The following is a 144,179-nucleotide window of genomic DNA, read 5'->3' on the forward strand; positions in this document are numbered from 1 at the left end:
TCACGCCGCTTGCGATACTTTCCAGCTATCTAGGTTTCAACAGAAGGGACTTAAAATTTAATGAACTTTCTCGTGCGAAAAGCGGCAAAGACGCAACTTAAATTTCAGCCCAGATTTTATTTCGCTCGGCTAAACCGTAGACAGTGATTGCTGACTGTTGCAGTTTCACCGGCAATCGGCCGGCAGGACCCTTACTGCAAGAAGCAAGAACAACGGGTCAAAAAGTTTAGATTCCGCGGATCGAGTTCCGGCAAGGAAAGCCATTATCATGAATTTTAACGGACTCGGAACGACGAAAGCGTCGGTCGGCCGGCTGATAGAAGGGTCGAGCGAGAGAACGCCCACGTTGGAGGAAGGATACTTTCTGCTGTTTTGAAAGCGCATAAATCATATCGTCGGAAAAGTTGAAACTATCTTCCAGCGCACTCCTAAGGAAAGGATACTCGTAAGGTTATTGGAAGGAACCGAGTGTAATAGGGGAATGCAGAGCGGTCGTGTTGTATTACCCCGAGATGGGGTTAGAGCAAAGTTTATTTTTGAGCATTGGAGTGTAAAATATGTGAATCAGTAACATTATTTTGAATTCTACTCTCAGGCTTATTCAGAACTCATTTTCATCCGTAAACTTGAGAAATTGTCAACTTTGAAATATTTTACAACGCTATACCCTATGAAGAAAATCTCTTCTTAGCTGTCAGTTGACGCCCAACCCATTAGTGATGGAACCGTCGTAATTTAGGCAGACATCAAATTGCCGTTTTGGTCTCGCTTGTCCAAGCGGTTTTATATGTGGACAAATGAAACGTTACGCCTCTGCCCAGAGCAAAGTGGCTCTCAGGAACATTTATCGCAATACGAAATTCGGAGTCAAAAAATTTATAACTATGCTTACAAATTCATGGTTCAACTCCAATTTTTATCCAAATAAAAATTTGAAACCACAAACTAAATTTCAATTCCAAGTTAACCCTAAAATAATCATTTTGTTCGACCAATCCAGTCCAAATCCAACTTTTAATCCATGTCCATACATTTTATTTTCTAATTCAGTTTTGTAATTCAAATGTAGCCTTAGAAACCAAATTCATTTTAATCGAAACCAATCGCGAAATTGAAATCCAACTCCTAACTCAGATTTCATGATAACTTTCAAATACAAAATTATCTTTAACTTTCCATTCCAACTTTGAAACCAAAAACCAACAACGACTCCAGTTGTAAGAGGATCAATTCAACATGGTAATTATTAAAATTGAATTTAAATCCTAATCTAAACCAAAATTTCAAACTCAATGCAGCTTTGAAATCCTTAACTCAAGTGCAACTTTGAAATTCAGATAAAGTTTAGGAATCCCATGTATATTTAGAAAACCCATACTAAAATATGAATCAAATATAATAAATTGGTTTTTACTCTGTTATCTAAATCCAAATCAAACCTAAAATCTCGATCTAACGAATTCAACCTTAAAAGACAAATTTCACTTTAAATTCGTCATTTTAAAAATGAAACTCCGATATTGTAATGTTACTTTAGATTCTAAATTTTCTTGTACATGGGGCAGACGACTTCCTCCATTCACTCGTCTGACAGTTTTTCTTCCTCCCAAATTATGGAAATGACCCATTTCAGCGCTCTAGCCAGCTCCTCTCTCCTATGTTTAAAGAGCTCGCTCGGCAGTCCACCTTTGCCTGCGGCTTTGTTGTTTTTCAGTTTTCCGATTTCACAAAGAATTTTACTCGTGTCGTCGTTGCGATGTTCCCGATAGCTGTGCGAATGCGCCAAGCCCCTCCACCGTGGGTCTGGGGGTCCCGAAGCTGCTTGATGTTAAGCCTCGGGTTTCGGCGATGTCGTGCGTGGTATACGGTCGACAGTTTTGAGCGCAAAGTTACCGCAAATAGGTAGTGGAACGTTTGTAATGTCTGAGAAGAACCGGCCGTCAATGAGAACATGGTCAATTTGGTTTGCTGTACGTTGATCAGGTGATCTCCAGGTGGTTTTGTGGATGTCTTTTTGGGAAAAGAAGGTACTTCGGACTGCCAGTCCTCGAGAAGCTGCGAAGTTGAATCATCGCTGGCCGTTGTCGTTTGTCACGGTGTGCAGACTGTGCGGGCCGATCACCGGCTTGTATATGTTTTCCCTACCGATCTGAGCGTCCATGTCCCCGAAGACGATCTTGATGTCTCTACGCGAACAGCTATCGTAGAATTTCTCCTGTGCGTGCGGAGAACGCTTCTTTCTCTACATCGCACAGTGCCCGGAAGCCGGACAAAACTCAATTTCTAGTTATTGATATTTTATATTTTTCTGTATTGAAAAACGTGTTTTCCTAATATCAAGACAATTAGATGAAATTTGAATTTTTGAGAGCACTTCAAACATGATTGAGTCATGTTATTTCAATGATTTCTTCGCTCAGAAATCACATATTGGGGTTTAATTTAACTAGTAAATACTCACCTAATTCTTATTCGAATTCAATGCGATAGATTGCATTTTGAAGATAAATGATCAAAATTGTATTTCGTGTTGAATGTTTTTTATGATTCATCATAACTTTTGGAAAGTGTTTGAAATACCTATTGAGTGTTTTGAAAAAAAAAATTTTTTTTTGTACGATCTAACCCATCGGTTCACACAGGACGCATAGTATGCATTTCATAAGAAATTTTCTCTGCTTTTCGAATATTAAGGCCCCATTTTGCCCCTTCCTAACCCGCTGAACAAAAATTTTAATTGAAAATAAAATAGTTTGAATGAAGGCGCATGGTGATTTGTGAAAATTGCGTTGTTTTACAGAAGTAGTTAATAGTTTCATAAGGCTGTACTAGAAGAGTATCATCAGCTTACGCTCAGATGTTGAAACAAGGTAAAAAAACACAAGGTAAAAAAACATAATATTATAATATTATATTATTAAAATCACGAAAATTATATTTTTTTTTCAAACCAAAGCATTTGGTTGTAACATTTATTGTCAGTATAATTATGACTTATGACAGGAAATCAAAAAATCTTCCACCTCTTTTTTTTGAAAACATTTTTCGATTTAGGATTGTTGTGTCTAAAACTTGAGACTATCGGATCTGACATAATTCGCAGCTCACGAAACATGTCACCGATAGTTCTCTCACGTGATCCTTTCCAGGCACTATTTTCTCATGTTTTCCGGATTTCTTCATTCATGCTTTCTTGGGCTTCTTCCGAAAGTTTGTCAATGGGATTTGAAGATTAAACGCTCGTTTCTCATTTGTTAATTAGTAATTTGTGTACCATTGTGTGCCAGCTATACATTTCTACGTAATAATCAATTTTTTTTTTTTTTTTAAGGGGGGATTTGTTAGTAGCTTAAGTATTTATGATAAATATTAGTAAATAATGAGTATGTGTGTCCAATCACAAATGGTGACTTCTCAACACTGTTAGAAATTTGTAATTTTAATTGTTAGGATTTGTTTGCTTTCGCAATTAGGACTTATCATTCGTAGGGATTTAAACCTACTTGTCAGAAAAGGGGAAGTAAACTTACAACTAACTTAATTGCTAACTTATTGGCTATAAAGAGAGCTTATCGTAGCAATTGAGGATTGCAACGATTTTTGTCGAAAATTGTTAATAATTTTATTTGACATAGCTTCTAATGGTTCAACACCAGTAAGTCTATGTAATTCGAGTGTACCAAACCAAGGAGGACGCTTCAAAATCATTTTCAGAATTTTATTCTGAATCCTTTGGAGCGTTTTCTTCCTTGTTGAACAGCAACTTGACCAGATCGGTACAGCATAAAGCATTGCTGGTCTAAAAATTTTTTTTGTAAATCAAAAGTTTGTTCTTTAAACAAAGTTTAGAATTCCTGTTAATGAGAGGATATAAACATCTCGTATATTTGATGCACTTGGCTTGTATACTCTCAATGTGCTCTTTGAAAATAAGTTTTTTATCATAAATTAGTCCCAAGTACTTAACCTTGTCGGACCAACTTAAAATAACCCCATTCATCTTGACAACGTGATTATTGTTTGGCTTGAGGAAAGAAGCCCTAGGCTTATGCGGAAAAATTATCATTTGAGTTTTAGAAGCATTGGGAGAGATTTTCCACTTTTGCAAGTAGGAAGAAAAAATATCTAAACTTTTCTGCAATCGACTGCATATGACACGAAGACTTTTTCCTTTTACGGAAATGCTTGTGTCATCGCAGAACAATGACTTTGTGCATCCTGGAGGCAAATCAGGAAGATCTGAAGTGAATATGTTGTACAGGACTGGACCCAAGACTGAACCTTGAGGCACACCTGCTCTGACAGGAAATCTATCAGATTTTGAATTCTGATAGACAACCTGCAGAGTTCGATCAGTAAGATAATTTTTTAAAATTTTGATTAGGAAAATTGGAAAATTAAAAGTTTGCAATTTCGCAATCAAACCTTTATGCCAAACACTGTCGAATGCTTTTTCTATGTCTAAAAGAGCAGCTCCAGTGGAATAACCTTCAGATTTGTTAGCTCGTATCAAATTAGTAACTCTGAGCAATTGATGAGTTGTGGAATGCCCATGGCGAAATCCAAACTGTTCATTTGCAAAAATTGAATTTTCGTTGATGTGTGACATCATTCTGTTAAGAATAACTCTCTCAAACAGTTTACTTATTGAAGAAAGCAAACTGATTGGTCGATAACTTGAAACTTCAGCTGGGTTCTTATCCGGTTTTAAAATGGGAGTAATTTTTGCATTTTTCCATAATTTGGGAAAATATGCAATTTTGAAGCAGCAATTGAAAATTTTCACCAAAAAATCCATTGTGCTCTCAGGGAGATGTTTGATTAGTATATTAAAGATTCCATCGTCACCAGGTGCTTTCATATTTTTGAAATTTTTAATAATTGATTTAATCTCATTCAAGTTAGTTTCAATTATTTCTGCAGGTAAAAAATTCTGGGAAGAAATTAAATCAAATTGACGTGTGACTTCATTTTCAATTGGACTCACAAAATTCAAATTTGAGTTATGAACACTCTCAAACTGCTGAGCAAGTCTTTGAGCCTTTTGTTCATTGGATACAAGAAAACGTTCACCATCTTTTAAAACTGGAACAGGCTTTGAAGGTTTCTTAAGAATCTTCGACAGCTTCCAAAATGGTTTTGAATATGGTTTCAATTTTTCAACTTTAGTCTCAAAATTTTGATTTCTCAGAAGAGTAAATCTATGTTTAATCTCTTTCTGTAAATCTTTATAAATAGTTTTAAAAACAGGATCACGAGAACGTTGATATTGACGTCTGCGGACATTTTTCAAACGAATTAGAAGTTGAAGATTTTCGTCAATTATTGGTGAATCAAATTTCACTTGAGCCTTTGGAACAGAATAATTCCTGGCATCAACAATTGCACATTTTAATGCTTCCAAAGCGGAATCAATATTCACTTCGTTTTGCAAATCAAGCTCATTATTGAAATTTCTCTCAATATAGTTTTTGTATCTTTCCCAATTAGCTTTGTTATAATTAAAAACAGAGCTCATAGGGTTTAAAACTGATTCATGTGATAAAGAAAAAGTTATTGGAAGATGGTCAGAATCAAAGTCAGCATGTGTGATCAAATCACTACATACATGACTTTGATCTGTCAGCACCAAATCAATTGTTGAAGGGTTTCTTACAGAAGAAAAGCATGTAGGACTATTCGGAGACAAAATAGAATAGTATCCTGAAGAACAATCATTGAATAAAATTTTGCCATTGGAATTACTTTGAGAATTATTCCATGAACGATGTTTAGCGTTAAAATCGCCGATTATGAAAAATTTCGAACGATTTCTGGTGAGTTTTTGTAAATCACCTTTAAAATAATTTTTGAGCTCGCGTGTGCATTGAAATGGTAAATATGCTGCGGCAATAAATAAAATCCCAAGTTCAGTTTGAACTTCAATTCCCAAAGTTTCAATAACTTTCGTCTCAAGATGGGGAAGAGCACGATGTTTGATTCGGCGATGAATAACAATTGCAACTCCACCGCCGGAACCCTGAATCCTATCATATCTATGAACCACGTAATTGGGATCATATTTTAATTTTATTTTAGGTTTCAAAAATGTTTCAGTAATAATTGCAATATGCACATTATTTACTGTTAAAAAATTAAAAAGCTCATTCTTATTGGCCTTCAATGAGCGAGCATTCCAATTTAATATTTTAATTGTTTTATTTAAAATCATTGCTAAATTTTAAATTAGAAACAATTTTAATAGTAAAATTTGTGCCTATTTGAATGGCTTCAAACATTGATTTTGCCTGCAACATGGCGTTCATAAGATCGAACATTGCCTGTTGCAAAAAAGAAAGTTTACCTGCCGTAATAGGCCCCAGGCAGTTGACATTAGAAAAAATATTTTCGGCAGCAATATTAGCTGGAGTAATAGGTGTACAATTATTTTCTAGCGTGTTTTGCTTACCCATATTAACAGTCATTTTCGAACTACCAACACTAGGCGGTATAATGTTCGAACTACCTGTAACCTGTGCATAAGTTAAACGGGTATGCAAAGGAGTAGGTAAACTATGCGTCAATGGTACGCTTGGAGAATTTTGTTTTGAAGTTGGTTTTAATTGAGAAATTGAATTTTGTTTACCTTGCCTTGCCTTAACAATTGCTAAACGGACTGGGCATTGATAAAAATTTGACATATGGTTGCCGTTACAATTCGCACAGCGAAAATTTTTACTCTCTTTCACAGGACATGTGTCCTTTTTGTGAGAAGAGTCTCCACAATTAAGACATTTTTGGTCCATGTTACAGAATACGTAATAATCAACTTTTTTATCACTCAGCATCGTTGGTAGCAGCGTTCGAATTAGCTGGATTAAATTTAAATCGACTCCTGTTATCTCTAAAGAAACTTCTGCATTGGAAAAAACGTCTTACTGTAACACCGTTATTGCTATTGCTGAAGCCAGCGCACGGTTTGTCGATATATAGACCAAAATAATGTTTTTGAATTCGCTGTTCGTACCTGTTTTCAAATATTGAGAATAGGTAATGTTTCCATTTAATTCTATACGAAAATTTTATATTGAATTTAAGTTCAATATTCAATATTAAATTTAAATATGATATGAAATCTGCTCTCTGAAAAAACTGCGAATATTGGCAAATCAATTCTAGTCTGCACACGGACTCCAAAAATCTGAAAATGCAGATAAATTTGCATGTCTCGTATCCCTGATTATTATAATACGTCTCATATTAACTCATTAATCTGATAAATCATATTTTGACCATGTTAAACGACGTATTTTTGCTTAGACTTAAGTTTTTTAAATCTATTAAAATGGGACCATTTTTCATATTTCATCACATATTATACTTTATAATCCGTTTCGGGTGCACATTTCTTTTTAAAAAGTATAGCGTGGAAAAAAGACAGAACAGTCAATTAATAGCAGTAGCGTTTTTAAAAGAACAGCTAATTACACACAGCATTGATGTTACATGCATGAATATTTCTTTGTTTTTAATTCACGTATTTTAATTCAACGTAAACATAAAATCATTTCCATCGTTTTTTTGGTTATTTATTTATTTATTTATTTCGTCAAGCAAATGTAGACTACATACAATATTTCATTACAGTTGTTACTTATAGTGTTTTGAATATAAAAATAAAAACATGCGTCGTATTAATTGAGGCACGATCGCAGTTTTCCAACTGCGAAATTTGGCACACAATCGACTTGTCACAATCACAATCGACCCATTTTGACAATTTGTACGGATTTCTTATATTTGCATCGCCAGAAAACTATACTGGCGCCGTACTTATTTAAATTATAATTATAATTGAAATTTTAAATTATTATTTTGAAATAATTTATTATCATTGATAATTTTACATTATATTTATTATTCTCAGATTTGCTGATGATTGCTGGACACTCAAACATAACAAAAGATGGGAATATAAATGAATAATGATTTACATGAAAACACTACAACATAATTTAAGTCAAAGGAAAACATTAATTGCACTTTAGGGAGATATTTTTCTGACTTTTTGAACTTTTGATACCAAAATTGATTTTTGCATCCAAAAATCAACCTAATAAGAGTTTTTATGCTTATTGAATGAACATTCTGGTTTTTGTCCGAATTTTGTTCGGAGACCCGTGTGCTATACACGACACTCACCCTAAGAAGCATAAATAAAATGCAATGTTCTATATCACCCGCGAGCCGATATGGATCACCACGCGAAGGACGACAAGGAGAACTAGGTCAGGTGTACACATGCGATAAGACTTCATCGAAGCGATCGTACCGCTTTGTGTTATGTTGGTGTTTACTTTTTGATCCACTGCGTACGTTCTTTCTCGGCTCGCGATTAACCAAAACAATAACGTTCAATGATTCCGGTACTAAGTTAGCAATTGCCAGAATACAGAAACCGTTGCAGCCGTCCCAGGCGTCTGATTTCATACTTATGTGTAATTAGTATTGATTACTTATGTGTAATTAGTATTGATAGTATTGATTTAACATTCTATATAAAGGGCTAAGATGATCCTGAATAAATCAGTCTTGAAGTGCATTCAGACTTTGTTTGATTTCGCTGAGCTCCTTCGGGATACCTGAAACCGAAGTCCTTACTGAGTGCACTGTGGAGTATAATCCAGACACTGCACGAACTGGCCGAATGTCCACTTCCGTTTAGATCCTCCGACGAAATACAAAATATTATACCCGCCACTGTGCATCGGGGGGTTTGGGTGTAACTGGCGAGACATAGCATTTCGTAATTCAGCCGTTCGCTCCGGATCAAACGCTGTTTGAGCCGCCCCTAACATGGAGAACAGACGCTCAGGCAAGCTGCTCTCCGAGGAGTACAGCTCCCCCTTTCCTGTCAGCATACGATCGATTACGATTTGTCGATTTGTCAGTATCGTTCCACGTTCGCTCTCGTACAGTGTTGCAGCATTCTCGCCCATTCTTCTGTTGGACTAACTGTTTGCAGAGCGTGGTTGTGATCGCCCAATGAATCGCTGTGAGCTCTTGCTCGATAGTCGATTTGTTGGCTTCGCCTCTTGTGAAAGATTTACTAGCGTATGCGATCGGTAAATCTATGTCGTCATACTTTTGAGTAAGTACTGCTCCACATGCAACTTTGGATGCATCAGTTATTAATGTAAAATGTTCCTTGAAATTAGGAAACTGCAATACGTTGGGTGATAATAGTTGACTTTTCAGTGTGTCAAACGCCTTCTGGCACTCTGGTTTCCATTCAAATTTTGTGTTTTTCTCAACAATTTATTTAACGGGTTGGCTATTTCTGCAAAGTTTTTAATAAATCGTCTATAATAGTTGCAGAATGCTACGAACCGTCTTACAACATCAGCGTTATTTGGCGTTGGATAATTCTCGATAGCAGAAGATTTTGATTTATCCGACTGAATGCCTTTCTCAGAAATATGATGTCCAAGATACGTAACATCAGGTCGAAAAAAATTGCATTTTTCGGGTCTAAATTTCAGATTGTGTTTTCGAAGTTTCAAAAATACGCACTCAAGGTTTTTCAGATGGTGATTAACGGAGCATCCCATGACTATAATATCGTCTATATACAGGAATGCGCATTCCGGAGGTAGTCCGTTGAGTGCTATCGTCATCATTCGCTGAAAACTATTTGGCGATATATTTAGCCCGAGCGGCAGTCGGTTAAACTCATAATGTCCGTCAGGGCTGGAAAAAGCTGTGTATTTTTTTGAATTTCTATTTAGCCAGTTAATAGATTTTTGAATCGTCAACTGCACATTTACTACTTGAAATTCAATCCTAAGTGAGGTCCTCAAACTTCGGCAACTAAAATGATTATTGGAGTTGAAATACTTCGGAACTCAAATTTTACTTCGAAATTCATATTCTCTAGTGGAATCCAAATCCGGGCAATTCAAGCTGCTGCACAAATTTCATGTGCAACTTCTTATTCTAGTCTAGGTCAAACTCAGGCGGCAGGCCATTGCAATACGCTGCAGCTTTGGTAAAATATTTGTCGTTTGGACCCGAATCCTAGATATAGTGCAATTGCAAGTATCAGTTCATTTTAATTTAAGTCAAAATTCCTACCCAAATACAAGCTCAAAATATTATTGCGTAAAATCTGGTTGAATAACTTTGTTTTCAAGAATTAATTTTCACCCAGTTTTTGTCGATCACCACTCTTGCCAGACACGTGACCATCGTTGGTGGGTCTACAAAAATCCTATTTCAATCTCGTCATTTGTCTCAGTCAACACACATATATTAGAATCTTGCTGCTTTGGGCAATAACTCAAAATGCTTCCCGTTTGCTCATAGTCACCATCATTTTTCAGAAACCGGCTGAAGCCACCCAAATATTGGACCAATAGACTTGTTTGTCATCGTGTGTTATTCATTTTTCCGCCCGGTTTAAGCAAAAATCATAACAATCTCCAGTCCCGGGCTCAGACACGATGCCGCCGCCGTCACCGCTCAAGTCCCATGCGGGAAAAAAGAAAAATTGTATTATGAAAGTCACAACCACTCACCACGCCACTCCGCACGACGCCGAATGACGCCAACAATCACGAGACAGGAAAAAGTGTCAAAATCAAAATAGGCGATGATTTTTCATGTCATTGCTTGTTGTGGTGCCTCTTCTACCCCGCTCCACCCACGACGCCCCGGTCAGTGCAGTGTCGAACAATGCGCTAATGAATGGAGCGACTAATGAAGCCGACGGAAAAACAATCAGTTTTTCCGTTCACGCGGACCGCTCCGTGAGGAAAAGGGTCCATTGTATGGATGGATGGATGGTTCTGGTCCCAGCCGAGTTGGATGTAATTTCGAATTTTAGCGACGCTTCGTCGGGTACGAGATGAATGATTATCGAGTGAGTTTGCGAAAATAGTGATAATGGATTACGATTCCGTTGGGGATTCAAGCCGGTATTGGCGCAGGACGGCAGTTCTGGTGAATAGCATATCGAAAGGACAAATGTACACGAACCTTTGTTTTATTCATGAAACATTCTTTTAAATTCTCTGGAATATCAGTGAGTAAATTGTGACGGCATCATACTTCTGCCTCACTGAATAAATGGTCGCAAATTTGATTTCTTCGTTAGAACCAGTATGGGACAGGCCGAAAGCTAAACTTTTGTTTAATTTTCCCGCAAAACATCCTTTTGATCTTTATAGAACCTTCTTCACCTCCGCCTTTATGCCACTGCCATCCACGGTTGAACTTTGGTTTTTTAGCACCGGCACAGGGAAGGGCTCCCGAGTCGGCAGCCCCAAATGAGAAATGTTTTCTAATTTCATCACCGCGCTAGCAAACGAAAAATCTGCATGCAGCAGCTGATGTTGATGGCAGTTGCTGCCATTCTGCTGCGGTAAAGGCCCGTGCACGAGGCTGCAGGGTCTTGCCGAATTTCTTTCTCCATAGCAGAGCGGCGACCCACATCTTGCCCGGCCGCCGACGGAAATCTTAATTAGATTAGCGTTCGCCGATCCGTTGGCGTCGAATCGCAACGTTTTCGTTTAATCTCTTTATTCCCGGTGGCTCATATTAGTTTAACAGGGAAGAGAAACTTTTTTCCTGCGCTTAACGATATTAAATCATTCTTGAAACGCAAATTTTCGCTGCCGTTTCCTACCCTACCTTATCTGCGGAAGCTAATGGACCTGGGAGGGCTGGGAATCTCGGAATAGAGGGAGCTAATGTTGGAGGACGAGTGAAACCTGTTACAGATGACAGCTGTCAGTGTGGTAATGGTCTTTTCAACCGAGGAATAACTACACGCAAAAGTTGGGGTGTGCGTAACCAGATCATTTATGAGCGAAATTAGCGCATCTACTGATCAAAATTGGAACCAGTACAACGCATGTGCGTTGGGCAAAACGCATTTAATGCTCTAGCGTATTTTGAATGTATTGCGCAGCTCCAAACCACTACACTTATAAAACATCAGCCGATGTTCAGAAGGTTGTCATCGTTAAAACAGTGCAACCAGCATTCAATACTGATAAGTTGTGTACTGACTCCATTGAAGAAATTATTGTCTGATCGATTCACTTTCATGAATCAGGTCATTTGAAAACATCATTCAATCATCAACAATAAACAAAAACATGAGTTTAGTCCAAAACATTTTGCATTTAATTATGACTCTTGTTACATCCATATGCATTCGGCTCTGCGTTACTGGCACCAGCGTCAATAACTTCCGCAGCAACAAGGCTCGCCATTGGCTGTTTCGGTTGCTGACGATTTTTAGGGATGCACGAGCCGTTGATACGCACCGGCTCGCGAAAGTAAAGAACGGTTTTTTGAGCGCCTCGAAACTGATTAGCGAACCTATACATTAGAGAAATGACAAGACACTCACCGTTAAGGCAACTGTCAACATCAAAACGGCGTGCTGTATAAATTTGCATTGCCGTTATCCGTTTTGATGTTGACAGTTGCCTTAACGGTGAGTGTCTTGTCATTTCTCTAATGTATAGGTTCGCTAAAACTGATCGTTCGCCCGAAGCCGAAGTTTACCGAGACATTACGATTTTCGTCTATTGGCCCTGACACAAGTAAAAGAGATTTTTAAGGCTGTTCGCACCTACGCGAGTTCTCATATGCAACTGTCAATTTATGTGTGAAAACAAAAGCAAAAATATTTCCCTCCTTCACTTTCGCAAGTAAAAACCAAACCAATATCAACAGAGTCGTCAGGGCCAAGCGTATGTTTGAATTCTTGACGATGGAATACGACATTGTTATAGTCGCTATTTTTTCAATGCTCGACGACCTACAATTAAAACTAATATAAATAGCCCTGTGAATCAAAAATGTATAATACTTGAACCACCATTAAAAGAACAATCCAAATGATATAAAATATGTCAGAGCGACAGCATAAAGCCTGAAAGGTAAGCGAAAATTTTTTAGTTTCTTCAAGATACTCAATGCCGTTGAAATACAAAGAAATCTAAAACGATGAAAATTCTATAAATAAATATAATAACTGGGCGTGATTGAAATTTAGAAGGATTCCTTAAGTCTAAATTTGAATAGGATACTGTGATATTAACATTAGGCGTAAATTAAAAACAATATCACAACATTGACAACTTCAAATTCATTTTAAAAATATCCCCAATATTATGCATAACGGAGCATAACTATCTAAATATAATAAAATTTACCAGATTGCCAACAACTATAAACTAAAAAAGGGAAAATGAAAAAATGTTTAATACTGAAACGGAACGGAATCCAAGCATCGTTGCGTCATTGTTAACAATACATGGTTACGAGAATTTTAATTTTTTTCTGATGCCGTATGATTCAAAAGAATCTTTAATACAAACATTTTGATTTGTTTATGTCAATGGTCACGGTAGATGGTCAATGGTCACGGTAGATCAATTTATCACTGCAATAATCGTCTTCTTTTGCTTCTGACGGTGACGAGGCTCGCTGTCTAAATACATGCTTGAACAAATATGTTTAACGAGTACTCGCCACCTAGATTTTTTTTCTCCTCTAAACGTATTTTGAAATTTTTCCTAGAAATGAGAACTACGCACGTTGTGTACGAAAATTTCGGAAATTACTTATATGTTTGAACTTATAATGTTATTTCTCAACAGAAATAAAATGGAGTAGACAGAAATTAGCCAAAATAACATCGCTAAACGAATGACAGTGTGAATCTCTCCGATGCGCGAGTGTTAATTGACCATATTCTCTTCGTGCGAAAGCCTACTGCGACACACAGTAACAAGGCAAAATCATGATCATGATCGTAATGTTAATCAATGTGAAGAAAAAAGTATACGTACACGAATAAGTGGTTGAGCGATTCGTACGTGCTAGCATTTGGGAAAAAATTTTTGAAAGTCATCAATTTAGAAGTGTTTTGATAATGTCACAGTGAACCCAAAAGTGTAAATTAATTGAATTAGGTGCTCTGGTGCTGGTTTAGCAGTTTGGTAATAAAAAATTGTAAAAAAGTCGAATAATTTACAATTTTTCATGAGGCATTCTCGAATGCGGTCTGTGTCAGTTCCACGGCCCTTACATTTTTTTTGAATTTATATGGGCAGTTGTCCACGGATGGGAAGAGGAGGGGGGGGGGGGGTTCAATATCGTTAAAAGTTTGTCCACGTAGAATGTTGATGGGATGAAGCTTCTCTCCTTTACTTACGTTATAATGAATAATAGAGAACTATATGTATTTTAAAATAAACGAAAATAAATTAATAGTTACAGTCATGGCAATCTAAAAATGAACTTAAAATAAGATGGAAAACAAATTAAACTAACACTGAACAATAAATCTTAAACTTATAGTAAAACTATCGTGAAATATAGTTGAAACTGAAACTGAACTGAAACTGAACATAAACTGAACTGAAACTGAACTGAAACTGAACTGAAACTGAACTGAAACTGAACTGAAACTGAACTGAAACTGAACTGAAACTGAACTGAAACTGAACTAAAACTAAACTGCAACTGAACTAAAACTGCACTGAAACTGAACTGAAACTGAATTGAATTTGAACTGAAACTGAACTGAAACCTAACTGAAGCTGAACTGAAAATAAAATAAAACTTTACTAAAACTGAACTGAAACTAAACTAAAGCTGACCTGAAACTGAACCGAAACTAAACTGAAACTAAGCAGAAATTGAATTGAGACTGAACTGAAACTGAACTGAAATCGAACTGAAACTGAACTGAAACTTTACTGAAATTCAACTGAAACTGAAATAAAACTTGACTTAAACTGCACTGAAACTAAACTAAAACTGCACTGAAACTGAACTGCAGCTGACCTGAAACTAAACTGAAGCTAAAACTGAAACTGAACTGAAACTGAACTGAAACTAAACTGAAACTGAACTGAAACTGAACTGAAACTGAACTGAAACTGAACTGATACTGAACTGAAACTGATTTGAAATTTGACAGAAACTGAACTGAAACTGCAATAAAACTAAACCAAAACTGCACTGAAACTGAACAGAAACTGAACTGAAATCAAACCTAACTAAAACTGCATTAAAACTAAACTTAAACTGCACTGAAACTGAAATGAAAACCAACTGAAGCTGAACGGAATCTGAACTGACACTAAACTGAAACTGAACTGAAATTAAACTGAAACTGAACTGGAACTGAACTAAAACTGAACTAAAACTGAACTGAAACTGAACTGAAACTGAACTGAAACTGAACTGAAACTGAACTGAAACTGAACTGAAACTGAACTGAAACTGAACTAAAACTGAACTGAAACTAAACTGAAACTGAACTTAAACTGAACTGAAACTGAACTGAAACTGAACTGAAACTGAACTGAAACTGAACTGAAACTGAACTGAAATTGAACTGAAACCTAACTGAAACTGAACTGAAAATGAAATAAAACTTTACTAAAACTGCATTGAAACTGAACTGAAACTGAACTGAAACCTAACTGAAGCTGAACTGAAAATGAAATAAAACTTTACTAAAACTGAACTGAAACTAAACTGGAGCTGACCTGAAACTGAACCGAAACTAAACTTAAACTGAGCTGAAATTGAATTGAGACTGAACTGAAACTTAACTAAAACTGAACCAAAACTTAACTAAAATTGCACTGAAACTAACTGAAACTGAACTGAAACTGAACTAAAACTGAACTGAAATTAAACTGAAGCTGAATTCAAACTGAACTGAAACTAAACTCAAACCAAACTGAAACATAACATAAATTGGATTCAAAATGATATGCAACTATGCTTAGAAAATCTCATACTTCAAAATTAGAAAATCAACAATCAAAAAGTTACAAAAACAAACAGTCAAAGAGCCAAAGGGTAAAAAGTGTTGAGAAGTCAAAGAGGTAAATAATTTGGAATTCGGAAATTAAAGAGGTCGAAAATTTGAAAAATTTGAAAATTTAAAAATCAAGACGTCGAAAATACAAAGCTTTATGCGTCGAAAAATTGAACCGCTAGATAATAAAAAAAGGTAAAAAAAATATTTACAGGGAGTGAACATGAAAATTAACAAACTGCTTGCTAATAGCTATTTTAAGTCATAAAGTCGAAAAGTTCAATTTTCAACATTTGTTTGGCCTTTTCTGGTTTTCCTTAATTCGTATTTCTTACCGTTTCACCCTTTTAATGTGTTTATTCATCGTTCAAACTTTTTCGGATCATTTTTTTGCTGTTTTCTGGCCTAAACAATGGTTTGGTCATCATAAGCTGTATTAGAATTTATTTCCTTCTTGCCTCTTTCTGACGAAGAGTTAAACTGCCCCAACTCAAAGTTAAAGATCTCTAAAAGATTCGAACAGGTTGAAAAAATCTCGAGCAAACTTGAAAACACTTAAAAGTTTTCTGAGCAAGTTTCAAAGGCAAAAAATTATAATAAAAATTTAAAAAAGCCCAGAAGCTTAGAAAATTTAAGTTCAAAATAAGCTCATAAGCTCTAAAAAGTTTTTTTTTATTCTCGCTTATTTTCCGTCGGTCTAGTTCCACCACTGTTGTGGCCAATCACCGACGCCCAGGGAGGCGACTCCACACCCAGGACCCTAACTCACGACCGGTTTATTAACAGACCGGCGCCAACGGCTTTACTTCCTCATGCGATGGAAGGCGCACAGCAAACCTCAAAAACCTTAAAATGTTTCAAATTACAGAAAAAGTTCAAAAACTCATGAAAAATCGAAAAAACTCGGAAAAATTCTAAGCTTTCTAAAGCTCAAAGTCACAAAAATTGTAAAAAATAAATTCTCAAGAAGCCTATTAAGCTTAAAACTATTAAAAGACTATAAGAAACTCATGGCTTGAAACCATAAGAATGCTCGAAAAAGCTTTGTTTAAAGAAAACTTAAAATAGTTCAATGCTCAACCAATGTTCAAACTGTTGAGAAAATTTGAAATACTTAAAAATGGTCGAAAACTTGAAGCTTGATGCCCAATACAGGTCAATTTTCAAAAGTTTGAAGCTCAGAAAGTTCAAAGCTAAGAACTTCAAAAAAGTTTGAAAGCTCAAAATAGCTAAAATCCCTGGAACTCAAAGCTCGAAAACTCAATATTTACCTTAAAAAAACAGTTTGAAATGGTCAAAAAAACTTATGAAAAAATAAAACCAAGAACGCATAAATATTCGGAAAATACGAGTCAGAACAAGGCTGGTTATTCCCTCAATTTTTTGCACCACACTTCTTTTTCTACTTTGTGCTGTGTCTCTGCCGCTCGCAGAAAAAAATTACTTGCTACTTACACAAGCAGGCGAAGCAAGAGTGGTGCATCATTCTAGTGTAAACACACAGAAGTACACAGCAGTGTGCACTGCTGGGATAATACAACAGAGACAGCCTGTGTATTCTCGTAGAAGAATGCGATGCGGAGCGGCAACTGGATTTATTTTTTTCCAGTTTTGAGATGCAAAGCAAACACAAGCTACTTTTCTACCCAAATATTCCCCTCATTTGATATATACTCCAGAGAAGCACTGTAAATGCACTGCAATGAGCTCTGTTGTGTAGTTATTGTGCGTAATGTTCTCAATGCTAATTCCATCACAGTGTTATTTTGGCAAACTCCTCAGATATACACGATTCGTTGCTCTCTCTCTTCAAGCACGTGCGTCGATTTACTCACCAGTGTGAAAGCAGTTGCTTCCACAGTGAAAAATATTATCCTACACGCTAGTAATTCTCTGATGAGAAATAACAAGCTTGATCAGAATATTATAGAACATATAAAATCACTGTTGTAGAAAAAAATGATGACAATGATAATTTGAAAGAAAAAAAAAACGTTGTGCGGGCTTCTTTTGATATGAAGGGCTGCTTCGAACACTTCAATTTTTTTTTTTTTTGACCTTTCAAGATTAGTCATTCGGGTCCAGTTTTATTATGTTTTTCTAGCCAAAATACATTTTGAGCTTGTAAATTATTTTCTGCGTGTTGACAAAATAATGTGATCTTAGCGTAAATAGTTGTTGATTGATATTCCAGATATAATTTTCACTGATTAGCTGTGCAAAAATCATGTTAATTTTGAAATAACTGCCAAATGTAACATAGGCACCGATGTTCTATCCTGTCTAACAGAAGTTCATCGCTTTTAGCATTACGAAGACTATAGCAAATGGATCTGCTGAAAAATGAAACAGAAAAGCAAAAGCCAGAATTTTTGTTTTGAAAACACTCCGCACTAATGACGCAGTTAGAATATTCAACGAAATCAGTTCAAATGCAGATTTCTCACCGATAAACCAGCACAAACTTTTCCAATTTTTCCAACCGCATTTTAAAGCAGCACCCCAATTAAGTTGAAATCGACTGTAAACAGACCCAAGACAGAATTTCTTTCTGATTCTTTCCGGTCGATGCTTTCGAACGGGTCAGCCAAAAGTAAATCAAACTTGAGGTTATCCCGTTTCCGTTTTGTAGAAAGAGTCTCCAACAATAACAGCCCTTGAGTGTTTCTTTTGGGTTTTGCGTATTTGTGGCTGAGTTTGCTGTGTGTGTTTGCAAATGTTTGTCTGTACCCAAGATGGGGAGGGACTTGAAATAACATCAGTCCATGCGATAGAAGAAAAAAAAAGTTGAGAAATAATACTAGCTGCCGGAATGGAACCGATCTCACGTCCTTCACATAACCATTTCAAGAAACCGAAACATAAGTCATTGCTTTCGCATAGAATGCATGTAGCAGGAAGACATTTCGGTTTTCCTTCGAATGGGAATCATCCTGGCAAGAATCATATGTCTTTGCTTTTCTTAGCTACTTGGATGAGGAGTTGCCGTAGTGTTCCACCGGTAGCCCCGCTCCGGCCGGCGGTCGGTTTAGGCATTGTCCGGCCCGTTCGACACATAAATTTTGGCTACTGATGCGGGACACCGTAGGCCAATTTCGGCACCGTGTATGATGCAGCATAACTCTTGTATCACAAAAGCACTCCCAGCGGTGTCGTAAAAGACATTAATGTTTATTGGCTGCCTGGTCTGTCGGTCGTCGCAAGTCGGACCGGAAGTGAAACAGAAGAAGACTCGGAAAACCGCCATCCAAAATGACCGAAAAAGGGTTTCCTCCGTCCGCCGCCGATAAATCACCTCTCTAATTGATTGGAAGGGCGAGGACAGGTCAAAAGTGCCTTCGCTGATCCGCTCAGTGATAACAAGCAATCAACGTCAAATTATTGTTGTTTCCCTGCCCCTAAAGCGTCACTTAAATGATTTAATCTGTCGGAAATCTTCCGAGAACGAAAAATAAAAAAAAGCCGTCAGGAAAAAAAAGTACCGCACCACACTGCAACGACAATGAGGGTGAAATTAGCTGTTGATCTTTTTGCTTGTCGGAGAATGGAAAAAAGCTACCGAACAGCAAAATGGTACAATAAGTGGGCTTACAGTCTTCTGGGACCTGAACTGACAGTGAACGGTAAAGCCGACCCCTGAAGGAACGTTTCGTCATTCGTCACTCGGCCGCAGCGATTCGTCAAGTGGCGTACCAACAGCAAGCATCAAGGAAGCACAACCTTCCCAAGGAATTACATGATATCTCTCGTTTTTTTCCTTTTTCTCCTCTATCCGAGACTCTATGTATCTTGCAGATTTTCCCCACAAACAAGCTGTACTAGTCGGAGAAAGAACGCTTTTCCTTCCGCAAATTCTTGCTAATCTCGTAATTTTCTTCCCCGGGGTTGCTCGTTTTACGGGTGGGGGTGTGTTTTTTTATTGTCGACAGTCCTTGATGTCTCATATCACCCTTGCGAGCAGAAGTTCTCCGGGCGGCCTCAGTGGGTGGGGAAAGTAAACAGACTCACGAGAGACAGAGAAAAAAAAACTCAAACCAGGAAATGAAAAGAATTTCTTTTATAATTCAATCACATTTTCCTGGTGGTCTTGTTTGGATGGGCTGTACGGTGCCTTTTCAGTGGGAGACGGCTTCTAAGGCGGCGTTCCCAGAGCAGCGCAAAGGTGAAAAAGCGGAAGGAACAATTTGAGTGAAAAGTATCTGGTTTGTGATGTTCTTTTGGCGGTGGGAAATTGATGGTAGAGATGAAGTTTTTCGAGTGTTACTTTTGATAATATTGAAATTGGCCTGGAACTAAATTGAAGATTAACTGAAACTGAAACTTAACCAAAACTGAACTGAATCATAACAGAAATTGAACAGAAACTAAACAGAAACTGAACTGAAACTAAACTAAAGTTGAACTGAAACTGAGCTAAAACTTAACTGAAATTGGACTGAAATTAGAGTAAAATTGAACTGAACTGTACTGAGGCTGGATCGAAACCAAACTGAAACTAATCTTAAACATGCCTGAAACTGAAACTAAACAGAAACTTAATTGAAACTAAGTTTAACCTTGAGTGAGCTTAATTGACACTGAACTGAAAATGAACAGAAACACCACTAAACTAAATTGAACCTCAAGTGAAGTTAATGGAAGCTGAACTGGAACTTAACTAAACTGAAATTGAATTGAAACTGATCTAAAACATGACTGAAACTAAAAAAAAAACTCACCTTATTGAAATTAAGTTGAATCTTGAGTGAACTTAATTTAAACTGCACTTAAACCAAAACTGAACCGAAACTGTACCTGAACTGAATTGAAATTGAACTGAAATTGAGCTGTACCTGAACTGAAGCTGAACTGAAACTGAATTGAAGCAGAACTTGACCTTCTGTTTCTTATTCACAAACTTCGCAGCCATCTGTTTAGTGTACAGGACAATTGCGGGGCTAGCGCTACGATTCTTCTGACACTAACAGTACCTCCCGAGCCGAGACTCGAACCCACGACAACCGGCTTGTTAGACCAGCATCGTACCTCGAGACCAACAGGTCTTGATGATTGGGAAACTTGATTGATACCTATCTGAAGTTGAACCAAAACTGAATTGGAATTGAACTGAAACTAGTCTGAAACATGACTGAAACATAACTGAAACTTAACCGAAATTAACTTGAAACTGAACTGAAACCAATCTTAAACATGACTGAAAGATAACTAAAACTAACTGAATGTAAACATGAACTTAACTGAAACTAAAATGAACTTTAAGGTAGCTTAATTGAAAAAGGAAACAAAACTGAAGATAAACCGAAAACGAACAGAAACTTTACTAAAACTAAATTGAACCTCAAGTAAAATTAATGGAAAAATAACTGACACTGAACTAAACTAAACTGAATCTGTATGAAATTAAATTAAAACTAATTTGAAACATAATTGAAGCTGAATTGAAACTAAACAGAAACTAAACTAAAACTGAACTGCAAAGTAACTGCAACTGTACTGAGACTGGGCTGGAATTAAACTAAAACTCAAATGTAACTAAACTGAACTGAACCGAAATTGATCCGAAACTGAAATGAAACTTACTGAGACTGAACTGAAACTGAACTTTAAAACTAATTAAAACCTATTTGCAACTTAACTGAAACTGAATTAAAACTGAACCGAAACTGTACTGAAACTGAACTGCAACAGAGCTGAAATTGAACTGTAACTAGAGTGAGATTCAACTGGAATTAAACCAAAACGGAACTGAAGCTGAACTTAAACTGAACTGAAACTAAACTGAAACTGATTTGCAAAGGGACTGAAACTGAACTGAAACTAAACTGAAACCAAACCAAAACTGAAATTGAACTAAAACTAGAAGCTGGAAGCTGTACTGAAGCTGAACTAAAACTAAACCGAACTAAAACTAAACTTGAATCGAAACTGAACGGAAATTGAACATGAACATGACTGAAACATAACTTTCAAGGTCTAAAGGTCTAAAAATCGAAAAGCTAAAACGGTAAATGGCGTCGTATGAAAAGTTTTAGATTCTAAAAATCTAGAAATCTATGGGTTAAAAAGTATGTGGGCCTAAAAGTCTATAAGTCTATTTTCTAAAAGTTTCTGCTAAAAGTCTAGAAAATCTAAAAATCTATGGGTCGAAGAGTCTATGTGTCTAAAAGTCTGAAGGACTAAAACTCTATGTGACTATAGGTCTATGGGTCTGTGCGTCTCAAAGTTTATGGGTCTAAAATTCTACGCGTTTCAATGTTTATGGGTTTAAAAGTCTTTGGTCTAAAAGTTCCAAAGTCTATGGGTAAAAAAATTTTGGGTCTAGAAGTATACGGGTCTGAAAGTCTATCGATCTAAAGGCTATGGGTCTTCAAAAGTATGGGTCTAAAAGAATATGAGTTTGAAAGTTTGTGATCGAAAATTCCATGGGTCTAAATGTCTATTTTTAAGAGTCTAAAAGCCTCAAAACCTATGGGTCTAAAAGTCTATGGGTATAAAAGTTTTTGTGTATGAAAGTCTAAAGGACTAAAATTCTGTGTCTATAAGTCTATGGGTCTAGTCGTCTCAAAGTTTATGGATCTAAAAGTCTGCGCGTCTCGAAGTTGATGGATCTAAAAGTCTTAAAGTCTATGGGTCAAAAAATTTTGAGTCTAGAAGTCTATTGATCTGAAAGTCTATGGGTCTAAAAGTCTATGGATCTTAAAGACTATGGGTCTAAAAGTCTATGCGTCTAAAAGTTTATGGGCCCAAAAGTCAACGCGTCGCAAAATTTATGGGTCTAAAAGTTAAAGTCTATGAGTCAAAAAGTTTGAGTCTAAAAGTCTACGGGTCTAGAAGTCTCTGGATCTAAAAGCCTATTGATATAAAAGTCTATGGGTCTTTAAGACTATGGGTCTAAAAGTCTATGGCTCTAGAAGTCTATAGGTCTAAAAGTTTATGGGTCTAAAAGTTTTAATGTCAAAACAGTCAAAATGTCGAAAAAGTGTAAATGACAAAAAGTTTTCTGGGTCTAAAAGTCTACGGGTCTTAAAGTCTATCGATCTAAAGATCTATGGGTCTTAAAGACAATGGGTCTTAAAGACTATGGGTCTAAAAGAATATGGGTTTAAAAGTTTGTGAATCGAAAAGTCCATGGGTCTAAATGTCTATCTTTCTAAGTTTTTGGTCTAAAAGTCTAAAACTCTAAGAATCTGTGGGTCTAAAAGTCTGAAGGACTAAAATTCTATGTGTCTTTAAGTCTATGGGTCTATTCGTCTCAAAGTTTATGGGTCTAAAAGTCTGCGCGTCTCGAAGTTTATGGGTCTAAAAGTCTTTGGTCCAACATTTTAAAGTCTATGGGTCAAAAAATTTTGAGTCTAAAAGTCTATTGATCTAAAAGTCTATGGGTCTAAAAGTCTATGGATCTTAAAGTCTATGGATCTTAAAGACTATGGGTATAAAAGTCTATGGGTTTAAAAATCTATGGGTCTAAAGGTCTACGGGTCTAGAAGTCTATGGATCTAAAAATCTATTGATATAAAAGTCTATGGGTCTATAGATCTATGGGTCTTTAAGACTATGGGTCTAAAAGTCTATGGCTCTAGAATTCTATGGGTCTAAAAGTTTGTGGGTCTAAAAGTCTAAATGTCGAAACAGTCAAAAGTCGTAAAAGTGTAAATGGCAAAAAGCGTCTCAAAGTTTATGGGTTTAAAAGTATTGAGTTTATGGGTTTAAAAGTCTGAAAGTCTTTAAGTCTATGGCGAAAAAAAATTGGGTCTAAAAGGCTATGGGTCTAAAAGTCTATGTGTCTAAAAGTCTGTAGGTCTAAAACTCTATGTGTCTATGAGTCTATAGGTCTAATAGTCTTTGCGTCTAAAAGTTTATGGGTCTAAAAGTCTACGCATCTCAAAGTTTAAGGGTCTAAAAGTCTTGGATCTAAAGTCTTAAAGTCTATGGGTCAAAAAAATTTGGGTCTAAAAGTCTACGGGTCTAATAGTCTATGGGTCTGGAAGTCTATAGATCTTAGAATCTATGGGTCCTCAAGACTATGGGTCTAAAAGTGTATGGGTCTAAAGTCTTTGTTCTAAAAGCCTATTGATCTAAAAGTCTATGGGTCTACAAATCTATGGATCATAAAGACTATGGGTCTATAATTCTATGGGTCTAAAATTCTATGGGTCTAAAATTCTATGGGTCTAGAAGTCTATGTGTCTAAAAGTCTGGAGATCTAAAAGTCTATGTGTCTATGAGTCTATAGGTCTAAAAGTCCATGCGTCTGAAAGTTTATGGCTTTAAAAGTCTACGCGTCGCAAAGTTTATGGGTCCAAAAGTCTTTGGTCTAAAAGTCTTAAAGTCTATGGTTCAAAAAGTTTGAGTCTTAAAGTCTACGGGTCTAGAAGTCTATGGATCTAAAAGTCTATTGATATAAAAGTCTATGGGTCTATAAGTCTATGGATCTTTAAGATTATGGGTCTAAAAGTCTATGGCTCTAGAAGTCTATAAGTCTAAAAGTTTATGGGTCTAAAAGTCTAAATGTCAAAACAGTCAAAAAGTCGTAAAAGTGTAAATGACAAAAAGTTTTGTGGGTCTAAAAGTATCTGCTCTAAAAGTCTTTAAGTCTATGGCACAAAAAAATTTTGGGCCTAAAAGTCTATGGCTCTAAAAGTCTATGTGTCTAAAAGTCTGGAGATCAAAAGTTTATGGGTCTAGAAGCCTACGCATCTCAAAGTTCATGGGTCTAAAAGTCTTAAAGTCTATGGGTCAAAAAATTTTGGTCTAAAAGTCTATGGGTCCAAAAGTCTATTGATCTTAGAGTCTATGGGTCCTCAGGACTATGGGTCTAAAAGTGTATGGGTCTAAAAGTATACGCGTCTAAAAGTTTATGGGTCTAAAAGTCTGTGGGTCTAAAATTCTAAATGTCAAAAAGTCATAAAAGTGTAAACGACTAAAAGCTAATCTATTTAAAATAAAAAAAGTGAAAGTAAAACGTAAACAATGAAGTATGAAAAAAAAAGCTGAATGTCTCTATATTATCAATATAAAGTAGATGTCAATTTTTTAATTTGATATCCATTATATCGTTGTCACGCTTAAACAACAAACAGGACCAGTTCAACTTCGACTCTATGTCTGACACGCTCCTGCTTAGAAATGTAACAACTTTTGCTTTTCACGGCATGATCAGTTCGACATCGGAGCTGCAGCTTCGTGGTGGCTCCAGCTTCCCACACGTTATAGGTGTTACTCGCGAGGTTCACATGAAACACAGTCGGTCGCGCGAGCAATCCGCGGTACTTCCACGAGTTCGAAGTGTTGTGTTGAAATCTGTCAACTTGCCCGTTGGCGCCATACATGTGGGACATGTGGCAATCTGAACATGAAAAATAAAATTGAAAGCCACGATCGTGACCGGGAGGTTTCTCGTCTACTTTGAAATGCTAAACTGACTGTGTAACGTTAATATCTCTGTTGGCTATCATTACATATGAAGTGAAAAGTGGGACAAATCTTCTTCTCTACTGTTTATTATGTTTGAACTACGAACCGCGAAGGATTTTTTTAGAATCAGACTATGAAGTAAATAAATGAAGTCACATCATAGCCATTAGACACCTTGCAGTAATCAACCGATCCATTCCTTTAGGTAATAAAACCGTCCCGAGCAACGCGATCGATAAAAGCAATTATTGGTTTCGGTTTATGTGGCAACGATATGTCCGTTTTTCTTGCTCGTTCCGTTCCGTTCCGTTGTTATCGTCACCGAGGGGTTTCGTTCCGGCGGAGGTCGTGTGTGCTGCACACGATTGATGGCCACTTTTTCTCAAGCCCGATGCCACATGTCTGTGCCATTGTGTTCCGAGGGCGAATCGTGATGCGAATTTCCAGAAGTGGATTATCGCACAATGGCAGCTACAGCAGCAGCAGCAGCCAAGAGTCACTGCCGGAAAATGAACTCTTTCCTCGGCGGGTTTCCATCTGATGGCGGTGGCGGTCAGTCGTTAGTGGATATCGCTTCTGGCGAAAAGATTTATCTAGTTGTACAGAGTGTGGAGGTGGAGAGCCGTTCGATTCTAGCTCAGGAAAAGTAAAACGTTTTATCGATTCCCTGTATGAGCCCCCGGTTGTTTCTGAAAGGAAATTTGAGATTGCGACGGCGATTGAATTACAAGAGCGCACAAGTGCTCGAGCTGCGGCGGTATATCGCATTATGGCGATGAAAGGGTTCTCAGCGTCATTTTGAGTCGAGTGTCAAGAAGGAAGAAAAACAAAAAAGAAAAGAAAAATCGAAGGGAGCAATTACACTCGGGTCGCCTAATTAAATTTTCCCACTTTTGTCACAACAGTCAGTTGGTGCCTGCAGCAGACAGCTACAAATTGTTGTGACAGGTTCTATTTCTTGGAAGACAAAGTGAATGAACGGCTTGTTTTCGGAAAAAGATACACACTTAATTATGTTTCGTTCTATTAATTGACACTTGGTGATCGTTGAGTAAAATTATTTTCTGTTGGCGCAAGATGCGTAGAATGTAATTTTTACGAAGATAAAATAAATCTAGAAGATACGATATAATCTTATAATCTCCAGGATCAGGACAGATCAGGATCAGAACGCAAGCAATCCAACTTGAAATTAATATTTCAAAAATATCACCCGAAAACAAGTTATTAAATATTCAGGCAATTTTCTGCTCCCATCAGACTTTGGTAGGCACCTATAACGAAACTACGTCGAAAGTGATAAAATAGGCATTGACAAGCTAATAACATTGAACAGTGAATAAATTATACCATTTTACGCTGGGGATATTTCATTAGAAAGGCAACGCGAAAGCGACCGGTGAGTTGTCCCTAATGTGGCGCGAAGGAACAGTAAACGACATTACACGGGAAACTCCTCCCGTGAAAGAGCCAGGCAAGGCATGAAAATTTTAATACTCCCGAAACGACGAATAAACTTCTCGCGTCCCGTATAGTCACACCCCTCCTCCTCCCTTGCCGTAAGCGCGAACTCACCTCCGATGTCGACTGTTGTTACTAAGATGAACCCAGAAGCAACAACAAAACCAACCAGTAGCGCTTTTCCTCCCACGTCGCGAAAACCAGAACGCGGGCGAGAGAGGAGGGGTGACACGCGAAGTTAATCTTCTCGAAATTATTTTGTCATTTCTCGAAAACTCTCTCGGGGATATATTTTTCACTTTGTTCTTTTGCCCGCGCGAAAAGTGCCTGACGTCGTCGGAGTAAAGCGATGCCTTGGAGCCTCGAAGAGCGGACGTCTTTTCCAGCTCGAAAACAGCCTTCGGGGGTGGGGTTTCTTCTTCTCGCGATTGTGGGGAGAGGTATGATAGTATGATAAAACGTCATACTGTCTAGTCGGAGAACACGGCAAACAGCGACAGCCTCCTCATGCTACACGAATTCTTTTCACTTTGTTTCGTTTACTAACCGCCAGCTAGAGGAGAAAGCTTCAAACCATTGACTTCAAAAGGAGATGGCTGTTGCTCGAAGGCTGTTTTGAATATGTATAAATGTGTCTTTAGTAACTACCAACGGCAACGCTTTGAATTGAATTTTGCTTAGGACGTATCCCATTTCTCACACCCTCTGCCATCATTAATAAATGATGAGTGCAAGTTTGAATAATTGACGATGTGAAAATATTGAAATTTTATGTGTTTGCAGCTAGAGTGGAACACTTTGTTATCTAATATTTCACTGGATTTCAAATTGCAGTGTTCCCCTTCTATTCAACACAATGAAACAAAATACGTCACACGAAATTGGTCCTTTATCCAACTGACGTCTTGTGGAACCATCGTCTGTTGCTGCTGCTGCCGGCCAATGAAATAAACTTAGAGAATGTTCCATTAAAATTTCTTCAATTCACCTTAACCTTTGATTCCAGCCACAGCCTTTCCCTGCCCCAGGGCAGCAGGGTTCATAGTTTCAAGATGTTGCGCTTCAAGTCCCAAATGCACAAACAATTCTAGTCATAAACGGAGGCACGGTCGCACCTGAGCCGAGCCAAAAGATTTTCTATCGCACACTATCTCTAAGTAAGACAAGAGTAGTGCAACAGCGACAGAGAGACTGAAAATTTGCAGTTCAACTCAATAAAATGTAAGCTTTGCTTACACATAATTTTATTAGATTACACCAACAACTTGCTACCAATCTCCGAGACCGAGAAACCGAACACGATGGCGGCATCCCCGGGAGGCAAAACGATTGAGACAAAGTGCGCCGGTTTTACCGTCGGAGACTGTACCGATTGTAGCTGTAGCTAGATTTGATTTGCGCTTCGAAGTAGGAATGTCAACCAGCGAGGTGAGGTTAGGTTGTGCACAAGCTGTGACCGCTCCTCGAAGGAAACCGGAGCAGCCCCACATAGCAGATGTGGAAATCGTTGCTAACGAGACTAAATTGAGGAATGATAGTTTCACGCGTTTATGCATTTAATCACAGGCCGTTTCAAAGCCAGTTAGTAGGTGCTTGGGGCGGGTTTCGTCGTTTACTGGGACAGATCTCTAGTTGTAAACAGAGTATGTAATTTTATGCGGCAGTAGTTGCATGATTGGGATCAGATAGACTTAACCAAAATAATGCAACATTTCGACATTTCGACTTCAGCTAAACATTTCAGATCGGAATTTGTGTTTATGCCGTAATTTGATGATGTTTTATCTAGCCAAAATACATACATCGACATCATTGTTTGTAATAAAAATGAAATTAAGTCCTTTTTTGTTCAATACCTCGTCCAATCTTACACTACCTTCCCGACGAATTGTTATGGAGACTTACAGGAATTTATACTCAGTCAAAACCTGAAGTTTTTCGCTTCTAAAATGGTTCACCGTGATTTTTTTGTCAAAAATTTTGTGCAGTTCAGCGTGAAATGCGCTTGCACAACGCTTTTTGTTCGACGCCATTTTGAACAAAACAAAAAACTGGTATAAAGAGCGAGAGAGAGAGAGAGAGAGAAAGAGAGCGCTTACATATACATACTCTCATTTTTCTCTGAGCATGCTTGCAGTAAGAGAGCCTTGAATTTCAGTTGTCACCCGTTCACAAAAATTCAAAGGAATATTCAACAACCTGGTGTCAGTCCAATTTCTTCGGCAGATTTGTATTAAATAATGCGTGTCTTTTTTGTTCTAGCGATTTAAAGTTAGATTTAACAAATAAAAATACCCGAGAAAAGCTCGTTCCTTTGAAACTTGACCTTCTGAACATTTGAAACATAACATTCAAACATATATGAACATACATTAACACATGAAAAAAAAACATGAAATAGTTATGTTTCAAATAAAATAATGATGATGGTCCCACCTCATACCCCTACATTGGTTTGAGCTGGACAATTTATCTATATGAGATATTTTTAAAAACATGCAATGTAACCAGTTGGCAAACAAATAACGGACTGGTTATTAATTTCAGACATAGTAACCCTTCAATAAAATACCAATAATTAAAAAAAAAAATTGACGGATTTCCAATCCAAGGCTCATCCAGAACGTTTCCAACCCGAAAACTATCTGGACTTGATTAGGAATTGAACCTAATGTTTAAGAGCGTTCACTAATCAGAATTGGTTCTAGATAACGATCTAGAACTACGAGAGAGATCCAATGCTACTATAGTTCTCGATAACGAGCTCTACAGATCACAGGCAAACTCAAGCCTTTTCAGTTTTCGCTCCAAACCCTATTTTAAATTGTGAAAACAGATGAATTGTTAAAAAGAAAGTAAAATAATTTAGAAAACATTACAAGCCAAAAAGCAATTTGTCAACCCGATATGCTTTTTGTTTCCATTTCAGGGGTTTAAACCTGATGTACTCATATCAAGTTTGTCTATGTCAGTCTCCGCGCGCGTGACTCAAACATGTGTAGCCGACTCTTTTTTTTACTCTACTATTTAATATTATATAACTATATTCAAACAAAAAATCCATCATCATCAATGAACATAATAACTTAATGTACCAAATAAATTTAAAAAAAAATATTTCAATTTTACAATCTTCTTTATAAATTTACTAAAAATCTATGCTGTCTACAAAACAGACTTTATGTGTGAAATACAAAGCCGTTTAAACTCTGCCATTGTTGCTGCACGTTTTACTTGCCTGGGCATCGAATTGAAAAAGTTTATTCCTTTGTACAACAGAGAGCTCTGTGATCTTCCGAAAAGAAAATTTGGTGTCTGGCATCTTCCGTGTTTCTAGTGTTTTACCTGTGCAAATCGCTTCCTCTATCAATCCGGTCACACAAATATCAAGGCAACATATTATTAAAAATTTTATATAGAAACACCATTGACAAAAAATATACTCTTTGCTTCACAGAAAGCCATCGTAATGCGTCCAGCATAAAACTCGAGGAAGTGTATCTATTACATTTTAATATTAATCGCATAATTCTATTTTGTAAACGTTGCAATCTCAATATTTGCGTATTGTTTGCCAGGAATAAAATGGATGAGTAGAAAACTATATGTGGTGAAATAATTGACTTGTACAACTGAATTTTACTACTAATAGTCAATTCATTCTTTAACTGGCACAAGACACCGTATTTTTTGGCCATTTTTTGATGACATTATCAATGTGAGATTTAAAAGTTAATCTGTCATCAATATTTACGTCTAGTCTGGAGTTGGCTGAAGAAATTATCAAGTACTTTGTCTTACTAATGTTTAACTTTAGTTGCTTGAATTTTAACCAATTCGCTAGATAATGTAAGTCTTGGTTTAGAAGTGCTACAACACCAAGCGGATTCTTCGCTGCAATAAACAGAACAGTGTCATCAGTGAATAAATTAATATCACAGAACCGTTAAACTCGCTTCATTTCATTAATGTGAATAATGAATAAAATGGGCCCTAGAACACTTCCTTGCGGTACACCAAGTGTATTAGCAATGGAATCCGAACCAAAATCGTTGAAACGAGTCTTCTGAATTCTAGCACACAAATAGCTTTCAAACCATTTGGAAAACGTAGCAATCCATGCTTCGCGAAAAGACGTCTTTTTTTTCCGCGTCCGCGTTTTATTGGAAAAATTGATAAAATTCGATGGAAAAAGTGAAAATGTGAACATTCGGGATAGGACCGGTGCCAAGTGAGGAAAAACGAGATTGATCAACGTTGTGCCAGTCATAATCCAGTGGAGTTGCATAAAGATAGTTCCTGAAGCAGCTGTTCCATCCGGTGGCGAAGCGCTATTTCTTGAAAGTACCAACCATCACCAAGGAAACGATGTAATTGTTTGTGTGCGAGTGGTGAAAAAGTAACGAAATGCTTTATTCGCCTATAAGATAAGTGCATTGTGTTAATATTTTCAAAAATGTTTATTTATAATATGAGTGACTGCAAGCGGACATGATTAAAAGTTTTACGTTAGACATTTCTCGTTTGTTTTCGGTGCGGGAACATTTATGTTATAATTTTTTTTGAAGATTAGTGCTTTTTTAACCAAGTAGATTTTCCAAAACCCACCCAACTAGTCTCGAGGTGCGATGCTAGCCTGACGGGCAACATGCGTGTGCTCGACTCTCGGCTCGGGAGGGACTGTAGGTGTCGGTGGGATCATGGCGCTGGCCCCGCAATTGTCCTGTACACTTGACGGTTAATTGTGGGATATGTGGGTGATGGACGGAGGGTCGGGTTCCGAGTCCAAATGTGGCACCACGGCTTTGCTTTTTTCGATTTTTCTAAGTTTGCATATAACTTAAAGCCGGGATCCAGATTCTAATGACTTAAGAAAAGTGTCATGTGTTTAGAGCAAGCGAGTATTCACTAATGATATACTTGGAGCAAAACTCGTCATACAGCAGATATGTAGAGTCTAAATGAATGCAAAAATGTAAATGTAATTTTTTTTAAGTAATACGTTTAAAACAGCACTACTTTCGATCATTTTTGGTTATAATTAATCGATCATACTTTGTTTGTATCTTAGGTGTGTCTTTTCTTTTTTTTCCTGTTTACTAATCCATATTTCTTCCAGAGAGCGAGTAATGGCGCTATAACCATAAGCTAAAAATGCAAGGACTAGAGTTAGTACTCAAGTTCCAACTGTAACAGTTGAAGCGAGTAAAGGCGCTATATCCTTGGTTTTGAAACCCGAACATAAGGAGGAAATACCTATGTTCCATCCCAGGAGATTGGTCAATAAAGGAGTGTTTTTCCGTAGCTTTGTCACTCCCAACGAATTATATGACTTCTTCATACGGAACGGTTGGTACGGATTGTCCCCGTTCTTAGATTACATTGTATTATATTGCGCTACACAGTAGGCCTGGCCGTTGACAAGAAAAATGTATGGAAACCATTTTTTTTTTAAATGGTGGATATCATTTTCCAGGATCCTTTCAAGTACAGGCTGTGTTAGTGTAGACTAGACTAGACAAATAGCTTTCAAACCATTTGTATGCTGTCCCTAAGATACCAAAGCGCTCCAATGTTTGTAACAATAAGGGCCTAGAAATTGTTTCAAAAGCGCATTTTAGATCCAAAAACACCACAAAAATAGTTTCTTTAACCTCGATTTTCTCTTTCCATTTTGCTAACACCAGATTCAAAGCAGACTCACAAGAGTGACCCTCTCGATAACCTGATTGCTCTGGGATTAGCAAGTTGTTACTATTTAAATAATTCATCAGCTGGCCTTTTACAACAAGTTCTAATATTTTCTCTAATGTGTGCAACATGTTAATGGGACGGAACTCTTCGGCTTTATCCGTCTCAGTAATCTTGGGGATAGGAACCACAAGAGATTCCTTCCAAACTTCAGGCACGTGTCCCGTTTGTAATGATTCATGAACAAGCTCCAGCAGGTCGTGTCCAATGACATAAAAGCAATCTCGTATTGCTTTTGCGTTGACATTGTCGATACCAGCCGATCTTTCCAAAGAAAAACAAATATCTTTCAACTCTGCAAAAGTAATAGGATGAAAACCATCAAAGCTACAGTTAGTATTGATCGGCTGTATTATCTCGTCCGGTTCATTGACCAAATCAATACTTTGATTGATCGATTCAATACTATCAACGAAATAATTGTTGAATTTCTCTGCTATTACTCGCGCTGATTGTTCTCTCAAACCGTCAAATGTTATGGATTGCGGAAAACTATCTTTGTTTTTCATTAATGTTTTTAATATTTTCCAGAACTCTTTTCTGTTATTTTGATGTTGATCGATCTTCCTCTGTATATATTCACAAATATATGACGCGATTTTTTTTTGATCGTGGTGTAATCAAAACGTCACTATCCTCATATTGAGGTTGGACTTGAATATATAAAGACTCAATACAATTATATATAGACTTCATTATACATCATTCGATGAAATATCATTTTAGATTCGATTATTCATAGTAGGATTTTTCTATATTTCAAACATGACTCTTATATTACAGACGAAGTTACAGTCCGATTACAGTAAATTCAATATGGTGTTATGAGGCAGCTAGACCTTTCATTTGACACTAATTTTGTGAAAATCGGTCAGGCCATCTCTGAGAAAATCGAGTGAGATTGAAAAGTTGTACATACACACACCCACATACAGAAAATGCTCTGCTCGTCGAACTGAGTCGAGTGATACACGCCATTCGGCCCTTTGGAGCACTTTTATACCTTTGGTTTTGAATAAACCGCAAGGCAAAAATATTAAAGCTGGGACATTTTTTGTGGAACTGCTCGGAGCTGCTTATCATCTGTTTATTGACTTCAAGGTAGCGTACGATTCATTGGAACTCAACCAGGGGTGAATAAACCTGATCAAACTGATACGTGCGAAACGCGAAAGTTTCACACCAAGTCACAATGGCCGAAAAATTAAGATTTACGGCCAAAATTATTTTGTTGTTGTCAAATTGTTAGTCATCTATAACTGTAGATGATTTTGTCATTTAAAAAAGTATTGTAGTGATAAGGGGCTGTCCATAAACCACGTGAATTGAGGCATAACTTAGTTGTTTTCGAAACAATAAAAAAAACCTCGTCAGAGTATACAAACGAATAATTATACCATTTTACGCATTCTCAATATGTTCTTATTATTGAACAAAACTAAAAGAAATGTAATGTTTTCCATGTTCGAAACTTAAAATTGCCGCGCTCATGTGCGACCGATCGCTTTTTAATGAATAACGTTGAGCGAGAGTTTATGAAGTTACAGATTTCATGCGCGATAAGAAGCTCCTGGAGATTGGTGCAACCGGCCATATTGTGAAAATTATTGGCGAACATGGATGGCAACGACTGGCAGGGCACTTCGTATATTTCTTCCCTCACAAAGGAATTGAGCTCCGAGGTGAAGTTTATTTGACACCAAGTTCCCTAAGAAGGTGCTGCTGCGGTTGACAACCAGCGAGAAGGGGATGTCAAAGCTGCTCTTCTTTTGCTCCGGATTTATAGTTAGAAGTAAGTGCCTGCCGGAAGTTGCGTCGTTCATTAAGAAATACCAGAAGGCCGAAACGCGGTGTACACACTAGATCGGCCGTCGACCCACTACTCGAAGATGGAAGAGATTGTTGAAGGAGATGGGGCGTCCCCTAGCTGCGCCCCATCGAGAGTTTCTGGGCAAAAGCAAAGCGTAAGATCTACTTCAACAATTTTGTCGCAAAAATGATAAATAAACCAAGAAAGAACTCAAAAACATGCCTACACGCATGTTTTCATCCGCCTTGGCGATTGTTCCGGTTAACTGCCGGAAGGACACCTATGAACCTTCCCTGTTCCTTACTACCCACTCGGAAAAATAGTGTGACGCAGGTGGTACGGTTACTTCGTATGGAACGACCTGGGTATTTGAATACATCTATGCTGCCTATAATCGTATACCAGTCCCATATGGATTTTCATCGTTTTTGAGTTAAATATTAGATTCCATCTATTTCTTGCTCTAATATCGATTAAGGAAACAAAAAACTATGTTTTATTTGAAAAAGTCAGAAAAAAAGTGAGGTCAAATTGTCCCATCTTAAAAATGATCGCATCTCACCAAATGTTTTTCCTGAGTATGGCCATATTTTTTTCTTCAATCCATATAATAAATACTAGGTTCTGTTTTTCAAACTTTTTACTGTTAAAAAATCATTGAATAATTAAAAAATGCAACAATATCACAATATCGCACGCTTAGCCTTGGGGCTAATAGCGGTCTCGATCAACTAGATTAGTTGAGAGAATTCGTTATCGATATTGTTTTTGGCACATTTTGCATGTGTAGGTTAAGTACAACGATACACCGTGCCCCAGTGCTGAGTCAAGAAAATTTCCAGCGCGAAAAGATCCTCGACTCGAACGGGAATCGAACCCGATATCACAACCGTGTGGGAGAGCTAGCCGATCGACATCGCTAACCACAGAACCACGGGGACCACACATTAAAAAATGCAAGGTTATTTCAAATAAACCCACACAAAAGTTAATTTTAGGTAGACACTGAAACTGCAACTTTTTCTGAAAGTTCGTTCCCGAAAGGTTATTGGTTTCGTCAATCAGAGGAGTAAGCAGAGCCTTGAGCAAAGCTGGTTTCTGTAAAGGGTTATTTTCCTGTGGATGATCTGCTAGTTTCAAATGATCATTCAAATTGAAATTGTCAGAACTCAGAAAAAATCGTTCTTAGTTGCTTAGCTAAAAGCACCGTGTACCTCTTTTCATCGCCGTCGTCTTCCGTCAAGTCACTCTTTCTCAACACCACTTTTCCATTATGCTGAATGCACGGGCTAATGCGGAATTATTCTATTCAGTACGTATTGCGAAACACTGAAAACTTAAAAATAGGGAATTATTCAGTAGTATATCCAAGACATTAACCTTATATTTTGCTACTAGTTGGCCCGTAGTGGCTAGCCACTTTCAAATGCATTTTGAATTATTAAAAGTTGGCATTCAATCTGAAATAATAAATTATTTTTTGAAGTATCGAATTGAAGTTCAAGATGAAACTATGACTCTATCGAGAATTCGATGCAGATGGTCAACGCTGGTTTAAAACTTAATAAATTATCTAAACTGCGATAACTTCTTCGTTCAGTAGATCATGAAAACGCGTGGATTGATTGCTTACTTTAAAACGAATCTGCATCTCGCTCTTTTTAAGGATCCTTTGCACAGCTGTTTTCTCCAATATCTAAAGACTTTTTCTCCATTATTTGATTATTTTCGGAAAATTGTTGTCTAACGATTTATTTGTTTTTTAAATTTCATAACTTGAATATGTTATATTAAAGTTAAGCTTTCAAAATAAATTGAAATGAATGTGATTGAAAAAAAAAACAATTTACAAAAATCATTGCTTGCTTATGAAAAAATACTAAATTGCTCAAAAAAATATTCACACATGCAAAAGTTTGTTATTGCACTTTTTTATTAATTAAGCTTCGGATAGCTAAGTACTGTCCTCTTTTAATCATTTTTGAGTAGATCATATTACTCTCTAATACTCCGATATAACTTCACTCATGATCAATGACGCGCATGAAACATCTGTCAACTGCGTTCCATCACAGAAACCTTTTCTAATGTTGCGTAACAACATAACAATCTTCATCCCATCACCACAACCTTTGTCTACTTCTTTGTTTTCGTCTTCTTTCATATAAACAAACAAATATTATTTGATAAAAAAAAGTTGGCTTACTGTAGCGCATTTGCAGGATAGTAGGTAAACCTATGTTTAATTTTTAAAACTTTGAAAATTTTAGTTATGTCGATATTCCAAAATATCTTAAATCAAAACAGTTGATCAGATTTTACATAGTGTTTTAAAATAATGACCAATAGTTTAACCCGATTCCGGCGGAGAGAAATCAGTTTCAACCTTAAAAAATGAACTTTAAACTCTTATTGCTCACCAACGATATATACAATTGACACAAACTGTATTGCATATTAAAGATCAATCTGTTCTCTAACCATACTGAATAATTTCATCAAAGTATAATTGTTGAACTTGAATCAAAGTTTGAATGTCACCCGTCGGGAATGGAATGGATTTTTTTAAAACAGCTAAAATTTTCACGTATCAGCAAAATAATTATAACTTTTCCCGTACATCTTGAACGTCGTAGTATGGATTAATTTGGAGTACAATATGTTCAGTATGTCTTGTGTAGGTTTAATGTCTTTTCAATTTTAAAATACCGAAAAAAATTAATTAATACAACTTCTTGAGAACATTTTTTAAACTTTGTTAGAGCTTTGAGTAATATGGAGAAAGTTGGATAGATTTCAAGTGCGGCTCGTCACGGCGCCATAAGCTAAACTTGAAACCCGATATGGTGTTTACATAAAATGGCTCTGCCAAGTTACAGTCGGTTTTCTTAAATTTTTTTTAAATGTTCGTTATTAACGTCTTCGGTCGTAATTGATTTTTTTTAAATAAACAAACCTTTTTACTATTGAATAACTGCACTATTGAAAAATACAATTTCAATTCATATAAAAATTGCCACACACTTGAAAAAAATCCAAACTGCTTATTTTTTCGGTAAAAAAAAAGGTTTATAATCCCCATCATGCTCTTAACTTTTCCATAGTCTATCCTCAACGAATTACAACGGGTACTGCCTTATTTCAACCTAAAACCTGACATTACAGAACTTATTGGACATGTAACTATAAAGTAACGTTCATAATCAACTGACAGTGGTTTGGTTAACTTTAAATTTCATTTACATGCTTTATGTCTTTGATACTATGTCTTTCTTACATCTTAAAATTGCCTTCCGCCCTTTATTACGTTTTTGGCGGTTTTTGTCGTTGCACCTGCATCAGAACCTATAGCCATGTGCTTATTTAACACGTGTGCCGAATATTAGTTAAGACGCAGTTAGCTTTGATTTCCTTGCGACCTCTGCATACCAGGCGAGAGGAGGTGAGTGAGGGACTAAAAGCAAAGGTAACTTGTAGTCAGAACAGAAGTTTTTGCGTTGCTACACTAAAAAAAATAACAAACTTTAGTGTACCTCAGGTTTAGAGTTTGCTTAGGGAAAAGGCAATTTAAGTAACTTTCGTTTGTCGTGCGCGTGACTGAAAGACAAGCAAACTATATATATTCCGATTTCAACGACGACCTTAAAGTCGGGGTGAGTGGGTGGGTGGACGTCACCGCCATTCTCCATGCAGCATATTTAGAAGCTGTCTGCGGCCATAAACGTTTGCCCATATTCAAGATACTCCAGAAAAATATGACTGCTCCTACACTGAGCGGTTGAAAGTGAGACTGGTATGCGATTATTTTGCTACCCGATGGCCTAAATAATATCTCTTCCCTATTTTTCATTGTAATTTGTACTGAGCGGTGTAAATTTACACTGAGCGGTTGAAAGTGAGACTGGTATGCGATTATTTTGCTACCCGATGGCCTAAATAATATCTCTTCCCTATTTTTCATTGTAATTTTCACGGAAGAGGCAATTCTTTGATGGAGAAGTTATGATTAAGGTCTATTTCATTACTTTATGAAGAAAAAATTAGAATAACCCACCCCAAACTAGTAAGCCCAAAACAAGAAAAATATCTTCAAGCGCTGTTTTCTCAACTCGGTGATTTTCCAGATGGGACTGATATGCGATTATAGGCAGTATGTGTAATTTCACGAAATGCCATGAATGCAAATATTTTCTATGTATATTTTAGAATTTAAATCGAATCGAATCAGATCAATAAAAGTATAACTTCAACGACAATCGTTGACAAACGTTTTCTTTCTCGACTGGCTGAAGAGCTTGCTTCGTCGGGACTGCGCCTGTCCATTTAAAAATAATCACCGCAAAATAGGTCTAAACCGTGGCGAGCAAAACAAACACCATAAAGTGTCGAACCTAATTGCCCAAGTGACACTTTGTCACTCGCTCGGTCGCCGCTCGACGTTGCAACCTTGCCCACAGGTGCCCCAGATGGCGCTGGCTGATCGCGTGCGGCTTGCTGTCTATCCACCCGCGACCCAGCGACAATTTCATCCGAAATCAAATTTCCAAACGATTAATCAACGTCACATTAATTTCGTCGCGGGCTGTGGAATTTTGGGACCAACCCCTCACGCCAGCTGGAATTCCTGGAAGCCGTCAACTCCGTTACTCGCTCGGCTGTTCAGAAAAATAACTGTGTCATTTATTATTTGATTAACACGATGAGAAAGCTCTAGTCCCCAGAGCAATTCTGACGAATCATTACTCCTGCCAGGGGCTGCTCTCCACCAACACACCACCGCAGCAGTGAAATTGAGCCGAGCCCGGGTGGTATTGTTTCAAATCCTTGCTGAACAGTGAAAAATGCTGTATAAGTAGACACAAGCTGTTGACGCGTGAGTTTCCTCCTGCTCTTGTTGCTGCTGAACTGAGGGGGAAAAATGGTTTGTAATTTTACACACCCCACTGCCGCTGCCGTTTCTTAGCCTTGGTTGGCAACTCGCGAGTGAATTCCACCCGAGAACACCTAAGTGGACTTGGAGATTTTTTGTTTTGTGCCTATAATGAAGGGAAAACTGTACAAGGATGCTGGGCACAATTGTAACATTTCACCTTGGAACGGGCAGTTGGTTTTAATTGAATGGAAAGCAGAGGAGAAGGTTGTTTTGTAAGACAATTGAGTGGGAAGTAGGTTAGAATAGAGTTTGCTCTGGAATACAAGGATTTTCCTTACCAAACCTCCTTTCAATTTATTAAAAACAAACCAGTTAGGGGATAAAATGGTTAACAAAAATAAAATACTTCGACATACTAACTCTATGCTTAGCCACGCAATCTACCTTTTGTAGTTCTCAAAGGGGCTTGGTTTCCGTTTTCAATGCTGATGGTGACACCACAAATTGCTGTTTTTACAGCAGTCATTGAACAGAGAAAACAAACACTTGATTTCTGTTGGAACGCGTGCAAAAACAAAAAAGATCCTGGCACGTGCTACCATGCGACCTCATCCGCTTGACACAAAGACATTGCAGTCAGGAAGGTGAGGGATAATTAGGTGAATGAGTAAGGCAAACGGCGCGTTAATAAATTATATTTAATTTGAATGAGCAGCTAATTTATGGTGATTGGACAAATTTGGCGCCGCTTGTTGGTGGCCTAAGATTGGTATCTCTAATTAAATCTACATTCGTTCTATTAGTACTGAATTAAAATGGGGTTTGGATTGCTTGTGTACCAAACAAAAGTGATTTTCCTGAAAACTTAAATCCCTTCTATTTCGACGACAAGCAAAAAACCTAATCCACCGAGCGGGGAGCATACCGACAAAACCAACAATAAAAGTTTCACTTTATAGATCATTTAACCGCAGAAAAGTTCCGGCTCGGTTGTAGGTCTGCGGTGAACCCCCAGGAAACCATCAGGCAGGCTAAACGGCGCGCGATGTCAAAGGCAATTGTCATAGATCATAAACACCCCCCTTCAACCCTCAGTAACCTGTCGGTTGGTGGTGTGTCGCAGCCTTATACGCGCGTCTGTTGCGGAATGGCTCGTGTGAGTTTCCCGGAAGCACTTTTACCGCCAAAACTATAAACACATTTCAACCGCAGTTTAGCTCGGTATTTGGGATGAAGGGTGGAAAAATTTTGCGCCGGTTCTGTCTGGAAAATGCCACAAGCCTGTTTGAAGCCAAAATCTCCACTCGCAGTTATACCACGACTCCGACCATTCTGTCTTTGCATACTCGCTCCGGTCTACGTTCCGAAAAGGGGGTAAAAGTCAACTCCGTCACAGGAACGATATCAAAGGACCATTATGGGACCATGTTTTACGACATATGAGTGTGGATGCCGTCTCGGGGATCGCGCTTGAATGTTCGTCCCACGGTGGCAATTGTGCTCATATACATGCGCGCCCCGTGATGCTGATGGGGATGCCCGACTGGGAAAGGAAATATCAATTACTTTAAACGATTATGACTGTTGTTGCCGTTGCCAAATGGTCCGGAGACTTCGGTTTCTGAAAGTTCTACAGGGATGAATATTTCATTATGTGATAAACTTTAACGGTCATCAAAAGTTCATCTAGAAAATTTGATTTTTGATGATGTTAGGATTTATGAACTACTGCGATTTTAGTAGATAGGTGTCATTTGTTATATGTGAATATCTTTTAGGAAATCAGAATGCGAGCATCATGTATGCAAAGAAGAACAAGAGGTTGTAAAAATGAATATTGGCGGAACCAAGCTAGAGTTAAAGCTGCTAAGTGAGTTTAATTTTTTTTTCTATGATGTCCAGACGTATTCTAGTTTGCAAATTTATGTTCTTTTTATAGAAAGTCTGGAATAAAACAGTTTTGCTAAAACACTATGTTATCTCCAGAATTCATTAGCATTAACTCGGAAGCTGGTAAGACAGCTGAGTATTCTTAAGATTACCATGGTGGGACTGATTGAAAAGTACAAGGAAACTCTCACGACTTCCGGCAATCGAAGCGTCGTCGGAGTGAAACACTCGATTCTGAAACTGCGGTCCAAGATCATACAGGAAATCAAAGCTGATCTCACTCAAATCTGGAGCAAATTTATATGTTTGCAGTTTGTACCACTATGCAGTGGGACTGTTTTGCGGGTACCTTCAATATGGGACAAAAACAACTTGGTATTTTTTCCATGTTTTTCCATACAAAAATATGAATTTTAATTTTCTCCAGAAAATATGATAACAATCAAGTCGATTCCCGATGATAACTCGAAAGTGACCAAAATCAGTATGGGACGGTTATGCGGGTACCGGCAGTGCAGGTCTATGACAAATTTAGCCCAGACACAGTAAATTTACTCAATAGCACGCAGCTTTTGCTCGCTTACTCATGTGTGTAGTTATATTTCACACGCCCTGCGCGCAGAGGCATCGCTCAATAAGGTTGTGCTTTTTTTTCTTGTTCATCACACTGCCTACTGAAAAACTGATGTGATGCAATTTATGTGTAGATAAATGCACAAAGATGAGTAAGTGGACAAGACGGGTCATCAGTGAAGTGAGAGTTTTTTGCATGAAATAGGGAACTGCTCCATTATTTGTTTCATTAAGCCGATATTCACGAAGAATGCACGAATTAAGCACCAAATTTGCACGTGCTCTTATAGAATCGCCCAGTATGGTATATTTAATAAACTTAGCAGGATTTATCCTGAATTTTGTAAAACACACCATTTTTCACAACGCTTTCATATCCATCTCAAAACTTGAATCACTGCTCAATTATTCATCTCACGACGCCCCCATATCCATCACACTGTTAATCATGAATGAATCACATTATCATGAATGAACGTAGCCGCAGCCCGTTGTAGTAGGTTATCTAGATATCCGCTGTAGTTGTTAACGTGCAAAATAGGTAACCACTGCAGTGCTGTCGATTTATGTCAATTATGTCGGAATAATTTAACATTTTCAGTATGATTTTTTCGTATTAACAGAAACTGATATGGCAACTTTTGATTTTCTTCAACGCAGTGAAAACAGTGAAAATACATACAGTGGAAATTTAGGAATTGTAGAAATTCATCTCATATATTTCTGCTAATTCAAGCTTGTTTTTGAAAATTTGAGGTGAACATTTCAAAGATTAAAGTATTCTTAAGGTGCCGCCACACGGACGCTAATACACCACTGCAATAGTTTCTATGTCATAGTTGATCGTATAAAGCATTTTTTCATGACGGAAAAGTAGGCTATGAACTATTTCGTCATGACGGATTAGTTCAGAGTCTCTATGTTTTAGCTTTTGACAGTACAATCCCGCTCTATACCGTTATAGCTCATACTTTTGAGCCATAGGTGTCATAGGGAACTATGTCATAGTTTTCGTGCTTCGTGTGACAGCACCCTTAGTGTAGTGAGTAGTTTTGTTTAGTGATTAAAATAAAAAGTGGTCCGCTAGTGATGAAAAAAACTTTGGTTGGCTGTTGAACAAGTCCCGTTGTAGCCGTATAGAACAATGCGCGGATTTTGTTTCCTGAGGTAAGTAATTGAATGGAATGACGAGTGCAGATGCTCGATGCGAGATGCTAATATCAAATTTTTCAAGTGATTTTTTGAGGATTCTACTTTATAAGAAATCTAAAGTGAGCTAAGAAGAATCCATTTCATGGATTAGCAGACTGGTTTAGTTAGAAAATATGCTTTTTTTCCTGTTTTCAATTGTGTTTCCATGTTGTATGAGATGAATATATGGGCTGAGATGAATATTGGAGCAGTTCCCCTATAATGTTATTTGATAAACGGTTTGAGAAAAAACGCGTTTGAAACTGCCCCAATTTTGAGTGTTTAGCGCATTATTCTGCTTATTTCTTACATTTTTTAGATTGTTTAGTGCTCATAAATTGGAACTAAATTTAAAAAAAAAATACCAGTTATTTACAAATTTTTATAATTATTGTAAACTTTGAAGATTCTATATAGTCTATGGAGTCAGATTTTATGGGTTATAATCCTATAAATAACCCTATGATTTCGATCGAGTACATCATATAGCTGGAAAATCTCCATAAAATTTAAAAAAATGGATAAATCTCAATTTTGAAGATTTTAGAGATGCAATATGCTTCACAGATTCAATAAATTTCCTTTTTTTTTCAACATTTTATATGTTTTTTTATTCATTGATTACATCAATTTTATTGATATCATGGGTTTTACATCTATCACAACACTTTTCATCACTTTTCAAAAATTGACATTTCGGGTAAAACTAGTTTAGTGTAATGTTTACATATGCAAAAAAACTCTATTTTGTCGTGTCCAACGTACAGATAGGACATCACAGTATTCAGCAATTGTTTTTCTTTTAAAATTTTCCACAACTTTGCTGAAGGAAGCAATCCGGTATATTGAAAATTAGAAAAATTATTTTTTTTATCTAACTGTTAGGTGGATTGATCAAAAAACTAAAAACGCCAAAAGTAAGGCCTTGTTCCATGGAACAATTTTGCTGAAGACATTGAGTACATAAAATCAATTTTTCACAGCCAAATCCAGGACGATCACTATTTTTCGAGCTTAGACCACTGTGCACTGTGGGATTTTCAAATAAATCTTTCCACCAATTGTTAATGTCTTGAAATATAACCCTTGGAATGTGTAGAAACTATTTTGGAAGTTATTTTATAAAATGGTTGTTGAAATACGTGCTTTACAATAAGAATTTCGTCGTTTTTATATCACTTTTTTGTACTTCACGACCTTCAAAAGAGCATTACTCAAAAATCTATCGTACGATGATTTTGAAACTTTGACCAGACATTCTGGACGTCATAACGAATCGAATGGTGTACTCAGATTTTTTGGTGCATTTTTTTTACAGTAACGGTCTGTGGGAGCACCGTGTTGGGGTTATATCAAGTACGCAGTTATTAGGGGTTCTTCTGTCGTACCTGACTTGTGACTTAACAGGCTCGCTAACTTTTTGGCTACTTAATTTCACTACAGTAGCCCCGAATTGTCTTTAGTCAAACTCATATACAGATAATTTCACAGTCTTATCGTTTGTAATCTCAGCACTTAACTCGTTGCCGGTCCGATTGAGAAGACAGTATCAGGCTCCTAAGATTCTCTACCACCTATCAGCACATCTATCTGCGACTCTCTTCGTACATAGTGCAGCAGATTTCGTGCGGTGCATCAGCAGGGTTGTATTTTCATTTTTTTTGTACAAATAATTTTTAATTATTTATTTCGTTATTGTTCACTGGAGTTCTGATATTTATTCTAGTCCCTATATTTAATTTTTTAAACGCTCTGACTTTATTTCCAGTTTAATAGATAAATAAGTATTTTAGCAAACATAACAGAATATAATTATATACAAATAAACGCATGCCCAACCTAAACATAAACAAAATTACATCGAGATCGTATCTACTACACTACACTACTCATTTCCTTGCTTGCACTTTCCTGTGTGGGCATTGTAGGGTAAGAGTTGCGCAGCGGTAACAACAGTTTGTGTCAATTGTGCACACCGTTGCACAGTGATCGGAAAAGGCAATTTGACGAACTTAATTCTTTTGTGCTTAAGCGGTTGATGTTAGCCAAAGACAATGTTCATAGAAATTGTTCACAAAAATATAACGGAAATGTTTTTTTTTCCTCATCTATAGTTTATTTGACACGGCACAAATACAATTCAATGTTTAACGGCGCCAATTATATCTGGTAGCTTACTTTCTAAAGTATCTTTATAACTAAAAGCAAATTTTTTATCCTCGCTGCCGACTACGAGCTGAAACTGAATCTAACTTAAGCTAGAATTTTTTTTTTTTTTTTTTCTTCACATAACATTTATTTGACACGGCACAAATACAATTTAATGTTTAACGGCGCCAATTATATCTGATGACTTAAAAACTAAAGCAAATTTTTTATCCTCGCTGCCGACTACGAGCTGAAATTAAGTCTAACTTAAAACTAGCATGGGATTTCCAATCAGTGTTTTGTTGTTCAATGGTCGTCTGATAATCGTCGAATGGCATGTATGGATTCGTTCTGCTGAGCCACGATGTCGTGAGTTGGGACAGAGGCTCGTAGTCCTTGGGTCCTGGTTCTATTGTGCGGGGTCTGGTTGCTGGTTTTGTGCTTAAGGTTCAAACGTGTTCTTGTCGTTTTGTTGGGTGTAGACGGAGGGGAACGGGACTAGACTGGGGCGTGGATGGATTTCAGGAAAACGTATATAAGGGACATGTAGGATAGGTCACGGCTCGCCAAGACATCACGAACAGGAACAGCCGGCTGTCTACCCTCGGCCTGCAGGGAAGCTATTAATTTAGACCTGGCGTCACGGTGTACAGGGCATGACCAAACCACATGCTCTATGTCGTGATAACCTTCACCACAGGCACAGATACCACTTTCCCCGAGCCCAACACGACGGAGATGCGCGTCAAATCTATAGTGATTGGACATAAGCCGGGACATCACGCAAATGAAATCCCGACCTACATCCAACCCCTTGAACCACGGGTTCGTCGATACTTTGGGGATTATGGAATGTAACCACCTTCCCAATTCCCCTCTGGTCCAAGCATTTTGCCAACTGATGATCGTATTCTGACGTACAAGTGCGAAAAATTCATTAAAGGCAATTGGTCTTTCATAAATATCACCGTTTGTTGCGCCCACCTTAGCCAAAGAGTCCGCTTTCTCATTACCCGGTATCGAGCAGTGAGAAGGGACCCACGCTAAGGTAATCTGAGTAGATTTTTCGGATAAAGCACTCAGATGTTCCCGTATTTTCCCCAGGAAATACGGAGAGTGCTTAACATCTTTCATCGATCGGAGAGCCTCAATGGAACTGAGACTGTCCGTAAAGATGAAATAATGGTCCGTGGGCATTTTTTCGATAATCCCTAGGGTGTACTGAATTGCAGCTAATTCTGCGACGTAAACAGAAGCAGGATTATCGAGCTTATGGGAGACGGTTAAATTGCTATTGAAGATACCGAAGCCAGTGGACCCATCAAGAAGTGATCCGTCAGTGTAGTACATATTGTCGCAGTTGATGTTTCGATATTTATTGGAAAAAATTTTAGGGATCTGCTGCACGCGTAAATGATCCGGGATTCCACGAGTTTCTTCTATCATGGATGTATCGAAAAACACAGTAGAATCAGAAGTATTTGATAAGTCGACACGATTTGGAATATTCGAAGAAGGGTTAATATTTTGGGACATGTGATTGAAATACAATGTCATAAAACGGGTTTGAGAATTAAGTTCGATTAACCTTTCAAAATTTTCAATCACGGGACGGTTCAAGACCTCACATTTGATTAGAATACGAGAAGACAGGCTCCAGAAGCGGTTTTTCAATGGTAGTACTCCAGCTAAAACCTCCAAACTCATCGTATGGGTCGACTGCATGCAACCTAAGGCGATACGCAAACAACGATATTGTATTCGCTCCAGTTTGATCAAATGTGTGTTTGCTGCGGAGCGGAAGCAGAAACACCCGTATTCAATAACAGACAATATCGTTGTTTGGTAAAGCCTTATAAGGTCTCCTGGATGGGCTCCCCACCATTGTCCGGTTATTGTACGAAGAAAATTCACTCTTTGTTGACATTTTTTCATCAGATACCTCACGTGACAACCCCAGGTGCCTTTAGAGTCGAACCAGACACCAAGATATTTGTGTACCAAAACCTGAGAAATCGTTTTACCCATTAATTGTGTTTGAAGCTGAGCAGGTTCATGCTTCCTAGAAAAAACTACTATCTCAGTCTTCTCCGGAGAGAATTCGATACCTAGCTGTAAAGCCCAAGCAGACAAATTGTCCAAGGTATCTTGCAATGGTCCTTGCAAATCGGCAGCTTTGGCTCCTGTAACAGAGATTACACTGTCGTCTGCAAGTTGTCTTATCGTGCATGAATTTGCCAGACATTCGTCGATGTCATTTACATAAAAGTTGTAAAGAAGGGGGCTTAAACATGAGCCCTGGGGAAGACCCATGTAGCTAATGCGAAAAGTTGCCAAATCGCCATGCGTAAAATGCATGTGCTTTTCGGACAACAAATTGTGCAAAAAATTGTTCAAAATTGGAGAAAATCCTTGTCGGTGAAGTTTTCCCGAAAGAATGTCAATAGAAACGGAATCAAAAGCCCCCTTAATGTCCAAGAACGCAGACGCCATTTGTTCTTTACGAGCATACGCCAGCTGAATATCTGTTGAAAGCAACGCAAGACAATCATTCGTCCCTTTGGCACGGCGGAAGCCAAATTGAGTTTCTGATAGTAGACCATTTGATTCGACCCAGTGGTCTAAACGACGGAGTATCATTTTTTCCATCAATTTCCGGATACAGGATAGCATTGCAATCGGCCTATAAGAGTTGTGATTAGAAGCTGGTTTCCCTGGTTTTTGGATGGCGATCACCTTCACTTGCCTCCAATCCTGCGGTACAATGTTTTGCTCCAGGAACTTATTGAACAAGTTCAACAAGCGCCTCTTGGCATTGCCGGGTAGATTCTTCAACAAGTTGAATTTGATTCTATCTAATCCAGGCGCGTTATTGTTACAGGACAGGAGGGCAACTGAAAGTTCTGCCATCGTAAAAGGTGATTCTATCGCGTCGTGGCCCGGAGACGCATCGCGAACAATATTTTGCTCAGGAACAGAGTCCGGACATACTTTCCTGGCAAAATCAAATATCCACCTACTTGAAGACTCCTCGCTTTCGTTGACCGTTACGCGATTCCGCATTCTTCGGGCTGTGTTCCAAAGAGTGCTCATCGATGTCTCCCTCGACGTCTCGTTCACGAACCGACGCCAATATCCACGTTTCTTTGCTTTAGCCAAGCTTTTAAGCTTGGTATCAAGCTCCGAATACCGTAAATAGTCGCCAGGTATACCTCCCGTCTGGTAGGCCTTAAACGCGTCGGATCTTTGCGTGTAGACATCGGAGCACTCTTGGTCCCACCACGGAGTGGGAGGCCGTTCTTTGATCGTTACGCCGGGATATTTCTTCGTTTGGGCTTGCAACGCGGCGTCGAGAATCAAGCCCGCGAGGAGGTTGTATTCTTCAAGTGGTGAATGATGTTGAATCGACTCGACCGCTTTTGAAATCATTTCCTCGTATAACTTCCAATCGACATTTCGTGTGAGGTCATACGGAATGTCAATTGGTCGCATGCGAGTTGACCCGTTAGTAATTGAAATAAGAATAGGCAGATGGTCGCTACCGTGAGGATCGAGGATTACCTTCCATGTGCAATCCAACCGTAGCGACGTCGAACATAAGGATAGATCCAAAGCGCTTGGGCGCGCTGGAGGTTTCGGGATACGTGTCATTTCACCGTTGTTTAAAATAGTCATGTCGAAGTCATCGCAAAGGTTATAGATTAAAGAGGAGCGGTTATCATTGTATGGGGAACCCCAAGCCACGCCATGAGAGTTGAAGTCTCCCAAAATCAAACGTGGCGAGGGAAGAAGTTCTATTAAATCAAAGAGCAGCCGTTGCCCAACCTGTGCTCTGGGGGGAATATATATTGAGGCAATACAAAGCTCTTTACCTTGTATTGTCATTTGACATGCGACAACTTCGATGCCTGGAATCGAGGGGAGGTTAATACGATAGAAAGAATAGCACTTTTTAATCCCTAAAAGTACTCCTCCATATGGGGTGTCTCGATCAAGGCGAATAATATTAAAATCATGGAAGTTGAGATCAATATTTGAAGTAAGCCAAGTTTCACAAAGGGAAAATGCATCGCATTTGTTTTTATTTATCAAAACTTTAAACGAATCAATTTTTGGTAAAATACTTCTACAATTCCACTGTAAGACAGAGATAGAATCCTTCATATACGCAGTTGAATTAGGCATCGAAGGATACAATCGCTGCAAGGAGAGGCCATTGGGCAGTCAACTGCTTCAAAAATGATCTAACTGTTGGGAGGAATGCTGTAAGAAAAATTTTAATTGGATCGGGTACATTGAAAGTTTCAAAAATCCAGTCCACAATGTCAGAAAATTTCACTAATCCAGAGTTTGTTTCATCAACTGGGAGTGTAAAAGGAGCAACTGGGGTTTTAGATGTTCCTGGCAGTGCTGGGAACTCCTTCTGGGACTTTAAATTTGCCAGCCCAGGAGGAGTTTGCTTCGGTTTTTCCGCAGCACTGTTTGGTTTGTTTGTAACTTTCATTTCACTTTGAGAAATCTTAGGACCTTTTCTGGGAAGTTTAGGAGAGGAAATATTTTTCCTCTTTCTAGACTCCCCAGGATTGGCGTAAGATGTTCCCGCTGGTGAATCGTCAGAATCGGTTTCCTCAGAGGGCAACAGATCGAAGGGGTTCGAAGTAACGGGAGAAGTGGTAACGGTCTTCTTCAGCATGTCAGCGTAGGAACGCTTTGAACGCTCTTTGAGAGACCGTTTTATTTTATCCCTGCGCTGCATGTACACCGCACATGTCGAGAGCTCATGCAGATTTTCTCCGCAGTGAATACACTTTTCAGCGTTAACACTGCAAGAATCTTCCGCATGAGACTCCCCACACTTGCCACAACGTGCCTTATTGCAGCAGTAGGCGGCTGTATGGCCTAACTGCTTGCAATTCAGGCAGTTCATGACGCGGGGCACGTAGAGCCTCACAGGGAGACGAACCCGGTGGATCGAGACGTGGCTTGGTAGTGCAGACCCGGCGAACGTAACTCGAAATGAGTCTGACGGAGTGTATACTGTTTTGCCACCGATGATCGATGCTGACCGCAATTGCTTGCAGTCGAGCACCTTTACTTCGGGACACGTTTTGTTCTTAAAGCACCCTTTGGCACTTTGCAGTATACACTCGACGGACAGACTCGAATCGGTTATGACACCGTCGATCTCCACGTCTCGTGCGGGTATGTAAACGCGATACTCGCGTGTGAAGAGCTCAGAGCAAGCTATATCGTTGGCCTCTTTCAGGTTACCGACCACGACACGGAGCTTGTTAGGCCGGACCTTGGAAATTTCGGTCACGCCCTTGTACTCCTTCGTCAGGTCTTTAGAAATCTGCAAGAGGTTCAACTTTTTCGATTTCGGTCCTGCCTTTGGCCGAAAATAAACAGTATAGCTGCCCTGGGCTCCGTCTGGGTAAAGCCTGGGGCGAGGGGGGACTGAAGAATGAACAGGGGAGGGGGTAACAGAAGGGTCAGGGTCAGAGGGGTTCGGGGATGGTGGCGCGGGAGGCGAGGGATCTACATCCATCGCGCTAAGTTTAGCGCACTAGCGCTGACAAGAACACGTACCTTTTTATTTCTCCCTTCCAGTAAGGTTGGTTGTCCGATCGTTCGAAGTAGCAGCCGTTACAGCCAGCAGCACCAATACAGCAGCACCAAACAGCCACCAGCAGCGAGCCAGGTGTGAGATCACTCCACACAGCGATACAACTCGCTGACACTGATGGCTTCTTCTTTTTCCTCGTTTGTGTCTCGTCCACTGCTGTAGCACAATCCAGCCAGCAGCCAAATCGGCTTACGCACCAGCTGGCAGTCACGATGCGAAACAGTTGCACAAAGGAACGACCTTGAACCCGGATTTATTTCACTCGACCAGGCAAACAATGCCAACACTTGTTCACACGTCTTTTGTTTTATACTCTATCGGACCGATCACCAAACACGTCCAGTACTGATGCGTGTTCGGCACAGAATGCTTAAGCTAGAATGTTTTGCATGAAAAGCACTGATTTGTTGTTTGATGGTTTTCCATCGCCATAGGTAAGCAGCATATTGAATATGTTCCGCTGCTGGGCCAAGATATTACGGACTGGCATATTAGGTTGTCTCCCTCGGGGCCTGAGAGTATCGTGCGGGTCTAGTTGCTGTTTCCGGATCCGGGGTCTTAACGTGTTCTTGTCGTTTGGTTGGATGTAGGCGGAAGGGGATAGGACTAAACTGGGGCGTGGATCGATTTCAGGAAAACGTATATAAGGGACATGTAGGATAGGTCACTGCTCGCCAAGACGAACAGGAACAGCCGGCTGCCTACCTTCGGCCTGCAGGGAAGCTACTAATCTAGACCTGGCGTCACGGTGTACAGGGCATGACCAAACAACGTGCTCTATGTCGTGATAACCTTCACCACAGGCACAGATGCCACTCTCCCCGAGCCCAACACGACGGAGATGCGCGTCAAATCTATAGTGATTGGACATAAGCCGGGACATCACGCAAATGAAATCCCGACCTACATCCAACCCCTTGAACCACGGGTTCGTCGATACCTTGGGGATTATGGAATGTAACCACCTTCCCAGTTCCCCCTTGGTCCAAGAATTTTGCCAACTGATGATCGTATTCTGACGTACAAATGCGAAAAATTCATTAAAGGCAATTGGTCTTTCATAAATATCACCGTTTGTTGCGCCCACCTTAGCCAAAAAGTCCGCTTTCTCATTACCCGGTATCGAGCAGTGAGAAGGGACCCACGCTAAGGTAATCTGAGTAGATTTTTCGGATAAAGCACTCAGATGTTCCCGTATTTTTCCCAGGAAATACGGAGAGTGCTTAACATCTTTCATCGATCGGAGAGCCTCAATGGAACTGAGACTGTCCGTAAAGATGAAATAATGGTCCGTGGGCATTTTTTCGATAATCCCTGAGGTGTACTGAATTGCAGCTAATTCTGCGACGTAAACAGAAGCAGGATTATTGAGCTTATGGGAGACGGTTAAATTGTTATTGAAGATACCGAAGCCAGTGGACCCATCAAGAAGTGATCCGTCAGTGTAGTACATATTGTCGCAGTTGATGTTTCGATATTTATTGGAAAAAATGTTGGGGATCTGCTGCACGCGTAAATGATCCGGGATTCCACGAGTTTCTTCTATCATGGATGTATCGAAAAACACAGTAGAATCAGAAGTATTTGATAAGTCGACACGATTTGGAATATTCGAAGAAGGGTTAATATTTTGGGACATGTGATTGAAATACAATGTCATAAAACGGGTTTGAGAATTAAGTTCGATTAACCTTTCAAAATTTTCAATCACGGGACGGTTCAAGACCTCACATTTGATAAGAATACGAGAAGACAGGTTCCAGAAACGGTTTTTCAATGGTAGTACTCCAGCTAAGACCTCCAGACTCATCGTATGGGTCGACTGCATGCAACCTAAGGCGATACGCAAACAACGATATTGTATTCGCTCCAGTTTGATCAAATGTGTGTTTGCTGCGGAGCGGAAGCAGAAACACCCGTATTCAATAACAGACAATATCGTTGTTTGGTAAAGCCTTATAAGGTCTCCTGGGTGGGCTCCCCACCATTGTCCGGTTATTGTACGAAGAAAATTCACTCTTTGTTGACATTTTTTCATCGGATACCTCACGTGACAACCCCAGGTGCCTTTAGAGTCGAACCAGACACCAAGATATTTGTGTACCAAAACCTGAGAAATCGCTTTACCCATTAATTGTGTTTGAAGCTGAGCAGGTTCATGCTTCCTAGAAAAAACTGCCAACGGAAATGTTGATAACAAAATTTTTCGATCATGGCCTACTATCATAAAAAAAAAATCTAACTTTTGATACAGCCAAGATACATGAATAGTTTCTTTAGCAAAGTTGTAGAACTTTTCAAAATATGAAACTTTGCAGAAGATATTGAATTTCTATGACGTCTATTTATTGAAATACAAAGCATTTTCGTTGTAACCCCCTCAAACTTAGTTTTTCTAGTATAACTTTTTAAATATTGTTTTTTAAAGAACATAATGTTCTAGACAAATATGACCAGCATAAAAACACAGGTTTCTTTCGAAGACAGCATGTTACTACAATCGTTCTATACTAAGCTAGAGCGTTTTATCATTAAATTATTTCCCAGATTTAAATGCGTATAGGGGAGAAAGAGGCAAACCGGTGCACATCATCAAATTTTTTTTTTAAAGCTCAGACCTTGTACTATAAGCTAGTTAAACTTTGATACTTGACAATTCATGAATGGATTAGTAAAGTGATGTTTTAGGTATATATGATTCTGGGGTTTTCTATACAAAAATGCGCAAACTAACTGATTCATGAACGATGATTTGTGAATTAGTGAATTAATATCTCGCAAAACCTTCAAAATTAGTGAGAACACTTCTTAGGTATATTTAGTTGTTGATAGATGCATCCAGTATGGATCCATTAGTCATTCGACGTGATTAAAATGAACACATAACATATGGACTGTTGCTGGCAAGTAAAACCAAGGATATATGGAAACCAACAAATGATCTACATGCAATTCAACGTTGCGCTACAATACTACAAGTCAATTCATCTGTCCGGGAAATTAACGCATCAAAATTCAAATACTGTTGTTTGGAAACTGCTCGTTTTTGGGTGTCCATATATCCTTGGTTTTACTTGCCATAAAATATTATTTCTCGGTGCGGACATTAACCATTTCAATATTCCATCAGGCCAATCATGTGAAGAAGTGCAAGAGTCACTGAACAAAGTTATAAAAAGGTTCAGGCTAGATCACACGCGAAAAATTTCACGGATTGTTACTAACGGTGATCTTATACGTCGTCTATTGGTTCCCTAAGATCCAGTAATTGCCGGCTTGCGGGTCAAACCGCAAAAGAAGCATCAAGAATTTTCAAAAGATGCTAAGCTTATATTAATTTTCACAGAGAGGGAAAACGAGACAGCTGAAGATGAAATAAATGGGGTAAGGAACGGCTTAAGCAGCGGCGTCTATTCTAATCAGTCGAAATAAACGAGCCTCGATCTCCTGAATTTTGATCAATATCGACAATTTCAATGATGGAAACGAAAATTTTGATTGACTAGTTGTCTTACGAATACATAAAATTCCGTTCAACACGGAAAAAACTTTGAAAAAACTCTAACGAAAAATAAGCTATTCAGGCGCTATTCGGGTGCCGAAATTAATCCCCTGAAAAACAGATGCAAACTGCTTGAAAGGTTCAGGGTGATTGGAATAGCGTCCCTCGATAGGGAACTTTAATTGATCATTGTTAAAGTTTGCTAAACCGGTTTTAAAATCTGAAAACAAGTGCTGACAGAGAAAAGGATAGAGAACAAATCGATATACTCATGATCGTATTTCACCTTACAGATTTCAAGTATTTCGTATCAATACACAGGCGGCTCCTAAAGCTGTTTAAAATACGTTCCCTACCTTAATTAACGAAAAACATTGCTGTTATGTGTTCATTTTACTCACGTTGAATGACTGATGGATGCACCTACCAACAACTAAATATACCTAAGAAGTGTTCTCACTAATTTTGAAAGTATTGCTTCATAAATTCACAATTGTTTCATAAATTCACAAATCATCGATCATGAATCAGGTAGTTTGTGCATTTTTGTATAGAAAACTCCACAAACATACATACCTAAAACATCACTCTACTCATTCATTTATGAATTGTCAAGTATCAAAGTTTAACTAGCTTATAGTACAAGGTCTAAGCTTTAAAAAAAGTATTTGATGATGTGCACCGGTTTGCCTCTTTCTCCCCTATACGCATTTAAATCTTGGAAATAATTTAATGAAAAAACGCTCTAGCTCAGTATAGAACGATTGTAGCAACATACTGTCTTCGAAAGAAACCTGTGTTTTTATGCTGGTCATATTTGTCTAGAACATTATGTTCTTTAAAAAACAATATTTAAAAAGTTATGCTAGAAAAACTAAATTTGAGGGGGTTACAACGAAAATGCTTTGTATTTCAGTAAATAGACGTCATAGAAATTTAATATCTTCTGCAAAGTTTCATATTTTGAAAAGTTCTACAACTTTGATGAAGAAGCTATTCATGTATCTTCGCTGTATCAAAAGTGAGATTTTTTATTTTTGTGATAGTAGGCCATGATCAAAAAATTTTCTTATCAACATCTCCGTTATATTTTTGTGAACAATTCTTATGAACATTGTCTTTGGCTAACATCAACCGTTTAAGCACAAAAGAATTAAGTTCGTCATATTGCCTTTTCCGACCACTGTGCGTTGATTAGTTATAAGAGCTTAAAGTTCATTTTTTGAGATAAAAACTGATTTCTCGAATATTTGCATATTTCGTATCCTTTTGATCCACACAAAACTATGATGTTTCCAACTGAGTAAAAAATGGTGGCGATTTTGTGTTTTAATAATACACTAAAGTCGCTTTTACGCGGGGGATACGTGCCGCTTTAAAGAAAACCGCGTAAAAAAATTCGTGAATTCCGGAATCCGCGTAAAGAAAACATCGTAGATTTCGGAATCCGGGTAGAAATAGCCGCCTAAAAAACCCGCGTAAAAAGCAACCCTAGTGTAATTTATTGCCGCTCGCTTGCAATTATTCCACACTTACGTCATTCGTCATCTGTGTTTTTTGACATTTGCAGCGTGGAAAACAATACAAATTCAGTGGATTAAAACAGTGGTGCGAATTCAAGTGAATACAGCAGATCACATCTCAGCGACCAGCGTTCCTTGTCATTGCAACTTGAAAGTGATTTCTTTTGAATAAGTTTCAACTAAGAATCACTTTACTGCAAGATGTAAATCAGATGGAAATCAATACGAATTCCCTTCTATGCGTAGCGCTTTGTTACAAATAAAGTCGAATGCAAAATCTCTTGAAATAAACGTGACATTTTTTACCCTGTAGCAATTCTCGCTGGACCCGGCTTACTGCTGACACGAGGTTTTTCAGAAAGAATATTTATGTATTCAAATGATTGAAAGTAGGGAAAAATATCTCTGAAATTTGTCATTTATGTTTTTATGCCTAGAGCCTAGAGATTGTTAAATTTTATAAACTTTACATTAGGTCACAGAACAGATATGCAACTTCGAACAAAACTCTGCTGCAAATCCTAGCATACGCTTTTGCATTCGTTTTTCGCTTTCCTATCCTACATTGATTTTACAATGCATCGTTCGAACAGTTCGCTTCAAGAGTTTGAACATGCAACAAAAATCTGTTCTTTTTTTACTTCAATGACCAGACAAAAAGGTGATCTCAAATCTATCAAAACCAAATTTTATGAGCGGAAATTCAGTAACAATTCACAACCAACATGAATAGAAAAAAAAATAATAAAAATCTCTCAATCATTTAAACACTGCTCAACATTTTTTTTGGATCGTACACCCCGCGACTGTTGAAACTATTTCAACTAGGAGTTGGAAACCGAAATAATATAAGCTGAACTGCTGATTAGTCAAACTATGTGCCATCAGACGGAACAAGTAAAAATAGGGCGGCATAATATCTGGAAAATATGACGGATGAGGTAGGACTTCCCATTTCAGCGTTTATATGTAAGTTTTATCGACTTCGATAGTATGAGGCCGAGCATTGTCATGCAGTTGAATCACTTTTCGTGGCTTTACTCGTATTTTTGCCGAACCTTCCAGCTGGTCTCGAGGAACGATGCTTGCCCATCAAGCCAGTCTTCGTAGGTTAGATTCTCAGTTCGGGAGAGACTGTTAGTGTCAGTAGGATCGTAGCGCTAGCCCCGCAATTGTTCTGTACACTGATTGACTTTATAGATATTTTAGATTCAATAGATTTTATAGATATGATAGATGTTATAAATTTTTTTTATAGACTTTTCAGTGTTTATAATTTTACTAAATTAAATAGATTCGGATAGTTAATTTTGTTTTTTGCTTGTTTAGGTTTTGTAACTATCTGTATCAATTTAATTGAATTGTTATTTGTACTAACAGTTTGTATTTTTCGAAATCATTTGTAATCCAAATATGTTCAAGAATGATTATTTTTCATTCATTCTTTTCAAATCGATGATTGTTGTTCAAATTGTATTTTTTCATTGTTAATTGTTGTACAAAATATGTTGAAAAAATGTTTTCTCAGTTTTAACATTATTACAGTGCAATGTTCGCCATAATCTACAGCAGATTCTACTGAACCTTTTCCCACTGTACCCCATAGCTTTTCTTCCCATTAGCAAACATGACACCTTTCGGGATTTTTTCCTCTCAAGCTATTTCTCGTGCACGGGCAGTGATTAATCCCGAAAACAATAAAACAAATAATGGTTTATTTATGTAGTTCCATCTTCCATCAACCGTTCGCCCGTCCTATATATAAAGTAGCTGTTCACTACCTTGCAGGTCATCCTTAGCGCTTCCGACGTTCCGGACGCACCGGAGCAACCCGGGTAATTTATACCCAATATTAAATGTCACACTTAATAGCTGTTTTCTAATTTATTTCTAATTAAAGACATTTACCGTTTGACGCATTGCCGCCCGTTAATGTCAGAGAGCAGCGGAGAGTCCTGACAGGCGGTGAACTGAACGAAATCCAGAGTGGCAGTAAATGGTCCCGAAGAGCGAACGTCGCTTTCCTGCCCGTGTCCTTACGCTTTGTACCCTCTACGGACAGGAGGGAAAAATTCTTACACAATAATGGCATCAAAAGGACGCCTAATCTCGCTGTGGCTGTGGCTGTTGTGTCCTTACAGAACAGAAAAAAAATTGCAAAGAAATTTTTCGCAAAGCCATTTCCCCTCGATGTTTGCCGTTTTGTTTCTATCGGTACTTGTGCGGTTCTTACACTGGAGAGGATGGAGGAGAGGGAAATTGAGTGCTTCTGACGTCATAAGTACATGTTTCGCACATTATAAAAATACTTGACGCGAATTTGATGGATGGCACTTTCGGTCTGCAGCCTGGTGCCGCGGCAGCAGTGTCGCGAGCTGCGTAGAGGTTTTGCATTTCAATGAGGGGGAAATTGCGAATTTGCAAAATTTATGTCTCACGCGTTTCGCGTGCCTCGGATGCGAACGGGAACAGGAAGTACTGGAAGGAAAATCTCATGAATTTATCACCGGGTGATAAATTTTGCGGAAAATATTTGCAAGAATTTGCCAGTCGACTGGATAGGATATTGTTTGGATTTATTTTTTGTTGAAAATATGCTTCTTCAAAATTAATTACTAACCAACATAAAATTGACAATATGAATTGTAATTTACTGGTACAGTATCAAAAAATGAACTGAAAGGACATTTCATGTTTCGTTATTACAGCCGGCCGTATTTGGGCGTGAATTTCTAATACCGTAAACTGGCGGTTCGGAGCTCAGAAGTCCCGAGGGAAACCGAGCATCATCCAAAAATTGCCGCCCGTAAAGAAAGGGAATCAATTTATTGGCTATAAATTTTAAAACCATCCCGGAACGTTCCCTCACCGAAAAAATCTACTGATACTCGACTGCAGAAGGTTGGTCCTCATTGACCGGTACCTGATAGTCCCACTGTGACTGTCTATAAATTAAATTGGGATTTTTTTTTTTCATTCATTTTCTCAACTCCTGTCCACTGGCGAATCCGAAATCCGACAGTGGGCTAAACTGGAATGACACAGGTGACCTGAATTTCAACCGAGTGGATGATTTTCCACTCCGTCCCCTGGGGAAAAGAGGAAAAGTTTCCCCCTGCAAACCATTCCTTTGCGGTTCGATTTGAAATCGGAAATGAAGCAGTATTCAAACTCCCCATGGGTCAACAGGTCGAGCTGGTACGATTACATTTTAAAACCTTTTTTTTGGAGTGAGAAATGAGACGAGTCATCGTTTCAATGATTGAATTTTTACTAACAGCAAATGAGAAGTTAAGTCACGTTTATGTGACAGATTATCGGCTGAGGATAGTAGTGGTAAAATTTCAAACAAGAATTTTTCTCTTGTTACACTGTAAAATCATCAAGAAAACCGTCTCTTTTTGTTGTGATAATTATTATGGACGACTTAACATATTCTATCTTTTCCTGAGACTAAAACATAGATCTGCCCCCGTCATTCTTATCAGTGCACATGACCGGAAAACACGAAACTCTGACATTTAATTGCCTGTCAATCACACATTAAACATATCTCGTCTTGTTTTCTATTGGAGCAATTGTAGCAGGAACTCCTTCCACGGATGGGCAAACAACATCCACACCCACACACCCTTGGTAAACGTTAACATTGTGATGATGACGGACATACAAGTCCTTTGATAACTGAAGCCAACCGGACGGGAGTAGCATCGGTAGCCGGTAGACAGTGAACCGGAAACTTTCCGAGCCAGACCCGAGCGGATGCGGCTGGCTAATGTGGTGTAAATGAAATGTTTGTTGTAGCTTTGTTGGTTAGCCATGTCAAAGACACAAAGTTTTCTGATGATGGACGGAAATCAAGTCATGTTTTCACCTAGACGCACAGTCTAACCTGATTAAATGGGAATACATTTTTTATTACTTTCATACTATTTTGGTGGGGAAATCTTTTGCTTTTGATGTATACTCTGTTTTTAAGAATTAATAACTGAGAATTTACTAAAGAATTTATAATGAATTTGCGATTTTTTTCTTGTTTGAGAAGCATTTTTCTCCACCAAAAAATATATTAAGCTGCAATCGTGGTCATTTTCCGATAATATCTCTTAGTTTTCACTCTGGTCAAATTGAAGACATAATTTTAACTAGTGAAATGCTGATTTGAAACCCAGCTTCAATTAAAGCTACCTCATCGATTCTTCCACTCAGTTCAAAGATCACTCCTTTCGTGCTGGGATTCGGTTATCCGCTTAAAATCGAGATATTCCAATTTTTCAAAGCAAATAATTACCCAAGCTTATCTAAATTATTTGCCCTGATTTGCGGCGGCAAATAAAATAAAAACAGCAGCTTCAGGTCCATGTGAAATCGACTCCCGGGGTGCCCTCGTGCATGTGGCAGTAGGATGCGGAGACCGATCCGAAGCAGAAGGCGCTGAAGAAAAACGCGATTCACGGTTCGAGCACGAGTTGGAATTAGAAAAATCTGCCAACTCAAACGACTTTGTACTTTGTACACTGTTTGGTCGATGGATGAGAAAAAAAAAGTACCAAGATCAAAGGGAAGCGAAATTTTCATTAAAGAAATAACTTTGCATACACCCGTCACAAAAAGTGGCGGATGGCTTTCGAATCGACCGAGGTCGACTTTTTTCCGCTCTGAGGCTCATTTGCGAGTGACGTTGGCAGAGCCGTTTTCAATATTATCTTTGACCCGGTTTCCGATAATTTCCGTTAGTCGCAAGGATCTTTTACAAATATTTGCATACTCTCTTCATAGTTGGTTGCCTGTCTCCCTCTGCTAGCTGGTAACCGACCATCAAACAACGAATGTCAACCCTAATTTAGCCTAGAATGGTTCGGCAGAGCGGTAATCTATTTACCATTCCATTCGGAAACAACATGTTTCTGATTCTAATTTAAAACTTGTAAACTGTAACAATTTGCTTTAACCCGACGTCGCTCCCTTCGAGCTTCCGGCTCGGACGACGGTAGGCTGGTATTTGGTAATTGATTTAAATCATTCCCTCCCGACGATGTTTTAGACGGAAACCCCAACCAAATGGACCGAATGTTTGTAAATAAATCATCCGCAGCCTTGCAGCAGCCTGGACTTGTCACCCTCGTTGATGGGATTAAAGGCACGCGCGCGACCCAGCCGCCGCCGCTAAAAGTTGCTACGGAAGCTACGAAAGAGAAAGACTTTTTAAGTGAACCGACGAACGTCGTCGTCTTGTATTTGGCAAGGTTAGCCAGGTTTTGAATAAATAATTTAAATTAAATTCCGTCCGGTGGGGGTTACGCTGTGGATGGAAGATAAACGTTTCGAAAGAGTAATTTTTGAAAGAAATATTTCCCAGCGAAGACTTAGGGGAACTTTTTTTTGTGATTCCTGATTTTTTATATGTGAACAATACCACACTACTTAGTCAATGTATACCAATTGGTCAGTTACAATTCAATTTCAATTTTACACAGCTGTTTGGATTTGATATAATTGTGGTGTTTGTGTTTTGGAAATTATGTGTTTTGGAAAAGTTTGAGATAAAAAAAAGTTTCTGATGGAAATTGTACATTGTGATAAAAGCATTGCTTAAACAGAAAATAAAAACATTTTTCAATTATGAAGAGTTTTTAGTTATTTTAGATGTACGTCCATTTTAAACAGAATTTATTTGATATGCAAAATAAGTTGTTGTAATATATATATATATATATATATATATATATATATATATATATATATATATATATATATATATATATATATATATATATATATATATATATATATATATATATATATATATATATATATATATATATATATATATATATATATATATATATATATATATATATATATATATATATATATATATATATATATATATATATATATATATATATATATATATATATATATATATATATATATATATATATATATATATATATATATATATTTTTTTTTTTTTTTTTTTTTAATTCAATTACAGGTCGGACTCGATTATATAGAGACTCGATTATATATGGACTCGATTATATATGATTCGGTTAAATATAATTTTAGACTCGATTATATGTAGTTGTAAATAAATTATTCAATTTCAAATATGACTTATCTAGAGCTAATATATCGTATCCATAAATCACGTAATGCTTGATGGGAAGGGAGGGGAGCTGTCTGACTACTTAGGCGTAGAAATCCATAACGAAAATTTTGAATATCTATACAGAAGGAAGGAAGTCGAACATAGTTAGTTTTGTGCGATGTAATTAATTAATTCATGAATAAAAAATAAATAAAGAAAAATTTAATCTTCAAAACCTAAAAAAAAATTTTTTTTTTCAATAATACAAATTAGCTACCTAAGTAAAAATAGTTTCAAAAATAAAAAAAAAATTTTTTGAAGATTCTGAAATTTTGAAAAATTTGAAAAATAAAAAAAAAAAAAACAAGATGACAAATTAATACACATTGATCCAAATTTTTCTTTACATTTGACTGCAATTACATCAGAATTAACTACAAGACATACATATTTTTTGTAAGAAATGTGTTTTCTGACTTTTGGGAGGATGATTCAAAAATAAAACTCTTCTTGTTTATTCGAAACCAACAAAACATTTGTTTAAAAATAAAATAAAAATTTCTCTGATTCGATTATGGGAGGAACTTTAATCAAATGAATTTCTAGAACTTCGAAATAAAAGCTTGCAATCCTGGAATCAATAACCTAGGAAATAACTTAAACGGGAATTCACGCTTCCCGAGTTCCTCGTAAGATTTCTCATGATTCACTACAGTTTCTTAATAGTGCAATAAAACAATTCGTAGTTACTCCTCCGTGATCGATCTGAGCTAGTGAAGTTACACGAAGAACCACGTAAACGGCTACTTGGGATTAGTTTGCCATCTTATGTGTATAATTCAGTAGCAACGTTTTGTAAGGATCAATAACGGCACAGGTTACGTCTCTACGATCGTAAGGGTAAGGAAGGAAAAGTAATAGTCGTTGTTGTCAGAGACCGTGTTTACCTTTGAATCTCCACGACTGCGATGGTAAGGAAGAGATGTGTCACCGTGGTAAGTGACTGAATCGGACGGTATTGAGCACGAAGATAACTCATTCAATGACGGACAATGAGTATCTTTTTGACAAACTGCGTGGGCCCATGCGAGCGACGTGCGCGAGGACCATTCCCCATCAGTAGCATGAAAATGTTCGAATATTTATCTACTACTATTCCCGATTTCTCGGCCGCGCGTCATGCGCTGAACTGTTCGAAGCTCGATTTCGAAAATTGATTTGAATGGCAACGTAAACTCAATGCTCACCTCATCTTTTGAATGTGTCTTGAAGCATTTTCTCTCAGCTTTCCAATGATGGTGTCAAATTTTAAATAGGTGGTTGCGAATTTGCTCAAAACCACGTTTTTCCGATAAAATCCAAGATGGCGGCAGATTTTTTTCTACTTCAAATGAAAGCTCTATTATTCCACTTTAAAACAATGTGCTGGTTGTAGAGGGCTCAATGACAAACTTAAGAGAAATAGATCAATAAAAAAAATCATGAATTGCTCAAAATAAAACTCGTTTTCAAACCCGTTTATGCCCGAGGGGTCCATTAATATGAACTAACCGAAGTGTTTTGCTCCTTTCTTCACTACTTTCAATCATTTAGACACAAAAATATCTTTTTTAAAGACCTCATGTCAACAGTGGCACTATTTCAGCGAGAATTGCTCAATAATAATTAACATAGTTTCAAACAAAACTCTTTCGCAAGAAAAAATGCAGATTTTCATTTCAATTTTTATTTACATCGCATAACATAGTTTAAAATTTGTACTAACTTGAGATCTGCTTAGAGAAACACTATTAATGACAGTTAATGAACGAAAAAGAAAATAAATGACGATAAGAAATAAATTTGAATTTAACGAATCTAAATAAATCACAGCCTCTCTATTCTGTTCGATGTTCTTCAAATAATTTGTTAACTTCGGTTGAAACTGAGAGAGCATTTCGCTCAGCTGGAATTATTGCTAATAAAATTCGCTGCGGTTTGGGTGATAAAGCTTTGAGCAGCCGTTTTTTTCAATTTTTGAGATGGAATTCTTCAATGATCGACCATTATATTAAGTAAACATCATTTGTAAACCAGTTCTATCCGAGCGACTCGTCAATAGGTGCAACCTGTGCATCAGAAGCTGCGTAGTTGCAAGGTTACAGAGCGATTGTCGTGTCCGAGTATTGGTCGCAGGATTTTATGCTCGAAGACCAAAACGCTCGTCGATCGGTCTTCTTACTTCGATGGTGAGTCCAATTCTCGCAGCTTCCTTTTTGAGAGCCGTAAGGCTTCCTCAACAGCTCTACGGTTAAAACTTATTATATCAATGTCGTCCGCGAAGCCCAGAAAAATGTGAAGCTTCGAGATGATGGTTCCGCTCCTCTGTCGTTTGTATTGCACCTACTAAATCTATGTTGAACAGCAAGTTCGAGAGCCCGTAACCTTGCTTCAGACCATCTAACGTCACAAACGCGTCCGAAAATTCGTCCGTTGTCCTGACGCATGTTGTGAAACCGTCAAGCGTCACACGTAACAGTTTAATTAGTTTTGTTGGAAAACTATGTTCAAGCACTATTTGCCACAGTTCGTTACGTTTCATTGTATCGTACGCCACCTCAAAACCAATAAACAGATGATGTGTCTGCAAGTTGTGTTCTCAAAACTTGTCGAGGATCTGTCTCAAGGTAAACATCTGGTCCGTTGTAGATCGCCCCACTCGAAAACCGCATTGGTATTCTTCAACAATGACTCTCTGCAACGGCCTCAGGCGCTGGAGCAGGATACGGTAGATAATTTTATAAGCGGATGCCTCGATAGTCGAGTCTATGTCCCTTCGTATAGACAGGGCATAAGAGTCCTTACAACCAATAATCTGGAGAATTGCACTACACACCTGCTCGCTTCAGACTTTGAAAAGTTCGGCCGGTAAGTCGTCCTTTCCAGCGGCTTTGTGGTTCTTTAACTCTTTGCAAGCATTTTTCACCTCGTCCAATGTTAGTGGGTCCACAGCAGCCATGGTCGGAACACCGAACTGTGCTGCCCGGTTGCCACTTTTGCATCGAAACACGGCACGACGTGTATTGCAACTGCAACTGAGTGTTAGTGTTGAATCGACAACACGGTGGCAGTGGCTGTTTTTCATTTTCGCCACGGGTGTTTCAAACTTCGGCAAACACCGGAATCGAGGGATTTGGCTTCGTAAAAATACCGGCCGCAGCCGAGAGTTTCAACTTCGAGAAAGCATTTCGACAACACGCTCGCCTGCTTGTCATAGCGCGGGTTGATTTGATTAGTGTTGGAAAATATCGAGCAAAATCCGTTTGCGAGTTTTGATGTTTTCAATCAAACCTATCTCGCTTTGGCAAGAGTGCGAGGTCGCAAAAGCACTTGTTTACTTGTTAATTAAATGGTCATTTAGGATGAATCCTATATGGTATTTTGCAAGTGCAAGAAATAATTCGTATGCTTTGTGCCGTCAGCGATAAATCAACAACTATTGTTAGCGCCGAAATTAAACGATGTTATCGATAAGAAGCGATCAACCAAATTAACGATAAATATTGATAAATTTTTCATCTGTAGATTTGGCCGTGGAATTTTAACAAATTAGACGCTGACTGGACTATTTGGCATTAATCCTAGAACAGAATACTTTTTGATTTGTATGGCGTCTGATGATAGAGAAATGCGGTTGAATTAGTTTACTATAGCGTTTGTCGGCATTTGCGGGAAGCCCCAAAGAGAGTAATGTTTAATATTGATAATTTGTGGAACATAAAAATATGCAAGTGTAGAAATTTTTCTGAACATATTTTTTAAATTTTTTTTCACTTGGTTAATTTTTCGAATGGACAAAATTATTGTTCAAATATTGTCGAAGACCCATACCGATCGAATAAACCGTTCCACAGTGTTTTATTTTGCCGTTTTCGTGCGATTGGGTAAATAGAGCATCAAATGTTGATTATAACCATAATGTATGTTCGGAGATGTTTCAAGATATTCAAAAATGCATCTTTCGATGTAGGAAGATGAGTGATCAATCCACCTAAAAGTGAGATAGAAAATTTACTTTTTTATCTGATTGTGATAGATGCTTGATGTCTCTGGCAAAATTTTGGGTGATCTAAAAACAAAAAACTTGGCCAAAGACATCATGTTTCTATCGCTTACATATTATGAGCAACATAAAGTTTTCTATTAAGAGGTACTGAAAATCACAATTTTTATTATAACTTTTTTTCAGATTTTTCCGAGTTTTCAAACCTTCTACAAAGTTATCAGTCATCCAAAAATGCATGTTTATGCAGAACATTGTTTTTTTATCTCCCAAAATAAAAAAGTTTTTTGACATATCTCGCTGAACATGTGAAAAGGGCCCAAGTGCCATATGTAAACAAGCCACAATTTCACGTTCGAAAGATGCATTTTTGCATATCTTGAAACATCTCCGAACATACATTATGGTTATAATCAACATTTGATGCTCTATTTATCCAATCGCACGAAAACGGCCAAATAAAACGCTGTGGAACGGTTTATTCGATCGGTATGGGTCTTCGACAATATTTTGAACAATAATTTTGTCCATTCGAAAAATTAACCGAGCGAAAAAAATATTTAAAAAATATGTTCAGGAAAATTTCTACACTTGCATATTTTTATGTTCCACAAATTATCAATATTAAATATTACTCTTTTTGGGGCTTCCCGCAAATGCCGACAAACGCTATAGTAAACTAATTCAACCGCATTTCTCTATCATCAGACGCCATACAAAACAAAAAATATTCTGTTCTAGGATTGATGCCAAATAGTCCAGTCAGCGTCTAATTTGTTAGAATTCCCAGCCAAATCTACAGATGGAAAATTTATCAATATTTATCGTTAATTTGGATGATCGCTTCTTATCGATAACATCGTTTAATTTCGGCGCTAACAATAGTTGTTGATTTATCGCTGACGGCACAAAGCATACGAATTATTTCTTGCACTTGCAAAATACCATATAGGATTCATCCTAAATGACCATTGAATTAACAAGTAAACAAGTGCTTTTGCGTCCTCTCACTCTCTTGCCAAAGCGAGATAGGTTTGATTGAAAACATCAAAACTCGCAAACGGATTTTGCTCGATATTTTCCAACACTAATCAAATCAACCCGCGCTATGACAAGCAGGCGAGCGTGTTGTCGAGATGCTTTCTCGAAATTGAAACTCTCGGCTGCGGCCGGTGTTTTTACGAAGCCAAATCCCTCGATTCCGGTGCTTGCCGAAGTTTTAAACACCCGTGGCGAAAATGAAAAACAGCCACTGCCACCGGTGGTTCGGCTATCGATCTGCGTGTTGTCGATTCAACACTAACACTCAGTTGCAGTTGCAATACACGTCGTGCCGTGTTTCAGATATGCCACTCAGTGTAGAGCGTGGTTTTTGGACATGGCTGGTCCACAGCTTGTCCGTACTCCCCAATTTCTATTCCGTTTCCCTCGACGACTCTCCTACCTTCCTCATCGTTAAACGCCACTTCAAAATGTTGCTTCCAACGTCTGGCCACCTGCGATTTATCGGTAACCATTTTCGCCTCCCTGTCATTACACATGGCAGGTACTGGTACGGTCCGGTTCCTGATTTCATTAATCGTTCTATAGAAGCTCCTCGTGTCGTGCCTGGTAAAGCAATTCTTCGCTTCCGCGAGGACGCGATCGTAGTGCTCACGTTTCTTACGGCGGTGAAGCCTCTTTTTGGCAGCTCTTGCCTCCCGGTATTTCTCCCGCATCTGACGCGTCACACAATTCGCTGTTACTAACGTGTTGGCGTAGGCCTGGTTCCTCTCCACCGTCACCTCTAGACACTCAGCATTGCACCACCCACTTCGAGTGATTACCGTTGTCAAGCCTATTACTTTTCGCGCTGTTTCACTGACCGCATCATGAATGTGCTTCTATTGCACTCCAGCTTGTTCATTGATCTATCTGAGTATACTCTGCGGCAACTCCTGCCGTTGATAATTTCTGTATATCCAGACGTATTTTCCTCGCCTATCTTGATTCAAATACGTTGGACAGCCGGGCGTGAATCTTGCCTACCACGTGATAGTAATACGAGTCGATGCTTGACCCTCAAAAGGACCGCACATCTATGACGTCTGAAAAGTTCCGGCCGTCGATCAGCATGTGGTCGATCCGGGAGCAGGCCTCTCCATTGGGGTGTCTCCAGGTGTGCTTCCTAAAGCCGTGCAAAATGGGTACTACAGATGGCCATTCTTTTGGCTGCGGCGAAGTTCATTAACCTCGAGTGAAGGCTTTCCCTACCAAAAACGGGATAAAAGAACTTCCTCTCGTCCGACTTGTGCATTCATACCTCCGATGACGATCATCATGTCATGTTGTGGGAATTCTCCATACGTTTTCTCAAAGAGCTCGTGGAGGTAGGGATAGGAGTTTCTGGGCATTATGCTTTGGACCATACTGGGATCTATTTTATGCCGCAAAGAAAGGAAAGGCAAAATCCCGTTCACCTCGTGCCGGGCTCCAATTCTTGGAGGGCAAAGGAAATGCGTAAACGCGTGGATGCTGGATGAAGCGAGATGAAGAAGCTACTTAGTAGCTGCTAAAATGCTGGCGTGCTGTTGAAGGATTTACGCCTGCGTCACAATGTTACGCCAACGTCCTCGGTCCATAGCAGCTTGTCTCCAGCTTCTTGAGAGTCCCACATTTCCAAGATCTTGCTCCACTTGGTCTAACCACCTAGCTCGTTGTGCACCTCTACATCTTGTACCGGCCGGATTCGAGACGAACACCATTTCTGCGGGATTGTTGTCTGGCATTCTTACAACATCTCCCGCCCATTGTACCCTTCCACCTTTCGCAATTTTCTGGATATTGTGTTCGCCGTAGAGTTGCGCCAGCTTGTGGTTCATCCTTCGCCTCCATACGCCATCCTCACATACTCCACCGCAGATAGTCCTAAGCACACGACGTTCGAGAACGGCCAGTGCTTACAAGTCCTCCTCGAGCATTGTCCATATCTTGTACCTTATAAGCGTCTTGTACATGGTACACTGGTACCATGGAACGGGGTGAAATTGATCAATTATTTTAACAATTTCCAATTAACTAGCTTCATGTACATTTTTCCCGAAATAGTATAATTTTAAAACAAGTACTTGTATGTGCTCCAATAAACCTCTATGGCTATTGGTGAAATTTCTCTCGTCTACTTCATGTAATAAATTCGATGATTCTATAAGGTACTATGAGGTAAATTGGGGTGAAATTGATCACCATTGAAATCCATACATTCTTTTGGCAATGTGCTTTTATTTTCGATATGCTAAAGATAATAATGATTTCTGTACTGAAAAATATCATTTACAGCTAGTTTGGAAACGAAAATAACGATATTTCAGGTTAAAATTTGTTTATTTTGGTTCATGAGTTGCTTGTTGCTTAATTCGCACATATTTGATCGTCGTTAGACCGATTTTAATTTGGTTTGTTGCAAAAGCTCAAAAACTAGCTCTGAAATTAAAATCTTTGTGGTTTCCTGCGGATTCATCAGTATTTATTTAATGGTATGGAATGATCATTGTTGAAAACTACATTTTTTGAGCTTTTTTCAACCTTCACTCACTTCTCTAAATTTAACGTAATTAACCCTCAACTAAGATTACTTTAAGTAAATTAAACACTTTTTTTGTTATTTGGAAACTTGTTTGATCAAATTTGATTGAGTTTGGACTGAGTTAGAAGAATTTTTCGAAAATATGTAAAAATGCAACGGGCATGCAAGGGTTAACTTTGACAGGTATGTGAATTATGCAAAAGTTGCGTTTAAGGACACGTTAACATTGCCTAGTGTTGTAAGAGCTATATCTTTTGATTAGTAGTTTTTATTACGAATTTTCAGGTGATCAATTTCAAACCCCATTCCACGGTACGGAGGCGAAGTTTTCCAAACCTCAAAGTCTTGTGGAGTCCGTAGTAGGCACGACTTCCAGCTACAATACGTCTGCGGATTTCTCTGTTGCAGTTGTTGTCTGAGGTTACCAAAGATCCAAGGTATTCAAATTCGTCTCCGTCAATTATAACGTGATTTTCCATAGCTCTACACGGTCGATAGTTTCGTAGGCGGTCTTGAAATCGATGAATAGGTGGTACGTGGGGACTTGGTATTCGCGACACTTTTGGAGGATCTGCCGCAGCGTGAAGATTTGGTCCGTTGTCGATCGCCCACTCACAAAACCGGTTCGATAAATTCCAACAAACCTCCCTGCTAGCGGCGAAAGACGATATCGGAGAGCACTTGTAGGCTGCGTTGAGAGTCGTGAAGCTCGATAGTTCTCACATTCCAACTTGTCGCCCTTCTTGTATATTGGGCATATTACTCCTTCCTTCAACTCCTCTGGTAGCTGTTCTGTATCCCAGATCCTGACTATCAGCTGGTGCAGACAGGAAGCCAACTTATCCGAACACAGTTTAATGAGCTCCGCTGCGATGCCATCTTTTCCAGCATATTTGTTGTTCATGAGCTGCTTGATGGCATCCTTAACTTCACCTATCGTAGGGGTCAGAATATCTCTCTCATCCGCTGTTCTGACGAAGTCGTTCCTTCTGCCGTCTTGGGCCTCTGCATTTGTGCCATTCAGATGTTTAGTGTAGTGTTGCTTCCCTGTCGATCACCTCACGTTCATCCGTCGAGATTCCTCCATACTTATCCCGACACACTTCGGCTCACGGCACAAAGCCGGCGCGGGATGCGTTCAGTTTCTTGTAGAACTTACGTGTTTCTTGAGAACAATACAGCTGCTCTATTACCTCCCTCTCCGTCTCTTTCAGGCGGCGTTTTTTGTCCCGGAACAGATAGGTCTGCTGTCTTCGCTTCAGTTTACATCGCATCACGTTTGACGGGTCTCTTGCTGCAGCATCAATGCCCGCGTTGCATTCTTCTCGTTTAGAATCGTCTGACACTCTTCGTTGAACTAGCTTTTACGTCGATACCTCTCGTCGATCCCTAGGGCACCTTTAGCTGCGCTGGTAATGGCTGCTTTTACATTACTTCAGCCGTCCTCTAGAGAGGCTTCGATGAGGTTCACCCTCTTACCGCAGTGGTACCTCGAAGCTTTGCACGTATTCAGTAACGATTCCGGGAAATTTGAGTCGTATTGATCATTTTTAGGGCTGGCTTGTACTGCCCATAATCGCATATTTGTAACATTTGCAAAATTGGTTGTTCGAGCAATTCGCACTTTTATATTTTGACCTTAAATGCATTGTTACTAATATATTCTCGCAAATAGACACTTTAACTAAACTCAGTATCATGAAGAAAGCACTACTTTACACTATGTATACATTGAATATTACTTTTGAAGCCAAATTGGTTGAAATTTTTGCAATGATACATTTATGCCGTCACTTTCAAGCTACTTTTGGAATATATCACATGGAAAAAGAAGTTTTTCATGTATTCAACAAGCATGAGCTGAACATCAGAAACGGATCACCGGTGGTTGGTTACCGGACCAGAATAACTTCCGAGTTCCAAAGGATGCAGATGTGGATTTGGATGGAAACTTTTTCGACAAAAAAGTTGAAAAAGTTAAGTAGTGTGACAATTATGCGGTTATTTACGCTATGTGACAAAACAACTTGGTATTTTTTACGACTTTTTTCACACAAACATAAGCATATTTTTCCAGATGTAAAAAGTACATACTATTCTAAGCATTTCCCAATAAAAAGCACGAAATCCATAAAATGTCGAATGTTACAATTATGCGATCACAGGCAGTGTAAGGCCTGCACAAACCTCCTGTCTCGCCGAAAGACCACCGTCAGCACTGTTTAGAATCCCACTCTGCCACCAGGACGTCGATCAGCCGCCCATTAAGAGATAGGGGAATCGTTTTTTCAGGAAAGTTATAGAAGATTCAAAAATATGAAACTTTGTTGAACAAATGAAAATCTTATACATGGGTATAAAGTTAAAAAGTATATTATATGGAACTTAGTTAAAACTTAGTTTTTTGTACTTAACGTTTGTTGGTTGCATTTTACACGAAAGTGTTATTCGGATGAATTGTTGGGGCACACAAAACACACACTTTTGCCAAGGATCATACATCTCCAGGACTGTTTCTTAAAAAGTTATATCATATTTCTGCTTATTTTTTCGATAACTTCAAGAACAAATAAGTTAAAAGGGGGCAAGAGGAATCATGATGTCAATACTTTCCCTTGAAGGTAAGCTCAAGTACAATAAACTCTTGTAGGTTTCATTTGTCCCAATCCACCCATATGAGAGTACGGCGAGCATATGTTACAGTATTTGTTCATATATTAAAAATACTAATTTTTGTGTTAAGAGATAGAGGAATGATTTGTTTGGCAAAGTTTTAGAATTTACAAAAATATGAAACTTCGCTAAACATATAAAATTCCTATCTTCATTGGGAACATAATTAAAGAGTATTTTATGTAGAAGTTACTTGAAAGTTAGTTTTTTGTGCTTAACTTTTATTAGTTATATTCTACAAGAAACGTTGTTCTAAAGAGCATTTTGTACAAAACACAAGTTTTTGTTGAAGACCACACATCGGTAGGACTTTTCCTTATGAAGTTATAGCATACTTACAAAGTTATAGATCGAACCTAGACCATCGACATGTAAAGTCAGAGCTAAGCTAAGCTCCACTAAGCGAAAATTTATTTTTTTCGAACATATTTCTATAGTAAAATCATTGCTTAAATCACAAATCACAGTACAAGTTGCAGCTAAATGTGCAGAGTATAAATCCAATACCAATTTATTTTTTCTTGCTCAAATTGCACGTGCAACCTTTTAGTTTACCCTACCACCCCAATAAACTATTAAGGTCAAATATATCCACTATAAAGACAGAACCATGCTTACAACTCCTAGTTTACCCTACACTTTGCTAAGATCCGGATACGCTTTCTTCCGATATCGCTAAGATTAGGGCACACCTCAGCATCAGCAAGTACTATTTTTACGAGCACCGCCGGGGCCAACCCCTGATGAAGTGGCACTCATTAACCTCATCTCTCATTTCGGATAGAGAAATAAATTTAATGTCTTTCTCTAGGCCATGATCCGAGCGACGTTCTTCGCCAAGATTCCGGTCCATTTCCGTTCAATGGCTATCCACCGTGCACCGGTGCTGTATAGTAACGATGTGCGAAGAAGACCATTTTGGCATGCAATTCATCTTCTGGCATGCGTGTAGGTATGTGTGTATGCGGCTGGACGTCTCAAGAAGTTTCCTTCCGCTTGGCTGTCCTGTGGGGTAGCACCGAAGGACAAAGACGTTCTCGTCGTGGACCGATACTAATTACGCGGTAAGCATTGTTTGCTGTCCCACGAGGTCAGACGGCGTGTTTTATTGTCCTTCTGACTAGTTTATGAGTTGCAAGTTTCTGGCCCTGGAATAGAACTCTCATTACAGGGGATGTCCAACAGCAAACGGAGACTCATTTTGTCAAAATAGCTGAAGGCGGAAAAGTTTTTCTTCTTTGCTTTCCTGGTCCGATAAGAAAGCGCAATCACTGAAATAACGGCACGGAAGAAAATCCGATTAACTCTCATACATAATTCATCTTGTTTATAGAAAAAGAAGTTTTTCATTTGATTATGAGCTGCTCGAGTAGTGATGGAATCAGTTATTTATGAGTCAGCGGATAACGCAGAAATGACAGTGACTGCTGGCTTCATGGACACTGCAGCAAAATACACTTATTTATGATGTCCTTGCGTTTCGTATCACGAACATCATTAATCATTATTCTGGCGGAATAATTGATGCCATTTCCCGGCTCGAGTATTACTGTGATTTCGGGAATCCTCCGCAGAGACGAACGGATAGAGAACATAAGCAAGTTTTACAAGAATCGAAAATTCAACCAAACAAGCAATAAAATATTTACTAACCACAAAACAATCCAGGCCGAATCCACCCTTGTCATTTTCGAGTTGATTAGAATTCTCACCATCTCGGCTCTGGACCAGGCACCGAACGACCTTCGGAATCAACCATAAATGACACGTTCGTCGCCACTTTCGTAACTGGCTAACATCACAGACGCAGGATAAGATGAGAAATTGTTGTAATTCTTCTGAGACATATGTCCACTTGATGGTCTGCATCCATCATCTCCGCCGTTGAAGGGGACGGTGCGGTGGCGGCAGTGGCAACTCGAACGTTCTACCGCATAAACCAAATTCGCAACATAAATCTACTAGACTGTTAGAGCCGCACCGCAAACACACATACGCTTCATATGCGAACATTCGTCAGACGGATGGCTGCTAGTCGTTTTTGGCTAATCTAATTTCGACACTCATTTGTCTCGTGTTTCCCCTTGCCGCACATGATGGGGCGCGCAATCTTCGGTCCTTGTTCCATCATATCTCTTTACTACGGACCTGTTTGTTTCTGATTGTTCTAACCAAAAAACCACCACCCACAAAATTGGCGAGCGAACGGGATTGCAACTGTGCTTCGAAGTACGTGCCCGAAACACGAAACTATTTGGGAGAAAACTTCCACCGAGGGGACAATTTTCATTAAATTAAATTACAAGTATGTACTGGCAAATAGCTGGGTGACTGACCCGGACAGAAGTCGCGACCTGGGGAGCGAAACTGTTGACCTTCGTCACCGAGAAATGTTCAAATTTGTCATAACGTCCTTTTGCATAGTTTAGTTAGAGCTATTAGTTATGGGTTAATCATTAGCGGAAAGTGATTCTCGAATGGTAAATCATACGAAATATGCAGAACCGACAAAAATATATTCATTATATATTTAAAATATTTCTATTTTGAGGGAAAAACATAAAAACTTTGAATAAGATTGAGATATTTGTGATGTGTGTTTTGCAAACTGTTTGTTTTGAAAAGCCCTTAAAGTCGTTCAAATACAAATTCGACAAATAAAAATAAAAAAAAGAACAAAGAAGTCTTTTTTCAATCTAAATCGGTTGTTTCCAAGGATAGAGTAATGTTTTTATTCAAAAAGTTGCATTCTACAACATTGTAAAATATTTTTTTAAATGAGCGCTACATCACTTATAACATTTTTGTTCCATTTGTCCCTAGAATATTGCTATCGAGTTCTGGATTCAAATTGCTCCCTAAATTCGGATTCTGAACCATTGTGCAGTGCAGAAAAAAGAAAAACTAAGTAGTCATTAAAATTGCAAATCCTCAACTCACTTGAAAAAACGAACAGAAGAGAACAGAAAATGGTATTGAATTTGTTTGATTGTATAAAATATCAAATAAGTAAAACATATCAAAACAAAATTTTGCATTACTAAATACATAATTTGCATGAAATAATTCAGACAGAAGAGAGGCCCTCATATAGAACTAACTATCAGTCATTAAAATCTAACTATATAAGTTAAGATCCCGGATTGTTCGGTACGTTTATTAATTAAATACTACAAGGTATACAGCCCTAGGGGTTGTATGAAATGGTGACGTAGGACTAAATATATAATATATGCTAAACTAAATATTATTATATGCTGCGCTAAACTGTTCATAGGTAACACTACCGTTTATTTTTGATAGTCGTTATTTTAAAACTAACGATGCATGAACACATGAAAATTTTACACTAGTAGTAGTTGCGAAAATTCTCATAACTCTTATCTTCAAGCATCTATAGTTCTGAAAAGAACCGATTCCATAATATTCAGTTAGAAATTCGTGCTACAGAACGCTGATAATCGCACCATGAATATTTTGTTGGCCGCGCATAAAATTTGCTCTCCGCTGTGCCCTCCAGTAGCTGTGCTAGCAAAATATCCTGCATCGAACGATGGTAAGTGTTGCTGCCGTATGCAAAATAAAGGTGTAACATAGTTCCGCAGTGCCTGGAAGTTGACTCGTATGCAGCTCTCGTTTCTCAATGTCGCAAAGCTTAACAGCTGCACCGCACTCGCTGTAGTGGAACAAACTAAACTGAAGCTGAATTTTCCACACGCAGTCTTTTGTATCGAGCTCAGCGTAGATTTTTACCATTAAGGCGTGGCCACGTAGCTTATAGAAAGAAAGAGAAACAAACCAACACATCTTCAATACTACTGAGTGATTTTCATAAGCATCAAAAGAAAGTTTTTGCTTTCCCGATGCGAAAATCACTCTGGTTCTTAGATTAACTAATTTTTGTTGCTGATATTTGACTGATAACGGTGTTCGAGTGAACACAAACAAACAATTAAACCGGAAAATCACTCAATTTAGCAGTGAAAATTCTTGAAATGAGGGTTATGTCTTGTTGTGATAAACTATTCATAGGCAACACTACCGTTTATCTTTGGTGCGCCCTGGTCGTTATTGTAAAAATGATTATTGAGAAATAGATGGACATTTCACACTAGGAGTAGTTGTGAAAATTCTCGTAACTCTATCTTCAAGCATTTATAGTTCTAAAAGAACCGATTCGATAATCTTCAGCTCGAAATGTATGCTACAGAATGCTGATAATCGCACCACCACCGGTAGCATCGATTATTTTGTTGGCCGCGTATAAAATTTGCTCTCCGCTGTGCCCTCCAGCAGCTGTGCCAGCAAAATATTCTGCAGCGTACGATGGTAACTGTTGCTGCCGTGTGCAGAATACAGGTAACATGCTCCGCGGTGCCTGGAAGTTGACTCGTATGCAGCTCTCGTTTCTCAATGTCGCAAAGCTTAACAGCTGCACCGCACTCGCTGTAGTGGAACAAACTAAACTGAAGCTGAATTTTCCACACGCAGTCTTTTGTATCGAGCTCAGCGTAGATTTTTACCATTAAGGCGTGGCCACGCAGCTTAGACAAAGACAAACAAACCAAAACACTTTGTTGAGTCAAAATATGTAGGCAGTGGAATTTATTTCGTCCATGTTATTGTTATCTGTGCTTGGGAAGCAAGCCAAGAACAAGGGAAATGTATGGGAAAGCTTGACCTTGGAACTTTTCACCTTTTTCCACCATTAAGCAGTAAAGCAACAATGTTGAACATAATATCAAAAGATTGTTACACATTTTATCTATCCACCGACATATAAATGACTAAGATGCATTAAGTCGTTCGCTTGCTATAACCGTTTGAAATCTGACGCAACATTTGCCAGTTTCATTTTCATTTTCACAAAGTGTAATCTAGTATAGAAAACAAAGACGTAGTCCTACGTCAAAAGCTACATGTTAGTGAGCTGAAGGCCCGAGCTTTTTTTTAGTTACTTTTCACAATGTACTCTGAATGCTGGCAAAATGAACTTTCAATATCACTTCTGAAAAATTATCCATCGAATTCCTAACAGTCCTAACAAATTGGGATTGTTTTCATCTACGAACAAATGTTTTAGTCTACAGCAGTCGCTGCGAATTTCCAGCAGCATCGCCTGCAGGTTGATTTGCCTTGTCATTGTGATTACAAGCCAATGATTGTAACTTCTTAGCTAAGGATTAATTGAAGGAGAGCCCGAGGCGAAAACATGGTTTCCCCAAACATCTCACATATGTCAGTGACGCGCAGTGACGGCACATTCCGGATGAATTCTTCGCTAACATGTACGAGAAATCTGTCTCCTACAAGTGTTTCCTGGGGCGCAAACGTTGATCGATCACTGCCCGTTTCAGTTGCTTTTTGGTTGACGCTGGTGGTGGCATGTGGCCAAACTATGGACGGAGAAATTGCGAACATTTTTCTGCATTGTCACTCCAGCTTCAACACAAGCGGCGATGACGGTTGGAATTTAATCGGAAGTTGCAACGCACTGCTAGAAATACTTAGCTAGAAATTGGAAAAGAATCTCGCCTTCCGACTATCGGAAAGCAATAATCAGAGTCAGAGTGATTCTGCCGACCGTCACACCCCCGATCGTTATCTATTCATAACTTTCCGCCGCTGCTTCCGGTAGCATTGTCAAGCCCGCCTCCGCCATCAGCGGCAGCAACGATCCCGCAGGCTACTCAAATATTTATTCAAAATATTAAGTCTTGTTACATCTCTGTTGTTCGGCTATCAAACGAATCAAGCGTCCCCTCGGTGTACACAGCGACGGGGACGACAACGATGATGATGAGGCCTTTGGCCACGCTTCAGTAGCAAAACAGAAGGCTCGCCTTTTATCATCCTGCGAATAAAACCCTCATCGGTTTTATGTAATGCAAGGAGACATAACGTCATAAACGCGACGCGCTCGCCTCGGCGATTGTGATCTCTCTGTGCTGTGCACCGCTCGAAGTCCTGCGCTGGCGGACGACAACCGGAACCGTCAGGGTATTTAACACAACTCCCGATTTCAATCAGGGAAAATAAAACCAACCAGGGAGAACAACAACAAGGACAACCAAAAGTCGTTGCATTTTGTGTTTGTTTGTCACACAATGCTTACCATTCACCCGATTGACGACGGAGACGCGCGTCACAAATGGGAATTGTATAATTTAATTCATATTCGTCATCTTGCCGTGGTCTGACGGAAAACCAAAGTGTGGGCGAGAATCGCAATAATGACTTATTAGCCCATCAACAACTGTACTTTACCCATTCATGCGACCAACGCTAAAACCAAATTCCACAAACCAACAAACAACCGAGAGAGCAGGGCAATGACAATCCGGAAAATCTTGCTCCCGAATACACCGCAGTGACAGTGCCGGTAAGGAAGGAAATCGGGAGCAGCATTCAATTCGCTGTACGTACAGCCTGAGGCGATTCTTTATTCAAATTCAAAACCGTTTGACGAATCGTTCGTCATCCGCAAATAGCAGTGCATTAAAATTACGTCCGGATCGGGGCATGAGGTTGGTGGGGAAGTCGAGTAGCTGTCTCAGTCTCCGATGTTCTTCCTTTGATGTGTTCCGAGTCAGTGGCGGGCTTTGACTTGCGATACGGTTTCTCGTTGGAAAATTGTTTTAAAACGCGTGTGTCAAGTGGCGAAAATCCCTTCAGTCCCTTCAGGTTTCACCCGAGAGATGACAGAAGGGTGGCTATTTTGATGCAGGGGGAAGCGCTTGGATTGTCTGCTGTCCCATCGTATGAACAACGTGAGGGAAAGCATCGATTACCGCTATCTTGGCACACGCATCTTCGAACGAGAAGAGGAAAATAGGATTATGGTATGTAAATTGGTTTGTAATCGGCTGACAGACGAGGACTTCGGAACGGGATGGATCTGTTGGAAAACTGTAAAAATGTAAACGTTATACAATTGACGTGAGGTTGTCCCTCTGCGGGTGGGCGAAAGGACGAGATAAACGTCAATCGTCTAGGGAAATCATTATCGGTGATAGATGACAGCACTTGACAGCGATGGAAGAAAGGTTGCGAAAAATGAACCCGTAGGATAGCGAACATCCCAAAACGCTCTGGTACTTGAAATTGAAACAGTCAAAATACATTGATAAATGATGGAATAATCCGTTGCTTCGGCTTAAACTCGGAACAATCTATAAACTGGCGAAAAATTCTTCGCAGCCTGTGAACGCGAGGACAATATTATCACTGATCACTTCGTGCATCTTCTGCTCGTTGGAGAAATAAACGCAAAGTAATTTCACAATTTACGCTTCTAATTAGCGAAGCACGCGAGATGGAGATTCACCGAAAAAAAAGCCAAGGCGCAAACCAAGGCTATGTAATACACTTTAAATTAATACTTAAACGATCGTTTAGCAGTGAACCGGGAGCAGTGCCCCCGGCGAACCTCCCGGGTAATTACAACAAAGAGATTCTTTGTTTGTAGCTACTTATTTTTTCGCTCCTTGATCCGAGTCGGAGCGACTGCGATCCGCCGCGCGTAAGCTGAGATGTCCAACGGTCAAGCGGTTTCGATCGTCACGGTCGCGCTGTGTGAAGGTACTATCGGTTGCTCTAAACGCGCCGTTGTTGACTGAACTATCGGTCCTTGGTGCACCACCGGGTGCTAAATGATACTAAATAGTGTCAGGTCTTGAGTCAATGGCGGCAGGTTGGGATACAACAAACAATATAATAATAATAACAATCACGTGTTGGGCAAACATGATTACTATCAGACAGTGCTAATTGGGCGGATCCCCGGGGGGTTGTGTGCTTAAGGCATTCAGCTGAAACTGATCATTTTCGAAACTATATCTGATGCGAGTTATTTATTGTTATCGAAGGGTGAAAATTTATCTTATTATTCTTGTAGAAAAATTTCTAGATATTATGACAAAATCTAACAAAACGCTAGCAAAGCTGTATTTAGTTTTCGAGACAATTCACTATTCTTAAACTAGACTGAGAATAAATCAGAAGCAGATAAAACAAACAATGATTGAAAATTCAACTGATTCCTACATTGTTTTGGAAAAATCAACAGTGAATCTGGATATTAATAATTACATTTGAGTCGCATTTTATGTGGGGTATACAAAGCGCGTACAAATCGTAAAAACCAGGTAAATTTCGAAATCCGCATAAGTTTTGAAATCCGTGTAAAAACGTGTAAAAAGCGATTTTAGTTTAGTTCATAAAAAACTTTAAATGAATCTTATAATTGTTTCAAAACGATTTCAAAATGTTATTAACATTGATTCTCTAATATATTTAAATTAAATCTAAAATATCTTTAAAATAACTTTAAATAAAATAACACTGGTCGACAAAAGTCGTAAAGAAATTTTGCCCTGGAAGCACTAGAAAAAAAAGAAAGATTAAAGGTTTTTACCCGTTCCTGTGAATTTCGGTGGCCCACTCAGCTCGGAAGAGTGTAAAGTCTTCAGAGACATAACTAAAGTTTTCCTGTCAGCAAACGTAGAAGCGATGAACTTGGCTTGCAATTATTTTGTGGTTTTGATGCACTTCCGAACTGGCACCAAAATTTGCAAGAATGGTTAAAAAGTTGTAATCTCTCGTGTTTTTCCAGTTCAAGCTCCAGGGCTAACCCTGTATTTATTAGTGCATAAAATTTTCGAAGAAATCAGAAATCAAACTTTCTTAGCTTTGTGGATAAAATTTTTCTACAATGTTGTAGCCACGTAATTTTAGGAAACTCTGAGAAATTTTTTTATATCTTTAAAAACAACCATTTTAAATTGGAAAAAACCCCTTTTTTCTCTAGCTTTTTTTTCAATTTCCTCACCAAAACTGACCCAAAAATTTTTGTTACGAGCCTAATAATTTTCGATGAAGATCAATACATGTAATTTTGAGCACAATTGGAGTATTGTGGGAGAACAGTTTCGAAATAGAGTGGCCTGGAAGAACGACTTTATTCGAATTATTTAATTACAACAATTCAAATATTTTTGAATCAAATTGAAGGTAGTTATTTCTAGTCAATAAAATCCGAGGAATTTAATTTGTGTACTTTTTAATGCAAAAGTTATAAAATTACTGTAACTTTTGTTATGTTTTCAAATTTAATTTACTCATATATAAAAATTTACATATTTCTCAAATTCTCATACAGAATCAAATGTTTCTCTCCAAATGAGATATATTTTATGTTCGTATCACAAGAAACGTCGAGCAAATGCCAAAAGCGTATTTTTAGGAAAACATCGTTCATTTCAAACAGGATTCAGATATTTACAATTTCAGCTTTGCCAAATGTTTGTATAAAAAACCTTATAGAAGTCGACCGAAGACAATTTTGATGTAGTAATTGAAATAAAAAATTTAGTGCTAAGTAAGTCTTTTTTCAATTTAACTCTGTTATTTTCTAAAATAGATATTTTTTACAAAAATTACAACTTTGTAGAAAAAAGTATTTTCTCGAGAATATAGTTCTAGATAAAAATGTTTCCCTAAATTCGGTTTCTGGATCATTGAGCAGTGTATTACAAAAAAAAAAAAAAAATAAACAGGAATAAAAGCAAAATTCCAAAATGATTTAAATATGCTATTAAAGTTGGATTTAAGACGATTCCCAATAAAAGCAATGATATCAAGATAACTCTGAACTAATTTCAGAATTATTGTGAAATTATTATAAATCCATTTGGAATTGATTCTGAAAAGATTCTAGAGGGATTCAAAAATAACTCCGAAAGGATTCCAAAATGATTCTTAATGGTCACCGTCAACAAACCTGTTAAAACACAGTTCATAGATGAGTTCGATCCTAATAGTTTTAACTTTCGACGAGGAAATTATGATGCTATCAATTTAGCACTGAGAGGTATCGACTGGACCTCTTTCAACCGATTTAGGGCTGTGGACGAAGCCGTGTCATATTTTATCGATATAATCCAGAATCTTATACTTCAGCATGTTCCAAAAGTTCGTCCTCGTCCGAAACTTATTTGGGGAACCAGGCTACTTACTAGACTTAACCGCACTCGTAAATCAGCCTTGCGTGCCTATCAAAGGAATATAAATCCTGTTAATCGCATCCGCTTTAATTGTGCTAGCCGGTCTTACAAAGCCCTGAACAGAAGTCTTTATTCGGCATTTGTACGTGAAGCCGAATACAACCTACGTTTGAACCCGAAAAGCTTCTGGAAGTTTGTAAATACGAAACCTAAGGAGGAAGGCTTACCTTCCACTTTGTATTTGCTCAACAGTGAAGCGTCTACGAATCGTAACAAATGCGACCTATTTGCTGAGCACTTTTCAAACGTCTTCAATAGCGAATGCGCTTCACCTGACGTCATTTCCGCAGCTTTGTCTCTGGTTCCCGGTGATGTAAAGACTGGAACGTGCAAAAATTGGTCGACAAAGAAATCGTTTCTTTCAGTCAAAATTCATGAAACAAAAAACTTCCTATGTATATTATGGTAGTTCAACTCACATATTTAAAGAAAAAAGTTGAAGAGGTTGTTTATAAGACACGACTGCAGAGATAACGTAGAATACGACAGCCTGTCTTATGTCAATGTCTTTCTTGGAATAGGTTTGGGAATACACTCAATTTGGGTTAATTAATTTAATAGTCTCTTTGCTCCAGATGACGTTTACCTCTGTAGCCGGCACCACGATTTCACTTGCTGCCGTATCCAAAACAAGAATGAAATTGAATTGTTTTGAGGCTGTCTTTTGTATCAAGTTGCACTGAGATATCTTAATTTAGGCAGTGGCTACAAAGAGGCTATAGACAAGGCCAAACAGTGCATTCTCCATCTATGATATAACAGTTCAAATAACATTTTTCTGCATTTTACGATAGCTTAGATAATTTTACAACTGATTGCTGAAATTAGTAAGATTTGCGCGAAACATTATGTGATTCAGGCTCACTAGCTCAGAAATTCTTCAGATAAACTTTGAGGTAAATTGTATTTGTCAATGCCATTTATTGACAAGTGAATATTTTTTCAACATGGCAAATCTTTTATTTATTCTTGGATGATTTACAGTGATAATTAAATTCTACATGAGGTGATTTATTAGCAATTATGTTTATATGAAATTTCAATCGCTATACTGCTAGCCACACATGCTATAAACTATATAGCATATATAGCAAGCCACGTACGCTATATAGCAAGCCACACAAGCTATAGACATGCACAGACACGCTAGCCATGCACACGCTATATAGCAAGACACACGCGCTATAAACATGCACACACGCGCTACAGACATGCATACACGCCATAACCATACACACACGCCATATGGCAAGCTACGCACGCTAGCCACACACCTTATATATTAGGGATACACGCTACAAATATTCACACACGTTATGTGCACACACTCTACATACGCTGGCTTCTCAAATCACCTGGCGGTGCGAGGCTCTTTCAGTTTCGGATTGTATTCACCCAACGATATCTGAATCGGATTACCGCTGGTGGGGTCCAACTCAGATCGAAGGGAAGCCGAACTGAAAGAGGTAAGAACTGCAACTAACCACTACCACCGCCGCTGTTGCCCGATGCTGATCCACTTCGCCTACTGCCATCGGTGTTGATGTCCGCTGTTGCTGCCTGCTGCTAGTGAACTGATTTGCTTGAGGAGAAACAGTCTCTTATATAGCCCGAAGAGTGCATTACCGGCTAACTAGGTACTCCATTCTGTCGTCCTTTTTAGGGAAAGGCAGCAAGCGACCAATCAAAAGTCGACATTTGCGTTTCGACAATGTTCAACAATTTTCAATAATACAATAGTTTGAACAATCAGATTACAATTTTCTGCATTGGGACGGGTGCTTAAATGATTTTCCAATCGATTGCTGCAAAAATGACAGAAATCGGTTGGAAACTGACTGGGTTTAAAACGTTTGAAATTGGACAATTTTTGTGACGCTCTCGATGTTTTTTGGTTTTGAAATTGGGTCCCTGTAATTGTTGCCGTAAGACGTATTCTACGTCAAAAATGTACGTTTATTATTTTGGTTTGCCAAATCCAAACTGCCGTGCCTTCCGCATAACCCCTTTCATTGAATTTTGTACAGTGGTCTTATCGACCTTATTCGTCGCCAAACGCCAGCTAGATCTATTCTGCTGCTTGTTTTCGGTGGATTTATTAATTTTTTTTTGATATTTCGTGTGATCAATTCTCAACACTGTTCGAATGGGCGAGAATCTGGGCTGTTAGGAGGATTGTGGTCGTAGGGAACCACAACCACGTTGTTCAGGTTAAAAATTAGCTTGGCGTTGAGTAAAACACCGAGGTTGTTTACATGATCAACTCTTTTAAGTACACGACCATCAATCTCACAATCGAACTGAAAGGGCTTCTCAGTGCGATGAAACGGCATGATCTGGCATTTTGCGATATTTATTATTAGCTAGTTTTTGTGACACCAATTTATAAAAACATCCAGCAGTCTCTGCAAGTCACGACAATTATCTATAGACCGCACAACCAAATACAATTTTAAGTCATCGGCATACACCAGCTTACATCTAGCTCCTTGTAGCAATGCCATGTCGTTAAAATAAAACATGAAAAGAAGCGGTTCCACATTACTGCCTTGTGGTAGTCCAGAAGTCATCAAGTCCAAGTCGAGAGAGCTTTCGTAAAAATATTCGATGATCAATCCGATCAAAAGCTGCCTTTAAATGTCTCTTAAACGTTTCTAAAATGATTTTTAAATATTCTTGAAATAATTCTAAAATATTTCCTCAACGACTATGAAATGCTCTTGAAATGATTCTACAATGATTTTAAAATGACTCTAAAGGAGCCCTTCTTAAACCACGTGGTCATAAAGAGGGTGACGGGGGGTTTAGTTAAAAGACCATGAAATACCACGTAAGGTGGGAGGGGGGGTGGTGTTGTACGTTGACCACGTGGTCTTCTTTCTGACTTAAGATTTATTATTGACAGAATTATGATTGTTGTTACATAAAAACAATGCATGCATGATCGATTTATCATGAGAAAAATGCATTAGCCGCGATTGAGAAGCACTTGAAGCTTGTTCAATTGGTTTAATTGAATAATTGATCAAAATATTACCACGTGGTTAAGGAACAGCCCCTATGTATTCATTGTATGGAATATTTAGACCAGATCTGAATCTCAGAAACTGGAAGAGATAAAATTTGGTGTTTTTTAAAAATTTTCATTAAATTTTAAATCTAAAACTTTGTCGAAAACCGCAAAGCTCTCGCGTGGAAGAGAAAGAACTTTGCTGCCAAATCGCAAAATAATTTGAGCATACGAATTAATAGCCTAGTTATACCAAGAAACTTTGTAGAAGATCAGAAACAAATCATTCCTGGCTCAGTGTACACTGTAACTATAGGTTAGGGCTTTTGTCTGATATTCGTAGCAAAAATATTTGTCGTTAAACAACTCGAAATTAACCCAAGTTAGGTTTTACGCACACTTAAAAGAAATCATTATGAATCTTTATAAACATATTTTAAGTATTTATTGAAGCTTTTCAGAGGTTTAACTAAAGACTGCCTAAAGGCAAAACTGGGGTTAAATAACTTAAAAATTTATTACTTGTTTCAATTATGAATAACCAATAGCTTTCTCAATTGTTAATAACAAACACAGATCTCAAATTCATACTTCATGGCTTCACCTTCCGACGCTGTGATTGTCAATTCGTGAACAAATGGCGCGAAATCCCACTAGCAAACATACTGTTGCCCACGGATATTTATTTGTGTAAAAATTATCCCATCTAGGTGCTAATTTTCTTCGGTCTGCATAAAAGAGTAATAAACTGGCACCACAAACCGTAACGTACAATACAATGCAATACAAACTAGACAAGCTGAAAAAGGCCACTTTGCGCCTCTTTGTAATGCGAGCGTGCAAAAATTAAAAGTGACAAGTGAGCCCTAATTATCACTGCAAACAGACTCAAGCGTCTCCCTTGCGAACGAGGCGCTAATTACAGGACTTTGTTCGCTACGCGCTCTCACTATTATGCATATGTGTGGAATCGATCCCGAAGGGGTGAGATTCTGTTTATTGGTTTAACCGGTTGATAAGATTCTCTGGGGAATTCTCCCGATCGGAAGGGTAAAGTGTAAGTGTCACATTTATGACAGATCGTGCCAGCGGGTGGCCAAGATATGACCATTCGGTGACAGATGGTAGATACTGTCGGGAGACTCAATATTGTCCTATTTTTAAATGTTCTAAAACCATACTCCAGATGACCCTGAACGACATCTGAAATTAATGCCTTAATTTAAATTTTTTACGCTAGGGCGGAATGTCTCTCGCGGAAAGGATTGAATTTTTTCAACCGTTCTAGCGTTCCATTATAGCCCTAAAATTTGCAATAGTCGTAATTATTTATGGACCTCTTAGGGCAAGACATCAGCGTTCGCTGCTTCATCAAGTTGGGAGAAGAAAAAAAAACTCCTCCTAAACCCTATTAAGCCATTATCTCACTTCGTTCGTCGCCGAAAATGTTTTTTTTTACTCGGTCCCAACTCCTGCGGAACGACTTTTAAGTAATGACAGCTAATGCGCTCATTTTTCTTGTCCCCTACCCTTAAAGTTGGTTCATCTTGGGGGATAAACTAAGAAGCTGAGAAATCGTTTTGAGAGAAGGGTTAAGATTTTTCCTCCTACCGAGGCCGAAAGTACCCTTTGTATTCAAGCAAACCCTCAAACCAGCGGACACAAAAATTTCATAATCATAAAATTTTTACAACCAACCTGGACGCAGGCCCAAAGGAACCCTTCGAACGGAGGACAGTACGCGCCCACCTCAATCCCAGTGGACCGATAAACCGCACCTCATTTGCATACAAATTTGTCCGGTGGAAACAAACCTGTACAAACGACACTTTGCACGACATTCGACTGCCGCTCGGCGTGGTGAGGTTATTTTTTTCCCGCTACCCTCTTCCCGTTGGTCGACCGACGACAGCCGAGAAATATTAAAACAGTAATTGAATAGAATTAAATTTTCTGAAAATTATGTCATCACCCTTCCTAATTATCCGTGTGTTGGTATAGGGCAACGACGATGCTGAGATGCAGAAAGAGGATGGTTTTCACTAACCTGCATTCGGTAGGTTTAATTTTGAAAAGCGATTGAAATTTTAATACAAAAATATCCAAACTGGTTGAAAATAAATCAAACTTGATATTTCTTGAAAAAAGCTTTACTTGAAATATGTCACCATAAAATATTTTTTTGGATACTGTACTCAAAAGGTACGTAACTAAACATTCCAAATTGCCTAGATTAAATCGTAATTCAAAACATTTGTTTCCCATTCTAATGTCCGTAATTGACGTCGTTTCGCTCGCCAGGATTACCATCTTTCTGTAAAATTCCTCTCGGTTCATCTTCATCATCGTGTGGTGGCCTTTTGTGCGATCGGCGGGACGATTAGAAACTCATCTCCAGGACACAGATTCACCTACGCGGTTAGGCGAAACTGTGCCCGTTAAAGTACAAAGACTTTGACTCAAGTAAGAAATTAATTAGGCCGAAATTAACATAATCACCCTATTATGAGCGGTAATTTATCTTCCCGTTTTTTTTATATTCCATTCGCTGGGCTCCTGCCCAGAAGCTTCCTTGAGATGAATTTGAAGCGAATCGGTATCTGGCGGTCAAAACCGAAACTAATTACACGTGTTTTCACAGCTTCAACACGATGTTGGAAAAATCCCTCGAATGCAGACCAATCTGTCTTGTTGGCCGCGGACAGATGGTGGCCTTACTCTCTCCCCACTCACCCTCAGTTCGTAACATTCTCCAACAGCAGTTTCCTTCCTTTCAGGGGTTAAAATACCGGGCAGTTTTAATTTTACATTTTCCGGCTCATTTAACTTGGGTGACACTTTCAATCAATCTTTGGCGGTCGGTCAGGTCAACTGGAGTCGGAGTTTTCTGTCCGGCACTAGAAAATAAAGTTCTACTAGCTTTCCCAAAAAGAAAAGGGGACCTTCCGTCATCTATCACTCGATTAGGACGGCGTATTGACACAGTCCAATTCTGGCCCGGACGAAGCAAAGGGCGGTCTCGGTCCGAGCCAACCAAGGTGAATAGGGGGCAATTAAGAACGTATTTACTTAAGCCTCAGGCCAACAACTAAACCGGAAGAGTGGAACGAAAGAATCGATAATTCCGTACGACTTCGACGTGACGTGAAATAGCAAGTGCCATCACACACACCGTGCCAGTGGACGTGTGTAGAAACTGCAGAAGCTGTGAAATAGGCGATAAACACTTCGAAGCTCACCCCCCGCCCGAAGTCCATTCGGATCTTGATGGACAGTTAATTATTTTTCTGGGACTTGAAGTACTGTTGACTGTTCGCGATAAGTGTGCAGTGGACGGTTTCGTCCTTTTATTGGCGTTTTCTTATCGGTAACTATCAGCTTTTAGTTCGAATATGTTTGTAGCAAGAAGTGTTGTCGTTTGTTTTTTTGTTTTCGATTTGGAAATTCAATTTTAAAACAAGGTCGAGATATCAAAAGCAAAATTATACTAAATAACAAACATGCCAGAAGTGTGAACAAATGTCAATACATTTCGTTACAAATTTCATATTAATGTTTTTCCCCCTCTTCAAAAATCTTGAAAATTGGAAAGGGAAGAAATAATAGTTCAAGCCGCTTTGTTAATATGATTGGTTTTTAGACAGCGTATATGAGCCACCCTGCATTTGGTTAATCGAATTGATGAACCCCTCGTTAACTTTGTTTGTTTTGTTGTTTTGGAACCTTCGTTTTTTGTCAAAATTTGGCAACTTGGCAATTGCTCTAACTCTTTCTTCATAGAATTACTCAAACCAACATATCATTGGAAAGAGAAAAGGTAGGGCCTTTTTTTGCAAATATCGAAGTGGGTGGTCACCATATTGAATTTAGACATCATATTGATTTCTATCAATATTTTTAATTTAATTTTTGAATAGGTGCCAACACACCTTCCTTGAATTTCTTTATTCCATCCGAGAGATCATGCTTTTTTACATCAAATATGTCAAAATTAGAAATGTATATTGTCTAAACCAAGGATATATTGAGATTACCCAAACAGGTTCGATTCGACCGCTTGGTTTTTCGTTAAATATTACCTCATTAAAATTGCTGTAACACGTGGCATTCTTTATAGAAAATCTCCAACCCACTCATCATTAGAAAGGGGATGAGTTTAAATTAGTTTATTTGACACGGCACGATACATTTTCTGTTTTACTGAGCCAAGTACAGTTCGTATTAATTCTACGTTAGCAGGGAAAAGAGGGAGGCCTTTTTTTATTCTCGCGGCCGACTACGAGGTAGTGGGGATTTAAGGTGAGAGGAGGGGGGATACAATTTTGACTTAAAACTATTTTGGAATTTTGTTTTTTAACTGGTAGAGCAATTGTATTCTTGTTTGTTGTGGGTTCAAAATATTTGTGTCAGCATAGATGCGGGCTCTTCGTTTCCGTGTCTTCAGCATAGTATATTTGTATCCTTAATCTGACAAATAGACAAAGAAAATTATAAATTTTAATGTCAGCGTTTTTCAGAAAGCAATATAGCTGTGTCATGTACTGCAGATCACCGCTTCCCAGTATGTCTCTAACGGGTACGTTCGGTTGTTTTCCTCGGGCCCGAAGAGAATCTATAAGCTCGGACCTTACACCACCGTATTCGGTACACGACCAAACAACTTGCTCGATGTCATGGTAGCCATCGCCACAAACGCAGTGATAACTGTCTACAAGCAGAAAGAGGATGAAAGGAACATTCTTTTGCATATATACACACGCATCAAAACATATAAAAATGCAGCTCTGTCTGTCTGTCTGATTCATATAGGCTTGAAAACTAGTGAACCGATCGGCGTGAAATTTTGTATATGGGGGTTTTAGGGGTTGGGAAAGGTGACTAAGATAGTTCGAGACCCCTCCCTCTTCTGAAAGGGAGGGGTCTCATACAAATGAAACACAAATTTATGCACATCTCGAAAACTAACCAAGCAAATGGAACCAAATTTGGCATGTGGATGATTTTGGGAGTAACACATAGGTCTATGTTAGTTCGACGCCCTTCCCTCTTCTGGAAGGGAGGGATTCCCTACAAATGAAACACAAATTTCTGCATAAGTCGAGAACTAAACAAGTAAATAGAACCAAATTTGGCAGGTGGAGGTTTTAAGAGGTAACAAATATATCCACATTGGTATGACACCCCTGCTTTTACCCATGCTGAGCAACCTTAAGCTGGACAGCTTAAGGCCTCGGTCTCCCCGGGACCGCCGTTAGGCATTACTTCAGGGAGAGGGGCAGTCGTGCTTTTTAGCACTTACCTCTACGGGTAGCAGAGCCGCCTTTACAGGCCAGTTAGTTAACTGCTAACTAGCTGGGGTACGTCGATGGTTTCCCGTCGATTGGTGCCCTGCAAAATATTAACGTTCTGTGATGCGGCCTTGATGACCGCATCCCAGATTTTCCTATTCTCGCTCATCCTACGTTGCGTAGGCTATGCACAATATTTTCTGGTGTGGTGTCCGTCTCACTTATGGCCAGCATTTTGTACCTTATCCGCTCGAAACGCGGACATGCGAAGAACACATGCTCCGCGTTTTCTTCCGCACCCGTACATGCGGGGCACATAGGGGACTCGGCGAACCCAAACCTATGCAGGTACTGCCTAAAGCAGCCATGGCCTGACAGGATCTGTGTCAAATGGAAGGTTACATCCCTATAACGCCTATTTATCCAGCATGCTACCTGAGTATAGACGTAGTCACGCTAGCAAAGACTTTGCGCCTGCTGCTACGGACCGCTGAGCGGTTTGCCATCATGCGGGATAGTGCCGCTACAGCCATAGAAGCTTTCCTGCAGGTATAATCGACGTGGCTCCCGAATGTGAGCTTGTCATCGATCATAACTCCCAGAAGTTTCAAGGAGCGTTTTGAGACGATAGTGCATGCACCAGCACTGATCGATGCCTCCTGCTCCGGCTTTCTGTTATTTACAACAGTAACCTTTGTCTTATGGTGCGCTAGCTCCAGTTTCTTGGAGTGCATCCAGTCTTCAACTACGCGTATGGATAGCGCGGCCTTTAACTCCACCTCTCCAATTGACTCGCCATGGACCTCAAGAGTTCGTCGGCGAAGCCCACAATCTCCACCCCTGGAGGTAGTGTTAGTTTTAACATGTCGTCATACATGGCATTCCACAATACCGGACCCAGGATGGAACCTTGCGGTACACCTGCGGTAACTGGGACGCTTTTCTGACCCTTGTTTGTGTTGTACACTAGCACTCGATTCTGAAAGTAGTTAAGTAGAATCTTTTACAACGGCGTCGACACTTTGAGGCTCTGTAGCGCTAAGCCTGTGGAGTCCCAGCTGGCACTGTTAAACGCGTTCTTCACGTCGTGACGTTCACGCAATAACGAATGCTCCTCCTTTTATTTTGGATTGCAACCTCAGCAGGCAGATTGGTCTGTATGCCGATGGGTCACCTGGTGGTTTCCCGATCTTCGGCAACAGTACCAGCCTCTGGCGCTTCCACACGTCCGGGAAGAGGCAGTCGTCAAGGCATTTCTGCATGACTGCCGTGAACAACCCGGAGGCTTCTTCAATGGCCGTCTTGATGGCCAAGTTCGGGATTCCATCTGGTCCCGGTGCTTGCCTATCTTTAGGGAGTTTGCAATCTCGATCAATTCATCTTCTGTCACCCTTACCGCATCGTCTGCCTCTGCACGACTGCCGTCACTCACGGTTGGTGGTGACTCGTCAGCCGGAGGCCAGGGACTTGGCTCGTGGTTTGGGAAGAGGCCCTGAATGATCATTTCTAGCATCACTGGTGATTGTTCAGCCGGGGCTAGCGCACCTCTAGTCTTGGTCATAACGATCCTGTAGGCGTCACCCCACGGGTTCGAATTGGCACTGGCGCATAGTCGTTTGAAACAGGCTCGTTTACTCCCAAGAAACAAAACTGGTTTTATCAAAGTTTTATAGCGCTGTTTTGGCAGTATCAAGCGCTATAAAACTTTGATAAAACCAATATTGTTACTAGGGCTGGCTCTGATTGCGCTCTTAAGCGTTGCCTTAGCTGATCTGCATGCGGCACCGCGTTTCTCTCTTTGCTCGTCGGAACGCGCGCGTTGCATCCTCCGTCTTGCACGGAGGCATGCACTACGTAAGCCTGCTATCGTTTCGCTCCACCAGTATGTCGGTGGTCTACCCTCTCTAGGCGGACGAGACCTAGGCATCGTGGCGTCGCACGCCCACGACAACATCGCATTTAGATGGTCCGCACCCGGGTGTGGTTCAACTCCTGCGTACTTCCATCTAATGGCCTGCCCAAAAACATCTGCATCGAAATGCAATGTTTTCCAGCCCCAGAAGGATGGAATATTGGCCCTACTCGCTGCTTGCTTCCGCGCACCTACCTCATAGCGGACCGATTGTTGATCGCTATTCGTGTAGCTGTCGTCTACCCTCCAGTTCGTGATCAGTCCCGGGCTGCAGAACGTCACATCGATGATCGATTCCGCACCGTTCCTACTGAAGGTGCATTTCGTGCCAACGTTAGCCAAGTCTAAGTTCAGTTTTGCCAAAGCTTCCAACAAAATCTGGCCCCTCTGGTTTGTCCAGCGACTTCCCCACTCGACGACCCACGCGTTGAAATCACCCGCAACCACCAACGGCCATAGGCCCGTCAGTTCCACGGTTGCTTGATCGATCATCTGTGCGAACGTTTCAGTAGACCAACTTGGCGGAGCCTTGCAACTGTAGTAGAATACTCCATCTACTTTGGCTATCACCCCTCGCTGGAGGTCGACACAATCTCCTGAACCGGGGACCTGCCTGGCGTGTATATGGCCGTCTTCCCAGACTTGTCCGATACCCAGTTACCGTTTCCGGCTGGGATGCGGTAGGGGTCCGAGATGATGGCCACGTCCGACAACGACTCAGCAGCTGCTTGGTGTAGCAATTGCTGCGCCGCATAGCAGTGGTTTCAGGTTTAATTGTATCACCCTCAAGCCTGCGGCTTAGTAGCCGGCCGTGCAGCCGGACACTTGGGGCCTTCCATGGCGTGCTTGGCGTCCCGTTTACCAGTGCATACCAAACACTTGGGAGGTGCGCCGCAGTCCCGTACTTTAAGGCCTGGGCCACCGCAGCGGCGGCATAAATTGGACCAGTCGGGCCCTTTGCACGACCAGGATTTATGCCCCCGCTCAAAGCACCCGAAGCCAAACCAACCAACCCACCTTCAACGTGGCCTTCTTCAGGGCCTTAATAACTTCCGCTAGTGGCAGCTTTATGGTAGCAACCTGGGTCCCGGCCGGGCCTCTGCGGAGACGACTGCCTCCGCGGTCACCACCACTCCACACTCCCCCTCGAAGGCTTGCGCTATGTCGCAGCCTTCGATGATCTCATCCAGGTTTTTAAGCTGGAGAGTCACTTCAGAGGTGAAGGCTCGGATTCGAACCTCCTCGCCTAGCACTTCTTGGGCGGCCTTTTTATAGGCACAGCCCTTGCCTTTTGTCTCCTTACGGAGTTCAAGGATCATCTCGCCGGTACGGAACTGACGAATTGACCTGACATCCGTGCCGAGGTCTTTGAGCTTGGCCTCGCCTCTCATGGCCTTCAAGACTTCAGCGTATTTAGACGCATCCGTCTTGAAAATGAGCGCGTCGCCCTTGCTCCGCCTGTTCGCCCCTTGCGGCTTTCTATTGCGGTCGCCGCGCTTCGTGCGTCGTTACCGCTTTTGCCGCTTTTTGTCCACCACGGTGGTCCATTCACCTGCGCCCGTGACTTCACCGTTCGCCGGTTCCCTACTTGGCTGAACTGACGTGCCAGTATCCTGGCTGTCTTCGAACAACCGCCCTCGTTTAACTTTCCTGGGGGTCGCTTTCTTCGGAGAGCCTCTAGTACGCTTGCCGATCGGTTCAGCTGAACAGACGTTGGCGTACGATGCTGCAGCTGTTTGTGTGTATTTAGAAACCACAGGTGCATCATTCCATTTTTTAGGCTGGTTAAGCCTTGCCTCCAGCGCGAGTGCCTTGTTTTCGGCATCATTAGCCCGCTTAAGGGCTTCCGAAAACTCGGATTTCCGCTGCAAATATTCGAATACGTAGCAACAAAAGACATTGCTTCAAGTCTTTCGAAATGTTGCTACGTTCGTCCGTGAACTTGAACATTTCATCAAGTTGTACGGACACAGCCTCTACGCGCGGGAACTTATTCATATGGCTTTCTACCGCTGAGAGTAGCAAAGCCCAGAGATCTGTTCCCGTTCTTTGGAGGCCTTAGGTGTATCCACCTTGCCGCCAGTCTTTGTCGTTCCGGTTGGTGTTGCCTTAGGCGTGCCCGCCTTTGCCCCAAATCGGAACATCCCTGTCGGTGTCGCAAAAGGTGTACCAACCTGTGCGCCGCCTTCACCGGCATCAGCCGGTCTCGGTGGAGACCGTGCTATGCCCCGCCTGGCACTTCCGGTTTCTGTCGAATGTCGCTCTGAGGTAGGGTGGTTTACCGGTAACACAAAAACCGGTAAAACCGATATTTTTTTCAATACCGAAATACCGGTATTAGAGAGGCGAAAAAACCGGTATTTTCGGTAATTTTTCTTAAATTGAAAAAAAAAAAACTTGTCACAATATTCATAAATCATTGTTAGGCTAATGAATTCTACTCACATAGGCAGGCTTTACAAATCACATGACGATGTATATGTATAATTAATACATTTATACAGAAGCAACATTAAATAATAATTTACCCTTAACTATTTATCAATTTTGTTATCTTTTTGTTTGTTCTGCTCGGATTCAGTCGATGTGTTTGTTTGTATCGATAATATGTCAAAAAACTTCATATCAATAAAGCAAAACTTTTTTTTAAGTAGAACAGCTAATCTTTTTACACGCTTATACTCACAGTGGCAACGCGTGGGTTTTGAACCTGCCAGTTTAACTACAAATTATGAAAATCATAGTTTGAGGCAGTAATCACAATCATGTCAGCGAAAAAACGCAAGTTATTATTCATTTTGTGCTATTTGAAAGTAAAACTTAAAAACCTAAGTGAATCCACCTAGCAGTCAGACCCAGCCTTTCTCATTCAAACTTTTATTTGTGAAAATAGATTTACATGAACGCTTCAATTCAATAAATATATATTCACTCTTTAGGTTCTGAAATATTGATGTTGTAATCTATACATATAAAAATGCAGTCCGGTCTGTCTGTCTAATCCATATAGGCTCGAAAACTACCGAACCTATCGACGTGAAAATTTGTATGTGGGGGTTTTTGGTGCCGATAAAGGTTCCTATGATAGTTTGAGACCCCTCCCTCTTTTGGAAGGGAGGGGTGCCATACAACTGAAACATAAATTTCTGCACAACTCAAGAACAAACCAAGGAATTGAAACCGAATTTGGCATGTGGATATTTTAAGGAGTAACAAATATGTCCATAATAGTTGGACGCTCCTCTGTTTCTGGAAGGGAGGGGTTCCATACAAATGAAACATAAATTTTTGCACATCTCGAGAACTATTCAACTAAATGGAATCAAAATTGGCGTGTGAATGTTTTAAGGGGTAACAAATATATCCATAATGGTTCGATATCCCTCTCTCTTCCATAAGGGAGGGGTCTCATACAAATGAAACACAAATTTCGCACAGCTCAAGAACCAATAAAAAAATACATCCAAATTTGGTATTTGAATGTTTTAAGAGGTAACACATATGTCCGTGATGGTTCGACGCCCCTCATTCTTCTGTAAGCACATGTTTTTGCACAAATTTCTGCACATATCTCGAACTAATGTGAATGTTTTAGTGGTAGCAAATATGTTTCATAATAAACCTCAAGCAACATTTTGGATTGTAAGATGGCAACTTCCGATTTCTGAAAAACAGCCAAAAATGGCAGATTTCCACCCAATATAATAATATCCGGATCAAGAATGATACACAGGACCCAAAATCGACCACAGATACCACTTTGAATTCTCAGATGGCGACTTCCGGTTTCTGAAAACAGCAGAAAATGACCAAGTACCACCCATTATGAGTGTTTCTTCAACCAGTATGACGTTAAAAATCCAGAAATTGTCTCCAAATGCCATTATGAAATCCAAAACGGCGACTTCCGGTTTCGGAAAAACAGCGGCAAACGACCAAATACCACCCAATATAGGTATTTCCGGAATCGCAATGATACTTCCGGTTTCTGGAAAACAGCCTGAAATTGACGATTCCCATTAAATATGAGTAACTCGGGAACCAGAAAGAAGCACAGACGCTAAAAATTGATCACAGACATAATCTTGAATTTTAAGATGGTGACTTCCGGTGTCTGGCAAACAGCCGGAAATGACCAAATACCATTCAATATGAATGTTTTCGGAATCAGAATTACGCCCAGATGACAGAAAGTGATCAAATACCACCCAATATGAGTATCTCCGGAGCCAGAATGTTGCAAGAAGCTAACAATTGACCTCAGACACCATTATGAATTGTAGGATGGCAACTTCTGGTTTCTGGAAAACAGCCAAAAATGGTCGATTTTCGTCTAACATGAGTATCTCCGGATCTAGAATGATACACAGCATCTGAAATCGACCACAGACCCCATTTTAGATTCTAGGTTGGCGACGAAATGATCGAAAAACACCCTATATGGGTGTTTCTTCAACCAGAATGACGCTCAGAGGTCAGAAATTATCTTAAATACCATTTTGAAATTCAAGATGGCGATTTACGGTTTGTGAAATACAGCCTAAAATAACCGAGTACCATATAATATGAGTATCTCTGGAACCAGAATGATGCAATGAGCTAACAATTACCCTCAGGCACCGTTTTGAATGGCATAATAGCAACTTCTAGGAAACAGTCGAAAATGACCGAATAATATTTAAATTGGATATTTCCGTAATCGAGATGATGCATAGAAACCAAACATTGACCTTGGACACCATTTTGAATTTAAAGACGATCACTTTAAGTTTCTGGAAAACAACCAAAATTACCAAAAATACCTCCCAATATGGGTACTTCCGGTATCAGATTGATACCAGTAAACCTGCTGAAAATGATCGAATACCACCCAATATGAATATATTCAGAATTAAGGCGATGTACAGAAGCCAGTCGAGGATGTTGTCATTTCGATAAAAGCAATCATTTCAAACGATTTGTTATTTGACTTTGATCATATCCTATGGCCGATTTGTCGAACATTTGCAGATTTTAAACACATCGCAAAGAATCAATAAATTTGAAACGTTCAAATAGTACGATACCACATTTAATTTATGTTGAGGCCACATTTGATCGATAAAAGCAGGTATAGTTTTCAATGGTCTTTGAATTTCTTTTCTTTCCATTACTTTTGAGCCACATATCAAATTGTTATGAAGTTTGTTATTTGTAAATTTGAGAGATGACTCGTTCGTATGACACTAGTTATGTTCAAATAAGTCATGTAATCTTTGAGATAATAGACTTTCGTTGTTTTATTAACAATATAATACATAACGGTTGCTTAAGTTCGATTATAATCAAATGAAATGTGAACGTATACGTTTTCATAGCTGGATTCCACATTTTTGAACATAACAGGCAAAGTAATAGTCCGATTGCAAAACAAATCAATAGGGTCTTATGGGGTAACTAGACCTTCCATTTGACACTGATTTTAGAAAATCGGTCTAGCCATCTCTGAGAAGCATAAGTGAAATTAAACAGTTTTCAGAACACGTTTCTTTTCATAACTTTTGATTCACTAGTTCAATCTTTATAAAATTTAAAAGTTAAGGATTTTCCAGGTAGCCCGTTCATTTGAAACCAATTTTGTTCAAATCGGTTGTGTAGTTTTCGAGATAATGATGTTTCATGATTTTTACATTTTGATACATAACCTCTAAACTAAAAATACGATTACAGTACAATTCAATAAGGTCTTATGGGAGAACAAGACCTTTCATTTGCAATTAATTTCATGAAAATCGGTCCAGCCATCTCTGAGAAAAGCGAGTGAGAATAAAAATCTGCACATACACACACACACACATACACACATATACAGAAAATGCTCAGCTTGTCGAGCTGAGTCGAGTGATATATGCCATTCGACCCTTTGGAGCACTTTCATACTTTCGGTTTTGCAAGTGATTGCTATACCTTTCTAGGAGAAAGGCAAAAAATAATAAATAAATATAAATCTGGATTAGGAATTCATATTTTGTTGATACAAAGTGTTTACAGGATGAAATAATCAACAAATAAAGAATTTCATCCTAAAAATAACTGCTACTTGAAAAAGTGAAATTTGATTAGTTCAACCCTTCGTTGCCCGTACCGCAGTGGGCTTTTATTAGCAACTAGCTGAATGGGGGACGGGACACGAGGCATATGGACGCTAGGCATATGGATGTTAGGCATAGTATGCTAGGCATACAGACGCGAGGCATAATGGATGTGAGGCATAATGGATACGAGGCATACTGCCAAAAGGCATAACGGACGCGAGGCCGAATGGACACGAGGCCGAATGGACGCGGGGCCGAATGGACGCGAGGCCGAATGGACGCGAGGCCGAATGGACGCGAGGCCGAATGGACGCGAGGCCGAATGGACGCGAGGCCGAATGGACGCAAGGCCGAATGGACGCGAGGCCGAATGGACGCGAGGCCGAAGGCGACGTTGTACGATCGCATGAGATCCAAATATGTAGTTCCGGTTTTAATATATTCCTAAAGAGTTTAAGTTGGGTATAGTACTTTTCTTGAAATCATGCGGCGAAGACGCATAATCGAGGGCAAGGAAACGAGGCGGCACTAAGCCGCCGTGGTTTCCGCAGTCCGAGCCGGCCGCCGACCCGCCGTCGGAAGCGGCGGCCTCTCGCACCCAAACGACTGATCTACTGATTTACTAGGTCTACTCAAACAGAGTTTTCTTCCCTTAGTTAAGTCCGAACGAGCGGTAGCGAGTAAGGACAGCATTCGCTCGAACAGCGAGTCGGCCGAAGGCCGCGAGTGTGTTGCTTTCCAAATGACACTTTGAAGCGAAATACATGTTATTGAAAGAGGGCTGTGATGATGATGACGATAATAACATATTCCGCATCACTTCCCCTTGGCCTTGTGTCCTTTCGGCCTTGTATCCATTCGGCCTCGCGTCCATTCGGCCTCGCGTTCATTCGGCCTCGCGTTCATTCGGCCTCGCGTCCATATGCCTCGCGTCCATTCGGCCTCGCGTCCATTCGGCCTCGCGTCCATTCGGCCTCGCGTCCATATGCCTCGCGTCCGTATGCCTACCGTCCATTATGCCTAGCGTACTATGCCTCGCGTCCGTATGCCTCGCGTCTGTATGCTTAACGGGGTGTCATCAGCTGAATGTACCCGACCTCGATCGTGTAAAAGTTTCTGGTTTTTATATAGTTTTCTATATTTTTATATATGTTTTATCAACTTCTCATTTCAAATATTTATTTCTATTTCAGTTACAAACTTGTTCATATGCCACATTTTTCGTTTCTCCATCAGGAGCTAAAGTTAATAAAATAGTTATAATAATAAATAATTTGAACGAACTGTTTAAAGAGCATCGAACAGAATAAGGAAGTATTTACCTTCGATTCATTCGGATTCGTAAAAAGTAAATTATGGTCTGATCGTGATTTCTTTTTTTTTACTTCATTCATATACTATTCTCAACAGTTTCAAATATTGCTTTTCCACGAATTTCAAAGTTATTCACTAATTTGAAACTAAGTTTTGCGATGTGAAAAAAAATTAAGTAAAAATCTGCATGTTTTTTGTTATTACATTAGTTTCGAAATTATGTTCTTCGCAATCATATCACTAGATTCATTCATTGGAGTTCTTCAAACACTGTTATCCAGTGTTGTATCTGGATCGTATACCACAAGAGATCGAAACAATGGTAACAGAGGTCCTAATCTTACACAAAATCTGGATCGTAATGAAGCATAGGTACTCATACATGCAAAAACATAATCATGCAGCGACACGTCCATACATAGATGCAACCTGAAACGCTAAGCAAAAAATAAATTTCGAGTCCAAATTTTATTCTTCGGTAGTGGCTTACTTCAGCAGGTTTTTGCATAAGACTGCGGCTGAAGAAAACCACTACCGGAGACGTTCGACACCCTATATCTTTATTTATTTTTCAGTTTTATTTCAAATACCTTCCTAGTACAGAGAGAATGACATGCGTTTTTTTTCGCGGACAATCATCATTGCTTCCCTCAAACTATGATTTTAAGATTTTGTAGTTGAAAAAGAAGGTTTAAAGACCACGAGTCACCCCTGATTTGTATTAATTCGAAGAATGCATACATTGTAACAACCGAACAGTGGAAGCACTGAAACATAAATACTGCACCTGCGATCGTGTTAATGCGGCTTGGACAACATTAGAACAAAAAATCTCTACAGTACTGGATGGGTGGAGACGACTCTCTTTGAATAATTAAAATGTAAATATTTTTATTTTCTTATACAATATTGACAAACAAAAACTTATAAAAAAAAAATACCGAAATACCGGTTTCTCGAAAAGTCGGTAATACCGACCACCCTACTCTGAGGCCAGAACTGTCACCAAATACCATTTTGAAATCCAAAATGGCGACTTCCAGTTTTTTAAAAACAGCGGAAAGTAACCAAATACCACCCAATATGGCGTTTTCGGGATCGTAATGATGCACTGAAGTCACAAATCGACCTCAGACAACATTTTGAATTGTAAGACGGCAACTTCCGGTTTCTGGAAAACAGCCTAAAGTGACCAAATACCACCCAATATGGGTATCTCCGGAACCAGAATGATGCAAGGAGTTTAAAATTGACTTCAGACACCATTTTTAATTGTGATGGCAACTTCTGGGGAGCAGCCAAAAAAGACCGAATATTACTCAATATGGATAGAAGCTAAACATCAATACTGGACACCATTTTGAATACAAAGATGACCACTTCCAGTTTCTGAAAAACAATCAAAATATCTGAATACCACCCAATATGGGTATTTTCGGAATCAGATTGATGCCAAAAAAACAGCTGAAAATGACTGAATACCGCTTGTTGCGATCAACGTCCGAATACCTGCCAAACTATCCAACGAATGTGCGGTTGATCGAGACTCCGTCGGTCGGTGCACCAACAAGCAGGGCCAGCAGCAGACAGTAGAATAGCAGAACAGCAACCAGTAAATGATCCAGAAGGACACTTTCTTCGGGTAAGTGATTGCACCGGTAAGTAATTTTAGACTCACTAAACTTTTAACTTCGAATTTATTAACTTCGACCTTTATTTCAGGCGGTGTGTGTGCAAGGAATAGTCTACACAAAAATGGGCCTCAACGCAGAGTGCGTTCACTGCCGAATTCTAACCAATTGTTTAGAATTTTATGCCTAACCTGAACACCGCTTAATATGGATAATTCAGAATAGAAGTGATGTACAGAAGCCAGAGGTCGAGGATGTTGTCATTCCGATAAAACCAATCATTTCAACCGATTTGTCTTTTGGCATTGAACATATCTTATGGCCGATTCGTCGTACAGTGTGTCCAAATCGAGAAACGAACGGCAAAACTATTTTTTCAAGTCCTATCTTATCCATATATTCTAGAAAGTTGCTAACTTTTAAACGTGACTTACCAGACGAATAGTTTTTTTCTGCGAAGTTGTGTAAAATTTGATTACAAAACTGTTTGCTGAGTACCGCAATCCTCTAGAAATTGAGATTTCAGAGCTACAAAACGTTTTCTAAAAAGGCTTTTTAAAAGCAGTTTTTCATCCATATGTTCAACTCTAAGGCCTAAAACATGACTGTATAAAATTTAGAGTGACGTGGTAAATCAAGATGAACAATTTCTAGTGATATATTATACACAGTATTCATGAATAAAAACTGGAAAATAGTGTTTTAAAAGGCTTTTTTTATTTGAGTTGAAACTCGAAAATAAGCAATTTTGTGAAAAAATAAGCTATTTTGTGAAAAAAAACTCAAGAGTATTCCCATCGATCCTGGATCATTTTGCAGTATAGTTTGAAAACGAAAAAGACGGGAATAAAAACAAAATCCCTTTTTGTTTTTATTCCCGTCTTTTTTTTTAAACTTAACTGCAAAATGATCCAGAATCGATGGGAATACTCTTGAGATTTTTTTTTCACAAAATTGTTTATTTTCATGATTTCAAAAATTGACCTACAATGCACACTAGGTCGGAAATGAAATCTAGTAGAACGAAATTATTAGCGCTCTTACGGTTTAAACAATCGGTTATCGATCTTCTAAATTTTAGAAGATCGGAAACTAAGAATCTAAAAAGTTTCTTGGTATAGTTGAATCTTTAATTCGCTTAGATTAGTTTGCGATTTGGCCACAAAGATGGCGCAGCGATGCCAACTTCTATTTTTTTACACGCTAGAACTTTTCAGTTTTCGATAAAGTTGTACATCGTAACATTTATGGAAATTTGTAGAATACACATAATTTTTATCTCGTCCAATTTCTGAGATCTACGTTTTTCCAACAGCGCTATGTAAAACTCGATTGGTTGGATAAAATCTCATCAGATAAAGAAAAAACTGTCAACCAATACCCAGTTAACTGTTTAGTGATTTCACTCAAAGTTTTATTATTCGTTAAATTGCAGTGTTTGCAAGGTGGATCATTTATTACGTAAACTTGAAATTATTATTAATGTGCATTTTTGAGATGCTTTACGACGTATTATTGTCCAAAATATTTGTATTGTTCAAACATCGTTCAATTGTTTTAGTGCCTTTCATACTATGGCTAATTTAGTTATTCATCGAGTTCGTTCAAAGTTTTTTTATTAACCTAATATTTCTATTGGGTTTAAACGGTTCATTCTGGATAAACATATTTTTTTGGCCGCATCATAATCATATTATGAGAACTGTAGTTCCGGCTAGTTAACATTCAATATTGATTGAAAACAATTCTCTTAATCGATAGCTTGTGTACCAGACTGTGAACCTCTCTACGATCACGGTAGAACTTATCTGCGGAGGTACAGCAAAGCCAGCAGCATGCAACCAAGTTTTGCTCAACCACCGGCAACCACCGACCGACCAACCGACGGACGGACCGACAAGCAAGCATGAGCTTTAATTTATGAACCCACTCTGAATTGTGTCGCATCGTCATGTTACACCGCGCTGAGCACCGCAACCGCAGCCACACTAGAACCGGTCTCCGGCTGCTTATCGCTCGGACATTAATTTTTCGGCTGATAAGCAACACGGCCGAGTTCCCATCCGTGTTAAGCGGAATGGCACTGTGCACAACACGGCCAGGCCCTTGGACAGCGAGTCAGCCACAAGCGAGTGTGCGAGAGCATTGCGCAAAAGGAACATGACCCGTCAGCGGGACCTGAGACCGTCAAAGATCAAAGCCGTCCGGATACGGTTTGAGCGACCTGTTTTTCTTTCCGCGCTATTTTCTCTGCGTCCCCAAGGGACCCATCAATTCCGTGTAGCCACTCTGGCTGGCCTGGCCACCGGTTGTAATGCTCGGAGGGTTCGCAGCTCATGCCAAAACAACGGCGGTCCAACGATGGCGCGGTAGTCCAGCATCAGCAGCTCAAAGCGTAATTGAAATGGATGCACTTTCGTTGGTTGTCCCTCGAAAGAAAGAAAGAACGAACGGGAAGCTGCCGGCCTGCCTAGGCTGGCTCAATGCGGCGAAATGTGCGGGGAAAAAAAAAGAAAGAATATATGCAAATTGATTTTCGTAATTAATTTCTTAGAGTGTCCCTTTAAATCTTGCTTGTTCCAGCGGGCGCTCTGGTAACGAGCGCAAGGACGGTACTTTTGTGTCATGAAGATGCCAATGGAGAGCCCCTGGAGAAGAGGCGTTGGAGGCAAGATTGAATGCTCGGTAATGATGATAAGCGAAGAATTTGCCCTTGTCGCTGTGGTACTTCGGCATACCGTAGATACTGTATAAATATATACGGGAACGCGGAGCGACCGGGAGGAGGCTGAACGTTAATGTTGATGCAAACTTAAGTTTCGCATTAGTAGCGCAAATATATGGCAATTGGAGTTATCGGCCACCGAAGGTTTGTCACCATGAGAAACTTCGCGAAACGGGACCTCCACTGGTAAATTGGACTGTGGTTTCGATTTTAGTTGCTTCATGATGAAGAATAAGTGAAAAGTTTTTTTTTAAGTAAGAAGTTTTCTTATACCCATCAATCGATCAAAAATCCCATTTTCGATACAATCGTGATGACAAGTTGATCATAATGGGACGAAATATGAAATTCCTCAGCAACAGATATAAAATTTCCGAAACGCGTCATTAGCCACGAGTGAAGCGACAAATTTGCCCCTTTTTTGAGACTGTGTCACTTAGAAACTTCCATTGGCACTCATGTCAGTGTAGGACGGATGACAGGAGGCGACGGAAGGAGAGGAAACCCATTTGCCATCGCGGGAAGAATCGAATTGACACCCGTGCATTAAAATCTGACACATTCTCGTTTGGTCACAGTCCGCCGAATCCGTCATCGTCGTCACCGGCTGGCTGACTCGTTGAGTGAGTTTATGGAGGATGACACGAAAGGGGGATGTGGCCCGGTGGGGCCGCTTGGGGATGTGCAGCAGTGATAGGGAATCTAAATGGAAGTTGGCCACGGTTGACAGTAGGGTGGTGCAGCTCGTTAGGAAGAGTTATTGGTTGTGCTGGGTTGGAAATAGTTATTGGGATTTTTTAGCTGTTGAGCTAATTTAGGTATATAATTTTTATTTCATATCAATTTTCAGACTTCAGAACAAACCAGCAAAGTTATTTGAAAGCAGAAACACAACTGGAGAATCATTGAACTAGACATTAAGATATATTCAAAACACAAGACATTAATCCACGGTCCAGATTTTAATATTAAACTACTACATTTCTTGGTCTAATTTTCAAATTAATATTTATCATTGAAATACAAATCCAAAATCAAAGTACAAATCCAACTCAAAAATCAGACTCTACCTAGAGAAATTCAAACAAAACTCTGAAACGCAAGTTCAATTTTATTAATCCGAATTCGTGATTCAAATTGATAGTCAATTTCCATACCCAATGAAAATTCACATCCACAAACAACTCTTGAATCCAACATAAATTATCAAAATTCGAATCGAATTTTGAATTATACATGGAAACGCAAATGAAGTTTTTTCTATTCTAGTTTAAATTCCAGTTCAAATTTATTTACTGTTTAAAAGTCTTGTTCAGATATTTAAATTTAAATTCTACTTCAAATCGGTCGTTCAACCATAAATTCAACAATCATCTGCATCAAATTTAAATTTGATTTTTCAATCAATAAAAATTTTCCATTTAATTTTTTTTCAATTCCAACTCCATCATTAAAGGTGAAAAAACAATAAATGCAAATCTCGCTTATTTTGCATTAGAAATATAGTGCCAAATTTTCAAAGCAGTTTTGAAAGTTACAGTCAACTAACTTTGAACCTAAAACCTTTGAACCTAAATCGCTTTTATGATTAATCCAAGTTGGAAATTAAAATTCAATTATTATTTTACTATTCAAATCTCAAGTACAACGCAACAGTTCTAATTTAATTTGGAAAATATTCATGAACCCTTCAAATCCAAATCCTCCTCTGAAATTTAAATCCAGCACACAAATCCCAATCTAACTTGAAAATCATAATTCCCCAATACAGTTTTAAAGACCAAACCTTTGTTGAAATCCTAATCCCCCTTGAAATTTTTATTCCGACTTTGGAGTTCATATCATTCTTCGGAATGTAAATACAACTTTAAAACTTCAACCTAATTTTAAATTTTTGTGCTTGCTTTGAGATTTCAATCATACAGTTAGATCAAATTAGGTAACTAATATATAATTTTACTATCAAATCTAATTTTAATTTTTGAAATTCAAATTATATTTTGGAACTTAGGGTAAGCTTTGCAACATAAATCCAAATTCCATAAATTTCTATATCCAACTCATGGATCCAGGGCAAATGTTTGAATTTTGTATTAGTTCCGCAATTTAATGCCACATCCATCTTTGGAATCCAATATCATTTCGGATCCTGCATTGGATCTTAAATAAAAATGAAGTTGATTTTGTTACTTGATACCACCTTCGAAATCCCATGCCCAAGTAAAAATCAGTTCAATAGAATCCAGGTAAAATTTCAACTCTAGTCCAGATCCAACGTTTAAACTAAAAATGAAAATGAAGCTTTAAAATCTCAATTGAAAAATCCTGCTTGGAAATCCAAACAGAATTTCGAACTCTTTATTCTACTCTAAACCTCAAATTTGTGTTTAAATAGTAATATTATTTTTGAATCCAAATTAAAGTTATTGAATTTAAATCCAGGAAGAACATTATATCTAAATCCAAATTTAACTTTGCAATGCAAATCTTGTTTTGAAATTTTGATTTAATTTTGCGTTGATCAAGTTTTATTAGGTTGCAACCTAGAAAATCCACTTCAACGTTCAGTTTCAGTTCAAGTTCGAAATTGAAATATCTATATATTTTTAGCATTTTAATCCTGAATACAGAGCTCAAATTCAAAACCAACCTTGAAACTAAAATCTGAAAGTTTGAATGCAACAGTTAAGTTTGAGTCTTTTAATTTAGAATCCCACTGTGGAATCATAATCCCACAAAAGAATTCAGAGTAAAGTTTTACACTTCGAAATTCAGAACCAATTAAAAAATCCCAATTCAATTCGGAATTGAAATCTTCAATTCCAACTTCAACTTAGAAATACAATAACGAGAGGAATCTATCAAATGTTTGAGAAACATTACTGAAACGCTATAACTACAGTTAATTGTTGAAGAAACGGAAAATTCAGACGCTACTAAAACTTTCTTGAATTACATACACTTTTAGATAGTTTCGAACGAGTCATTCACACCTTAGATCAGATTGTCCCTGCTAACTACAAGGATCTTCTCACGTTTGAATCCTAGCACACGCAGGAGTTGGATCCAAGCTTACAGGAAGCAAGTCCGAATCGTAGGAGGAGGATACAACCATTTCGAGTCAGCCACTATGCAGTTCAAAAGTCATCTGGAAATGCCCCGTTTGTCTCGTCTGTTTGTCTGCATATGCACCCACGTTCCTAAAAATGTCGATATCTAGTAAGGTTTGCAATATTCCCGGGAATTGGTTTCCCGGGAAACGGGAAAAAAAATTAATTTCCCGGGAACCGGGAATGGAAAAAAATCTAAGCAATAAAGAGATTTCATATACAGTATATTAATTTTTTTTTCTTCATATAAGTTTTATTGATAAAAGATATCAAAAAATCGTTTACGATCTCATTAACAATTTGCATGAAATACTACAAGGTATACAGCCCTAGGGTTGTATGAAATGGCGACGTGGGACTAAACACTGTAATTAGGGGATTTTTTGTTACAACCAATCAATCAACAATTTTTTTGTTTTTTGCTTGACAATTTTTTTCATTTACCTACGAAGACTGCTTATATACATACGTTTATTATGGTAAAGCTTTGAATAATAATATATCATCTAACAATTTTGAAATGTAAAAAGAGATTCTGATGAATCTTAGTAAATAAACCAAAAATTCACAAGCATTCGCAGACTCTCACTCTTCTCTAAATGTGTATATGTGGAATTTACTCTTTCGATACTATCCGGTCACGATTATTTAGTGAATATCGAAGATAAAATTGAATAAACATCCGTTGCAAAAATTTACAATTCTTGTTGAATAATTTATGGTAATCATATTTATGAGATAAACTTCCAATCACCATCAACAGCACCATTGCAGTTTTTTCTCGATTGCACACGAATAGAAATGTTCGAACAAAAGTGTACCACTGCAATACAAATAGTACCGCTGCAGTATGAATAGAATTGTACCGCTGAAATGTACGAATAAAGAGTACCGCTGCAATCATAGACGACGAGAGACCTGCGGTTCTTTACTCCACTTGTACTGGTACTGCTTTTACCGGCATGTTTTCTTTCAAGACATCAGTTTTTATTAGGTTCTGAAAGCAGGTTTAAAACTTGTTCAAGAATGAGGATTGTTTCAAACTTTTCGGAAAACTTTTACCTTCGAGACATCATATTAGTCTAAGCTCATGGAAGCAGAAATAAATTGACCTATTGGGACGGGGAGACTCTGTCAATTTTTTTTTCGATATTGACACAGAGAATATCACAGGGAACGGATGGTGTCCATTCACGTCGTCTGTGCTAGGAATGCTCGCATGTAATTGGTTTATTGTTCGCGTAATTTTCTCTGTAATTTTTTATCAATTTTCACCGTTGAGCAGTGAAATAATAATAATAACTAGCGTATTATAAAATTGTTACACATTTTATCTATCCAACAACATATTGGTTATTGTTATCCATCATGTGGTTATGCTGTTATTAACGTTTGAAATCTGACGCAACATTTGCTAGTTTCATTTCCAATTTTACAGAATGCATCCCAGAATAGTAAACTAAGACGTAGTCCCACGTCAAAATGATTTAAAAATAAAACTTATTCAAGTTCACATCGGAAATTCACGATCGATTTTTTGCAAATAAATACTTGGTTTCAGGGTTTTCATGTCGTCGAATCATCGCTTCATATCCGCTGACAATTTCCCGTTCAGCCCAAATAGTGTTGTTTTTTTCTGTAAAACTTTGCTTAAGTTCGCTGAATTACCGCTGCTGAGTGATTTCACCGATTCCAACTCTTTTTTTTTGTTCACACAACATTTATTTGACACGGCACAATACAAATTCATGTTTTACGGAGCCAATTAAGTCTAATCCCTTATGGTCTAAAATATCTTATAAGCTAAAGGCAAATTTTTTATCCTCGCTGCCGACTACGAGCTGGAACTAAATCTATTACTAAAACTAACATGTTTTTTTTTATCCGAGATTTGTTTCGCAGTTAAATGGGCACCTTGATGCTCTTCATATAGCTGTAAACAAGTAGCATGTATGGCAGGTTTCGCTGAGCGAGGATATCACGAACTGGCACATAGGGCTGTATTCCTCGGGCCCTGAGGGTATCCAAAAGTAGAGATCTGGCGCCGCGAAATTCAGCACACACCCAAACCACGTGTTCAATGTCTTGATACCCCGATCCACAAACGCAATGGTTACTGCTCGCTAGCCCAATACGCAGGAGATGTGCATCTAACCCGTAGTGAAATCTCGTCCTACATCCAACCCCCGAAACCAAGGTTTGGTGGAAACCTTGGGGATGATGCTGTGTAGTCACCTCCACAGTTCTCCCTTATCCCATGAGGCCTGCCAGTTGATAAGTGTATTCTGACGTGAAAATTTTAAAAATTCATTGTAGGCAATTGGTCTGTTGTAAATATCACCGTTTGTTGCGCCCACCTTAGCCAAAGTGTCCGCTTTCTCATTGCCCGGAATGGAACAATGAGAAGGGACCCACACTAAGGTAATCTGAGAAGATTTTTCGGATAAAGCACTCAGATGTTCCCGTATTTCCCCCAGGAAATACGGAGAGTGCCTTACATCCTTCATCGATCGGAGAGCCTCAATAGAACTGAGACTGTCCGTGGGCGTTTTTTCAATAATCCCTAAGGTATACTGAATTGCAGCCAATTCTGCGACGTAAACAGAAGCAGGATAATCGAGCTGGTAAAATTATTGTTAAAGATACCGAAGCCAGTGGACCCGTTGAGAAGTGATCCATCAGTATAAAACGCTTTGTCGCAGTTGATGTTTTTAAATTTGTTATAAAATATTTTAGGGATCTACTGCACGCGTAAATGGTCCGGGATTGCACGAGTTTCTTCCATCATGGATGTATCGAAAAACACAGTAGAAACAGAAGTATCTAACAAGTTGACACGATTGGAGGTGTATGAGGAAGGCAATACGCAAACAGCGATACTGCAATCGTTCCAGCTTGATTAAATGGGTGTTTGCAGCGGAGCGGAAGCAGAAACACCCGTACTCAAGCACCGACAACATCGTTGTTTGGTAAAGCCTTATAAGGTCTCCTGGATGGGCGCCCCACCATGATCCAGTAATTGTCCGGAGAAAATTTACTCGCTGTTGACATTTTTTCATCAAATACTGAACGTGACATCCCCAGGCGCCTTTTGAATCGAACCAGACACCAAGCTTTTATATACCAAAATCTGAGAAATCTTTTCACCCACTAACTGTAAGTGGAGCTGAGCAGGCTCGCGCTTCCTAGAAAAAACTACTATCTCAGTCTTCTCCGGAGAGAATTACTACCTAGCTGTAAAGCCCAAGCAGACGAATTGTCCAAGGTATCTTGCAATGGTCCTTGCAAATCGGCAGCTTTGGCTCCTGTAACAGAGATTACACTGTCGTCTGCAAGTTGTCTTATCGTGCATAAATTTGCCAGACATGCGTCAATGTCATTCACATAAAAATTGTAAAGGAGGGGGCTTAAGCATGAGCCCTGCGGAAAACCCATGTAGCTAATACGATAAGTTGCCAAATCACCATGCGTAAAATGCACATGCTTTTCGGACAACAAATTATGCAAAAAGTTGTGTAAAATTGGTGAAAATCCTTGTCGGTGAAGTTTGCCCGAAAGAATGTCAATAGAAACGGAATTGAAAGCCCCCTTACTGTCCAAGAACACAGATGCCATTTGTTCTTTGCGAGCATATGCTAGCTGAATATCTGTAGAAAGCAACGCAAGACAATCATTCGTTCCTTTGGCACGGCGGAAGCCAAATTGAGTATCTGATAGTAGACCGTTTGATTCGACTCAATGGTCTAAACGACGAAGTATCATTTTCTCCATCAATTTCCGGATACAGGATAGCATTGCAATCGGCCTATAAGAGTTGTGATCAGAAGCTGGTTTTCCCGGTTTTTGAATGGCGATCGCCTTCACTTGCCTCCAATCCTGTGGTACAATATTCTGCTCCAGGAACTTATTGAATAAATCCAATAAGCGCCTCGGGTAGATTCTTCAACAAGTTGAATTTGATTCTATCTAACCCAGGTGCGTCATTGTTACAGGACAGGAGGGCAACCGAAAATTCTGCAATCGTAAAAGGTGATTCTATCGCGTCGTGGCCCGGAGACGTATCCCGAACAAAGTTTTGCGCAGGAACAGAGTCCGGATATACTTTCCTGGCAAAATCAAATATCCACCGACTTGAAGACTTCTCGCTTTCGTTGACCGTTATACGATTTCGCATTCTTCGGGCTGTGTTCCAAAGAGTGCTCATCGATGTCTCCCTCGACGTCTCGTTAACGAATCGACGCCAATATCCGCTTTTCTTTGCTCGGACCAAGCTTTTAAACCTGGTCTCAAGCTCCAAATACCGTTTAAAGTCGTCGGGTCTACGTTTCACCCGAAAGAAGGCCTTAAACGCGTCGGGTTTTTCCGTGTAGACATCGGAGCACTCTTTGTCCCACCACGGAGTGGGAGGCCGTTCTTTGATAGTCACGCCGGGATATTTCTTCGTTTGGGCTTGCAACGCGGGGTCGAGAATCAAGCCCGCGAGGAGGTTGTATTCTTCAAGTGGTAGGTGATGTTGAATCGACTCGACAGCTTCTGAAATCATTTCCTCGTATAACTTCCAATCGATATTCCTTGTGAGGTCATACGGAATATCAACTGATCGCGTGCGAGTTGAACCGTTATAATTTGAAATTTGAATTTTCGGATCGCGTGTCATGTCCCCGTTGTTTAATATTGTCATGTCGAAGTCGTCGCAGAGGTTATAGATCGAAGAGGAACGGTTATCATTAGAAGGGGAACCCCAAGCCACGCCGTGAGAGTTAAAATCTCCCAAAATCAAACGTGGCGAGGGAAGAAGTTCTATTAAATCAAAGAGCAGCCGTTGCCCAACCTGTGCTCTGTGAGGAATATATATTGAGGCAATACAAAGCTCTTTACCTTGTATTATCATTTGACATGCGACAGCTTCGACGCCTGGGACCGAGGGGAGGTTAATACGATAGAAAGAATAGCACTTCTTAATCCCTAGAAGTACACCTCCGTAAGGGGTGTCTCGGTCAAGGCGAATTATATTAAAATCATGGAAGTTAAGATCTACATTTGAAGTGAGCCAAGTTTCACAGAGGGAAAATGCATCGCATTTATGCTTATTGATCAAAACTTTAAATGAATCAATTTTGGGGATTATACATCTACAATTCCACTGTAAAAAAGGGATAGAATCCTTCATCTCAGCCGATGAATTAGCCATCGAAGGATACGATCGCTGCAAGGAGGGGCCATTTAGCAGTCAACTGCTTCAAAAACGTTTTAACTGTTGGTAGAAACGCCAGCAGAAGACTTTTAAGAGGATCAGTTATGTTGAAATTTTCAAAAATCCAGTCCACAATATCTGAAAGCTTCAGCAGTCCAGATTCTGGCTGAATCTTGGACGAAAAAGAAGGAACAGTTGGGTTTTTCGATGTTCCTAGAAGTGCCGGAAACTCCTTACTTGAATTCAGTTTTGCCAATCCCGGAGGAGTTTGCTTCGGATTTTCTACAGCACTTTTTGTTTCTTAGTATCAGTCACTTCAGATGAAGACTTTCTCTGTCCCTTCCTGGGAAGTCTTGGGGAAGAGAGGTTTTTTCTCTTTCTAGACTTCCCGGGTTTAACAAAAGAAGGTTCCCCAACTGAATCGTCAGAATCAGACTCATCGGATGACAAGACCTCAAAAAGATTGGGGGAAACCAGTTTGGTGGCAGCGGCCTCTTTGAGCATTTCTGCGAAAGTGCGCTGAGAGCGCTCTTTCAGAGACCGCTTTATCTTCTCTTGGCGCTGTTTGTACGCGGGACATGCAGACAGCTCATGCCCACAATGAAGGCACTTTTCAGCACCCTTATTACAGGCGTCATCCGCATGTTGCTCTCCGCACTTGCCACAACATGCTTTATTGCCACAGTGGGAGGCCGTATGGCCCAACTGTTTGCACTTGAGGCAATTCATTACCCGCGGTACAAACAAGCGCACGGGCAGACGCACCTTGTCCACGAGCACGTAGCTCGGCAGAGCAGACCCTGCGAAACTCACGCGAAAAGAGTCTGATGGGGTGTAAGTTTTAACACCCTTGTCGAGCGATACTGAATGTAATTGCTTACATTCAAGTATCTTGGCAGGTTCAAGGCTAGAATCCTTGAAAAGGCCTTTTCCAGCCTTCAACAGGTCCTCGACAGTCAGACTCGATTCGCTGACCACACCGTCAATCTAAACTACGCGAGCTGGAATGTACACGTGGTACTCCCGCGTGAAGAGCTCACAAGCAGCAATCTCGTTTGCTTGCTTGAGGTCGGACACCAAAACACGCAGCTTATTCGGGCGTACTTTGGTAATTTCAGTCACGGCTGTAAACCGTGCCAGATCTCTACAGATTTGCATTGTGTTCAATGCTTTTACTTTCGGCCGGAAAAATACAGCCCCAATACCAGCTTTGCCCTCCGGATACTGCTTAAGCCGATGGGTAGCTTCCTGCGGGACTTCATTTTTAACCCTTGGAACTTTGTATCAGGGAGGGCTAGGCGGTGGAACGAGTGGGTTTTCATCCCCGCGCTCGTCGTCCATGTTGGACGCGTGAGCCACACACGCAAAATGCCAATCAGCGAATAATTTTGTAGAAAAAAACCAAGAAAAAAAAAATAGCCGCTCTCCACTGCAATCAGCGCACGGGCGATGCCAATCTCCAGTCCTTCACACAAGAGTCCGGTAGCAAAAGCTGCAGCCGTTCCAGCCACACAGCAGTACGCCGGGTACTGGATCTCTCGCAGTAGCGACACAACGTACAGTCTGTGGCGTACGGTAGCAAAAGGCGATGATGCGTTCCTTTGTCTTCAATAGACGACGGCAACGAGCAGCAGTGCACAAGCGATACACGGTGACCTTGAAGGCTACTGGTTTACTAGTCGGCACTATCGAGATCGAAAAAAAATTTGCGACCGAACACGACGAGAGCACAACTCGGAATGATTCCAACTCTTGTTACATTTCATTAGAAACTGGAGTGTCTAATACTTTCAGGTTGTTGAAAATTAAGCTGACTCTAAGGCAGGCATTAAACGAGGAAAATATTTGCAATATTTAGTACTGAATTTTTTGGGCAAAATATTTTTTCGGCGTAATATATATGCTATATTATTACACTTTAGTAAATATTGGCTCCAAACTCTGTTTGCTACCGTTAGCCAAACCTTTTCGCTCATTTTTTAGCGAACATATTTGCTATGCCATTACACGATGCATTTCCTAAATATAAACCGCGTAGTAAATCTAGTTTTCATTGGCAAATATATTTGACGAATAATTGAAGCAAGTAATTTGATATTACACGGCAAGTAAATATTGACCATCATTTTAAGCATATATTTGTATCGTGTAATGCCCACTTGAAAGCTGCTATACCCTTTGAGGATGTTAGTATCTCGTTTTGATAAGATATTTAGTTTTATTGCAATTTTAATTTTTTAATATTTTCAATCTCACATAATTTTCCGAGGAACTCGGGAATCCCGGGATCCCGAGAATCAATATATTCCCGGGATCCGGGAATGCCGGGAAATGGCCATTCCCGAAAAAACGTTACCGGGATTGCAAACCCTAATATCTAGTAGGGAATCTTAGCTACGCACTCAATCACTATATCGTAACTGCTTTAAGCAGAACCGGATTTAAGGAGGGGGTGGGGCAAAGGGAGCAAATGCTCCGGACCTTCCGACACGAGGGGCTCCCTAGTCCTGGGCCAGACGAAACGGAAGAGTGGAGACTTTTTTGTTTTTTTGTCGTCACCTTCCAGCAAAACGTTGAATCACTTCAAAACTTTACCTAAATGCGACACTGGCGAGGTCATCAGGCTAAAGTAAATATTCTTGCAGGATAAGCTTTATTTTTTCAATACTAAAGAGTATTTTCAGACGCTATTGAACGGTGAGGAGCCGGATGAGCAGAGCAAGAACAGGATGACAATTATAAGTGACGAACAAGCTGTAGAGTTACCAACACAGGAGGAGGTGAAAAGGCGATTAGTGAGCTGAATAACGGCAAGGCCGCTGGGAAGGACGGTATCCCGGCCGAACTTCTAAGAGATGTACTTTGCGATCCACCAGATAATACTAAGGATCTGGGCGGATGAACAAATGCCGAACGACTTTGGAAGGCCTCATATGCCCTATCTATGAGAAGGGTCATCGATTGGATTGGTGCAACTATCGAGGCATTACGTTGCTCAACTCCGCATATAAAGTGCTCTCCCGTATCCTGTGCTCAGATTAAGACCGTTAACAGAATCCTTCGTTGGCTGGTTTCCGACGGCGTTCCACTACGGATCAAATCATCACCCTGCGATAGATCCTCGATAACTTCCGGGAGTATAACGTGCAGACGCACCATCTGTTTGTGGATTTACGTACGACTCAGTGAAAAATACGAGTAGTTGCAGGTCATGCTGGATCACGGTTTCCCGACGAAACTAATTAAGCTGAGTCGTATGAGGCTGGAGGGATCGGAATCATGCATGCGAGGCTGGCGAGACATCAGCCGCGTTCGTAACTCTAGATGGACTGAAGCAGGGGGATGCGCTCTCTAACTTACTGTTCAACATCGCCCTTGAAGTTGCAGTATGAAGAGTAAACGTGCAAAAAAAACGGTAGGATCATCACAAAATCTCACATGCTTTTTGGTTTTGCGGACGACATCAATGTCATCGGTATCAACCGTAGGTACATTTTAAGAGGGAAGCAGCGAGATTGGGACTTGTCATTAACTCTGCCAAAATGAAGTACATGGTAGCTGGCAGGGAGCATGAGAGTTCCCGTGGTGTTGGTGCTGAGGTGGAGATAGATGGGGAACGATTTGAAGTAGTTGACGAATTCGTTTATATTGAAACGCCTGTGACATGTGACAATAATATGAGCCGTGGAATGAAACAACGAGTTGCAGCTGCGAACAGGGCCTTCTACGGACTACGTAACCAGCTAAGGTCCCGTAGTATGCAAACTCGCACAAAACTAGCGCTGTATAGGACGCTGATACTCCCGGTAGCCCTTTATGGACACGATGCATGGACGCTGAAGGAAGCTGATCGACGAGTGCTCGGAGTTTTTGAGAGTAAAGTGCGACCGATACTAGGCGGAAAATTGGAAGATGGAGTGTGGCGCAGACGCATGAACGACGAGTTGTACTAGGTATACAAACATACTGATATAGTGAAGTTAATACAGCGGGGCAGGCTTCAGTGGGCTGGACATGCAGCCAGAATGCCTGACAAGAGACCCGCCAAAACTATCTTCAGTAGAGAACCAAGAAGTGGCCGTTCGTCCAACGCTGTTTACGAAAAGTGAAATTCAAAATGCGCCGGAGAACTGACTCTAATCTTTTCACACCAGCAGTATTCCAATATAAAGCGAGATAATGAGTAGTACAACGATTTGAGGCAGTACACATACGTGGATGCTTTAGTAGTCATAAAGTTGATTTCGAGGTTGACAAGATTTGCGTTGCTGGGATTCAATTTATTGAAGGCAGCAGTCAAGTCAGTGTAGATGACATCCGTCTGAACACGCTTCGACATCCAGTTTCAACATTGAATTCTTATTCACATTTGAACTTTGAAATCAAAACCCAACATTTCAATTCAAATCTAAGACGCGAATGACCCTTAAGGTTAAAGTGTCTATAATAAAAAAAAATCAAATCCATCTTTGCAATCCAAATTTACCAAGGAAATCTTAATCCGGATCGGATTTTTGATCCGGATTTAGGTTTCCTTGTTAAATTGAAAATTCAAATGAAATTTTTAAATGAGAATCCAACTTGAAAATCTACATCCAACTTTAAATTCTAAATCCAACTTTGAAATCAACATTCAACACGAAGTCTGAAATTCTACATTGAAATCCAGATTTGATTTGGGAATCTTGATCCGACGTTGAAAATTACATCCAACTTTGAAATCTTGCACTTAAACTCCCATTGAAAAATCTCAATTAAAATTTAAAATCTCTTTTGCGTTTTCGAAGTTTTCTGGTGTATCACGTTCTAAACCCATTTTACCCCACTTAACCCCAATGAAAAAAATATTATTTTGCTACACTTTCTACTTGAATAGACAAACAAATCCTGAAAAATTTCAGCTCAATCGGAGAACATCGAAACAACATGCGGTTGCGCCTCTCGAAAACTTGCTCTTGAAACTTAGTCAGTTTCCAACGGATTCCCTTGATTCTTACAGTAATCAATTAGAAAATTAGCTATGTGCCCACCAAAATATGAAAAATTGTGATTTTGTTATTCTAACTTTTGTAATACAAGTCGGACTGGATTGTCCGGAGATTCGATTATCTGGAATTTTATTTTTCTGGTGTTCGTTTTTCATTTTTGTTCCGAAATTTCCCTTTTACCATCCCTTCTGGCATATTTGCTACCATTTTTGTCACTTCTGGCATGTTTGGGACATGTTCGAATTAAGTGAAAATAATCTATGTCCCCTTTTTACCCCTTTTCGCCTCAGAAATAATTTCTGATTACGCCTCTGCATTAGACAAGTAGAATAAAAAAAGGAAATATTTAATTTATGTTCGTAATCGCAAATTTGTTTTTTTTCTGTGATTCGATTATCCGGAATGAACATTTTTCTGATGTTCCGGATAATCGAGTCCGACTTGTATAAAAAAAAATGTCATACGGTTATTGTTTGTTTGGGGTGAAACATGAAACATTCTTCTTGACACTAAAGTATACGAACGACTTCATAGACGATTTGCTGTTGTTATTGCTTTTGTTGTTTTACTCGCTTCAATCCACAAAGACACGCCTGCCGGAAGTTTAACTCTCAGTAGTCACGTAGATAAGCTAACATGCAGAAATTTAGTCTTCATTGCATAACCATTTCTTTGTTGAGGTAATAGAATTACGTTATCCAACGATGTGAACTTTTTAATATGTCTCTGTATACTATACATGTCTCCTTGCAACTACAATTATCACTCATAATGAGCTGCATAGACACGCTTCCAGTCCGGTAAGATATGGTTTATGAATTCAATCACCTTTCCGGGATTCAAAGGCAAATCTTTCTGGGCTGTAAACAGCCACTGTCAAGAAAACTTAACCTGCTTTCGAATAGTGCACCACAGCTGCACAGCAGATGTTCCGAAGTCTCGCTCTCCATATTACAAATGCCACATCCGCCCAATGTTTTCAAACTATATCTGCTTGGGCAGTGCTCCGTTACTATGCCTACTTATGTACAAAGTGCTCTTTTGTTGAGCTCTAGGAGCTCAAGGATTTCTGCACCAGTTTTTGTACCTATTTTCGAGCCATCGGTGAAAAATATCGTTGAGACTGGAAGAACGTCTGAAATGCTCAGAAGAGTTTAAGGCAAAAAAATTTTCTATCTAAAAACCTTAATATGAAAGAAATCTGAGATAACCGTTTTCTTCTAAAATTATTTTTTGATCTCAAAATTAATGTATTTCGGTGTAGTATCTCAAATTTAATTTTTGCAATATTTTTAAAAGAAAGCTCAGACAACTCGCTGAATGACATCCATTGACAATTTTTCTTTAACTCTCGTCATTATTGTACATCCAGGGGGACACAAAAAAGGTTTTGTTAGGGAAACTGTTTTTTCTTAACAGTGCCTACTTTTATAAGATCAGAAGAAGGCAACTGAATTTTCTATCTTTGAAACTTAATTTTAAAGAAATCTAAGATGGCCGGTTTTTTTTAAATTACTTTTTGTTCGAAAAAAATTTTTTTTTCAGTTTATCTGGAATTCTATTTTTCAGTATTTTTTAATGGAAGCTCAGACAATTCCTCGAAATCCATCCCTTGACAACTTTTCCCTATCTCTCGTCATAATTTAAGTATATCGATGCATGAAAAAGAGGTTAAAAAAGACCTTTACAAAACTTAGTTCCGATCAATTGAAAATAGTTGTGTACTAAGGCCTATACACCAACAAAGTTTCATTGAATTTTGAGAGTTCCAGCCCCTCATTCGAGCTGTGCGAAATGCGTTCACATAGAAATCTAAATAATAAAAAAAATAATACGCAGAATTTCTATATGGAATTGGGCTGTGTATGAAAAATTAGGGTTCAATCAAGATTTTACAAACAAATTTTATGCTTCATTAAAATTGTGAGAAAACTTCTTTATAAGAAAATCGAAAAGAACTATTTTTCAGTGAATTAGCTTCTTGTACTCTAAACGGAATATGATATTTTTTAGTTTTGGAATATTGATTTTTCTGCAGAGCTTTAGTTTTTCTTTACAAAACTTTGTGTTTGACCTCATTATTTAAATAATAGACACTAAAAACGGATTTTTGTGGGATAAGGGACTACAACCACTAGTTACTTTCCTTTTGCTTTCATGTATATTTTGGATTTTATTGCTTTTTAACCTAAATTTTTGAGTTTTCCGAAATTACACGGAGACAAACTGGACCACCAAGCAACACCCTAATGCACTAGCCTCAACTCATCGGTCGTCACAGCTCATAAATGGTCGCGTAAATTGGAATATGACAATTTATTCCGATGTCACCTAATTATTGACACGTCCCGACCCGCGCACTTCCAAAGCGATCAGTCGAAAATCACTTAACCTTAAAACCGGGCCAGCCACTGCCCTGTCTGCCTGCCAGCCAGCCGGTCTGGGTGTCAATCTTCCGTTTCGTTTAGCGCTTCCATTTTCGTCAATCGTCAACCGTGATTTTTTTTTTGTTCACTTGATTTTCTGCTGTCGCTACTGTCGCTTGTGATCGCTGCAATCGCGTTGCCTTTTTTTTCGAGGGTCCATCGTCTGGAGTGGATGCGCAATCACCACCGCAGCAACGACCGAAACGAACAAGCGAGTGAGAGGGAAGATGGTATTTGACAAATTAATAGCTTGAATATTTATGACAGTCCACAAATTGCCGGCGCTCGGCTTAGCGGATAGCGAGAGTCATCCGAAGGGGACACCCGAGCTAAGGCAATCGTGACAACTTGACTACCAGCCGCGATCTGGGGTAATGTCGTTAAATTTTTGATGGTTTACAAGCTACTGCTATTTTTATGGTCGCCTCTAATTTCTGCTTGATTGATGGCAGGCTGGTTCGAATCGATGCGAAACCATTTCAAGGTTTTCATAAAAAACTTTGCCGAAGCGATTGCATACTTGTTTTATTTATTATTTGACGATTTCATTGAACTATAATTCACCGGAAAGATAATTCTAACAACCGAAAAACAACTAAATCTCTCTCAAATATTGTGTAGCTGCCACATGAGTAATGTCGACCTGCTAAAATTGAATAACAGCTCCAGAGCACAAATATATCGAATCCGAACGGCAAAGCCGAACACCGCCCATGCAATTAATTTAAAAATGCCACAACATCCGAAAAGTTATATTTTACATGTCACTCGCGCCCCGCTCGCAAAACTAATTTATTCTATGCAGGGTGTATTCTTCGAGGAAACCGTCCATCCGTGCGCTTCACCCGTTCCGTCCCGTCCACGGTTCCTGTGCTGTACATGTATGTCCACGTTGTCCTGACGCGCATCCTCTAGAACGACGTTACGAGAGGGCATCATCTGGAAGACACCCGTCCATTTCGCCCGTTCTGCCTGACACCGGACATTGCCGTTCAAAATGTCCATCATTCCGGCAGGCGCGGTTCGTCTGGAGCCCTTTCTGCGTTGGCTGGCTGTGCGTTTCCTTTTCGCTGCTTAAGAACTGCAGCATACGACCAACCGAACGAACCTTTTTGTACAGTAACATATTGAGGAAAAGTTTGGACTGCACGTAGCATATTATTTTGAAAGCATAACTCACTCACCCGGGAGTAAATTACATGTTGTTGGGAACGGTTTGCGGATGGTCATTAACTTTTATCCGTAACTCAATGGATCTCTGTACTTCGATACATAGAATACATATCTCACACAGGTCTAAAGCATCAACTGTTGAAAGCTATCAGAACACATTTCCATCCTTACTCAGTCTCAAGAACATTCAATCATCCCTAATTTTCAGCTGCAGCAAGAAAAAGGATGAACCTCATCAACCGTGATCGTATTTAGTGGGTCCTTTCTAATGTCTCGTTCCCCAATCATCCTTCCCCAATTCGCGGCACGAAGGTTCACCCCGAAAACCGCTAGTGCGATTAACTCGCGGCGGTCGGCTGCAAAGAGTTAGTAGGAAAGCAGATTATGTTTTACTGCATCTTTCTCACGTCTGCCGGACGGTTGTATTGCACCTACCAATTTCGAACCGAACGAAAATGGCCTGTCACAGCGCCGCTTTCTGCAGCCGGACAGATTCATTTCCTGTCCCAGATCCAGCCGTACGTCTTCTAACCCTTTTCCCCTCTCCAGACTGCTGGCTGGTGATTTTGGATCCGAATGACAGAGTCCGAGCAATTTTGGTTTTTCGGCTGTGCTGATCCCGTTTCAGTTGGAACACGCAATTTCGGGGAGGTCGAAAAGTCATTGGCTTTCGGTCCGCTGCTAGTACGGAGGACAGTTGAGACCATTCTGCTCTCTGGATGGCACCGAAATTTGCCATTCGTGATCGTGTACGACCTTAATTATTGAGATTATAAACACGATGTGGACCTTCAATTTTGCAATTTTTCCTTCTTTTTTCTCCATTCAAGGTCGATTGGTTACGAAACAGGATCATGGTTGGTGCAAAATGTGATGCAATTGAGTTCAATCTTGGGATTGGGAGTAACGTTTTTGTAGAGAAGTGCCAAATTTCGTTGTGCTGTCTGTGATGTGCCACAACGAAGTAACATTCAGCTAAGCAACTGAGTCTGTATGTGAGAATGTGCAAAATAAACTGGTGAAATTCTATCAGTAACGATTGGGGACAAAATAAGTTCGATCGAAACATAATCTAGGCTAGACAAATCTAAATCTCTCTTAAAGAAACTTTAAATTATAATAATGCATTTAATATTTAATAATACTTAATTTATTCATTTATTTAACTTGATTGAAGTTTTTTGGATCCTAAAATTATAGTACAGGTCGGACTCGGTTATTCGGAGTTTTTAAAAATATTTTATTCCGAATAACCGAATTTTCCGGATAATCGAGCTGACCTATAAGGTACTTTTTTTTACTTTTCCTCTTGGAGAATTTTTTGTTAAAATGAATGTTGTACTCACTAAAAATGCAGACATAAAATATAAAAATTATCTAGCGTCTGCCTGTCGATGTTCATAAAATTTGATCGTAATTAGATGAATCAATTGTGTCTTCTCCCTTTATGTATTTTATCAATTACGCAGCATATCGCCCAAAAATAGCATCAAATTTAGCATTTTTAGCGATGAAAAGACAAATGTAAATAAAATTTGAAATTGAAATAAATAATTGACTTTGGATAATCGAATCATTTTCTCCGTTTAATCGAGCCCCAATTAATCGAGCCTTCGAATTATTGTGCCTCTAGATAATCAAGTCTGATTTGTACTAAATAGTAGGAGGGTGGTATTCAAGACACGACCGCATGACGTTGACTACCGTATTCTTATATTCCATTAAAACAAATAGTAGAGGGAATTGCAACGCGTCTTTTACAAAACTTCGAGACACCGAAAGGTGCCAATTGCCGATTATTCTTGTTTACTGGTTAGTCCGACCAGAATTCCAGCCGTTTTAGTATTTTGCAGTAGCCATGTACTACTAACAGCCACCAGCATTACGGGTGAAACCGGCACGAGATGACCGGTACTATTTTGTCTTTCCTCCTTTCAGCTGCCAACACCTAGCGTCCGTATGTAACCGGTACGGTTTAGTAATGAAACTGATAGGGTGAAATGTTCGAACTTTACCTTTTATACTAAGGCTTCGTCAGCTAGTTAGAAAGAAGGAGGGGCTAAGCAGAAAATGGAATGACAAGCATCGGAAACATAAAGTGACAACAACAATAACAACAAAGTCCGATCGATTGTATTCGTTAGTGTCGACTGTGCTTGGGAAAAGAGGTAGTGATTGGCTGCGCGGTATGATTTAGACAATCGATATTAATTATCAATTTTTCAATAGTGTATCTCAAACAATAATTTGTTTTTGTTACATAAATTTAACCGTGAAAGAATTTCTGATCGATTGATGCCAAAACCTCGAAAACCTGATTATAAATGACTGAAAAATAAGCGCTCAAAACCTGACCACTTTTCCCTGGTTTCCCCTGGTTGAATTACTAGATTTTCAAATTCGGGTGCCTAACTTCGATATAGACGTTAGTCAACGTCAAAACTCTATTACTTCGATCAGACACAAAATCGCATTAGTTGTTCCAAACCTGGACCTGACGGAATACCTCCAGCACTCATGAAAAATCTTCCGAAGGAACTTACATCTCCTTTGTTCTGGCTGTTCAATATTCAAAATTGTTTGAATTGCATTAAAGAATAATCTTCAATAACTTCAATAGTTGCCGTAGAAAGATTATAGCTTTTAAAAATCCCTGTGGAATTTAGTGCCTGTAGCCATTGTCAAAATGCGTCAACTTACGTCAATGTGTCGCACAGTAAATGCTCACCGGGTTCGTCGCTCAAACGTTATGTTTTTTTCCTCTGTGTCATCACTGCGACCAGAGACATTTTAATCTATTGTGATATTGCCCAGGTGTTTTCTGTATTCCGCACTTCATATTACTGGCAGTATCACTATTGAAGTGAATGATACGCTTTTCATTTATATCCGTGCTTGTGTGTGAGAGTTTACCTTTTTCATTTCAAGCTTACTGCTCTACTATACCGAGCCTCTTTTCTATCCTACCAATATCGCCAAATTACAATTGCCTGAACTGAGCCTACACCTAACGTTCCCCCAGGCCAGGTTTATTCTAAGAGGGACTTATTATGTCAAGAGGAAGAAGTCGTATCGAAACCTCGTTCCTCCAGCCAAGACCGCGTCATAATTACAATTCCCTGAAGAGAACTATTATACGTTACTCAGAACAGTTTTATTATAAGAGGGACATTTTTGTTAGGATGAAAGTCAGCAAGGGTACTATAGAATTCAGCTTGCAGGAAGGGTATGTAGTGGAGAGCCTGAGAATGAACCCATGTTAAAATCCTTTAACAACCAAATGGCCTGATTCGAACCCACGACCACTCGCTTATCAAAGCGGACTCTGTAACCTTGCGGCTACGAAGCTCTCTCTTACGTTACGTTTAGGAGAAAACTCATTAAAGTCTCTGAAAAAATGTTAGTTGCTAGGAGCATCAAAATTCACAATCGTAATCTTATATCTTTTTTCTTTAAAAATGTGTTTTTAAAATGCATTAAATTTTGTATTTCTTCGTATTGTTCAAAATATTTCTCCCACCTTTATTCTAACATCAACCGCAGAATAGCGCCAACGCATGTACCATAACCAAATACGACACGTTTCCAAAGTATGCGCCTCAATGCATCTCACATATACACAGATATAAAATCATCAGTCATTATTTTCCTTGGAGAATGCGAGACTAATGGCGTTTGTTCTGGTAAAAATAAATGAAAATCAGACATAGGGTCATAAAATCATTTTTTCAATTTCGATCAAATTTTTTCCATTCCGACACGAGAGGAGTTTGGTTGTCTTCCTTATAAGCTGCAACACGATACATCGTGTTATTTGGTTGCGTGGCTGATAGTTCCATCAGTCCAATTCCACTGGCTGCTAATACGAAATTCGGTTTATTTTTTGTACATTCATATAACATATTGAATAACATTTGTTTGCGTCTTGTGAAATTTGGTAAAAGGAATTACCAGTGAAAAAGTTGAAAGTTATATCTTACACACAACCACGTTATTGATTTAATTACACCTAACACAGAGAGTGATAAGGTAGAAAACTGAAATTATCACGTCCTTAATTGATTTCTAATTTCTGATTTCTAATAGTCAACGCAAGTGTTTTTAGACAGGTGCAGGAATAAATCCGGCAGGGAGAATCGCAGTAAGCTACGAAAGCGAACGGACGCGAAAATTTTTCGTGTCACAATTTACAGAGTTTCGATTGTGTTTTGTGAAAAAAACAAATATTTATACAACTGGCATTACTCATACGAATACGAACTGGAGTCACGCATAGGAATTGGTTAACTGATCCCGTTGTTGCTGCCCTGGAGTCGAACAACCTGTGCTCAAGATCTTTTGTTGCTGTTCATCGCTGGCAGTTGACGCATCGTTTTGATATTGGAGTGCTGTGCATTACAGAAGACCAGCTCCGGTGGATACTCGCTGCAACGAGATTAGGGAGGCCGAAAGTAAAGGAGAAACATCGGTCTGCCTCGGTGCTTGGAACAGCAAAGTTGTTTTTTTTTTTTTTTATTCTTCTATTCTGGTGTGAGTTTTTTCTAACTTCGGTGGACGATCCACGCGATGGAGGTGGACGTAGCACAGTGTTCGGAAAGGACTGAAAGCAGGGTCAAATAAATAACTCCTTGGGGTTCCTTCCTAGATTAACGATATCTTCGCGAGTTCATCTTGAAAAGTGCAGTAATTTATTTTCGGTACCTGGGTGAGTCATTGATGAGAGTCAGTTGTTATGATGTTATGGAAAGTTCGGGCGAATTTCGTTTTATTTTTGGTCACATAGTTGCTGTTTTTTTTACTTGCTTTCTTGCATAAGAGAATGAAGAATAAACAGCTGTACATTATATTTATCGTATGAAATTGTGTGCATTCGCGTTGATGAATCTGTGTGCAATATAATGCCGAACTTGATGTTGAACTCCATACCTTTTTATGACTTTTCTAGCTTTTGAATAATTACTCTGCTCCCAGACAGAGTTTTTGACAAATATGTTATATGTTCAAGTTCAAAAATATAATACGAATCATGATTACTTTGGCGTTTCGAGGATAAATTAAGAATTTTATGTTGTAAATAGTGTTAATGCACTTTTGTCTAATATTTGGGCTTTGGATGCATGAATGTTACCATGTTTTTGATATTTTGTTAAAGAAACAGGAGATATAAACCGTTTCTCAGTATAAATGGAACTCAAATTTGTTTCATATTCCTTTCAGAGAGCGAGTAATGGCGCTATAACCATAAGCAAAAATGCTAGTACTAGAGTTAGTACTCAAGTTCCAACCGTAACAGTTGAAGCGAGTAAAGGCGCCAATCCTTGGTTTTGAAACCCGAACATAAGGAGGAAATACCTATGTTCCATCCCAGGAGATTGGTCAACAAAGGAGTGTACTTTCTTAGCTTTATCACTCCGAACGAATTAGGTATATTACTTCTTACATACGGATCGGTTGGTACGGATTGTCCCCGATCTTAGATTATATTGTATTATATTGTGCTACACAGTAGGCATGGCCGTTGACAAGAAAAATGTATGGAAATCATTTTCCAGGATCCTTTCAAGTACTGGCTGTGTTAGTGTAGACTTGACTAGACTAGATTTGAAATTAGCATTTTCTGGTATTTAAAAACGTTTCCGGCGATTTTAAGCTTATTTTGGGATCATTTTCTTTATTGGCCTCTTCTAATTTTCTGTATTCAATTTGAGATCGCTTTTTGTTCTGGCCTTTTTGGCCTTCTGAAACAATTTTCGGCGTTTCTGGACTTCGAATTAGGGATCATTTTCCTTCCTGGCCTTCAGAAACATTATTCGGCGGTTCTGAGCTTGGCTTGAGATCGCTATTGTTTGGCATTTTTGGCCTTCGGTAACGTTTTGGACTTCAGAAACGTTTTGCAGCTATTCTGAACTAAATTTAAGACAATTCTGGACTTCAGAAACGGTGTCCGGCGATCCTGAGCCCAATTTGGAATCAGTTTTTTTTGGCTTCAGAAACTTTCTCTGGCAACTGAAAGCTAAGTATACGTTTTGTCTTGTCTGTATTGTAAAGTGATATTTTGATGCTTGTTTCTAGTTTTACTTTATGTGAGAAAACAGATACAGAGAGATTTTGATTTCATCGTTGAAATTGTGTGCGCGGTTTTTTTTTTCCGCAGGGTTTCAGTAACAAGTTTTATTTTTGTCCACAAAGTGTTAGTGTGGTTTGTGGAGTTTGGAGTATGTGTTTCTCAGGAATCATATGCTTTGATTTTTTGATTGTTCTAGCTTTTGACCAGTTGTTTTACATAATTTGTTATATTTATGACTAGTTCGGCACTTTGTCAATAAATTTAAAAATATATTCAGGCTTATATGTATATTTGCTTTTATTAAATTGTTGAGGCTTTGGATGCATGGAACATTGCCAATTTGCATATTTATTAGGCGTATTAGGCGTACATTGTTAAGAGATAATCGACGTAAACGCCGAGTTCCTGCGCGTATGTGTCGGCCGGGGGGATTTAAGCGGTTGTTCGTAACGCTTCGGTGTAAACGCGTATTCAGCCCGGGCGAGTTTTGCTGATATATGGACTTCCGGCGTGTGGTGATTTCGCGAAGTGAACCCAGATATTTCATCATATCTTTCTTATCTTCATCAACGTTAAGTCGGAGACTGCTCGCGCGTTGCATCTAAATTATTACATCGGAAATCGAAGTAGATTTCGTTTAGTCGATAAATATCATTTCAACCCCCGCGTCGGTACCTTCCATGAGGTTGTATTATCTTCAGATGGATCAACAACGCGCAATTGTTTTAGGTATAAAGAGCTTCACCTTACGAGGAGATATACGGTAATTTTAAGTTGTCTCGGTTTAGTCAAAAATCCTGTATCCTCGCGTACGTTTTATTGTTGCGGTGTTACATTGTCAAACTAAATAAGTTCGAATCACATTATGAATATCGTGGCGGATGTAATAAACTTTTAGACGCGGCACTTGTTCTGAAGAACCCGACATTAGCGCATCGTTTACCAAAACGAACCCTGCTGTATACCTTCCCCTTTATCCAACATCCCAGTGATTTCTCGTGGAAGTGCAGAGGTGTTCTCGGCTTCCAATAAAGCGAGTATCACGTCAACATATTCCTATAAAAACTCCTTCTTTGACCTGCATTCGGATGCGGCCGGCGCTGGTATTGCCTAATATAAAGATTTAGGTCACCTGTTTTTACACATTGAGGATGCACGTTGGTCCCAAACATCATCTGTTGGTTCTTTGTGTAATTACAGCTGATCTGGCAATAACGGAGTAGCAACCGCGGGCGGTCAATCATGCTCATGCTCATGCTCAGGTGCAGGAATAAATCCGGCAGTCACGTCTCTGCCTTGTTCATTGTAAATTCCGGTGTACCTCAAGGAAGCCAATTAGGACCGCTGTTATTCGTACTAGTGATGAACAAACTCCCAAATAAATTACCTAATGTTATATCTTTATTTTATGCTGGTAACGTGAAAAAATTCTTGTTCATCAAAACCAATAGTGATTGTCTCAAATTACAACTGGACATGCAGTTTTGCTCGGATAGTGGCTTAAACGTTAACGCGGACAAATGTTCAGTTATGGCATTTTCCCGTAAAATATCTCTGCTCGAGTTTAAGTACCATTTCAAACGAAGCGAGCTTCCACGCAAAAAACAGTTGCGACCTAGGCGTTATATTTAATCCATCACTTTCGTTTACCAACCATTAGAGTGCCAATGAGATGTATAAAAAAAATTGATCTTCGAATATTGTTCAGCGATAGGGCTCAAAAGTTTCGTCTTATCGAAAAAAGTCCCCAGGCAAAATTTCAGCTCTATCGGACATCGAGAACACGTGCCTCAAAGCGGTCAAAGATTCACGAAAAATATCGATGAAAAAAGCACAGGTTCAAATTCGGTTTTTCCGTATTTTTCTCAAAATTTTGACACAAAAGACCATCCTATTGAAAAATTACTGAGACACCATAATGAAATATCGCATTAAATATGCTAGTAGTGTCGTACCATAATATAGGATATGTTACAATACTATTGTGATGAATATTTCATCAATTGCATTCAAATCATTCTCTCGATATTCAGTTCATTTTCCCAGCTTAAAAAATTTTAAGTCCCAGAAACTCCAAGCTCACCGAAAGTCAATTGAAATCCGACCAAATAAATCACACGGTGATCAAAGCCAGCAAACGTAAGTTTCTTAAAAAGGCAATTGTAAAAGGAATATTACAACGCTAGTTTTCTAACACTTTTTCCACTTTTGTATGTATTCATGAAGAGAAAAATCATTAACTATTCAATTGTAGATTTGTTTGTCCTAATAAGGAGCACTTAGCCTCAATCATTAAACAAAAACCGAGTTCCGTTTTGATTAGTAGTTGAAGAGCACTCCTACTGCTTTCACAGCAGCCAACATTCATTTTGTTTATTCTGTAGTCGGAAACTGCATTCTGCCGCACAAGAAATGAACCGAAAAACAAATTGGGCACAATCAGATCCGGTTGCCTTTCGCTTCTGCCGCCATAAATGACCAGCCTCGTAAATGTAGAAGCGTTAATGTTGAAGAATGACGGAGCTTGCAAAAGTATAGATGATGCATATGAAGCACATATAACTATACAACTTTTGCAAGTTCCGTCATTCTTGCTTCTACGTTTACGAAGTTGGTCGTTTTTATTGCCTTAAAGCAGCGGTTCTCAACCTTATTCTGTCCGCGTACCCCTTGGCCATATTTTCCAAATCAATTGTACCCCCTGACTTGGAATGTTCTCGCAGAGTGGAAGAGAGCAGTGGTAGATCATGTTGAGGTAGTCTAGTTCAGATTTCAAATTGAATTATGACTTGTTTGATTGTTACAGTCATGTTTCAAGAGCAAGGTTGAACAATAAATGAAGTATAATAAAAAAATCTTCCTTTGTCCGCCATTATTGAATTTGTCTTCGCGTACCTCTCAAAAGCTTTCGCGTACCCTTAGGGCAGCGTTTCTCAACCTGGGGTACGCGTACCCCTGGGGGTACTCGAAAACATTCAGAGGGTACTCGAAAGAAAAAGCAGCAATGGCGGACAGAGTAATTTTTTTTATAATACTTTCACGGTGCTCCCACAGAGCGTTATTATAAAAAAAAATGCACCAAAGAATCTGAGTACGCCATTCGATTCGTTATGACGTCCAGAATCTCTGGTAAAAATTTCAAAATCATTGTACGGTACATTTTTGAGTAATGCCCTTTTGAAGGTCGTAAAGTACAAAAAAGTGATATTGAAACGACGAATTACTCAATGTAAAGCACGTTTTTCAGCCATAATTTCACGAAACAACTTCCAAAATAGTTTCTACACATTCCAAGTATTATATTTCAAGACATTTACAATTGGTGGAAAGATTTATTTCAAAATCCCAAAGTGCACAGTGGTCTAAATTCGAAAAATCGTAATCGTTCTAGATTTGATTATGAAAAATTGATTTTATGTACTCAATGTCTTCAGCAAAATTGTTTCATAGAACAAGGCCTTACTTTTGGAGTTTTTGGTTTTTCGATCAATCCACCTAACAGTTAGATAAAAAAAAATATTTTTTCTAATTTTCAATATACCGGATTGCTTCCTTCAGCCAAGTTGTGGAAAATTTCAAAAGAACGTTTTTACGTTGAACACGACAAAATAGACTTTTTTGTGGAACATCCCTCCTTAAAATCAGTTTTTTCTTTATAATTTTTTTGTAATTGTCGAAACAATAAATTGTACAAAGTCTCGAGGAAAACTTAGTCGAATGCATAAATTCTTAGAACATTTTGCATTGTTTTGACCACTACAGACGAAATTATAGACAAAAAACTGATTTAAAGAGGGGTGTTCCACAAAAAACTCTATTTTGTCGTGTTCAACGTACAGATAGGACATCGTAGTATTCAGCAATTGTTTTTCTTTAAAAATTTTCCACAACTTTGCTGAAAGAAGCAATCCGGTATATTGAAAATTAGAAAAAATATTTCTTTTATCTAACTGTTAGGTGGATTGATCGAAAAACCAAAAACGCCAAAAGTAAGGCCTTGTTCTATGAAACAATTTTGCTGAAGACATTGAGTACATAAAATCAATTTTTCATAGTCAAATCTAGAACGATCACGATTTTTCGAATTTAGACCACTGTGCACTTTGGGATTTTGAAATAAATCTTTCCACCAATTGTAAATGTCTTGAAATATAATACTTGGAATGTGTAGAAACTATTTTGGAAGTTGTTTCATGAAATTATGGCTGAAAAACGTGCTTTACATTGAGTAATTCGTCGTGTTAATATCACTTTTTTTGTACTTTACGACCTTCAAAAGGGCATTACTCAAAAATGTACCGTACGGTGATTTTGAAATTTTGACCAGAGATTCTGGACGTCATAACGAATCGAATGGCGTACTCAGATTCTTTGGTGCATTTTTTTTATAATAACGATCTGTGGGAGCACCGTGCTTCATTTGTTGTCCAATCTCGCTCTTAAAAACATGATTGTAGCAATCAATCAAACCATAGTTTAACTTGAAACCAGAACTAGACTACCATAAAATGATCTACCACTACTCTCTCCCACTCTGCGAGAACATTCCAAGCCAGGGGGTACAATCGATATGAAAAATATCGCCAAGGGGTAGGCGTACAAAAAAGGTTGAGAACCGCTGCCTTAGGGGTACGCGTACCCCAGGTTGAGAGCAGCTGCCTTAGAGAAATAAAACAAACAGTTCCGTAAACGCAGAAGTAAGAATGAAGGAACTTGCAAAAGTTGTGTAGTTATATGTGCCCGGTAAAGATGGTCCTTGAAACTAATCCATCAGTGACGAGACGGAGAGGTGCACAGAGGGCGAAGTGGATCGATCAGGTGGAAGACGATCTGCGGACCCTACGCAGACTGCAGAGCTGGCGAACTGCAGCCATGGACCGAGTGGAATGGAGACGACTCTTACGTACAGCAATGGCCACACCACGGCTTGGAACTGTTTGGTAAATATGCATCATTTCTCGGAAGACATTTAAAAAATGCTGCTGATGCTTTTGTTTCAGAATGAACGCGAGCCGCATGCTTGTGTTGCTTTTATGCATAAAACTGAGACCATCTGTGTGTTTATGTTTGTGTTGGTGTTTGTGTGTGAGTGTGTGTATGTGTTTGGTGTGTATGTGTGTATGTGTGTATGTGCGTGTTAGTGCGTTAGGATGCCAACCAGAATGATCATTTTGAGAAATTCATACAAAATGTTCACCTGCCCGAAAAAACACCCTGTACAAAATTTCAGCCAAATCGGACCAGAAATAGGCAAAGTGATTGAATTTTATCCTTCAAAAATCCTTTCCCTTAAAAAAATCATTGTACTTATTACATTGCTATACAAATTTTGATTCAACGACAGAAAAGCGTGCGGATTTCGAATCAAGAGATTATTTACATGATTTAAATGCAATTGGGAGCAGTCCTGTGATTGGAAATCTCATTGAATTGTAGAATAAAACATAACCAGAAACTATTATGATACTGTACAACGGTACTGTGATTATATGATTTTCTATTGATCAATCAATGTTTTTGAGTGCTTAGGTATCGTAGGCCCATAGCCTGACAGAATAAAAGACGTCTGATCAGGTCGAGAAATTAGTAACGAAAGAATGTTTATTGAAGGTGTATGAATGCAAAACTTACTATTCTAACATGTTGCATACAATTACGTCATAGAAAGAGTTGAAAAAAATAATTTCACTGTCAAATATGTAAAAATATTTTTTGGACAGATATTTCAAAACGGCGTATTCATTTTGGCGTGGACTTTATTAAAAGCATTGTAGCTCAGGAATATTTAGTTGCACAGAAAAACTGTCTGATAACGAATTCTAGGGAATTATTGATGCCTTGAAAAAAATGTACACTGAAAAAAATATTACCAACTAAATTTTTATAAACAGAAAATAGAGATTTTCTTAATTTTTTTTTTAAGAAATATGTAGTTATAACTAAACTTTTGAAAAAGTGTAAGATAAAGAAATAAAAAAGTTGTTTTTATTGAAAATTCAATTTTAAAAATTTCTTCACTTAAACATGTTTGACGAAAACTATTTTTCATTGATGTTAAATGATTTTAACAATTATTGTATAAAACCTTTAATAAATAATTTCTTTATTGCTTCCAATTTGGTAGCATGCGAAGCGAAGAAGTAGAGAATCGACTGCTAAATTCACTAAATTATAGGTATTTTTACGGCTGACTGTTTCCAACTATGTCCGCAAAATCGGCAAACTCCTCAAGCAAGTACCCTTTTGAAAACCCTTCCGCATAAGCGCCAGTACATTATTTTAGACAGATAGGTAAATTACAAGATGATGCCTGTCGCTTTTGTAACCTAGATACCGAAACATCGGAACATTTACTATGTAACTGTGAAGCATTCTTTTAAAAGAGAAAGCGTTTCTTTGATGAATACTTTATTAAACCATTAGATACTGGATGACTTCGCCCAATAAGGCAAAAAGCAAAGCCTTGGTGGTACATTCCGTATCGGAATTCGACCCTCTGTTTTACTATACACAGACTTCGCAGCCGAAAATTGGGTTTTTTACGTTCCAAAAATTGGGTTTTTTACGTTACGTAATTTATGGATGTCGCCTTATTCCAATTATAAATCGGATCGATCTAACCTGGTGCGTTACAATTGGTAACTTTGCCTTCCACGACGCGTTGGGCGCCGTCACTCGTCTGATAACTCCTGGATCTACACGCGGGTCTAGTTCGAGTCGATGGGTTCAACCCGTGGCTCGTGCTATTCTTCTAGCACAATTCCCGGAAGGTCATCTGGCGGTGATTTTCGTCAATAAGTGAAGACGATACGGTAGCGTGGGCCTCCTTCGACTTGGGCACTGCCAAGAAACGACTCTGAGTGTCAAGCGCCGATAGCAGAGCACTGGGAATTGGGAAACTTTCACCTGAAGGTTCTTTAGCTGAAAACTCACGGTTTTTAGCACGATGCCAATGAATAACATTTTTTTTTGTTATTACCTCTCAGGTAGCTGGTAAGGCTACGATTATAACTGTGGCACTATCAAACACCAATCGCAAAAATGCTACATTGTTGCAGCTGATCTCACTATGTTTTGACCATTTGGTAATTTTGGCTATTTGTCACTCGGTTACATTGTAAGTCTTTTGACTCAAAACGCGGTTTATTATTTATCACTTTCTTGCGACCTTCGCCATCTTAAAGATATCACAGGAATGATGTCTCTTATATCAGGCTTGTTCTACCGAACCATTTCGGTCGCTTCGTGAAATTAAGAATTAAAACGCATTCCCAGACGTGTCTTGCTCTGATTTATAAAAAATGTTTATTTAAATGTTTATCAATGCAAAAATATCTCCAAGAAGCTATAAAAGCTGAAATATTCGAAATCCAATTTTTTCCAAAGAATTTCACAGAGAGGTAGAAAAATGCAAAAGTTAGTAAATAATAAAAACACTGAAAAAAATTCGAAAAAGTTTCAAAGGGTCACATTAAAAAAACAATAGATCAAATTTTAACAGATTTAAAATAATTTCTAATCAAACCCACAATATAAAATCAATTAAAATCGTCAGAGGGGACGCCGATGATGAAACATGAGCGATATCAAGCTTATTTTAAAAGCACAAATCGCTAAAAACTGTATCGTTACGCCAAAAAACAAACATATAATAATTAAAATACTTTCCATGATGCCTGGCATCGCCGAATGGAGAAACGAAAAGAAATCTAAAATTCGGGCTAAGGATAACAAAAACCGTTTGGAATAGCATGAGAAAGTTGAAATTAATATCGGTATTATTATTATTGCAAACTAATTCGAAGTGTAAAGTGTAAAAACCTGAAGAAAACAATATTACGAAAATTTAGAGAAAAATCTAAGAACAAGTCCGGAAATCATTAGAGAAGCAAAGAAAGAGAAAAACCAGTGTACCAAAATTTAAGTCCGAAAATACTGGATTGCACTGATCATTTGAACGAAAAAGTCAAAGATAATGGTTTTATATCGGACCATTTTTGATGATCGAGAAAGGTAGAAATAAATATTTAGCTGTACCAGTTTTTATATCATCTGAAAGAGTTGCATTTTTTATCGTTGTCCTTTGAATTTTAAATCACGAATTAAAACTGCTTGAAATCTGCTCGAAATCGCTACAACGACAGTTCGCCCATATACCAACTGTAATTCAAGCGATTTAGGGAAATTTTTATTCTTCATTTAAAAATCGAAGGACAATGATATAAAATTTTAAAAAATTACGTTTCGCTCAGGAAATTACGCTCTTTTAACTAACATATAAAATGAGAAATCCGTGAATAGCTAAACAACCTACTTTAAGCATGGCAAACATTTAACTAAGATCAAACTAAGAGGAAACTAAGATCATTGACTGTCTTCTATATTAGCATGTTATTTTTTTTCCTAAATTTGAAAGGAAGCTACGTTTTCTCCTAGCGTAATCTCTTTTTAGGTTTTTTTAACGAACACAACAATACAATTACCATAATCTACTAAATGCAGTATTTAACCTCCATGTCTACGAATGACATTGATACCAAAATTTACCCTAGCTTAAACTATTTAAATGCATGCGGAACACTGCCGTTAACAAATCGTCAAAGTCCTCTAATCAAAACAAGATTCTCTCATGACAAAACCCGCATGTACGAGTTAACATTGTTTGACGGGGTCGGTTTCAGTGGCGACGAAAACATTTCGTTTTCGGCCAAAATTATGATGAGTACACAAACATAAAAGTCACAGCAGCAGCAGATCACTCAACCGATCGTGGGATTAGCGATGCAATGCACTGGAAAAGAAAAGCACCATAAACATATCAGAAATTGGATTAAATCATCGTTGTCATCCTTCTCCGCCTTTGCGATCGGTTCCGATCGGTGACGCTCTGCCGAGGAACGAAAGTCTTTCGACACCGGCACTGATATTTTGATTATTACGATTTATTTTTATTGTCAGCTATTAAACAACAACTGCATCTGCGGACGGGTTGACGACGACGCCGCGCCGTGCGACGGTAGTCGGGGACAAAGCCGGATTAAATGCGCCATATGTCTCGTGTAAACATCCGATCCGCAGAACCCGGAGCGGACCACCGAATGGAGGAGGCTCAAGATCACAGCACTTTTTCGTTCACTGCACTCGTCTCGTTTCTCATCTACACTTGACTCGATTGTGGCCACAATCGCCGCGGAACGGAACGGGCACACTCGGTCCGTCACGCGCGGCTGAAAATATCGAAAACAGATGATGAAGTTATTAATACTTTTGTTTATCTTTTGTTTTCTGATGGTCGGTACCTTCGACATATGCTTCTTCGAACTCGCAGGAAAATAGGGACTTTTTTCTGTCGCGTTGTTTTTTTTCAAATGGGTTAAAAATTGTCCTCGTCGTTTTCGACGACGACGACGGTAGCAACATTGCGAAGGCATCGGTCATTGCCGCGATGCGAGGGGCCCTCCAAAGAACGCGCGTTGCTGCCAGATCAAGGTTCGAACAATCGGCCCGTTTGTAGTGCCCGCGACGGCCGTCAGGACAGGAGACACTTGAAATATTATTTTTTCACGACTTTGACGTTCCTCCGTAATCCTATCCGTGTCTCGTCCAAATGTGACAAGTGCCGTGTGCGATCCAACCAAAAGGGATTAAGTAGTCAAAAAGACACATCAGTCACTTGACAAATATCAACCGATTCGCTGGCTGTCGCTTCGGTTTGAGCTGAAATAAAAAACGATTACGAGATAAACGATTGTTCCTCCTCCGCATTCGTTCGACCGTTCGATCCTTCGCCAACCGGCTCCGGCCATCGAACGTGCCGAGGCAGGGACAAGTATCGAATGACACAGATAACATTCCACTTGTTACTTTTATTTTCGTTTCCCCCCCGTTTCGTTTGCTGCGAGGGGAAGCACGACCAGCAGTGGCATGCATAGCAGAGTGAAATACATCACAGTCACCGTGTTCCCGGTGGAAGGCTTCTGGCTGTCAAGTTGCACTGCACGACCTGCCGCCAACACATCAGCGGCCCCCGGTGGAGATGTCAATCGATTTAGGTAGGTACACCGCATTTTTCGGAGAGCGCATTTCCTAGAATTCGCAACTCTAGAACGCTTTTATAGCGGACAGCTTAGTATTTCGTTGATCTTTTCTTATTTTTGATGGAATTTTATGTTGTTTGGTTAAAAGGGTTATGCTAGACAAGTTAAGGGAACATGGCGTTGGAGATTCTGTTGTGTGAAATTTGGATTTGCTTAAGATTTGAAAATATAAGGTTGTGTCTTGCTTGTCTCTGTTTTTTAATTTAAATGTCTATCCTAGTTATTTTTGATCCTATTTGGGAGCTAAATTTAATTTGGTGGGACATCCGCGGCCACCAAAAATAAATAATAATCAATATTAACGAAATATTTGACTGAAAAGTTACTGCAATCTTTGTTTTTTGAGAACAAATGTAAATATTTGAATGAATTTTTCGTGAGTACTTTACAAGCTAAGTAATGATAGGTACCAGCCACTAAGCCGTAGTAACAATTTTAGAAAAAGTTTTCTCTAGCACTAAAGGGTTTTTTGTGTTCAAAGTATACCCTCACCCAAGCCAGCATCCTCGCAGTGATGACGGCGTGCAGAGTTTGAACCCTCCTGAGGCAGTTCAGTGTACACGGCCTGGAGCACCGCCAAGCACTGAGCTATATCTACATACCGCAGCTAATGAAAGCTGACAGTTTGGACGTTATCTTCTGGCGGCATTTCGCACTTCACCGATCTCCCGAGAGCATGGCAGCGATCAGCCTGATATGGCAACGACGCAATACACGGCCGGCCTGTCGGTCGGTCGAAGGACCCCAAGTGTGAACCAACGGAGGAGCCACAGCCGTGCATTCGGTCTTTGCCTTATCAATTTTGTCATGACTACAAATCATTGTTAAATGAGACCCCTTAAAAGCCCGATTCTTCCTCGTTTTTTTTACACCACGAGCAATCCCTCTAGCAGTGAAGTTCCAGGAAGCTTTCAATTTCCATTTCAAGACTCTCGCTTCCAATCAATTATCACAACAGTCAGCCGTGCCGTGCAGCGACTCCAGCAAGTCTCCTGCAGTTCTTTCAGCACAGAACCCGAATCGGCAGCAGCCGCAGAAAAAAGCGCCCAAAACAGCAAAAAGCCTGCCTCTGCTGCACTCAATGGAGTATATGTACTTTTTAGCGTGCTGGCAACAGCAAAAGCAGTAGAAACCAGCGTGCGAGAATGATAATCACATTACAACATTATGCTGCACTTCGCACGCTGCTCCACCGCAGGCTCGCGGCTTTGCATGCTGGGGCTGTGGGCCTTTCGAGCGGAACGAAACTCTCTTCCTCCCAGAAAAAGTCCCACTTGCAGCCACGGTCGCGGAGCTGGCAGGAGGAAACGAACGAAAATCGTTTATCAGATTAACACCTTTCGGGCTCAATGCTGCGGAACATAGTTTCTGCATTAAAATAATTTGATAAGAAAAACGCTTGATTTCAGGCGAGTTGTGTGAGTAAATTCGTTTCGCCCGTACGACACACATCGCGTGAGCGTGATGCTAGCGGAGACGAAAGCGGGACGCGAAAGTCGGCTGAAACTTCCTTCTCGAGCGAACTGCGTTGCGCCGTCAGGCAAGCAACCAAGCAAATGAGCGAGGGCGCTGATCCTCCTACGTAGCACAAATTGAGCAAGGTCAGGTCAGGGATGCAGTGGTTTTGCCGTTTGGTAACATTTATCGATCATTTTAAAAATAAGCTTTGTAGAAGAATACTAAGTGATTAGATTTTAGTATTTGTAGACCAAACAGTGGAATGTTCACAACAAAATAATCTCGAATCAAACATCCTCAAATATATTTTAATTCAGATGCAAATTGTAAACCTACTAGACGTTGTGAAGAAATAATACGAAATAGTTAAGGGAGCCTTTTGATTTAGTTAAGAAAAGTTACCACTCTCATTCTATTATTGGCAGATCCCTTCATATTTTCGGCAATATTTATTTATATCATTATGCAGCAGTTCAAAGCATGTGGACTTATCATTTATGTGGACACGTGAAACGCACTTAGACATGCATGGAAAACTGTTTGCTAAGTCGTTTGTTACGAGTATCAACAGCGAAATATTTTTGATGACTAGAAACGATTACTTTGTTTATTTCAATTTTACGTGATCATTTTGCTCAGCTTTATAAATAAAATCATATGTTATTACCATTCAAATAATATCAAACAAAAGAATGGTAATGTGAATTTAACTAACAAAAAGTTACTTCAAATTTCTGCCTTAAGAAAACAATGAATGTGTTTAGAATAAGAATACCTTAAAGCTGAATAGTGAACTACATTCCATAAATAAATATTACTTTTTTTATCTTTTAAATAATTTTTGAATACATATAATTTTATTGAATCTTTGTCATCTTCTGAAAACTCGCCAGAGCTCTTTGAGGATTAAAAAAAACACGCAATGTTTAGTCAGACGTACATAGTTCAGATATTCTCATTAACATATAAGTGCAGAGAATAGAGCAACATATTCTTGAATATGAAATTGTTAGCTTGAAAATCGCGAGCAGGATTGCTAGCGTCTATTGATTATCGCAACAGCATATCATGAATTTATCTTTACTTTAAAATAAAAATTTGTCTTACATTGCATTATCCTGAACATTCTAAAATCTCAAGTTTTAACAGATATTTGATTTCAAGGGAAAATTCATCTGTTTGTTGCTGTTTATTTTGTAATTTTCTAAACTTAAATAAAAAAAAACTTGAAAAAGAATTTGTTCGGGAAATTATTCATTAGTACAATCCCACAAAAAAAAAAAAAAAAACGGGCAACCTGTTTAATCGACCATTTTTTATATGACTGAAACTTTTTATAGACGTTTCTTTTTTATTTTTTGAAACACGATTCATTTTTAGGAAGCCGTTATGTACTCGGCAATTCTAACACAATTAAGTACTCGACAGGGTACCCGGGTACCAATCAAAATGAAATGCTTCTTACTTCTTCAATTCTTGACTGATTTTCGATCTTGACCCGTCAAAAGATTGGAAAATTTGTCTATTTTCAGTATACGTGCTCTGAAGTGCCATTCGCTCCCATATGGTTCCTGTAAATCCAGATCTCCGTGGCCTGGTTCAAGATCTAGGGCAAATTTTAACAATTGGCAATAAAACTAAACAATATTGGAATCGAAATTCATGAAAGCCCTCAGGGAGTAGACTTTTATATATTCTGAGTCCATCTGCCGAGTTGTCTTAGGAATGACCACTCTGGAGCAGGTTATCGTAGATCCCAGTATGGCAACAAGCAAGTTTTATAAAATCCTCAGCAATATGGATGTCAAAATTCATGAAATCACTCCAGGAATCGATTTACATCCATTTCGAGTCCATCTCATGAGTTGTCCTCGAGACGGTCATACCGAAGCAGATTCCTGTAGGGCCCTATATGGCCACCAACATGATTGGATAGAAACCGGTAGGTACCGGTAGGCAACTTCCGTCAAATTTTTTATTTCTGGCAAATGATTTAGAAACGATAAAAGCAAAGTCACTATTATCTTTCGAGCATAAATTTTTTCGCTAACGGGCGAAATTGTTATCGATTGTATGATACCGGACAATGCTGAAGTCCAATTTTCTTGATATTTCAATGCATGTTGCTATAACCATGGTTCGTCTCAGGCAAAGAACTAGTTTTACGAAGTTATGGCAATCTGGAAAATTGTTGCTATATAGGCACGAATAATCGGCTCAAGCACCGAACTGCTCAAAAACTCTTCTGTTATAAAAACAATCAATGAATTTGGTTCCGCAAAGTTAACATTACAGTCTGATCACGAAAAAAGGTGTATTTCCACTAGTTAGGAGCAGGGTTGCAAATTTTCACTGTCAGTGATAGATTCTCAGTTGAAACTGAAAACTTCGAATATCAGTATCATCACGAACGAGCTGAAAGTGATAATTGCTTCCAGCTTCAATCAGTTGAAAGAGGTATTGCTGACTGGCAGCATTACTGTGATTTCGCACACGCTTTGTTGCTCTAGCGATGTTTATGCGGTGTAAGATGAAGGAGTCGACCTACTTCATTGAGTACATGCAGCTCAGATCAAAAAAATTCGTTAATAATTGTTTTGGTTGAAACTTATTCACCAAGATATTCACCTATTACTTCTTATCCAGGATCACAGTTGCGTGGAGCAATTTTTGTACTACACTTTTCTTTCTGTTTTGTGCTGTGTCTCTGTTGTAAGAGTGGTGAATCACTCTAGAAAGAATAAACAGAAGTACACCGCGATGTATACTGCTGATATAAATTTAATATGATTCGAACAGCAAACATGCGTGACGGGCGCACACTGTTACATTTTTGCGATCAATCTACTTTACAGTGAAAAGCGAATTTCCTTTTTTTATTTTTTCATATAAAAAATCATCGTGTTTGGCAAAGTTGTAGCACATTTCATTAGAAAAAACTTTGTCAAAGACACCGTACTGCTATCTGTCTATTTAAATGGTCTTATGTAGAGTTTTCTACAAATTGCCACTTTCAGTAGTGATTTTCTACAATTGTTCAACGTTCTATAATGTTGTTTGCTATAGCGAAACAAACAATGTCTACGAAGAAAGTTTATTTTTATCTCACGTGTTTCTCTGGTTATTGACGATTTTTAATAAAATAATGCATTAATTTACCAACAGATATCTTCAAATTCTGCAAATATCTGCAGACTGAACCATTTCTATATTAAAGTGTCCCTAGAACATCATTCAATCCAGGTATTGGCATTTGTCTCTCGCTGTCTCCTGTGATTATATCTGTTAGTAAATTGGTGCACTATTTCAATTCAAATCTTCAACAACTAAATAATTATAAGAGATAAAAATAAGCTTCCTTCTGTGAACTCGTGTGTTTTATTGTACTGGAAAACATTGTAGAACATTGAAAAATTTTAGAAAATCACTATAAAAAGTTATATCAAAAAATGATTTTTAGGGGCATTCTAGAGGAAACTTCACAATAGTTCGTTTAAATTGGCAGATAGAAATATGGTGTCTTCGACAGAGTTGTTTCTTATAAAATGTGCTAAAGCTTTACTCAGAAAAAGGGATTTTTTTTATGTAAAAATGAGGAAAATAAAATTCGTTTCACGCTTTAAGGTAGGTTAATCAAAAAATTCTAATTTTCATAAAATGAAGAATAATTAACAAAACAACTTTGCTGAAGACTCTATGGCTTCAAAATCAATTTTTTTAGTAAAAAGTAATTAGTGTGAATTAGTGCATTATTTTAGTAGATCGTCAATAACTAAAAATTTTGTGAGATAAAAAAAACTCCCTTCAAAGAAATTGTTTGTTTTGTTATACGAAACAATATTGTAGAGCATTGAAAAATTGTAGAAAATTACTACTAAAAGTTATATTGAAAGAACTGATGGCAATCTGTAGAAAACTTCACATAAGTCGATTAAAATAGGCAGGTAGAAGTATGGTGTCATTGACAAAGTTGTTAAATATGCTACAATTTTGTCGAACACGATGAATTTTTATATGCAAAAATGAAAAAAAGGAAAATTCGCTTTTCACTGTTAAGTGGATTGATCACAAAACTTTAACTTCTATAACATGGAGAATAATTAATGGAACAACTTAACTGAAAACACTATGGCTCTAGAATCAAGTTTTCTGGGTCAAAATAATTTCGATCACGTTTTTGCAGCTTTGGAAACAGTGTGGGGCGGCTGGATTTATTTATTTTTTCAATTTCGAGATGCAAAGCAAACAACGCAAAACGCTTTCCTATCTGGATTTTCCCCTCATTTGTGAGTGGGAGCTCTTTTGTGTAGTCATTGAGCGTATTGGCCATTCGTGTGGGAAAGATCACACCATTTTATCATCTCTCTGGAAAAATACTCCAGATTCCACAGCGGTGTTTTTTGCAAGCTCTTCAGATTCACACAATTTGCTGCTCTTTTCAAGCGAGTGCGTCGTTTTACTCATCAGTGTGAGAGCAGTTGTTTTTGCAGTGAAAGATAGTCTCCTACGCAGTAGTGTTTCTCTAAAGAGGAAAGACAAGCATGCGATCATGGGAAAATAACAAAAAACATATTTTAGTTTTTTTCTACATGGTATATATTTTTGGAGCACAAAATTATTTTCTACAACTTTGCCGAAGACACTATGCCAACCAAACAAACCGTTTTGGCTGTAATTTTAATTTTAACTTTCGATTCAGTCGAGTAGTCAGTAGTTTTACTGTGCAGAAAATATATAAAATTTGACTGTAAATTTGACAAATAAGATGAGATAAATATAGGTGCTTAGATGAATATCGGTATAGCTCCCCTACTTGGTCTTCTATGAAAAACTTTAAACTCGTATATTTTGTTTGGTACTTAGGGAACCAAACTTAGGATATGAATTAGGGTGGTCTAAAAATTGACATATTTCAATTTATTTTGTTTTGAAAAATTTGTAGCTTTTAAGCCGTTTGACCAATTCAAGATTTTTCTACGATAAACTTAAGGGCTTTCAAGGAAAAATATGAGATCGTACGGTAGTTTTTTTTAACGCCATTGGGAATATAAAAGACGGTGTATTTTTTTCTCCTCCTCAGTTTTTCCTCCTTTCGAACATCTTGTAGTACTGAAAGTAATTCACAAGTTTATGTTTAAAAGCTTGAGCCTACTTAAAACTTGATGTAAACTTCCCAACCAACCGTTTTGTTCAAATGTACGAAACTGAATATTTTACAACTGGCCATCATACGTATCCAATGTTTTTATTTTCCAAAATATCTCCTTATGAGCAACGATGCGCAAAACGGGACTCAAAAACTTGAAAAATGCAAAAAAAATTCTCATAAGCTGTTGGTTATCGTATCGTCTTGGACTTTTTTTCGAATGGAAGTAAAAAAATACTAAAAACACTTCTGAATAAAGTAGCTTCACTGTTTTCGTCATCATGGTTAGAGTGCGACTGATAGAGCCATCAATTTTTTTTGCTGATTCATGGGTTAATGTAATTGAGGCTGCATGCGTAGTTTAGTCAGTGCGTGCAAAGGTAAACCCATGAAAAATCGACCATTTTTGTCCATTTTTTTAGCGCAAACGCTATTAGAATATATTATTATTATTGGTTTCTATCATTATTCTTCAGCTATGAAAATTGTTGAAAAATTATGTTTTTGAACACATTTGTGCGTTACGCTTCC

Source organism: Wyeomyia smithii, chromosome 3 (assembly GCF_029784165.1).
Source record: "Wyeomyia smithii strain HCP4-BCI-WySm-NY-G18 chromosome 3, ASM2978416v1, whole genome shotgun sequence".
In the NCBI taxonomy this organism is placed as follows: domain Eukaryota; kingdom Metazoa; phylum Arthropoda; class Insecta; order Diptera; family Culicidae; genus Wyeomyia; species Wyeomyia smithii.